Source organism: Dasypus novemcinctus, chromosome X (genome assembly GCF_030445035.2).
Source record: "Dasypus novemcinctus isolate mDasNov1 chromosome X, mDasNov1.1.hap2, whole genome shotgun sequence".
NCBI lineage: Eukaryota > Metazoa > Chordata > Mammalia > Cingulata > Dasypodidae > Dasypus > Dasypus novemcinctus.
Genome location: NC_080704.1, coordinates 78,849,655 through 78,993,833, shown reverse-complemented (window position 1 = coordinate 78,993,833; position 144,179 = coordinate 78,849,655). Strand labels below are relative to the sequence as shown.

The 144,179-nt window shown below is 42.5% G+C and overlaps 4 protein-coding genes across 19 annotated transcripts; 1 reads left to right on the top strand and 3 right to left on the bottom strand.

Annotated features, from left to right (window-relative positions):
- Nucleotides 1-36,661: 36,661 nt before the first annotated feature.
- On the bottom strand, nucleotides 36,662-78,042 carry ITGB1BP2 (integrin subunit beta 1 binding protein 2). 3 transcript variants are annotated; one of them, XM_058291350.2, is made up of 11 exons: nucleotides 77,404-78,042; nucleotides 77,091-77,140; nucleotides 76,948-77,004; nucleotides 76,728-76,873; nucleotides 75,472-75,566; nucleotides 75,307-75,365; nucleotides 75,095-75,165; nucleotides 74,880-74,979; nucleotides 74,497-74,610; nucleotides 74,180-74,242; nucleotides 36,662-37,840 (listed from the first exon to the last, which is right to left on the bottom strand). In XM_058291350.2, exons 1-11 carry the CDS (start codon nucleotides 77,465-77,467, stop codon nucleotides 37,631-37,633), a joined length of 1,029 nt encoding a protein of 342 aa, XP_058147333.1. In that variant the 5' UTR covers nucleotides 77,468-78,042; the 3' UTR covers nucleotides 36,662-37,630. The 3 variants fall into 3 exon arrangements, with proteins under 3 accessions (XP_058147333.1, XP_058147334.1, XP_058147331.1); XM_058291351.1 differs by lacking the exon at nucleotides 36,662-37,840 and adding an exon at nucleotides 64,225-65,011; XM_058291348.1 differs by lacking the exon at nucleotides 36,662-37,840 and adding an exon at nucleotides 73,438-73,844.
- Nucleotides 78,043-78,089: 47 nt separating this feature from the next.
- NONO (non-POU domain containing octamer binding) lies at nucleotides 78,090-92,000 on the bottom strand. Of its 4 annotated transcripts, XM_058291345.2 has the most exons (13): nucleotides 91,702-91,790; nucleotides 90,982-91,041; nucleotides 86,320-86,481; nucleotides 85,178-85,371; nucleotides 83,854-84,155; nucleotides 83,114-83,209; nucleotides 82,734-82,930; nucleotides 82,317-82,401; nucleotides 81,804-81,906; nucleotides 80,720-80,759; nucleotides 80,387-80,496; nucleotides 79,494-79,609; nucleotides 78,090-79,129 (listed from the first exon to the last, which is right to left on the bottom strand). In XM_058291345.2, the coding sequence occupies exons 3-13, from the start codon at nucleotides 86,471-86,473 to the stop codon at nucleotides 78,976-78,978; spliced, it is 1,551 nt and encodes a 516-aa protein (XP_058147328.1). In that variant the 5' UTR covers nucleotides 86,474-86,481; nucleotides 90,982-91,041; nucleotides 91,702-91,790; the 3' UTR covers nucleotides 78,090-78,975. The 4 variants fall into 4 exon arrangements, with proteins under 4 accessions (XP_058147328.1, XP_058147327.1, XP_058147330.1 ...); XM_058291344.2 differs by lacking the exon at nucleotides 90,982-91,041 and having other exon boundaries at nucleotides 91,702-92,000; XM_058291347.2 differs by lacking the exon at nucleotides 79,494-79,609 and having other exon boundaries at nucleotides 91,702-91,789.
- A 19,941-nt stretch (nucleotides 92,001-111,941) lies between these two features.
- Nucleotides 111,942-126,946, top strand: ZMYM3 (zinc finger MYM-type containing 3). 6 transcript variants are annotated; one of them, XM_058291340.2, is made up of 25 exons: nucleotides 111,942-111,988; nucleotides 113,378-114,060; nucleotides 115,051-115,094; nucleotides 115,399-115,471; nucleotides 115,934-116,228; nucleotides 116,472-116,649; nucleotides 117,009-117,227; nucleotides 117,535-117,685; nucleotides 117,916-118,031; nucleotides 118,199-118,285; nucleotides 118,429-118,579; nucleotides 118,827-118,999; nucleotides 119,223-119,388; nucleotides 120,026-120,123; nucleotides 120,208-120,367; nucleotides 120,635-120,747; nucleotides 120,893-121,067; nucleotides 121,281-121,427; nucleotides 121,730-121,833; nucleotides 122,215-122,383; nucleotides 122,714-122,865; nucleotides 123,442-123,556; nucleotides 124,108-124,362; nucleotides 125,206-125,323; nucleotides 125,437-126,946. In XM_058291340.2, exons 2-25 carry the CDS (start codon nucleotides 113,397-113,399, stop codon nucleotides 125,627-125,629), a joined length of 4,116 nt encoding a protein of 1,371 aa, XP_058147323.1. In that variant the 5' UTR covers nucleotides 111,942-111,988; nucleotides 113,378-113,396; the 3' UTR covers nucleotides 125,630-126,946. The 6 variants fall into 6 exon arrangements, 5 of the variants coding, with proteins under 5 accessions (XP_058147323.1, XP_058147321.1, XP_058147324.1 ...); XM_058291338.2 differs by lacking the exon at nucleotides 111,942-111,988 and adding an exon at nucleotides 112,434-112,621; XR_011647979.1 differs by lacking the exon at nucleotides 111,942-111,988 and adding an exon at nucleotides 112,437-112,621 and having other exon boundaries at nucleotides 124,501-125,323.
- A 9,469-nt stretch (nucleotides 126,947-136,415) lies between these two features.
- Nucleotides 136,416-143,896, bottom strand: GJB1 (gap junction protein beta 1). 6 transcript variants are annotated; one of them, XM_071213100.1, is made up of 3 exons: nucleotides 143,789-143,896; nucleotides 138,882-139,011; nucleotides 136,416-137,924 (listed from the first exon to the last, which is right to left on the bottom strand). In XM_071213100.1, the coding sequence occupies exon 3, from the start codon at nucleotides 137,906-137,908 to the stop codon at nucleotides 137,057-137,059; it is 852 nt and encodes a 283-aa protein (XP_071069201.1). In that variant the 5' UTR covers nucleotides 137,909-137,924; nucleotides 138,882-139,011; nucleotides 143,789-143,896; the 3' UTR covers nucleotides 136,416-137,056. The 6 variants fall into 6 exon arrangements, 5 of the variants coding, with proteins under 5 accessions (XP_071069201.1, XP_004480116.1, XP_071069202.1 ...); XM_004480059.3 differs by lacking the exons at nucleotides 138,882-139,011; nucleotides 143,789-143,896 and adding an exon at nucleotides 142,944-143,046; XM_071213101.1 differs by lacking the exons at nucleotides 138,882-139,011; nucleotides 143,789-143,896 and adding an exon at nucleotides 142,939-142,997.
- Nucleotides 143,897-144,179: the final 283 nt, after the last annotated feature.

The following is a 144,179-nucleotide window of genomic DNA, read 5'->3' as shown; positions in this document are numbered from 1 at the left end:
TTCATTACCAAAACTTTATAATCAACCCAACTAGAAACTCTGTACAATTTAAGCATCAACTCCTTATTTCCTACCCCCACTCTGGTCCCTAGTAAACTATATTCTAGTTTCTGACTCCATGAGTTTACTTATTCTAATTATTTCTTATCAGTGAGGTCAAACAAATATTTTTCCTTTGGAGTCTGGTTTATTTTACTCAACATGATGTCTTCAGGGTTCATCCATGTTGCCACATGTATCAAGACTTCATTGCTTTTTATGGCTGAATAATAGTCCACTGTATGTATATATGCATTTTGTTCATTTCATTGGTTGTGGGGTTTTTTAAGGCCTCACCCCAATTTTTTTTTTTTTTTTTTTTTTTTTAGGTCCAGGGGCTGGGGATTGAATCTGGGACCTCATACATGGGAAGCCAGTGCTCAACCACTGAGCTACATCGGCTCCCCCAAGTTGATTTTTTCATTTGTTTGCTTGTTGTTTGTTTTTCAGGAGGCACCGGGGACCAAACCTGGGACCTCCCATATGGGAAGCAGGCACTCAACCACTTGAGCCACATATACTCCCTGTTGTGCTTTTTTTTTTTTTAAGATTTATTTATTTACTCCCTGCCTTGTTGTTTGCACTTACTGTCTACTCTCTGTGTCCATTCGCTGTGTGCTTTCTGTGTCTGCTTGTCTTCTCCCTAAGAGGTGCCAGGAACCGAACCTGGGACCTCCCATGGGGGTGAGAGGCACTCAATCACTTGAGCCACCTCAGCTCCCTGCTTTGTTGTGTCTTTCATTGTCTTTCCTCTTTGTGTTTCCCTGTTGGATCATCTTGTTGCATCATCTCGCTGTGCCTGCCCATCACACCAGCTTGCTGTCCTGCTCATCTTCTCCAGGGGGCACTGGGAGCCGAACCAGAACCTCCCATGAGGTAGGCAGGAGCTCAGTTACTTGAGCCACATCCGCTTCCCTGCTTTTTTAATAGTAGCCATTTCAGTGGGTGTGAAATGATATTTCATTGTGGTTTTGATTTGCATTTCCCTAACAGCTAGTGATGGTGAACATCTTTTCATGGGCTTTTTGTCTATTTGTATATCTTCTTTTGGAGAAATGTCTATTCAAGTCTGTTGCCCATTTTTAAAATGAGTTGTCTTTTTTTCTAAAGATTTATTTACTTCATTTATTTTTACTTATCCCCACCCCCAATGGTTCTCTTTCTGTCTACTTCATTGTTTGTACACCTTCTCCAGGAGGCACTGGGAACTGAACCCAGGACCTCCCACATGGGAGGCAGTGCCCAACACCCTGAACCACATCTGCTCTCCACAGGGTGCAGCATCTGCTGGCTTGTGGCATCTGTTCATTTAGGGGTCTGCTCATTGCAGCAAGTACAGTGTCTAGTTCATTGCGGCAGATGCAATGTCTAGCTCGTTGTAGTGGGTGCATGTAGGTTTACATTTACATGCACAGGAATGGATTTGCTTTTTTTTTTTTTTAAAGATTTATTTTTATTTACTTATTTCCCCTCCCTTCCCCTAGTTGTCTGTTTTCTGTATCTTTTTGCTGCGTCTTGTTTCTTTGTCCGCTTCTGTTGTCGTCAGCAGCATGGGAAGTGTGGGCGGCGCCATTCCTGGGCAGGCTGCTCCCTCCTTCACGCTGGGCGGCTCTCCTTACGGGCACACTCCTTGCGCGTGGGGCTCCCCTACGCGGGGGCACCCCTGCGTGGCACGGCACTTCTTGCGCGCATCAGCACTGCGCATGGGCCAGTTGCACACGGGTCAAGGAGGCCCGGGGCTTGAACCGCGGGCCTCCCATGTGGTAGACGGACGCCCTAACCACTGGGCCAAAGTCCGTTTCCCTGGATTTGCTTTAAGAACATAATTTTCTGGGGCCCATAAAAGACTCAAACCAGCACAGGTCCCATTTATCCATTTTTTCTTTTGTTGCTTGTGTTTTTTGGGTGTAAAGTCTAAAAAACTTGTCTAACACAAGGTCCTGAAGATGCTTCCTTATGTTTTCTTCTAGGAGTTTTATAGTTCTGGTTCTTATATTTGGGTCTATGATCTATTTTGAGGCTATTTTTTTATATAATGTGAGGTAGGGGTCCATTCTTTTGCACATGGACATCCAGTTTTCCCGGCACCATTTTTAAAGAGATAGTTCTTTCCCCAATGAATAGACTAGGCATCCTTGTCAAAAATCACTTGTGGGCGGACTTGGCCCACCGGTTAGGGTGTCCGTCTGCCACATGGAAGGTCAATGGTTCAAATCTCGGGCCTCCTTGACCCGTGTGGAGCTGGCCCATGCGCAATGCTGATGCACACAATGAGTGCCATGCCACGCAGGGGTTCCCCACATAGGGGAGCCCCACGTGCAAGAAGTTTGCCCCGTGAGGAGAGCCGCCCAGCTCGAAAGAAAGTGCAACCTGCCCAGGAATGGCACTGCCCACATGGAGAGCTGACACAAGATGACACAACAACAACAAAAAACACACAGATTCCCATGCTGCTGACAACAACAGAAGCAGACAAAGAAGACGCAGCAAATAGACACAGAGAACAGACAACGGGGGGGGGGGGGAAGAAATAAATATATCTTTTTAAAAAAAATCAGTTGTGAGCATGAGCAAGAACAGGGACAGAAGCCAGAGAGAGGAAACTGTGACATATGTTCTGGGCAGGGTTTGAGGTTTTAGAACCTTTTTAACAGGTACAGCAAGCACCCTGCTGCATTTCCAAATTGTGAAATTGGTGTGCAGTGGCTGGGGCCCAAGTGTGCTGTCCTGGTCACAATGCAGAAGTTCCTCAAGTGCAGTAGACATGTCCTGGCTCTCCCTCATCCTGTTCTGGGAATCTTCAGTACAAGGTTATCTATCCCAAGTGGAGAGGCAGGTACCAATGTGTATGCTGCAGTCCAGAGAGTAATTCTGCAAACTGCATTAAGGAAAAGGCACCAATGTTCAACCCACCTTCTGGTAAATCTGACGGGTTCCTCCTCCTTTTTCAAGGACAAGGTTCCAGAACATGCACAATAGTCCTCTTCTTGAGGACTATTCTGGATCAGGCTCCAGCTCTGGATCAGGCTCTGGAAGTGGTTTTGCAGATGAAATAGAACAAGAATACCACCAAAGATGAAGATGATGTTTTCTATTACAATGCTCGGATACAGGCCATTATATATTTTGTCAAAACCCATAAAACCTATAAAATTGTACCGTGCAAAGTGTAAACCATAATGTAACTTTTCTGTAATCTAAAACTTTTTTTAAAAATAAAGGTTATTATATGAAAAAGGAAAAGATTCCTATAATAAAAAAGGTATAATGAAGCCCAAAATTTTAATGTCTAGAGCTAAAATTTCAAATAATTTTATAAAAAACTTACCATATGGCCCAGAAATTCCACTTTGTTGTGGTTTAAAGCTGTTGGGTACTCTAGAAAAACATGTTCTTAAATCTAATCCATTCCTGTGGGTGTAAACCCATTACAAGTAGGACCTATTGATGAGGTTACTTCAGTTAAGGTATGTCCCACCTCAATCAGGATGGGTTTTTTTTTAGTTGAGAATTTGTTAGTTAACAAAACAATCATGCATACCATACAGGATTCCCATACATTGTCCCACCACTAACACCTTACATTGTTGTGACACATTTGTTACAATTGATGAAAGAACATCATCATAATATATTACCTCTATCTATAGTCCATAGCTTATATTTGGTGTATTATTCCCACAAGCCATATCAGGATAGGTCTTTTTTACTTTCTTTTTAAAGAAGTATTAGATTACAGAAAAGTTACATAGAAAATATAGGGGATTCCCATATATCCCACTCCTCTCTCTCTCACATTTTCTCCTATTAATCCCATCTTACATGAGTGTGGTACATTTGTTACAATTGATGAACAAATATTGAAGCATTGCTACTAACTACAGTCAATAGTTTACATTAAGGTTTACACTTTGCACCACAGTATTTTATAGGTTTTGACGAAATGTATAATGGCCTGTATCTGTCATTGCAAAATCATGCAGAACAATTCCAATGCCCTATGTTCCACCTATTCTTCCCTCCCGTTCCCCTCAGAACTTAGGGTGTTACAAGTTTTTCTGTTACTAAGATAATAATAAGTCTATTTTGGTCCATGGTTTCATTCCCCCAGGATGGGTCTTTTTTTTTTTTAAGATTTATTTATTTATTCCCCCCTCCCCTTGTTTTTTGTGCTCATTGTCTGCTCTCTGTGTCCATTTGCTGTGTGCTCTCTGTGTTTGCTCATCTTCTCTTTAGGAGGCACAGGAACCGAACCCAGGACCTCACATGGAGGAAAGAGGCACTCAATTGCTTGAGCTACCTCAGCTCCCTGCTTTGTTGTGTCTCCCATTTTCTTTCCTCTTTGTGTCTCCTTGTGTCATTGTGTTGCATCAGCTCACTGTGCCTGCCTGTTGCACCTCTTGCTCCTCTTCTCCAGGAGGCACTAGAAACTGAATCCAGGACCTCCCATGTGGTAGGCAGGAGCTCAATCGCTTGAGCCACATCTGCTTCCCAGGAATGGGTCTTAGTCCGATTATTGGAGTCCTTTATAAGAAAATGAAATTTAGACACACAGAGAGAGAAAGCCAGAGAAGTAAGAAGGTGAAATCAATGAAACTCAGAACAGAAGAGAACCAGTAGATGTGGTCATGGTTTAATGGGTACAGAGTTTCTGTTTTGGGTCATGAAAAAGTTTTGGTAATGGATGGTGCTGAATGGTAGCACATTACAAATGTAATTAATACCACTTAACTATATACTTAAAATGTTTAAAATGGCAATATTTATGTTATATATATGTTACCACCATAAGATAAATGAATAAGTTAAATAAAAATAAATTGAAAATAATTTTACAAAAACATCAGAGGTGGGGTAAGAACATGACGGGAGAAATAAAAGCAAGGAAAAGTCTTATATTGGGGAAGCAGACATGGCTCAACTGATAGAGTGTTCGCCTACCATATCGAGGGCCCAGGGTTCGATACCCAGGGCCTCCTGACCCTTATGGTAAGCTGGCCCATGTGAGGTGCTGCCGCGTGCAAGGAGTACCATGCCATGTAGGGGTGCCCCCACGTAGGGGTGCCCCACACACAAGAAGTGCACCCCGCAAGGAGAGCTGCCCCATGTGAAAAAAGTGCAGCCTGCCCAGGAGTGGCACCGCACACATGGAGAGCTGATGCAGTAAGATGATGCAACAAAAAAGAGACACAGTTTCCCAGTGCTGTCTGGTAATGCAAGTGGATGCAGAAGAACACACAGTGAATGGACACAGAAAGCAGACAACCAGGAGAAGGGGAGAGAAATAAATAAAAATAAATATTTAAAAAAATAGTCTTATCTTGGGAGAGCAGATGGGGCTCAAGCAGTTGAGCACCTGCCTCCCACATAGGAGGTCTCAGGTTCAGTTTATGGTGCCTCCTGAAAAAAATGAAAAACAAGCAATCAGTAAAACAAACAAACAAACAAAAAAGACCAACTCGGGGACGCTGATGTGGCTCAGGGATTGAGCGCTGGCTTCCCACATACGAGGTCACAGATTCAATCTTATTTGTCTTATCTTATTTGTGGGAAGGGGGGTTGTATTCGTCAGGGTTCTTTAGGGAAACAGAATCAACAAGAGATATCTGTCAATAGTATGCGATTCTATAAGAGTCTCTCATGCAGCTGTGGGGATGCACAAGTCCAGGTTTCGCAGGCAGGCTGCAACTGGGGTTTGCAGTGGTGAAAGTCCAATGAAGGTTCTTGACGAGTTCTGGGAGATGTGGCTGTCCAAAGACAAGCTGGGAAATTCTCTCTCAATGCTGGAATCACTTCCCCTTTTAAGGGATTCAACTGATTAGGTTAAGTGTCACTCACTGCTGATGGCAATCTCCCTGATTGATGTAACTGTAATCAGCTATCTATGATTTACCACTGCAGTAAAGTCAATGATGACTAAAGTCCATAAAAGCCCTTGTATTACAATTAGTCCAGTGCTTGCTTGACCAAACAACTGGACACAATTACCTGGCCAAGTTGACACCATAGCCTAACCGTCATAGGAGTATTATAGATATTGAATAATTACTATTACAGAAAAATTGTAAGCTTAAATACATTCTTAAAATTGTAAGAGTAACTACTAGTTGACTAGAAATAGGATATAGAACTAGAAAGAAAAAAGAAACAAGGACAATTTGATCAGTCAAGCAAAAGCCAGGAAGTGAAAATAAAAAAAGAAAGCAATATATATAGAAAACAGGAAACAGGATGGTAGAATAAAACATAAACTATTAGTAATCACATAAATCGAAATGGGTTAAAATCCCCTATTTAGAAAAGATTCCAAAAAGTGAATCTTAAATTAAATCCAGTTATGTATGTTTATAAGAGGCAGACCTAAAACAAAGTGACACAGAGATGTTGAAGATAAAGGGATAGATAGACACATCAGGTAATGCCATTACCAAAAAAAAAAAAAAAGGCCAGGAATGGCAATGTTAATATCAGATAAAGCAGAATTCAAAGCAAATGGCATTAAATGAAACAAGAAGTGTACCTTTTTGTATATTGGCAAAGGGTATAATTAACCAAAAATGAAAATATTGCTGTTTTAACTTTTGCATATACAACAATATAATAGAGAAAAATATAAAGCAAAAACCTATTAGAAATACAAGAATGTTACAAAGACAAATCATGGTGAAAAATTAATATAACTTTCAGACTGACAGATCCAAAGAGCCAAATCAGGTAAGGATACTGAAGATTTAGCTATTACAAATAACCAGCATGATTTGATAGATTTTTGTACAACTTTGTACCCTAAAATAGACTACATATTCTCTCTTTTTTTTTTTCCTATTCCCTTCCCCACCTCCACCCCAGTTGTCTGCTGTATGTTCTGTGTCTGTTTGTATTCTTGTTGGCAGCACCCAGAATCTGCTGTGTCTGTTTGTATTCTTGTTAGCAGCACCCAGAATCTGTGTCTCTTTTTGTTGCGTCCACTTCCCAGACTACATATCTTGTCAAAGGCCACAGAACACTTACAAAATTGAACATGTGCTACAAAGAAAATAGTAATCTGAATTCCAGGTGTAAAACAATACCAGCCACATTCTACATATGTCCATGGTGCAACAGAACTAAAAGTTAATAACAAAAAGATATCTCCCTCCCTTATCTAGCCATTGGCATATTTTAAAAAATCTCTTCTTCATAACTCTTGGTTTAAAGAGAAAATCAAAATTACAATGCTGAGTTATTTAGAAACGAATGAGGGAAGCATATGTGGCTCAACAGATAGTGTCCGCCTACCATATAGGAGGTCCAAGGATTCTACACCCAGGGCCTCCTGGCTCGTGTGGTAAGCTGGCCCACACACAGTGCTGCTGCGCGCGAGGAGTGCCGGCCCACACAGAGATACCCCTGCGTAAGGGTGCCCCCTGCACAAGGAGTGGCCCCTATGCAAGAAGAGCCACCCTACGCGAAACCGCAGCCTGCCCAGGAGTGGTGCCACACACACAGAGGGCTGACACAGAAAGACGATGCAAGAAAAAGAGACACAGATCCCCAGTGCCACCTGATGAGAATACAAGCAGACATAGAAGAACACACAGCAAATGGACACAGAGAGCAGGCAACAGGGGGTGGCGGAATGAGGAGATAAATAAATAAATAAATATTTTTTTTTAAAAAAGAAATGAATAAGGGAAGCAGATGTGGCTCAAGTGATCGAGCTCCTGCCTACCACATGGGAGGTCCCTGGTTTGGTTCCTGGTGCCTCCTAAAGAAGACAGCAAGCTGGTGTGATGAACAGGTGTGGCAAGCTGATGTAACAAGATAACGCAACAAGATATGCAAGAAGAAAAAACATAATGAGAGACACAAAAAAGCAGGGAGCAGGGGTTCCCAGTGCCTCCTAAAGAAGACGAGCAAGACAGTGAGCTGACACAACTGACAGACGTGGCAAATTGATGCAATATGATGATGCAACAAGAGGCAAAAGAAGGAAAACATTATGAGAGACAACAAAGCAGGGAACGGAGGTGGCTCAAGTGATTAGGCACCTCCCTCCCACAACAGAGGTCCTAGGTTTGGTTCCTGGTACCTCCTAAAAAGAAACAAGGAAGACTACAAACACAGCAAGTGCAAACAATGAGTGGGAGTGGAGAAATAAATAAAATAAATCTTTAAAAAAATAAAAGAAATGAATGGCAGTAAGAACCATAGGAACCCTACCTATAAACTTTGCTGCCTTAAATACATTAAAAAACGTGCATGAAAGATTGAAAATAAGTGAATTAAGCAATCAACTGAAAAAGCAAGAGAACAATATTGGGTGTAAAAAGAAAGCATAACCACAGATACAGGGATTTTTAAAAATTATCAAGTAAAACTATTAAACTTTAAACTAAAACTTTTAAAAAGTCAGAAAACTGATAGTATTGGAGAGGATGTGGAGAGATAGGAATACTTATTCACTGTTGATGGGAATGTAGAATGGTACAGCCACTGTGGAAGACTGGCAGTTCCTAAGGAAGTTGAATAAAGATTTGGAAATGAAGTTCTGAAGCATTTGACAACATGGATGAACCTGGAGGACATTATGTTTAGTGATGCAAGCCAGACACAAAAGGATAAATACTGTATGAATGCACTATTATGAACTAAATATATTGTGTAAATTCATGGAGTTAATAACTATAATATCGGTCACCAGAAAATATAATGAGGGTAGAGAATGGAAAGCTGAGGGTTAATCTGTGTAGAATTGGTAAAAGGGTTGTTTGTTAATCTTTGGAAATGAATAGAAATGGTGAGAGCACATCAAAATGTTTGTAACTAACAGTGCTAATATATGGGTATGATTGGTTGAAAGGAAACATCTAAGGTCATGTATATTAATAGAAGGAAAGCTAAAAAATGTAACATGGGACTGTATAGCATAGTGAAACTTCATGTGAAATGTGAGTATGGGTAATATTGCATATACAAGACTTTCTTCTTTGAAATTGTAGAAATGTACATTAATGTTACAAGATAAGAATATCAGACAAAAATACAACCAAAGCAAACTATGGACAGTAAAGTATAGCAATATATTAATAATCTTCCATTAAAGGTTTTAAAAAATAGGTAATATACTAAGTGACAGAAACTAGGAAAAAGGTACTACATATTGTTTGTCTCTGTCTATAAAAAATATAAAGACACAATAGGTGAGATCAAAAACACATTTGAGGGAAGCAGATTGGCTCAACTGATAGAGTGTCCACCTACCACATGGGAGGTCCAGGGTTCAAACCGAGAGCTTCCTGACCTGTGTGGTGAGCTGGCCCACGCACAGTGCTGATGTGCGCAAGGAGTGCTGTGCCATGCAGGGGTGTCCTCCACATAGAGGAGCCCCACACACAAGGAGTGCACCCGGTATGAAGAGCTGCCCTGTGTGAAATCGTGCAGCCTGCCCAGGAGTGGCACCGCACACACAGAGAGCTGACGCAGCAAGATGATGCAACAAAAAGACACAGATTCCTGGTGCTGCTGACAAGAATACAAGCAGACATGGAAGAACACACAGCGAATGGACACAGAGAGCAGACAACTAGGGGGGAGGGGAGATAAATGAATAAAAATAAATAAAATAAAATAAAAAAATGTTAAAAAACATTTGAGGCATACTAGAGCAGACTTGAAATGATAGAAGAAAGAATAGGTGATACTGAAAACAGAACAGCTAAAAATGAAGACAGAGGGAAGCGGACTTGGCCCAATGGATAGGGCATCCGCCTACCATATGGGAGGTCCACGGTTCAAACCCTGGGCCTCCTTGACCTTTGTGGAGCTGGCCCATGTGCAGTGCTGATGCGTGCAAGGAGTGCCATGCCATGCAGGGGTATCCCCGGTGTAGGGCGTGCACCCCAAAAGGAGAGCCGCCCAGCACGAAAGAAAGTGCAGCCTGCCCAAGAATGGCGCCACACACATGGAGAGCTGACACAACAAGATAATGCAACAAAAAAACACAGATTCCTGGTGCTGCTGATAAGGGTAGAAGCAGTCACAGAAGAAAACACAGCGAATGGACACAGAGAGTGGACAACTGGGGGGGGAGGAAGGTGTAAAAAATAAATCTTAAAAAATAAATGAAGACAGAAAAGAACAGAGAGAGAAGAGAATGGAAAAAATTGAGCAGGGGCTGAGAGAGTTGAATGACAACACAAGACGCAGTAACAGGACTCACCCAGGACAGCTAACAAGGAGGTGAGGATGGATAACCACCACACCAAGGAACCAAGAGAGTCTGCAACTGTTAGCCATGTGGGATCAAAACCCATTCTTAATTAAGAGGTAGAGGGGGCATCACCATCTCAGAGTCTTCAGGATTGGGTAATAAAATATGGACTAGGGGAAGCTGATATGGCTCAGTGGATAGAGCTTCCACCTACCATATAAGAGGTCCAGGATTTGATACCCAGGGCCTCCTGGCTCATGTGGTGAGCTGGCCCATGTGGAGTTCTGCCATGCCCAAGAAGTGTCACTCCGCACAGGGGTGCCCCCCGAATAAGGAGTGGCCTCCGCAGAAGGAGCACAGCCCCCAGGCAGGAGGGCAGCCACCCACATGGAAAGCTGATGCAGCAAGATGATACAACAAAAAAGAGACACAGAGAAGAGACAATATGAGATGCAGCAAACTAAGGAGCTGAGGTGGAGCAAGAGAATGATCACCTCTCTCCCACTCCAGAAGGTCCCTAGGTGGGTTCGGGGAGCTGCCTAATGAGAATACAACAGACACAGAAGAACACACAGTGAATGGACACAGACAGCAGACAACTGGGAGGGGAGGGAGAAATAAGAAAAATAAAAGAAAATAAAATATGGACTAGCATGGACTTACTGGTATTCTACTACAGAATTATTGTGATTCCAGCAATGGAAAAAAATATGTCATTGATGTGGGGACAGTGGCCACTGAAGTTACTGAAGGCAGGGAGAGGGAAAAAGAGGTGTAATATGGGGACATTTTCAGGATTTGGAGATGTCCTGAATGACAGTGCAGGGACAGATGCAGGACATTATATATCCTGCCATAACCTACCTAATGGACAGGGAGAGAGTGTAAACTACAATGTAAACTATAATCCATGCTATGTAACAGTGTTCCAAAGTGTGTTAATCAATTGCAATGAATGTACCACACTAATGAAAGAAGTTGTTGATGTGGAAAAAGTGGGGGGTGTGGGGAGTGGGGCATATGGGAATCCCCTATTTTTTTAATGTAGCATTTTGTGTGATCTATATATCTTTTTTAAATAAAAAATATATTTAAAAAACAAAACAAAACAAACAGCAATATTCATGTCATGGGAGTTCCAGAAGGAGAATAGAAGGGAAAGGGTGCAGAAAGAGTATTTGAGGAAATCATAGCTGAAAATTTCCCAACTCTCACGAAAGAAATTAACTTACATGTCCAAGAAGCACACTGTACCCCAATCAGAATGAATCCAAATAGACTTATGCCAAGACACATACTACTCAGAAGGTCAAATGTCAAAGATAAAGAGAAAATTCTCAGAGCAGCAAAGGAGAAGTAAACCATCACATACAAGGGACAACCAGCAAGACCTAGCACCAATTTCTTATCAGAAACCATGGAGGCGAGAACACAGTGGTATGATACAATTAGGATACTGAAAGAGAAAAACTGCCAGCTGAGAATTCTTTATCCAGCAAAACTGTCCTTCGAATATGAAGGTGAGTATAAAATATTCACAAAGAAACAGAAACTAAGAGCGTTTACAAAAAATAATCCACCTTTGCAGGAAATATTAAAGGAAGCCTTAGAATCTGATAGAAAAAGACAAGAGAGGCAGGTTTGGAGAAGACTATAAAAGAAAGTAGCAGAAAGGATAACCAAAAGAGTAAAAAGAGAGACAAAAATAAGAAATGACATATGAAGACCAAAGAATAAAATGGGGGAAGTAAATAGTGCATTTACATTAATATCATTGAATGTGAATGGATTAAATTCCCCAATGAAAAGATACAGGGCAACGGAATGTATAAAAACATGAGCCATCCATATGCTGCTTACAAGAAACTCATCTCAGACCCAGGGATACACAACTGGCTGAAAGTAAAACGTTGGAAAAAGATATTCCACGCAAATAGTAACCAGAAAAGAGCAGGAGTAGCTATACTAATATCAGACAAAACAGACTTTAAATGCAAAAAAGTTATAAGAGGTACAGAAGGCCATTATATATTAATAAAAGGGACAATCCATCAGGAAGATATAACAGTCATAAATATCTATGAACCTAATCAGGGTGCCGCAAAATACATGAGACAAAGTCTGGGAAAATTGAAGGCAGAAACAGTCATCTCTACAATAATTGTCAGAGACTTCAACACCCCACTGACATCATTACATAGAACAACCAGACAGAAGCTCAACAAGGAAACAGAGAACTTGAACAATATGATAAACGAGTTAGACCTAACAGACATATACAGAACACTGCATCTAAACTCAGCGAGTTATACATTCTTCTCAAGTGCCCATGGAACTTTCTCCAGGATAGACCACATGTTAGGGCACAGTGCAGCTCTCAATAAAAACAAAAATATTGAAATTATACAAAGCACCTTCTCTGATCATAATGGAATGAAACTGGAAATCAATAATAGACAAGAAAAAAGTAAATTTGCAAATGTGTGCAAGTTGAACAACACACTCCTAAATAATCAATGAGTCAAAGAAGAAATTGCAAGTGAAATCAATAAATATACTGAGGCACATGAAAATAAGAATACAAATTATCAAAACTTATGGGATACAGCGAAAGCAGTCTTGAGAGAGAAATGTATAGCCCTAAATGCATATATTAAAAAAGAAGAGCTAAACCTAAAGAGTTTACTGAACGACTAGAAAAACTAGAAAATGAAAAGCAAATCAATCCTAAAGCAAGCAGAAGGAAAGAAATAATAAAGATTGAAGCACAAATAAATGAAAATGAGAACCAAAAAACAATAGTCAACAAAACCAAAAGCTGGTTCTTTGAGAAGATTAATAAAATGGACAAACCCCTAGCTAAACCAACAAAGAAAAAAGGAGAGAAGATGCAAATAAATACAATCAGAAATGAAAAGGGGCAAGTTACAACTGACCCCACAGAAATAAAAAAGATCATAAGAGGTTATTATGGGAAACTGTAAGCCAACAAACTAAACAACCTCGATGAAATGGGCAAATTCCTAGAAATGCACAAATTACCTACACTGACAATACAAGAAATACAAGAACTTAAACCAATAACATTTTTTCCTCACAATTATTATTTTTTAACCAAAGAGTCATATGTTTATTTTTTTCCATCATGCATTTTTATTGTATTTTTTGAAGATACATAGATCACAAAAAATGTTACATTAAAAAATATAAGTGGAGAGCACCTCACAGTCTGTCCTGCAAAGAAGCGGCCAACTGGGGTTGGAGTCTTGCCAGAGCAGGTTGTTTCAGGGGCTTGCAAGGCACGAGGTGTATGACGTTGATTTGGAGAGACAGTGGCAGAAGTAGTGCTTGCTAAAGGTAGAATTGCAGGATAAAAGTACAGAGGTCAGAAACTGTGGGGAGGCGGGACCCTTCCCCCTAGGGCTGGTGGCTGCAGTATTCCCTGAGAACTGTCAGTTGTGCAGTGGCGTTCCTGGGCCCTGTGATCCCCAGATCTGTGGTCTCCAGGTTCGTGTCCCCTAAGCCCCCGTAGCCCGCATTCCACAGACATACATACCTTGAATGTGCAGTGGCCCCGACTTCCCTTTCCCGAGTCCAGTGCTTCTGGAGGTCTGGGATTACCCTAGCCCTCCAGTTTTGGACTGACTCTGTGAGTGGGAGGGATTCAGTGGGAGGTGCATCAGCAGGGCCAGGCAAGTGCGGGTTCAATTTTCTGGTGTCCCCCCCCCCACCCTTTTTTTTAATTTTTGCACTTGGAGGAGCATACCAGTTGGCTTGGGGAGAGCCGGGGAAGAAAGGAGTGGTGAATCTGCTGAGAAAGCCCAATTCACCTAAATATCATGGGATAGGAAACTAAACTTGGTCTGGGAGAAGGTGGAGTCAGAAAATCAGCTAGCCCTCTCATAGCACACCTAAAGAAAAGTTACTGTAGGAGGTGCTTTCCAAGCTTCCAATAGCATACTTGTTCCTGGTGAGGTGTGGGTACTCTCTCTTTGGAAATTAAGAGTCATTGTTCTCTGGGCTGAGCTGGTTCAAAAAGGACCCACTTGAATATCCTACCAGACCTCTCGACCAGCTTTCCTGATGCCCTGGGAGAGAGGGAAGTGAGGAAGGGAAAAGGGGGGAATGTCAGATCCCTAAGCATTTTATTTAACTGCAAAGAGGATTCCTTGCTTGAAACTTTGTCAGGTAGTTTGTTGGTTTGTCTTCTTGTCTTTCCTTTCTCTTTATCCCCCCAACGTCATTTATTCTTTCTTTTTTTTTTCCTCTTTTTCTTTTTCTTGCTTGCCTCCCCCCTCCCTTTTGTCCCCTTTCTTTTCTCTTCTTTTCTTTCTTTCCTTCTCTTCTTTTTTATTCTTTTTATATTAGGTGCTGCAGGGAGCACTTCACATTTGTTGTATTTCCTCATCCTCCATTTCCACTTTTCTGTGTGTATTGACTTTGGCCACCAACACAATCCCCTTTCCCTCCACATCTTCCTATCCTCCATCATTTATTGTTTCTCTTACATTACACCTCTCTTTGTTTGTCCCCCTATTTTTCTGACTTTTTATTTCTAATACCTTTCTTCTCTTTTCTGTCTTATATTCACTTTTTATATTATTGTCATTTCTTTTCTCTTTCCCTCTCTCCTGAACACACTAGCCTTTTAATTCACACTATATTCCTCCCCATATTCAGTTTACTGTCTCATTATACATACTCTATTTTTCTTACTGATATAACTCTACATACCTTACATCAGTCTAATGTCCATTCTCCTAGACCTCACATGGTTCCTCTGTTAATATTTACTATCAATATTACTATTATTCATTTTCTTTTCTTACTCCTTTTGCTTTCTCTGGCCCTAAGATTTTTCTTCATGTGAACTTAGCCAACAACAAGGAAATAGAATAATAATAACAAAGTGACAAAGAGAAGATGAAACACGCACGCAAAAACAACAAATAATTAAACCCCAAACTAGACAAAGAAGCTAAGAAACTGATTAAACCTGTCAAGATAAAATGATGACCAGACAGCAAAAAAAACTACAAACCAAACCAATAATCAGGAAAACATGTCCCAATCCAATGAACAAACTAAAAATCAGGAAGAGGAGAGAACATGGAACAAGTAATTAATTAAAGCTCTCAAAACATATAATAGGGACCAATTTGATGAAGTGAAGGGAGAGATTAAGAATATGAAGAAAACAGTTGGAGATAATACAGAAGAAACTGTAATCATACACAAAACGATAACAGATATGATGGTGATGAACAACACAATTCAAGAAATCAAAAATATACTCTCGGCAATAACAGCAGACTTGAAGAGGCAGAGGAAAGAATTAGTGATGTGGAAGACAGTACATCTGAAATCAAACAGGTAGTAGAACTGATCAATAAAAAGATAGAAAAAATCCAGCTGGGAATTAGGGACCTGAATGACAATGCAAAATGCACAAACATATGCATTATAGGTATCCCAGAAGAAGAAGAGAAGGGAAAGGGGACAGAAGGGATATTGGAGGAAATAATGGCTGAAAACTTCCCAAACCTATTGAGGGAGATGGGTGTCCACGTCCAGGAAGCACAATGCACCCCAAACAGCATAAATCCCAAAGGCTTACCCCAAGACATATACTTATCAAATTATCCAATGCTCAAGACAAAGAGAAAATACTAAAAGCAGCAAGAGAAAATAAAACCATCACATACAAAGGAGGCTCCATAAGATTAAGTGCTGATTTCTCATCTGAAACCATGGAGGCAAGAAGGCAGTGGTATGACATAGTCAAGGTACTAAAAGAAAAAAAATTTCTGACAAAGAATACTCTATCCAGCAAAGTTAGCATTCAAAAATGATGGAGAGTTCAAAATATTCACAGAAAAACAGAAACTAAGAGAGTATGCCAACAAGAATCCTGCCCTTCAAGAAATACTAAAGGTAGTTCTGCAGGAAGAAAGAAAACAAGAGAGACAGAGTTGGAGGAGAGTGTAAGAGCAACTAAAAAGACAAAAACAGATAAAGAAAATCAAACAAAATATGACAAACACAAATCGAAAGAAAATATGGCTAATATAAGTAATTCCTTAAAAGTAGTAACACTGAATGTCAATGGATTAAACTCACCTGTCAAGAGACTCAGACTGGAAGATTGGATAAGGAAGTAAGATCCATCTATATGCTGTCTACAAGAAACACATCTTAGGCCCAGGGATTCAGGTAGGTTGGAAGTGAATGTCTGGAAAACAATCTTTCAAGCAAACAATAACCAAAAAAGGGCAGGAGTAGCTATCTTAACATCAGACAAAATAAGACTTCAAATGCAAAACTATTGTGAGAGACAAAGATGGACACTACATATTAGTGAAAGGGATAATCTTTCAAGAAGAAAGAACAATCATAAACATTTATGCTCTGAACAAGGGTGCCTCCAAATAAGTGAGGCAAAAACTGGGAAAACTAAGTGAAGGAATAGATGCCTCTACAATTACAGTGGGGGACTTTAATACACCACTATCAACTTTGGACAGAACATTTCAAAAAAGAATCAATAAAGAAACCAAGACTTTGAACAATATATTATAGGAGCTGGACCTAATAAACATTACACCCAAATACAGCAGGATATATATTATTCTTGAGCGCACATGGATCATTCTCCAAGATAGACCATGCTAGGCCACAGAAAAAGTCTCAATGAATTCAGAAAGTCTGAAATCATACAAAATAATTTCTCTGACCACAGTGGAATGAAGCTGGAAATCTGCAAGGGCCAGAGACCCAGATTTGGCACCAAGATTTGGAATTTAAACAACAGACTCTTAGAAAAACAGTGGGTCAAGGAGGAAATCTCAAAAGAAATTCATAACTACCTTGAAACTAATGAAAATGATAACATGACATATCCAAACTTATGGGATGCAGCAAAAGCAGTACTGAGAGGGAAATGTATAGCCATAAATTCATAGATCAGAAAAGAAGAAAGAGCTAAAATTGAGGAACTAACTGCACACTTGGTGGAATTAGTGAAAAAACAGCAAAATAACCCCAAAGGAAGAAGAAAGAAAGAACAAAGATAAGAGCAGAACTAAATGAAATAGAAAATAAGAAAGCACTTGAAAAAATAAACAAAACCAAGAGCTGGCTCTTTGAGAAGATCAATAAAATTGACAAACCCTTAGCTAGACTAACAAAGGAAAAAGAGAGAGAAGATGCAAATACTCAAAATAAGAAAGGAGAAAGGAGATATCACCACTGACCCCACAGAAATAAAGACTATCATAAGAGGATACTTTGAAAAACTATATTCCAACAAGAAGGACAATATAGAGGAAACAGACAAATCCCTAGAAACACATAAGCAACCTACATTGAGGACAGAAGAAATTGACGATCTCAACAAACCAATCACAAGTAAAGAGAATCAGTCATTAAAAACCTCCCAACAAAGAAGCACCCTGGGCCAGATGGCTTCACAGGTGAATTCTACCAAACATTCCGGGAAGAACTAACTCCAATCTTGCTTAAACTCTTCAAAAAATCGAAAAAGAAGGAACATTGCCTAACTCATTCTATGATGCCAACATTACTCTAGTACCAAAGCCAAAGAAAGACACCACAAGAAAGGAAAATTACAGACCAATCTCTTTAATGAAACTAGACGTGAAAATCCTCAACAAAATACTTGCTAATTGTATTCAACAACACATTAAATGAATTATATACCATGGCCAAGTGGGATTCATTCCTGGTATGCAAGGATGGGTCAACATAAGAAAATCAATTAATGTGATACACCACATAAACAGATTGAAGGAAAAAAATCACAGGATCATATCTATAGATGCAAAAAAGGCATTTGACAAAACAGCATCATTTCTTGATAAAAAACATTGCAAAAGATCGGAATAGAAGGAAACTTTCTGAACATGATAAAGAGTATATATGAAAAACATACAGTTAACATCATTTACAGTGGTGATCTCCTAAAATCTTTCCCTCTAAGAGCAGGAACAAGACAAGGATACCCGCTATCACCCCTTCTGTTTAACATAGTCTTAGAAGTACTTGCTCAAGCATTGAGGCAAGAACCAGACATAAAAGGCTTCCAAATTGGAAAGGAAGAAGTCAAAATTTTACTATTTGCAGATGATATGATTCTACACATAGAAAACCCTGAGAAGTCTACAACAAAGCTTCTAGAACTTATAAATGAGTTCAGTAAAGTCACAGGTTACAAGATCAATGCACAAAAATCAGTAGCATTTCTGTACCCCAATAATGAGCAATCTGAGGAGGAAATCAGGAATCAAATACCATTCACAATAGTAAATTAAAAAATCAAATACCTTGGAATAAATTTAGCTAAAGATGTAAAAGACTTATACACAGAAAATTACACAACACTGTTGAAGGAAATCAAAGAAGACCTAAATAAATGGAAGAACATTCCCTGTTCATGGATAGGAAGACTAAATATTATTAAGATGCTATCCTACCAAAACTGATCTACAGATTCAATGCAATCCCAATAAAAATCAACACAGCATTCTTTAATGAACTAGAGAAACTAACTATGGAATTTATTTGGAAAGGAATTTATTTGGAAAGGCCCCAAATAGCCAAAGACATATTGGGGAAAAAAAATGAAATTGGAGGAATCACACTACCTGACTTCAAAACATTACAAAGCTACAGTAGTGAAAATGGCATGGTATTGGCACAAGGATAGACACACTGACCAATGGAACCAAATTGAGAGTTTTGATATAGATCCTCCTATATACAGCCATACGGTATTTGACAAGGCCACCAAACCCTCTCAACTGGGAGAGAATGGCCTCTTTAACAAATAGTACCTGAAGAAATGGATATCCATATGTAAAAGAATGAAAGAGGATTACCAACTCATACCTTATACAAAAATAAACTCAAGCTGGATGAAAGACCTAAATATAAGAGCCAAGACCATAAAGACCTTGGAAAGCAATATAGGGAAGCATCTACAGGACCTTGTAATAGGAAATGGCTTCATGAACTTCACACCAAAAGCACGAGCAGCAAAAGAACAAATAGACAAATGGGACTTTCTCAAAATTAAAGCCTTCTGCACCTCAAAGGAGTTTGTCAAGAAAGTGAAAAAAGAGCCTACACAATGGGAGAAAATATTTGGTAACCATATATCTGATACAAGGCTTATATCTTACATATATAAAGAACTCCTGTATCTCCAAAGTAAAAAGACAAACAACCCATTTTAAAAATGGGGAAAAGATTTGAACAGACACTTCTCCAAAGAAGATATACAAATGGCTAAAAAACACATGAAAAAATGCTCAAAATCACTAGCTATTAGGGAAATGCAAATCAAAACAACAATGAGATACCATCTTACTCTCATAAGACTGGCAGCTATTTAAAAATCAGAAGACTACAATTGTTGGAGAGGATGTGGACGAATGGGAATACTCATCCACTGCTGGTGGGAATGCAGAAGGATTCAGTCATTCTGGAGGACAGTTTGGTGGTTTCTCAGAAACCTAGCTTACATTTGCCATATGACCCAGCAATTCCACTGCTGGATATATACCCAGTTGAACTGAAAACAAGGACACAAACTGATATATGCACACCAATGTTCATAGCAGCACTATTCACTATTGCCAAAAGTTGGAATCAACCGAAATACCCATCAACAGATGAATGGATAAATAAAATGTGGTATATACATACAATGGAATACTACTCAGCTATAAGAACAAATACAGTACAAACACATGTGATAATATGGATGAATCTTGAGAACCTTATATTGAGTGAAGCAACCCAGGCACTGAAGGACAAATACTACATGACCTCTCTGATATGAAATAAGTAAATCAAGCTGTCTCAGAGAGCTAGAGACTGGATGATAAACTTAAAGGAAGTTGGGGGGTAGAGGAAGGTTGCGAGCTGACATTTACATGGGTGAAATCCATGATAAGCTGGAGGTAAGTATTTGTACAGGGAAGGGATAAAATGGGGGCATAGGGATAACTTTGGGTGGGGCTTTGCAGGCTTAAGGGGGGTTAGGGATGGGAGGATGGGTCAGATGGCCCAAGAAATTGGGGGGAGGGTGTGGGGAACATAAGAGATTGCCAGGTATGTGGTTGAAATTATAATATAGAGAAAACTCTTTAGAAAATATAATATGGAAGGTTACTTGTTTAAGATTCTTAAGGGGGGGCACCTGACACAGGGCGAGCTTCTAGGGAGTGTGTGAGGGCCCATTTTGTCACAGTGGGTTATATCATTAGGTGGAGACCTATACAATGAGAGTGAAGGTATACCCACATCCTGGAGAGGACTGATGTTCTCAGACAGAGGGAATTGTATCTCTCGAGAGAATTGGTGGCTCCCAATGGGTTAGGGCATTCAAATATGTTAAGCCCTCAATGTTGTTGCAAGTATCTCTGAATAGGGTCCTTGAAGTAATGAAGATTGATTGTCATGGTGGGCCCTGAGGAGAGGGGGAAAGAGGTGTTGAATGGATAGGATCAGTGTAGCTGTGGAGCAATGGAAGTCTTCCACAAGATCATGCAGATGGATCTAGGACATGTTAAATTACACCAAAACTGTATAAAAGTGTATAGGCTAAAATGTAAACCATAATGTAAAACATAAGATTACTAAAAATTTAGAAATTGCATATTCTAAAATATAAACCATAATGTAAACCCAAATAGAACCATGTTTGAAAGCTATTGTTTCAATATCTGTACATCAGCTGCAGCAAATATAATATGAATATGTAAAAAGATCACTGCTGGGGAAGGGACAAAGGGTTTGATGTTGGATATGTGGGAGTACCATATATTGTATATGTGAATTACTGTGATCTAAAACTTATGTGAAGACAAACTTAATAATTAGAAAAAAAAAGAAAGGATATAGACACTGAGGAAGAAATGGAAGAAATTGCCTTGTCACTGTATATACAGGGCAACACCTATAGCAGTGATGAAAGGCAAAATGTTAAAAACAAAGCTTGGACTTCCGGCAAGATGGTGGCTGAGTGAGCTTGCCTTGCCGTCTCTCCTGGGAAGAGGCAGCTGGGCACCGCTGGAGGTTCTCCGGGACCAGGCTTTTTCAGGATTTTTTCAGGGCAGGAAGTGTCTGGACATCGATTTGGTGGGAAGGTAACGGAAAGGACTGGTCTATAAGATATAAATTGGGACTTTTCAGGAGGGGGAGGCAAGATGGCGGCTGAGTGAACTTCCCGGTTACTAGCTCCTGGGGGGAATTGGCTGGGAGGCGTCGGAGACTCTTTGGGACCGGCTGTTTTGGGATTTTTCCTGGTCCGGAGGTGTCTGGACATCGATTTGGAGGGAAGGTAACAGAGAGGATCCATCTGTGAAATATACACGGAGATCCCAGCTACGTGTGGAGGATTCCCTCCTTGGGTAGGCGGAGCCGAGGCAGCTAGCACCGCGCGGGGCCCCGGCGGGCGGCGGCCAGGGTAGCCGAGTCCGGCCGAGCCCGGCTGAGCCGCGGCGGGCGGGGGGGCGGAGTCCGGCTGAGCTCAGCCGAGCCCAGCTGCGCCGCGCCGCGAGCGGGAGAGCCGAGCCGCGCTGCGCCGCGCCGGGCGGCGGGCGGGAAAGCCAAGCCCGGCCGAGCCCAGCCGAGCCTAGCCGAGCCCAGCCGAGCCGCGGCGGGCGGCGGGCGGGGGACCGGAGCCCAGCTGAGCCCAGCCGAGCCTGGCGGCGGGGTTTCTGTTCTTTGGTTTTTTTTTTTTAATTTTTATTTTTTTTTGTTGTTGTTGTTCTTGTTGTTCTTTTTTTTTTTTTTTCAATCCTCTCTTTCTTGTCCCCAATATTCTTCTTATACTATTTTACCTTAACAATACAATAGGTCCTACAGGAAATACCTCACATTTGCTGGGTTTCCTCACCCTCCACTGCCTCATTTCTCTGTGAATAGATTTAGCCTATCTACACTATCCCCTTTCCCCTACAACTTGATATCCTCGACCATCTGCTATCTCTCCTATATTCCATCTCCCTTTCTTTGATCCACAAAATGTCTAACTCTTAATTTCTAATACCTTTGTTTAGTTTTCCATCTGGTATTCGTCCCTGAAACTATTACCTTTCTTTTCTCTTTCCCTCTCTCACGAAAACAATAGCCTCTTAGTACGTACCACATTCCTCCCATATTCAGTCGTCTACCTCATTATAGGTACTTTCCTACTACTATAACTCTACACAATTTACATGATCTAACCTCCATCCTCCCAGAACTCATATTGTTGCTTTGTAAACATATATCACCAATACTACTTCACACTTTTTCCTTCCTTACACAATTGACTTTCCCCAGCACTAATACTTTCCTTTAAAGTGAGCTTAACTAGCAATAAGAAATTGGAATAAGAAGAACAAAGTGACAAAGAGAAGATATAACACTTTCGCAAAAACAACAGCTAATTAATCTCCAAGACTAGACAAAGAAGCTAAGGAACTGATTAAACCCGTCAAGAAAAAATGTTGACAAGACAGCAACAAAAATCTACAAACTAAACCAGTAATCAGGAAAACATGGCTGAATCCAATCAACAAACTGAAAATCAGGAAGGGGGGCAGGACTTCGCACAAGCAATGAAAGATCTCAGAACATTTATCACTGACAAATTTGATGAAGTAATGAAAGAGGTTAACAGCGTGAAGACAACACTTGGAGGGGAAATTGCAGACATGCGCAAAAAAATAACAGATATGATGGAAATGAACACCACAATTCAAGAAATCAAAAATACACTTGCAGCAAATATCAGCAGACTAGAAGAGGCAGAGCAGAGAATTAGTGATGTGGAAGACAGTGCATTGGAAATCAAACAGATAGTAGAAGTGGTCAATAAAAAGGTAGAAAAAATCCAGATAGGACTTAGGGACCTGAATGATAATGCAAAACGCTCAAACATACGTATTATAGGCATTCCAGAAGGAGAAGAGAAGGGAAAGGGGTCAGAAGGAGTGTTGCAGGAAATAATGAACGAAAACTTCCCAAATCTACTGAAAGAGACAGATGTACATATCCAAGAAGCACAGCGCACTCCACTGGTCATAAACCCCAACAGGCCCACCCCAAGACATATACTTGTCAAATTATCCAATGCTCAAGACAAAGAAAAAATTCTAAAAGCAGCAAGAGAAAAGAAAACCATCACATACAAGGGAAACTCCATAAGATTAAATGCTGATTTCTCATCTGAAACGATGGAGGCAAGAAGGCAGTGGTATGATATAGTCAAGGTACTAAAGGAAAAAAATTTCCAACCAAGAATACTCTATCCAGCTAAATTAGCATTCAAAAATGATGGAGAGTTCAAAATATTCACAGATAAACAGAAACTGAAAGAGTATATCAACAAGAAACCTCCCCTTCAAGAAATTCTTAAGGGAATTCTGCAGGAAGAAAGGAAAAAACAGGACAGTCAGAGATGGAGGAGAGTGTAAAAGCAACAAGAAAGACAAAAATAGAAGGGGAAAATAAAATAATACAAACAAAATATAACAAACACAAATCCAACCAAAATATGGCTACCATAAATAACTCTCTAAACGTAATAACACTGAATGTCAATGGATTAAACTCACCTATCAAAAGATTCAGACTGGGACACTGGATAAGGAAATACGACCCATCTATATGCTGCCTACAAGAGACACATCTTAGACCCAGAGACTCATGGAGGTTGAAAGTGAATGGCTGGAAAACAATCATACAAGCAAACAACAACCAAAAAAAGGCAGGAGTAGCTATATTAATATCAGACAAAATAGACTTTAAATGCGAAACAATTGTGAGAGACAAAGAAGGATACTATATTTTAGTGAAAGGGACAATCTGTCAAGAAGATCGAACAATCATAAATATTTATGCTCCTAACAAGGGCGCCTCTAAATATGTGAGGCAAACGCTGGAAAAACTAAGTGAAAGAATAGATGCATCTACAATTATAGTGGGTGATTTTAATACACCACTATCAACTCTGGACAGAACATCTCAAAAGAGAATCACTAAAGAAACAAAACATTTGAACAGTATATTAGAAGAGCTGGATCTAATAGACATATATAGATCATTACACCCAAACACAGCAGGATATACATTTTTCTCAAACGCACATGGAACATTCTCCAAGATTGACCATATGCTAGGCCACAAAGAAAGGCTTAATGAATTCAGAAAGATCGAAATCATACAAAACAATATCTCTGACCACAGTGGAGTCAAGCTGGAAATTTGCAAGGGACAGAGACCCAGACTTCACACGACAATTTGGAAATTAAACAGCACACTCTTAGAAAAACAGTGGGTCAAAGAGGAAATCTCAAAAGAAATCAATGACTACCTTGAAACAAATGATAATGATAACACAACATACCAAAATTTATGGGATGCAGCAAAAGCGGTACTGAGAGGGAAATTTATAGCCATAAATTCATATATCAAAAAAGAAGAAAGAGCAGAAATTGAAGAATTAACTGCACATTTGAAGGAATTAGAAAAACAACAACAGAGTAGCCCAACAGGAAGAAGAAGGAAGGAAATAACAAAGATAAGAGCAGAACTAAATGAAATAGAAAATAAGAAAGCACTTGAAAAAATAAACAAGACCAAGAGCTGGTTTTTTGAGAAGATCAACAAAATTGACAAACCTTTAGCGAGACTAACAAAGAAAAAAAGAGAAAAGATGCAAATACACAAAATAAGAAATGAGAAAGGTGATATCACCACTGACCCCACAGAAATAAAGACTATCATAAGAGGATACTTTGAAAAACTATATTCCAACAAAAATGACAATTTAGAGGAAATGGACAAATTCCTAGAAATACATAAGCAGCCCATACTGACGAAAGAAGAAATTGATGATCTTAACAAACCAATCACAAGCAAAGAGATAGAATCAGTCATTAAAAATCTCCCAACTAAGAAGAGTCCAGGGCCAGACGGCTTCACAGGTGAATTCTACAAAACATTCCGGAAAGAACTAACACCAATCCTGTTGAAACTATTCCAAAAAATCGAAACAGAAGGAACACTGCCTAATTCCTTCTATGATACCAACATTACCCTAGTACCAAAGCCAAACAAAGACACCCCAAGAAAGGAAAATTACAGACCAATTTCTCTAATGAACCTAGACGCAAAAATACTTAACAAAATACTTGCTAATCGTATTCAACAACACATTAAACGAATTATACACCATGACCAAGTGGGATTTATTCCAGGTATGCAAGGATGGTTCAACATAAGAAAATCAATCAATGTAATACACCATATAAACAGATTGAGAGAAAAAAACCACATGATTATATCTATAGATGCAGAAAAGGCATTTGACAAAATACAGCACCCCTTCCTGATAAAAACACTCCAAAAGATCGGAATACAAGGAAACTCTTTGAACATGATAAAGAGTATATATGAAAAACCTAAAGCCAACATTGTTTACAATGGCGAAATCCTGAAATCCTTCCCTCTAAAATCAGGAACAAGACAAGGATGCCCATTGTCTCCGCTCCTATTTAACATTGTCTTGGAAGTACTGGCTCGAGCACTGAGACAAAAACCAGATATAAAAGGCATTCAAATTGGAAGGGAAGAAGTCAAAATTTCATTATTTGCAGATGACATGATCCTATATATAGAAAACCCTGAGAGATCTACAACAAAGCTCCTAGAACTCATAAATGAGTTTAGCAAAGTCGCAGGTTATAAGATCAATGCGCAAAAATCAGTAGCATTTCTATACACCAATAATGAGCAAGATCAGGAGGAAATCAAGAAACAAATACCATTCACAATAGTAAATAAAAAAATCAAATACTTAGGAATAAATTTAACTAAAGAGGTAAAAAACTTATACATCGAGAACTATACAAGATTGTTCAAGGAAATCAAAGAAGACCTAAATAAATGGAAGAATATTCCCTGTTCATGGATAGGAAGACTGAATATTATTAAGATGTCTATCCTACCAAAACTGATCTACACATTCAATGCAATCCCAATAAAAATCAACACAGCCTTCTTTAAGGAACTAGAAAAACTAACTATGAAATTTATTTGGAATAAAAAGAGGCCCCGAATAGCCAAAGACATATTGAAAAAGAAAAACGAAATAGGAGGAATCACACTTCCTGACTTCAAAACATACTACAAAGCTACAGTAGTGAAAACAGCATGGTACTGGCATAAGGAGAGACACACAGACCAATGGAATCGAATTGAAAGTTCAGATATAGAACCTCATGTATACAGCCATATAATATTCGATAAAGCCACCAAACCCTCACAACTGGGAGAGAATGGCCTATTCAACAAATGGTGCCTGGAGAACTGGATAGCTATATGTAGAAGAATGAAAGAGGATTACCATCTCACACCTTATACAAAGATCAACTCAAGATGGATCAAAGACCTAAATATAAGAGCCAAGACCATAAAGACCTTAGAAAGCAGTGTAGGGAAACATCTACAGGACCTTGTAATAGGAAATGGCTTCATGAATATCACACCAAAAGCACGAGCAGCAAAAGAACAAATAGATAAATGGGACTACCTCAAAATTAAAGCCTTCTGCACCTCAAAGGAGTTTGTCAAGAAAGTAAAAAGGGAACCCACACAATGGGAGAAAATATTTGGCAACCATATATCTGATAAGAGACTTATAACTTGCATATATAAAGAACTCATAGATCTCGAAAACAAAAAGATAAACAACCCATTTAAAAAATGGGAAAAAGATTTAAACAGACACTTCTCCAAAGAAGAAATACAAATGGCTAAAAAGCACATGAAAAAATGCTCCAAATCCCTAGCTATCAGGGAAATGCAAATCAAAACTACAATGAGATACCATCTTACTCCCATAAGATTGGCAGCCATGAAAAAAACAGTAGAATACAAATGCTGGAGAGGATGTGAAGAAAGGGGAACACTCATCCATTGCTGGTGGGAATGCAGAAGGATCCAACCATTCTGGAGGACAGTTTGGCAGTTTCTCAAAAAATTATCCATAGATTTGCCATATGACCCAGCAATACCACTGCTGGGTATATACCCATCAGATCTGAAAACAAGGACACAAACCGATATATGTACACCAATGTTCATAGCAGCATTGTTCACCATCGCCAAAAGTTGGAATCAATCCAAAAGTCCATCAACAGATGAGTGGATCAATAAAATGTGGTATATACACACAATGGAATACTACTCAGCTGTAAGAACCAATACACTACAATCACACGTGATAACATGGATGAACCTTGAGAATCTTATGTTGAGTGAAGCAACCCAGGCATTGAAGGACAAATACTATATGACCTCAATGATATGAAATAAGTTAACTGCCTCAGAGAGCTAGAGTCTGGAAAAGTGGCTTACTGGAAATCGGGGGGTGGAGGAAGGATGTGAGTTAATGTCTGTAGGGGTGGAATCTGTGATGAGCTGGGGGTAAGTATGAGCACAAAGAAGGGACAAAATGGGGGCAAGGGGTTACCTTCGGGTGGGGTTTTCTGGGTTTGAGGGGGGCTGGGGATGGGAAGAGGGGTAATATGGTCCAAGAAATAGGTGGGAGGGAGGGGCAACATACAAACATGGGAGAGTGCCAGAAGTTCATTGAGAACTAAATGTTGAGTAAAACGTATCAAAGTATAAGTAGGAGGGTTACCTGGTTAGGACGCTCAGGGGGTATGGTCTGATGCGGGACGGACTCCGGAGGGAATAGCTGAAGGCTCATTTTGCCAAGGTGGGTTCTACCATTGGGTGGGGTGGACCCATATCCTGGGGAAGACTAATGCCGTCGAATAGAGAGAACTGTATCTCTCGTGAGAAAGGACGGCTCCCAGGGCATTAGATTGGCAGGCGTTGTGGGCCCTAAGGGGAGGGGAAAATGGACGTGCAATGGATGGAACAAAGGTAAATAAGGGGGCAAAAGAGGAGGTATGTGAGAGTACATGAGGATGAATATAAAACAGCTAATATTACACCAAAAACATATAGAGGACGACAGACTAATAATGAAAACCATAAGACAAAACATAGGATAACTAAAAAATTTAGAAAACTGTACAACCTAAAGTATGGACCACATAGTAAGCACAAATGTTACCTTGTTTGAAAACTATAGTTTCGGAATCTGTACATCAGTTTCAGGAAATAGGGTATGAATAAGTTAAAAGATTATTGCTGTGGAAGGGAAAAGGTTTTATGGTGGATCTGGGGAAATACTGTATATTGTATATATGAATTTTGGTGATCTAAGACTCTTCTGAAGCTGACATCATGTTGGGATTCACTTTACGGGAAGTTTTGGATCACAGAGTGGTTCAACAATGGCAGCGGAGGAATACTGATATGGGATGTTATTGACAGGATATATATGGTTGACAGGGAGTTATACAGGGCATATGCCCAGGGTATATGGTAATGTCTATATATACTCATAGTGGAAACAATTAAAAACAACAGCTGGGGGGGTACTGGGCTCCTGGCCGGGGGGTCACTGTTGTGGGCCCTGGGAGAGCAGCGGCAATCCTCCAGGTGCAACGGCAAGAACCAGGAAGGAAGGAGGGCCCAACAGTGGGCTCTTGATACTAATGGCTACACTTTTGAGCCTATGCACCTGCAATAAGAACAAGGCCTAGAGTAGCATTGTGCCTGGGGGTTTCCTCCTGACAGCCTTCATGTTACTCAAATGTGGCCACTCTCACAGCCAAACTCAGCGTGTAGATGTGATGCATTCCCCCCAGCGTGGGACACGACACCCAGGGATGAGCCTCCCTGGCACCGAGGGATCACTACCACATACCAGCTGAAGAAGCAACTAGAAAATGACCTTGAATTAAAGATTCAATGCGGAACAGCAGAATATACCTGTCTACATATAATAACATGACTTCAGGAAGCGGTTTGACCTAATGTAAGGGGGAAATGGAAAGGAGAAATGAGATTATAAGGCTGTGAGTCTCTAAAAAAGAGTCTGGAGGTTGTCAGAAGGAATACCCCTATGTACAACTGAACAGAGTCTAAGAGACAGATAAGGTAGATACAACCCCAGGTATTGGTTCTTTTGAGGGATAAAGAGACCCACGGGTTCTATGGTCATGGCAGAAGGAGTTCACTGCCATGACAGATGGCCCTTCTTTGGAGCTGGTGTTTCTGCGTGATGGAAATGGACTCAGAGGGGATCTCTTTTCACAAGACTTGCATGCTACTTTATTGGAATTGTAGTTGGTGCTGGGTTTAAGATATATGTAGGGGATTTGAATCTCTGGACTGATAATATGACACCCAGGCCCAGAGCCTCAACAGACTTCAGCTCCTACACTTTGACTTATTGGACTTACTCCACTCAGCTAACATGGAGTTGAAGAAGGTCAACCACCACAACATGGAGCCTAGAGTGTCTACAACTAGAAGCGGGAAGAGTGCATCCAGTACCCATGTGCAATCTAAGCCCTCACTTGACATAGGTGTGCAATGGACACAACCAATCCAATGTCCACAGAGAAAATGTGGAATGGGTGTGGGAACGGTAGCCATGGGGGCTGCTGGGTGCAGGGAACGGGAGGAAGAGATGAGATGTGGAGGCGTTTTCGGGACGTGGAGTTGTCCTGGATAGTGCTTCACGGACAATTACGGACACTGTAGATCCCCCCAGGGCCCACTGGATGGAACATGAGAGAGTCTGGGCTATGATGTGGACCATTGACTATGGGGTGCAGTGATGCTCAGAGATGAACTTACCAGGTGCAATGGATGTATCACGATGATGGGAGAGAGTGTTGCTGTGGGGGGAGTGGGGGGCAGGGGCGGTGGGTTTGAATGGGACCTCATATATTTTTTTTAATGTAATTTAAAATAATAATAATAAATAAATATTAAAAAAAACAACAAAGCTTTTTCATTTTGTCACTTTTTGATACCCCAATTTATTTTTCCTTTATTTAATTTTTCTAAATTAGTATGTATTATATATCTAACCTTTAAACCCATCACTATATTCCATTTTACTATTAATAGAACCTGGCAATATATTAGGCTTCCTTTTTTAAAAAGTTTTGGACTACAGAGAGTTTCAACTATGGCAGGGGAGGAACACTGGTGTGGGGTGTTATTGATAGGGGGCACATGGTTGGGAGGGAGTTCTCCAGGGCATGTATACAGGATACATAAAAATGTTTGGCTATTTCCATAGTGGTTTCAGTTAAAAACGACAACTGAGAGAGTGCTGAGTTCCTAGCCAGGGGAGCTCAATTACATTTCCCAAAGGAACAGCAACAATCCACCCAGTGCAATGGCAAAGACCAATAAAGATGGATGGTCCAAGAATGAGCCCTTGATACGGATGGCTCCAATTATGAGCCTGTGTGCCTGAAATATAAACTAGGCCTAGAGTTGCAGGGTACCTAAGAGTTACCTCCTGAGAGCCTGCATGTTGCTCAAATGTGGCCATTCTCTAAGCCAAACTCAGCATGTAAATGCATTACCTTCCCCCCAGTGTGGGACATGACTCCCAGGGATGAGTCCCTGGTGCCGAGGGATTACTATCAAGCATCAGCTGATGATGTAACTAGAAAAAGACCTTGAATAAAAGGGTCAACCCAGACCAGCAGAATATCTCAGCCTACATGTAATAACAGGTGTTAAACACTGCTTTTTGACTTTGGATAAAAGGGGGAAATGGAAAGGATAAATGAGTTTATATGGCTATGAGTCTCCAAAAAAGAGTCAGGAGGTCATCAGAGGAGTATGCTTACACACGCCCAGCAGGGTACCAGAGACAGCCAAAGTAGATAGAAATCCAGGTACTGGTTCTCCTGAGGGCTACAGAGACCCACAGGTTCTATGGTCATGGCAGATGGCTCTAGAGTTCAGGGCCATGTCAGTTGGCCCTACCTTGGAGTTTGTGTTCCTGCGTGTGATGGAGTTGGACTCAGATATGACCTTTCTACACATGCCTCTTCTGTTAGTTTTACCAGACCTGTGGTTGGCATTGGGGTTGGTGTATGCTCAGGAGACCAGAATCTCTGGACTGTCCATGTGACAGCCAGGCCCTGAGTCTCAGCAGACTTGCAACTCCTTCCCTCTGGTGTATTGGACTTGCCCTGGCCAGCTAACAGGGAGGTGAAGAAGGTCAACCACCACACCAGAGATCCAAGAGTGCCTATAGCTGTAAGCAGGAGAATTGCATCCTTCATCCATGTGGAATCTAAGCCCCCTCTTGATGTAGAGGGGGACTGGACATAAACATCCCAGGGTCCACAGGATGGAGGAACAGAGTATGGATTAGAGTGGACTTACTGGTGTTCTGCTGGGGAACTATTGTGATTAGTAAGGGAAGAAACTGTAGTATTGATGTGGAGAAAGTGGCCAGATTAGCTGCTGATGGTAGGGAGTGGGAAGAAGAGATACGCTGTGAGTGCATTTACAGGATTTGGAGTTGTCCTGGGTGGTGCTGCAGGGACAGATGCTGGACACTGTGTTTCCTAACATGGCCCACTGGGTGGACTGGGGGAGAGTGTAGACTACAATGTGGACCGCTGTCCATGTGGTGCAGCAGTGCTCCAAAATGTATTCACCAGGTGCAGTGGATGTGCCATGATGATGGAAGGGATTGTTGATGTGGGAAGAGTGGGGTAGGGGGGTGGGGGGTATAGGGGGACCTCATATTTTTTTAATGTAACATTTAAAAGAAAATAAAGATGGAAAAAATTAAAAAAAAAAAATATATATATATATAAGAGGTTCCCATATTACCCCACACCTACCCCACCCCACTCCTCCCACATCAACAACCTCTTTCATCACATTTAAGGAGACTGACTCCATCATCAAAAATCCCCCCAGGGGAAGCAGCTGTGACTCAATCAGTTGGGCTCCCATCTACCATATGGCAGGCCCTGGGTTTGCATCCCAGGGCCTCCTTGTGAAGGCAAGCTGACCCATGTCCAAGCCATGGAGAGCTGACGGCCCGCACCTGACCCGCAGAGAGCTGACACAACAAGATGACACAACTAAAGGAGACATGCAGACATAGAAAATATGTGCAGAGAATGGACATAAGAGAACAGACAGCAAAACAAGCCGCAAGGGTGGGGATGGATAGATAGATAGATTGATAGATAGATAGATAGATAGATAGATAGATAGATAGATAGATAGATAGATAGATAGATAGATAGAAAAACAAATAAATAATCTCCTGTGATGCAGATGTGGCTCAAGTGATAGGGCTTCCACCTACCACATGGGAGGCCCTGGGTTCGATCCCTGGGGCCTCCTGGTGAAAAAGAAGAAGAGAAAGCATGCCTGCACAGTGAACCAGTGCCCACATGGTGAGGCAAGTGCCCATCCAAGTGCCCGTGTGGCAAGCTGAGTGCCCGTGCAGTGAGCTGAGTGCCTGCACAAGTGCCCATATGGCGAGCCGAGTGTCCACGTGGTGAGCCAGCACCCACACAAGTGAGTCACACAGCAAGATGATGATGCAACAAAAGAGAGACCAAGGGGAGAGTCAAGGTGAAGCACAGCAGAAACCAGGAACTGAGGTGGCACAGCTGACAGGGGACCTTTCTCCACATCAGAGGTCCCCAAGATCAAATCCCGGTGAATACTAGAGGAGAAAAAAAATAAGGAGAGAAGACAAAAAAGAGAAAGAGACACAGAAGATCCACAGTGAATGGACCACAGACAGCAAAAACAGCAGGGTGGTGGGAGGGGAAGGGGGATGGGGAGGGAGGAAATAAATAAACCTTTAAAATAAAAAAGAGGCGGCAGACTTGGCCCAGTGGTTAGGGCGTCCGTCTACCACATGGAAGGTCCACGGTTCAAACCCTGGGCCTCCTTGACCCGTGTGGAGCTGGCCCATGCACAGTGCTGATGCGTGCAAGGAGTGCCCTGCCACGCAGGGGTGTCCCCCCCATAGGGGAGCCCCACGCACAAGGAGTGTGCCCCATAAGGAGAGCTGCCCAGCGTGAAAGAAATTGCAGCCTGCCCAGGAATGGTGCCGCACACATGGAAAGGTGACACAACAAGATGACGCAACAAAAAGGGACACAGATTCCCGTGCCGCTGACAACGACAGAAGCAGACAAAGAAGACACAGCATATAGACACAAAGAACAGACAACCAGGGTGGGGGGGGGGGGGAGGGGAAATAAATAAATAAATAAATATTTTTAAAAAAATAAAAAAGAATTAGAAAAAAATCTCCCAGCAAAGAAAAGCCCAGGACCAGATGGCTTCACAGGTGAATTCTATCAAGCATTTAGAAAAGAATTAATACCAATCCTGTTAAAATTTTTGCAAATCTTGAAGAGGAAGGAAAATTACCCAACACATTTTATGAAGCCAACATCACCCTAATACCAAAACCAGATAAAGATACTACAAGAAAAGAAAATTACAAATCAATCTCTCTAATAAACATAGTTGCAAAAACTCTCAACAAAATACTTGGAAATTGAATCCAGTAGCATATCAAAAGATGTATACATCATGACCAAGTGGGATTTATTCCTGGTATGCAAGGCTACTTAAACAAGAAAATCAATCAATGTAATAAACTACCTTAACAAATTGAAGGGAAAAAACCCACATGATCATCTCAATCAACACAGAAAAGGCATCTGACAAAATCCAGCATTCTTTTTTGATAAAAACACTTCAAAATATAGGAATAGAAGGAAAATTCGTCAATTTGGTAAAAGGCAGATATGAAAATCCCACAGCCAACATCATACTCAAAGGGGAAAAGTTGGAAACTTTCCCTCTAAGATCGGGAACAAGATAAAGATGCCCACTGTCACCACTGGTATTCAATATTGTACTAGACTTCTAGTGAGGGCAATCAGACAAGAAAAAAAATTAAAGGCGAACCAAATAGGAAAAGAGGAAGTAAAACTCTCCCTGTTTGTTGTTGACATGATCCTGTATTTAGAAAATTCTGAAGTATCCACAACAAAGCTATTTGAGCTAATAAATAATTCAGCGAAGTGGCAGGATACTGAACAATCTGAGGAGGAAATCAGGGGGGAAATTCCATTTACAACAGCAATAAATAGACTCAAATACCTAGGAATTAAGTTAACCAAAGAAGTACAGGATCTATATGCAGAAAACTACAAAACAATGCTAAGAAATTTTAAAAGACCTAAACAAATGGAAAGACATTCTGTGTTCATGGATTAGAAGACTAAATATTGTAAAGATGTCAATCCTACTCAAACTGATGTATAGATTCAAAGCAATACCAATCAAAATTCCAACAGTCTATTTACAGAATTAGAAAAGGCAATTACCAAATTCATTTGGAAGGGAAAGTGTACCCTAATAGCCAAAAGCATTCTTTAAAAAAGAGAGACGTGGGAGGAATATCACAGCCTGACCTTGAAACAAATTACAAAGCTACAGTGGTCAAAACAGCAAACTACTGGCATAAAGATAGACACATTGATCAGTGGAATAGAATTAAGAATCTATCACCTATACAGTCAGCTGGTTTTTCTTTTTTTGTTTTCTTCTTTTTTCTTCTTCTTCTTTTGTATACAGCTGACTGGTTTTTGACAAACCCTACCAAGTCAATGCTAATGGCACAAAACAGTCTCTTCAACAAATGGTGCTGGGAGAACTGGATATCTATAACCGAAAGAATGAAAGAGGATCCCTATCTCACTCTCTATACAAGAATCAACTCAAAATGGATCAAAGACCTAAATATAAAAAGCCAGGACCATAAAACTACTAGAATAAAATGTAGGGAAACATCTTCAGATCTTGTAGTAGGTGGTAATTTCTTAGACCCTACACCCAAAGCACACACAACAAAAGAAAAAGTAGATAAATAGGACTGCTTCAAAATTAAACACTTTTGCACCTCACAGAACTTTGTCAAAAGGGTGAAAAGGCAGCCGACTCAATGGGAGAAAATATTTTGAAATCACATGTCCAATAAGGGTTCACTATCCCGGATATATAAAGAGATGTTAAAACTCAACAATAAAAAGACAAACGACCCAATTTAAAAGTGGGCTAAAGACTTGAATAGACATTTGTCCAAAGAAGAAATACAAATGGCAAAAAAAAACACATGAAGAAATGCTCAATATCACTAATGGTTAGGGACATGCAAATCAAAACTACAATGAGATATCATTTCACACCTATCAGAATGGCCACTGTTAAAAAGACAGAGAACTATAAGTATTAGAGAGGATGTGGAGATATAGGAACACTTATTCACTGTTGGTGGGAATATAGAATGGTACAGCCACTTTGGAAGACTGTTTGGCAGTTCCTAAAGAAGTTGAATATAGACCTGCCACGTGACCCTGCAATACCACTACTGAGTATATACCCAGAAGAACTGAGAGCTGTGACATGAATAAACATCTGCACACCTATGTTCATAGCAGCATTATTCACAATTGCCAAAAGTTGAAAACAACCCAGGTGCCCATCAACTGATGAATGGATAAACTGTGGTGTATTCACACTATGGACTATTATGCAGCTATAAAAAGAAATGAAGCCATAAAACATATGACAACATGGATGAACCTGGAGGACATTATGTTGAGTGAAGTCAGCCAGACACAAAAGGACAAATGCTGTATGATTGTGTTACTATGAACCAAATATATTGTATAACATTTTGTATGATTATTTTAAAAATTATATGTATCCAATACATTTAATTGTGAAATGTTTTTATTCACCTGTATTTTCTTTCTATATTTTAATTATTGTTTATATTTTCAATTATTAAATGTACAAAATAATGTTTAAAAACTATAAGGTAAAACCATATGTAAACAATACATTAACTAATCCATATGGGGATTGGATGTGCCTCAAGCCTGCTTCCCATTTGGGAGGTCCCAGGTTTGGTCCTGTGCCTCCTAAAAACAAAGAAACAAACAACAAGCAAACAAAGGTAAAAAAACAATTCAGGGTTGCTGATACGGCTCAGTGGTTGAGCACCAGAGTCCCATATACAAGGTCCCAGGTTCAATTCCAAGCTCCAGTATCTCAAAAAAAAAACTAAATGAAACATTATTTATAGGGAGATGTACATTACCAAACTCACTCAAGAACATCTGAGTACAGTAACATCATTTAAGAAATTGCAAAATTAATCAAAGCTCTACCTCTCCCCTTCACCCTTCCCCACATCCAAGTTATCAGTCTAGATCATATACAGCTTGAACTGTTGTTGAGTGTGGAAAAGGATTACTTCATTGTATACTTGCTAGTTAACCCAGGCAAAGATAGAACACACCTGAGAAAACTATAGACCAATTGACCAAATTCATCTGTGCTCAAAGAAAAAAATAATACAAAACAATTAGGTTACATTTTAATATAAATTTAATTACGCAATTTTAATAAGGAAATCTGAAACTTTATTTGAAAGTCTCACTTATGCAGAAAATATGAAACCTCTAACATTGAAGAAAATAACCAAGAATCATAATTTCAAAACCAGCGGCCATAGAAATACAGTAGCTAACTTTTTATGTGGCAGTCCTACTTTAGCTGGTATTAAGTAAAATAAAATGGCTGCCTATACAGGACATTGCTGAGAGGGACCCCTTTCTGAGAAATGATTTTCCGGAAGGCAAAAATATTTGCTCTGCAGGGATTTTTTGAGAAAATGGAACAAGGATTTTTTGAGAAAATGGAACAATGGAAGGTATCCTGCAGAACTGAGATAACCAACACCTGTTGATAAGACAATTTCAGTCCAGTACAGATAACTTATCAGAAAGGACAAGCATAACATAAATAAATTTATACCTGCTTCTCACTCTGTAAGATGCCCCTCCCATGTAAAATGGAAACTTAAAATCAGCCAATCAGAACATAGCCTTAATTGTTTCTGCATTTTCCCTTTATAAGATTCCCTTTTCCACTCCTTTGGAAGAGCTCCTTACCACTTTTGGTTTGGCATTGCCCGATTCACAAATCACTTGTTGCCCAACTAAACTTTAACAGAAATTTTAAATGCCTCAGTTTAGCTTAGACACTGGTAAGTAAAAATACCCACCATTCTTCTTCAGTGTTGAGGGTCACACTCTGTTGTTTGCCTGTATTTGAACTTTCACATGCAGTTTTGGTGATCATGCTCTTATTTTAACACTCACCACAATTATGATTTAAACAATTTTAAATATCCTATAATAGGGGAGCTCAGAGGTGGAGCACTTGCTTCACATTTATGAGGTCCCAGGTCAATCCCTGGTACCTACAAAAAAAAAAGTCCTATATTAATGTCAACCAGGTCATTCACTACTGGCTGTTCCTAGTACTAAAAACTGCTCCCTAAAATTAATAACTTTAGAATGGAAATTAGAAGTGATAAAACATTATGAAGTGGATTGGATGTAGTTCAAGTGATTGAGCATCTGCTTCCCATGGACGAGGTTCTGGGTCTGATCCACTGTACTTTCTAAAAACAAACTCATTAAAAAACCAACTCTGATTGGAGAGGAGATGTAGTTCAGTGGCTGAACACCTGCTTCCCATGTTCAAGGTCCTAGGTTCAATCCCTGGAACCTCCTACAAAAAAAAAAGACACTATGAAGAAGGCCAAGTGACCACCATGATATTCTAATGTAAGCTGTTAATTTGGTAGAAAGGACAGAACTCTGTGAAGCAGTAAATATAATGCTAAAAAAATAAAAAGAGCTCTAAAGTAAAAATAAACTATAATAGTTATAGATTTATACATTCCAAGAATACCTTCCACCTATATGACATTTATTCCTATGGGAAAATTGGTTGGGAGTCATGCCCATTGTGAATTATTTGAAGACATCAGGAAATCTCGCCTCTCATAAAATGCAATTGCCCTATATTACTAAATCAAATGCCACATGAAAGTAAAATTTACCCCAGTAATACAGGAAGGATTTTCATTAGGAAATTTATTGATGCAGTTCAACCATATTAACAGATTTTGCGTATGGAAAAAAATTCAGTGTGCACAAAAGATAAAACAATAAAAAACAGTATCCCTCTGTCCTTGTTCCCAATTCCTTAACTCCCCGCCATAGACACAACCTGTTAACAATTACTTGTATATACTTTCTTTATAAATACAAACACATGCACACACACACCATTTTTATAAACACAAAAAGTGACAGACTTTTTCCACCATTCTGCCCCTTGCTTTCCCCCGAATATCAGAACATATATATCTGCCTTATTTTTTTCTCTTTGAAAAATTTCATTTTCTGCCTTTTTTAATTAAAAAACATAATTTTTAACTGAATGCCATTCATGTAACTTTAGATAGGTTCCAATATTTTGCTGTTACAATGCTGTAGTAAACATAATTGTACACATATCCCACTTCTATGTGTATTTCTATAGCACAGATTCATAGAATTGTAATTTCTAAGGAAATATATGTTTAAATTTTTTATAGATACAATCAAATTGCCCTGGAAAAAGGTTGGGTCAATTTATAATCACGCCAACTATATGCAGCAGGGCCCATGATCCTCACTAATACCGGACATTATCAGTTTTAAATTTTTGCCAATTTTGCAGATGAAAGCATCATAGCTTTTCCTCTTCAGCGTTGCTTCCAAGTCCTGAGATTTAAAAAATCCCTTCTTTCAGGCATATGCCAAATGAGTATGTTACTCTTTACCCCCATATATTAAGAGATTAAAAGAGGTAAAAAAAACAATAATCTCAATAGATGTATAAAAAGGGTATTTATAAAATTCAACATCCATTCTTTTTTATAAAAATCTAAGTAATAGGGGTATACAAAAATATTAAAAGGAAAGATATATCCTTGGACAGGAAGATTAAATATTACAAAGATGCAATTCTCTCTGAATTAATCTGCTAATTTAAAGAAATGTCAATTAAAATACTAACAAGAAGTTTGTTATGCAATTGGACAAGCTGATTCTAGATATATACAGGATTATTTTATTTGATAAATGTTCATTTCATATCAGTGGGGGATTACACAACAAATGGTACTGGGACAATTGGCTAGCAATATGAGAAACAATAAAATTTGATTCTTAATTAATTCCTTATGCTAAAGTAAATTTCAGATGGATTTAACAGTAAACACTAAAACCATTAAAATGCCAGAAAAATATTGGAGAATACTTTGTATAAATCTAGAAATCAAAGTCTTTCTAAGCATATATAAGACTCAGAAGCCATCAAAGAAAAGATTGAAAATATGATTACGTAAACATTTCTGAAGGTAGATGATATTTTAGTCTTTTCAACAACTGGTGTTTGAAAATTGGACATCAATATGCAAAAAAATGAACCTTAACCTAAACAACACACCTTATAAAAAATTAACTCAAAATGGATCATGGAGGGAACTGAGGTGACTCAAACAATTGAGTACCTCTCTCCCACATGGAAGGTCCCAGGTTCGACTCTCAGTTCCTCAAGAACACAAGGAGACAGAGAGAGCAGACATTGAGTACAAACGACAAGGGGGGCAGCAATAAATTAAAAAATAAATCTTAAAAAAAATGGATCATGGATCTAAATGTAAAATACAAAACTTTCATGACTTGGGATTAAGTAGAGTTCTTATACTGGACACCACAAACACTCTTTGTAAATTAAAAAAAAAAAACTGAGAACAGCAAGATGGAGGCAGAGTAAGGAGCTCCTAGAGTCAGCTTCTGCTACAGGGCAGTTAGTAAACATCCAGAGCTCTCTGGAGCTAGCTGAAGCACCTGTTTGGGGACTCCAGGAGACCAGAAGAGCGTCCTGCAACACCCTTGAAGGAATGGAAGGAGGAAACTCCCCAACTGCAGAGAAGACTTGTAAGTAGAGGCTCCACGCAATCAGAGGCCAGTACCCATCCTCACTGGAGGCACAAGCTGCCTAGGGAGCTGTTCCACAGCTGGAATTGAATGTTCCACTTCCCGAAAACGGGGGAGGAACAGATGATTGGACACCAATATCAGCTACTGAGGAAAAAATTCAGCGGTCTAAAGTATAATCCTGAGAACAGCTAAAGTAAGAGCCCATCCAAGTCAGAAAGAGGCTGGGAGCCACCATCTTAACTCTGCACCTGGCACAAGGGGAAGCCAGGCGGACTGAAAATCCCAGTGCTGGTGGGGACGGGCTTCTTATCATCCAGGTCAGATTGCAGGTCTAGCCTAGGACCCAGTGCCACCTCTGACAGGAAGGAAGCTGCAGGGACCTGCGCCAGCCTCTCAGGGAAACTGCCGGCCAAGCTGCAGAGTCCGGTGATTGTCCTACTCTGGTGGTGCAAGCCACCCCAGGAGCTGTTCTGCGACCGGAATTGGAAGCTCCCTTTCCCCAAAACAGGGGAGGAGGAGATGGTTAGCTGTCAATTTCGGCTACTGATTGGTAGACAAGGAATAACCCTAGGAACAGCTGGGATGTGAATGTGTCCAAGTTGGAGGAAGGCCGGTGGCCTCCATTTTGACTCCACCCCCAGCCTTAGGGGAAGCCGGCCTGACCAAATATCACAGTGACGGAAGGAACTGGTTTCTTTCACTCAGATCAGCCTGCAGCCCTAGCCTAGGCTTCAGTCCCACCTCTGGCAGGGAGGAGGCGGGCTAGCTCAGCACTAGTCTAACCAGGTAACTGAGGGTACCTTTGGATGGCACAAACTGAATAATTAAAAGTCTACTGAGGCAACTGCGGTCATCTTGGACCTGCACTGCATAGATTGCTGCACACACCTGCAGCTCCATCCATGCCCCAGACAGGGGAAAAGGGTCATGAAGCTTCATCAGTCTCTCTGGGCGACTACAGTTTAGGCCTGCATGACTTGGATTATTCCACACAACTATGACTCTGTTCCTACCTCTGGGAAAGGAGATAGGTGGGAAAAGCTTCATCCATCCCTGGGGCAATGAGAGTAGCTTGAGCCTCCACAGTTTATAGCACCAATTACATCCTTGGCTCCTACTGCACAACCAGCAAGGAAGAATGGGCAGGAAGCCCCAAACTAAAGAGAAAAACTGCACCCAGAAGAAATACTCTAGTAATCCAGATGCCAAGACACCAACAAAAAATTATAATCCATGCCAAGAAATAGGAAGCTATGGCCCAGTTAAAGGAACAAGATAAGCCTCCAAATGACATAAAGGAGTTGAGACAACTAATGACAGATGTTCAAACAAATCTCCTTAATAAATTCAATGACATGGTTAAAGAGATTAAGGATATTAAGACACTGGATGATGGGAAGCGGACTTGGCCCAGTGGATAGGGCATCCGTCTACCACATGGGAGGTCCGTGGTTCAAACCCCAGGCCTCTTTGACCCGTATGGAGCTGGCCTACATGCAATGCTGATGCATGCAAGGAGTGCCCTGCCACGCATGGGTGTCCCCTGCGTAGGGGAGCCTCATGCCCAAGGAGTGCAACCCATAAGGAGAGCCGCCCAGCGCGAAAGAAAGTGCAGCCTGCCCAGGAATGGTGCCACACACATGGAGAGCTGATGCAGCAAGATGATGCAACAAAAAAGAAACAAGGATTCCCGTGCCACTGACAACAGAAGCGGACAAAAAGGAGAACACACAACAAATGGACACAGAGAACAGACAACTGGGGCGGGGGGGGAGGGAAGGGAGAGAAATAAATAAATACTTTTTTAAAAAAGACACTGGATGAGCACAAAGAAGAATTTGAAAGCATACATAGAAAAATAGCAGATCTTATGGGAATGAAGGGCACAATAAATGAAATGGAATCATATAATAGCAGATTTGAGGAGGCAGAAGAAAGGATTGGTGGGCTTGAAGAAATGGTCTCTGAAAGTGAACATACAAAAGAACAGATGAAGAAAAGAATGGAAAAAAATGAACAGGGTCTCAGGGAACTAAACAACAACCAGAGATTTGCAAACATACACATCATGGGTGTCCCAGAAGGAGAAGAGAAGGGAAAAGGGGCAGAAGGAATATTTAAAGAGGTAATGGTAGAAAATTTCCCAACGCTATTGAAGGACATAGATATCCATGTCCAAGAAGCACAACGTACTCCCATCCAAAAAAATCTGAATAGACCAACTCCAACTCCGAGACACTTTTTAATCAGAATGTTAAATGCCAAAGACAAAGAGAGCATTCTGAAAACAGCAAGAAAAAAGCAATGCAAAACATATAAGGGATAGCCAATAAGGTTAAGTGCTGATTTCTCACCAGAAACCATGCAGGCAAGAAGACAGTGGTCTGATATATTTAAGATATTACAAGAGAAAAACTTCCAGCCAAGAATTTTATATCCATCAGACTGTCTTTCAAAAATGAGGACAAGATTAGAATATTCACAGATAAACAGAACCTGAGAGAATTTCTAAGCAAGAGACCAGATTTTCAGGAAATACTAAAGGGTGTGCTAGAGCCTGAAAAGAAAAGACAGGAGAGAGAGGCCTGGAAGAGAGTCTAGAAATGAAGATTATATCAATAAAAGTAACTAGAAGTGTCAAAAGAATGGTGAGAGAAACGGACTTTGGCCCAGTGGTTAGGGCGTCCGTCTACCATATGGGAGGTCCGCGGTTCAAACCCCGGGCCTCCTTGACTCCTGTGGAGCTAGCCATGTGCAGTGCTGATGCGCGCAAGGAGTGCCTTGCCACGCAAGGGTGTCCCCCGCGTGGGGGAGCCCCACACGCAAGGAGTGCGCCCGTGAGGAAAGCTGCCCAGCGTGAAAAGAAAGAGCAGCCTGCCCAGGAATGGCGCCGCCCACACTTCCCGTGCCGCTGACGACAACAGAAGCGGACAAAGAAACAAGACACAGCAAACAGACACCAAGAACAGACAACCAGGGGAGGGGGGGGGAATTAAATAAATAAATAAATCTTAAAAAAAAAAGTATAAAAAAAAAAAAGAATGGTGAAAATAAAATATGACAGATAAAACTCAAGTAGTCAGGAATAAACTTAACCAACAATGTAAAGCACTTGTATTCAGAAAACTGCAACCCTATATTAAAAGACATCAAAAAAGTCCTAAATAACTGGAAGAACATTCGATGCTCACGGACTGGAAGACTAAATATCAGTTCTACTCAAATTGATATACAGATTCAATGCAACCCTGATAAAAAAAATTCCACCAGCATTTTAAAAAAATTGAAAACACAATTAGCAAATTTATTTGGAAGGGTAAGGGGTCCTGAATAGCCAGAAACATCATAAAAGGAAAAGTAAACCCTCATCTCTGGACTTTAAATCATACTACCAAGCTATAGTGGTAAAAATAGCATGGTATTGGCATAAAGAAAGACACATAGACCAATGCAACCAAATTGATGGTTCAGAAACAGACCCTCACATATACGGTCAAGTGATTTTTGACTAGCCTGTCAAACCCACACAGCTTGGGCAGAACAATCCATTCAACAAATGGTGCTGAAAGACTTGGATATCCATAGCCAAAAGAAGGAAAGAGGACCCCTATCTCACACCTTATCCAAAAATTAACTCAAAATGGATCAAAAACCTAAAAATAAAAGCAAGAACCATAAAACTTCTAGAAGAAATTGTAAGAAAATATCTTCAAGCCCTGGTGTTAGGTGGTGGATTCTTAAAGGACATAAGAGGAGGACTGAGATGGACTACTAATGTTTAATGTATGTAGAAGTTTTAATTAGCTTTACTGTAAAAGTGTGGAAATGTATAGAGTGGATGGTAACACATAGTGAGTAACAGCTAGTTTATAAATGGAGATGGAAATGAAAATGGTAGTCTAGGGATGTAAATGCCAATTTACAAAATGCTAGAGAATAATCTAGGAACTGAATTGCACAGTAAACCAAAAGGCGGGTGAGAATTGTGGTTGATGGTACAGATGCAAGAGTGTTCTTTGTGAGCTAGAGCAAATGGACATCACTACTGTAGAGAGTTGGGAATGTGGAGAAGCATGGGGAAAAATACAGCTGAAGTGACCTATGGACTGTGGTTTGTAGTAATAATATAATATTCTTGCATCTATGTGAAAAATGTACTATGTTGATAATGAGGCAGTATGGAAAATGTGATCCAAATGTACACTGTGGACATGGTAACAATCAGATATTATCTTTTCTGTAGCAAATGTTCCACCACAGTGTGGTGTGTTGATGGAGGAGTGCTGTTTGGGAATTCTGCATATGTGCATGATCGTTTTATAAGTTTACAACCTCTGTCATCGTAAAAAATATATTTACAAAATAATAATAGGGTGGGTTGGGGGAAAAACACACCAAATATAGGATAAGGACTATGATTAGTGGTAAGATTTTGAAATTATTCTTTCATAATTTGTAACAAATGTCTCATGACAATGTAAGGTGTTGGTGGAGGGTTGATGTATGGGATCCCTGTATGATGTTATGCATGTTTGCTTTGAAAGTTCACAACTTTTACTATACACTTAATTGCTTATGTATGTTCATATACAAATGATATAAAGATGATAAAAATAGAGTTGGTGGGGGAAAAATATTCTGGTTAGTAGTAATATTTTGACAACACTCTTTAATCATTAGTTAAAAAGGTTTAAAAACAATGCAAGTTATTGGTGGTAGGGTGAGTTACGGGAGTCCTGCGTGATGTTATATATGTTTGTTTTTTAAGTTCATAACTATTACTATACAATTATTGTTTATGTATGTTTATGTATGAGTGATATACATAATAAATTAATTAAAAATAAATAAATAAACCAAAGGCATACAACAACAAATTTGAAGAGCCAGAAGAAAGGATCAGTGAGCTTGAAGACAGGACATCTGAAATCGAACAGACAGAAGAATAGATAGAGAAAAGAATGGAAAGAATTGAGCAGTGTCTCAGCTAACTAAATGACAGCACAAAGAACACAAACATATGCATCATGGGTATCCCAGAGGAGAAGAAAGGGAAAAGGGTAAGAAAAATATTTGAGGAAACAATGGCTGAAAATTTTCCAACTCTTATGAAAGACATAAATATACATGACCAAGAAGTGCAATGTACTCCAAACAGAAGAAATCTGAATAGACCTACCCCAAGACATATACTAATCACACTGTCGAATGTCAAAGATAAGAGAATTCTGAAAGCAGCAAGAGAAAAGCAATTCATCACACAAAACTTATGCTCAGAAACACTAAGTGCCAATTTCTCATTAGAAACTATGGAGGCAAGAAGGCAGTGGTATGATATATTTAAGACACTGAAAGAGAAAAACTGCCAGCCAGGAAATCTTTATCTGGAAAAACTGTCCTTCAGAAATGTGGATGAGTTTAAAATATTCACAGATAAACAGAAGCTGAAAGTTTTTTAACAAGAGACTTGCCCTACGAGAATTAGTAAAGGGAATTGAAAGGAAAAGACAGGAGAGAGAGGCTTGGAGGAGAGTATAGAAATGAAGATTATCAGGAAGGGTAACTAAAAAGGTAAAAAGAGAGACAAAAATAATATATGACATATAAAAGCCAAAGGATAAAATGGCTGAAGTAAGAACAGCCTTTACAGTAATAATATTGAATGCTTATGGATTAAACTCCCCAAACAAAAGACACAGATTGGCAGAATTAAAAAATATGATCTGTATATATGCTATCTACCAGAAACTCACTGTAACAGTTGGAAGTTATTTTATGAATCCCCAAAATAAAAATATTATAGTCTTGAGCTAATCCATTCCTGAAGATATGGGGCCCTTTTAATTGGACTACATCAGTTAGGCATGACTCAGGTTGGGTCTCTGCCCTCTTACTGGAGATTTACATAAATGGTGACAGAGGGAGAGACACAGAGGAAGGATGCTGCCATTTTTTATCATACCATGTGAAAGAGGGCTTGAGGATTGCTAGCAGCCAAAGCTTACGCATGAAGCCCCCAAGACGCTGGGCCCATGGAGCTTACGCATGAAGCCCCCAAGACACTGGGCCCATGGAGCAGCTGAAGGCAGAACACAGCAGAGCACTTGAGACTGAGAGAAGAGGCCTGGAAAGAGACACGTCCTATGCCTGATTGCCCACAGATGAGCTCTGGGAGATGGTAGATTCTGGAGTGGAAGGCAGGGACCTTGGCAAAGATTGGCCACCATTTTCACTATGTGGCAGGACACCAGGATCACCAGTAGCTAACTTTGGTAAGAAAGCAACTCTGATGATGCTTTACTTTGGACATTTCATGGCCTTGGAACAGTAAGCTTTGGCCTCCAACAAATCCCCTTTATAAAAGCCAATCCATTTCTGGTACTTTGCATCAGCAGCCCTGTGGAAAACTAAGACACTCACCTTAGACCCAAGGATACAAATATGTTGAAAGTCAAAGGCTGGAAAAAGATATTCCAAGCAAACAGTAACCAAAAATTAGATGGGACAGACTTTAAATGCAAAAATGCTATAGGAGACAAAAAAAGGACATTATATATTAATAAAAGGGGCAATCCACCAATCAATATCCTTGTTAAACAAGAAATTACCATCATAAATACTTATGCACCTAACCAGGGTGCCCCAAAATACATGAAGCAAACACTGGCAAAACTGAAAAGAGAAATAGAGGCCTCTACAGTAATTGTTGGAGGGAAGTGGATGTGGCTCAAGCAATTGGGCTCCTGTCTACCATACAGGAGGTCCAGGGTTTGATGCCCAGGGCCTCCTGGTGAAGGCAAGCTAGCCCATGTGGTGAGCTGGCCCACACGGAGTGCTGGCCTGTGCGGAATGCTGGCCTGTGCAGAGTACTGCTCCATGTAGGAATGCTGCCCTGCACAGGAGTCCTGCCCCGTACAGGAGTGCTGGCCCACATGGAGAGATGGCACAGCAAGATGACACAACAAAAAGAGACACAAGAAGAGATAATAAGAGACACAGCAGATCAGGGAGCTGAGGTGGCACAAGAGAATGATCACCTCTCTCCCACTCCAGAAGGTCCCAGGATTGGTTCCTGGAGCTGCCTAAAGTGAAGACAAGCAGACAAAGAAGAACACACAGTGAATGGACACAGAGAGCAGACAACGGGGGAGGGGGGAAATAAATAATATAAATTTTTAAAAAAATTCTTGAAGTCTTAAATACATCACTCTCATCAATAGATAGACCATCTACAGAGAGGATCAATAAGGAACCAAAGAACTTGAATAACATGATACTTGACCTAGCCAACATATACAGAACATTACACCCCAAAACAACAGGATATACATTCTTCTCAAGTGCTTATGGATCTTCTCCAGGATAGACCACATGTTGGGTCACAAAACAGGTCTTAATAAATTTTAAAAGATTGAAATTATACAAAACCTTTTCTCTGATCATAATGGAATAAAGCTGGAGGAGAGCTGGAAATTTCACAAATATATGGAAGTTAAACAACACACTCAAACAATCAGTGGGTCAAAGAAGAAATTGCAAGAGAAATCAGTAAATATCTTGAGATGAATGAAAACAAAAACACAACATACTGAAAACAGGGATGCCAACAGCCATTTGCACATTGATGTTCATAGCAATATTATTCACAGTTGCCAAAAGATGGAAATAGCCCAAGTATACATCAACCAATGAACAGATTAACAAAATGTGGTATATACATATGATGGAATACTATGATGCTGTAAGAAGAAATAAAATTGGGACACATATGACAACATGGATGAACCTTAAGAACATAATGCTGGGAAGTGGATTTGGTTCAATGGATAGAGTGTCCACCTACCACATGGGAGGTCCAGGGTTGAAACCCAGGGCCTCCTGACCTGTGCGATGAGCTGGCCCACACGCAGTGCTGATGCACGCAAGGAGTGCTGTGCCACACAGGGATGTTCCCTGCATAGGGGAGCCCCATGCGCAAGGAGTGTGCCCCATAAGAAGAGCCAGCCAGCGCAAAAAAAAATAGTGCAGCCTGCCCAGGAATGACGCCACACACACAGAGAGCTGATGCAGCAAGTTGATGCAACAAAAAAGAGACACAGATTCCTGGTGCCACTGATAAGAATACAAGCAGACACAGAAGAACACACAGCAAATGGACACAGAGAGCTGGGGATGGGGGGGCAGGGAAGGGGAGAGAAATAAAAAATTAAATTAAATTAAATTAAAATTTAAAAAATAAATCTTTAACAAAAAAGAACATTATGCTAGTGAAATAAGCCAGACCCAAAAAGAAAAATATTATAGTCTTGAATTAATCCATTCCTGAAGATATGGGGTCCTTTTAATTGGACTACATCAGTTGGAAGTACCTCAAGAAGCTGAATATAGAACTGTCATATAATCCAGCAATCCCATTACTAGGAATATATTCAGAAGAACTGAAAGCAAGGTCACAAACTGACATTTGCACACGAATGCTCATAGCAGCATTATTCACAATTGCTAAAACACGGAACCAGTATCCATCAACCGATGAATGGATAAACAAAATGTGGTATATACATACAATAGAATACTATTCAACTGTAGGAAGAAATGAAATCAGGGAAACAGATGTGGCTCAAGCAACTGGGCCTCTGTCTGCCATATGGGAGGCCCCAGGTGTGATTCCCAGGACCTCCTGGTCAAGGCTTGGCCCACGCCACAGAGAGCTGACACAGCAAGATGATGCAACAAAGGGAGATGCAGAGGCGAGACAGTGAGTTAAGCAGCAGACCAGGGAGATGAGATGGCTCAAGCAATTGAGTGCCTCTCTCCCACACTGGAGGTCCCAGGATCGGTTCCTGGTGCCTCCTAAAGGGAAAAACGAGAAGAAGAAAAAAGACAAGCAGACACGGAAGAACACACAGTGAATGTACACAGAGAACAGACAGCAAGCGCAAACAAGAGGGGGATGAAATCAGTATGCATATGAAAACGTGGATGAACCTTGGGGATATTATGTTGAGTGAAATAAGCCAGACACAAAAGGACAAATATAGTATAGTCTCACTAATACTAATTAAATATAATAAGTAAACTCACAGAGACAGACTCTAGAGTATAGGTTGCTAGGAAATAGAATGTGGGTTGAGAGTGGGAGCTGACATTCAAGGTATGTAGAATTTTTAATAAGGTTTATTGTAAAAGTGTGGAAATGGATAGAGTTGATGGTAACACATCATAGTGAGTATAACTTATATTTTTTACTTATAAATGAGACTGTGGCTGGAAGAAGTAGTCAATTGAAAGTAAAGAGAGATAATCTAGGTTATGTGTAACAGTGATTTTGGTGGTGGATGAAGATTGTGGTTAATAGCATAAATATAAGAATGTTCCTCTTTTACAAAGTGTTAAGAATAGGATGATACATGGGAAATTGCAACTAACGTAATGTATGGACAATAGTTAGCAGTAATATTGTAATATTTTTGCAGCCACTAGTGTACACTTGGATGGATTGTACAAGGCATGGGACTGTAAAACACAGTGAACCATGTGGTGGATGATGGACTGTAGTTAACAGTACAAATATGAAAGTGTTCTCTCATGAACTATAACAAACGTACGATACTAACACATGATGTAAATAATGGAGGGTATGGAAAAATACACCAAATATAAGCTATAGACTATTGTTAGTAGTAATATTTTGATGATGTTCTTTCATAATCAGTAACAAATGTTCCACGATAATGCAAGGTGTTGGTGGAGTGGTGATGTATTGGAATTCTGCACGTTATACATGATTGTTTTGTAAGCTCTCAACTTCTTCATTAAAAATGAAGAAAGAGCTAAAAGGCTACAGTTTTTCTTTTTCTTTTTTATTTATTTAAAAGATTTTATTTACTTCCTTGTTTGCGCCCGCTGTCTGCCCACTATGTCTGTTCATTGTGTGCTTGTCTTCTTTTTAGGAGGCACTGGGAACTGAACCCAGAACCTTCCACGTGGGATGGAGGCACCTAATCATTTGAGCTACCTCCGCCCAAGACTATGGTTTTTAAGTTGCCTTTGTTTTTTTTTTCAATTCAGCACTTCTCCTGTTACTGCAACTCTTTAACTGTTTTCCGGAGCTTTGAGAAAGATGGTTCTGCCAGCTCTTGTTTGTTGTTTAAAATTTCTGTGAAGGATTGGAGCCTTGGAGCAGCTCATTCTGCCATCTTGATGATTGGAACTCCTGCCTTATTCATTTTTTTCTTTTTTGTCTATAGTATAACTTATTTAACCATTCCTGGCATTTCAGTTGTTTCCAATATTCTGTTATTACAGAATAACAAAAAAAATCTCCTTGAATATGCTTATTTGTGAATACGTGCCAGTGTATCTGTAGGATAAATTCCTACAAGTAGAATGCTATATTAAAGGATATAGTGGTTTATGTGATTCTTTCCCCAACATCCAATCCATTTCTTCCCCATTGTTTAGCAGGCTTAAAATTTAGGGGTGGGCATTGAATTTACCTCCAGTTTCCTGAAGAGCACACTGCTGTGTAACCCAGTCAGGGTAAACCCACATTCCATGCCTCAGTGGTTGGCTTAGGCAACTCAGGTCTAAGCCAATCAATTCATCCTACTGCCCTGGTCAAGGGGATTGTTTGGAAATGGGTATGTGACCCAATTCAGGTCAATGGAATATTAAAGGACATTTGCTGAAGGATTTAGAGGAAGAAGGTTTTTTGTCTTGTTCGTTTTTTGCTTTTCTGGGAGAGCTACCAGATGCCAGCTTTGTCTCTTCTTTTGGACAGTGTAGTATGGCTGATGTGAAGCCCTCAAATGTTGCAGCTCTTTTGCTACCAAGAAGGGAATCAGATATAGGATGAAGCTGATAACTGGAAGTCTGACCTAACAGATGGAAGGAAATTAGTTCCTTCATGATATTGTTGATCCATGGAATCAACCAATCTGAAAGCCTGCTCTTCCCCTGAACTTTGCACTTGTGGGAGCAAATAAATCCTCTTGTTTATACCTGTTGAAGTTGTGTTTTCTTCTATTTACCAGTAAAAAAAGACATGAAATTTTTTAAAAGTGCCTTCCAGTTATACCAATTTATGATCTATGAACAAAATATAAGGGTGACTGTTTTTTCCACACCCTTGCAAAAACATTATCAAACTTTCTGATCTTTGCCATTTTGATAGGAGAAAAGCGGTATCTCATTGTATTGTACTTTTTTAAAAGATTTATTTATTTATTTATTTCTCTCCCCTTCCCTCCCCCCGCCCCGCCCCGGTTGTCTGTTTTCTGTGTCTGTTTGTGTCTTCTTTGTCCGCTTCTGTTGGTATTAGCGGCATGGGAATCTGTGTTTCTCTTTGTTGCGTCACATTGTTGTGTCAGCTCTCCGTGTGGGTGGTGCCATTCCTGGGCAGGCTGCACTTTCTTTCGCGCTGGGCGGCTCTCCTTACGGGGCGCACTCCTTGCGCATGGGGCTCCCCTACACGGGGGACAGCCCTGCGTGGCAGGGCACTCCTTGTGCACATCAGCACTGCACATGGGCCAGCTCCACACAGGTCAAGGAGGCCCAGGGTTTGAACCATGTGGTAGACGGACACCCCAACCACTGGGCCAAGTCCGCTTTCCTGTATTGTACTTTTAATTTAAAATCTTTTTATCAAGAGTAAGGTTAAGCCTTTCTATTTATTTATTTATTTATTTATTTATTTATTTATTTATTTGAGAAGTTGTGAACTTACAAAACAACCATGCAAACGTGCAAAATTCCCATACAACACCCTTCCACTAACAAATTGCACTGTTGCACAACATTTGTTAGATTATTATCATCAGACTATTATCACTAATTATGGTCCATAGCGTACATTTGGTATATTTTTCCATACCCCCTGTTATTAACACAGTACTTCTTTGACATTGATGAAAGAATATTACAATATTGTTGCTAACTATAGTCCATAGGTTACATAATTGTACTTTTCCCATGCATTTCCATAGTCTTACCACCTTGTAATAGTGATATCCATTTTTTCTAGTTCATAGAAGAGCATTCTTGTAGTTGTCCTATTAACCACAATTCTCATCCACCACTAGGTTCACTATGTTATTTAGACCCTAGATTATTCTCTAGCTTTCTTTCAATTGGCATTTACAGCCCTAGACTACCCCTTTCATTCACAATCCCATTTATAAACTAGCTGTTAGTTATACTCAGTATAACGTGTTACCATCAACTCTATTTATTTCCACACTTTTACAGTCAAGCTAACTAAAACTTCTACATACATGAAGCATCAGTATCCCTTCTCATTCCTCATCTTACTTTCTAGTAACCTATACTCTAGGTTTTAACTGCATGTCTTTATTCTTCATATTTAGTTCATATAGTGAGACCATACAGTATTTATCCTTTTGTGTCTAAAGGTTAAGCCTCTTTTTAATATGCATAAAAGTCGCTTGAATGTGTGTGTGTAATGTTCACATCCATTTCTCAGTTTTCTATTTGTTTCTCTTTTTCCTCTCTTTGGAAGAACTTTTATTATACTAAAAAAATTAGCCCTTTGTCATATGTATTGAAACATATTTTCCAAGTTTCTCCTTTTGCTTTTTATCTTTAAAATTTTATTTTTGAAATTAGCATACAGAAATTTTGATTTTGTGCAGGTATGCTTACAGTTCTATGAATTTTAACACATATACAGACCGCGTAACCACCACCACAATCAGAATACAGAGCAATTCCATTATCCAAAAAAATGATCTTGTGCTGCCTCTTCATGATTAAAGCCTCCCCTACCCTAACCGCTGGCAACCACTGATCTGTTGTCCATCACTATAGTTTCAACTTTTAAAGAATGTCATATAAATGGATTCATCCAGCACCAAACTTTGAGACTGACTTCTTTCACTCAGCAAGATGCTTTGAAATTCATCCATGTTTCTTCATCTATTAATAGCTCATTCTTTTAAAACTGCTAAAAAGTAGTATATTCCATTAATGGACATATCACACATTGTTTATTCATTCACTCATGTCTATTCATTCATTCACTGAGTGAATGTTTATTTATCCCCTCAGAGTTGAAGGGCATTTAGCTTATTTCCAATTTTTGGCTATTACAAATAGCACAGCTATAAATATTCATGCATAGGTTTTTGTGTGAACATAAATTTTTATCTCTTTATGATAAATATTCAGGAGTGATATTGCTGGGTTGCATGGTAAATGTATATTTAACTTTATAAGAAACTACCAGAAAAACACATCTGAACAAATGTCATCAACATAGCAATATAAGACATCCCCTGAAAAAACCTCCCCAGAGATTCCGCAAATATAAGGACAAATTCCACTTGCTTAGAAATCTGGAGAATGGTAAAGGCTAGAGAAGGACTCCACAAACACTGAATTGAAGAAAAAGAGAAACATGAGGTAGGAAACTTCCATCTTAGGTCAGCTGGTCCTTTCCCCTCCCTGCTCACTGTGCAGCTTGGAGTACTCCAGAGGCAGTGGCCCAGGTCTCTCCGACCAGCGACATAGACTATAAAGGAATTCACAGCAGTGAGTTAGAACCTCACACATACCCGGGCACAGAAACCCAAGTCCGCAAAGACCCTGTGCAGAATACTAGCTGCTAAGGAGTGCTGCATACAAAAGAGACCTGGGGTAGGGGAAGAGAGAGGGAGAGAAACCACTGCAGAACAGCAGCCAAGTGCTGCACTCACTCACTCAAGCCAGTTGTTGTCGGTTGGATTATCTAATGGGAAAGAAACTGGAGGCAGAAAAGCCTCACAGACAAAACAAAATAATTTTTAAAAAGTGGATGAAACAGAACTGCTGTATATATTACTGGAGGGTCCCAGAACTGAAAAGTGAAAAGTGTAAGGAAAACGGGACACTGAATGAGGGAGAGAATTTAAACATATAGAAGTTAGGGAGAAAATTTTGCACAAAAACAAATAGAACAGATAAAGATTCCTGGAGAAGAAACAGGGGAAAGGAAGCTTTCTCCTGGAGGTGAAATAATTACACAAAAAGCTCAACCTTAAAAACTGTACCATAGATCCAGAGCGAGAATCAGATGAAGAACCAAGAAAATTTGATGTTAAACTATAAGTTAAATTTTAAAGGTCCAGAATAAGTTGGATCAAGTGTCAAAAAAGAGCCTTAACACAAAGCCAATCAACAATAAACCCTAGACAAGACATACTGACCTTCAGAGTTAACTCATCAAGATAATAAGATATCTAGATATCAGCAAAAAATTACAAGCCTTACTAAGAAATAGGGAGATATGGCTCAGTTGGGGGAACAAATGAAAAATTCAGAGGAGACACAGAATTTGGAACAACTAATCAACGAAGTTCAAACAAATCTACTAAATCAATTCATGCATAAAGAGATAAAGGATATTAAGAAGACAATGTGTGAACATAAAGAATTTTAAAGTATAAAATGAAACATAACAGAAATTATGGGGATAAAAGGCACAAAAGATGAGATAAAAAATACACTAGAGAGAAGTGGACATGGCTCAACTGATAGAGCATCCACCAACTGTATGGGAGGTCCAGGGTTCAAATCCAGGGTCTCCTGGCCCATGTGGTGAGCTGGCCCACATGCAGCACTGCCGCATGCAATGAGTGCTGTGCCATGCAGGGGTGTCCCCCGCATAGGGGAGCCCCACGTGCAGGAAGTGTGCCCCGCATTGAGCTGCCCCACACGAAGAAAGCATAACCCACCCAGGAGCGGTGCTGCACACACAGAGAGCTGACACAGCAAGATGACACAACAAAAAGACACAGATTCCCAGTGCTGCCGAGAATGCAAGTGGACACAGAAGAACACAGAGCAAATGGACATAGAAAGCAGACAACAGGGGAGGAGAGGGGGAAGAGAAATAATAAAATAAATCTTTAAAAAAAACACACTAGAGGGGAGCAGATATAGCTCAAGTAGCTGAGCACCTGCTTCCCATGTACAAGGTCCCGGATTCAATCTTCTCCAGTACCTCCTAAAATCAAAACAAACAAATAAAAAAACCAACGCACATTGGGGAGCTGATGTAACTCAGTGGTTGAGCACCTGCTTCCCATGACATCCTGGTTTCAATCCCCAGTACCTACTTAAAAAAAAACACTAGAGGCATACAATAGCAAACTTGAACAGGATCAGTGAACTGGAATACAGGGCAATTAAAATCATCAAGTCAGAAGAAGACATAGAGAAAATAATAGAAAAAAATTGAGCAGTGTCTCAGGTATTTGAGAGTGCACAAACATACGCATCATGGGTATCCCAGAAGAAGAAAAGGGAAAAGGGACAGAAAGAATATTTGAGGAAATAATGGCTGAAAACTTCCTAATTCTTATGAAAGACAAACAGACTTCAGCTCCTACAATCTGATTTATTGGACTCACCTCACTCAGCTAAGATGGAGTTGAAGAAGGACAACCACCACACCATGGAGTCTAGAGGGCCTACAACTGAAAGCAAGAGGATTGCATCCAGTATCCATGTGGAATCTGAGCCTCCTCTTGACATAGAGGTGCAACGGACACAACCAATCCAAGGTCCACGGAGAAAAGGTGGCATTGGAGTGGGAAAAGTGGACATGGTAGCTGATGGGTATGGGGAATGGCAGGAAGAGATGAGAGGTGGAGGCGCCTTTGGGACTTAGAGTTGCCCTGGATGGTGCTTCAGGGACAATCACCGGACATTGTAAATCCTCCCAGGGCCCACTGGATGGAATGTGAGAGAGTATGGGCCATGATGTGGACCATTGAACATGGGGTGCAGAGATGCCCAGAGATGTACTTACCAGGTGCAATGGATGTGTCATGATGATGGGAGTGAGGGTTGCTGAGGGGGGAGTGATGAGGTGGGGGTGAAAGGGTTGAATGGGACCTCATATTTTTTTAATGTAATATTTTTACAAAATCAATTAAAAAAAACTAAAAAACAAAAACAAAAACAAAAAGCAAAACGTACTCTAAACAAAAAAAATCCAAAAAAAAGAAAAGAAAGAAAAGGAATCCAAATAGACATAGTCCAAGATACGTACTAATCAGAATGTCAAATGCCAAAAATAGAGAATTCTGAAAGCAGCAAGAGAAAACTGATTCATCACATACAAGGTATCCTCGGTGACACTAAGTGCCAATTTCTCCTCAGAAACCACAGAGGCAAGAAGGCAGTGGTATGATATATTTAAGGTACTTAAAGAGAAAAACTACCAGCCAAAAATTCTTTATCCAGCAAAACTGTCCTTCAGAAATGGGGATAAATTTAAAATATTCACAAACAGAAACGGAAAGAAATAGTCAACCAAAGACCTGTCTTACAAGAATTAGTAAAGGGGGGAATGGATGTGGCTCCATCAATTGGGCTCCCATCTACCATAAAGGAGTTCTAGTGTTCGATGTCCAGGGCCTCCTGGTGAGGGCAAGCTGGCCCATGCAGAGTGCCGGCTCATGCGGGAATGTCACCCCACGCAGGAGTGCCGCCCTGCATGGAAATGCCACCCAGCGTGGGAAAGGTGCCCCGCACAGGAGTGCTGGCCTACGCAAAGAGCTGGCAGAGCAAGATGATGCAACAAGAGACACAGAGGAGAGAGAATAAGAAGACATAGCAGAATAGGGAGTTGAGGTGGCACAAGAGAGTAATCACCTCTCTCCCACTCTGAAGGTCCCAGGATCTAATGAGTCGCCTAATGAGAATACAAGCAGACACAAAAGAACTCACAGCAAATGGACAGAGAGAGCAGACAATGGGGGCAACAGGGGTTGGGGAAAAATAAATAAAATAAATCTTTAAAAAAAAAAGAATTAGTAAACGGGAAAAGACAGGAGAGAGTGACTTGGAGTAGTGTGAAGAAATGAAGATTCAAGGAATATTTTATGTATTGTATCTTTCCAAATTAGTAGGTTATAGGTGTAGGTTGTGCAATATAAACCCCAGGGTGACCACAAAGAAAGTATTTTAGAAATACACAGAAACAGAAATGAGAAAGGGATCAGTCAGACATATCACAAAAGATCAACTATACAGAAAAGGAGGCTGCAATAAAGAAAAAGAGAGAGAAAATATATGACATATAAGACCAACAAAAACAGCTAAAGTAAATATGGCTTTTACAGTAATAACACAATGTTAATGAATTAAACTCCCCAATCAAAAGACACAGATTGGCAGAATGGATAAAAAAACATGATCCAACTATGTGTTGTTTACAAGAGACTCACCTTAGACCCACAGACAAAAGTAGGTTGAAAGTGAAAGGTTAGGGGAAGCTGATATGGCTCAAGCGATGGGCTCCCACCTACCATGTGGGAGGTCCGTGGTTCGGTTCCCAGTGCCTCCTAAAGAAACAAAAGAAGACGAACAGACACAGCAAATGCAAACAAAAAGGGGGTGGGGAGAGATAAATAAGCGAAAGGTTGGAAAAAGATATTCCACACAAATAGTAACCAAAAAAGAGCTGAGGTAGCTATACTAATATCAGACAAAATAGACTTTAAGTCAAAAGCTGTAATAAGGACCCTAAATATTTGTAAGAGAGCCTTCCAATGAGAAATAAATAACAATCAAATATTTATGCACCTAACCAAGGTGCCCCAAAATACATGAGGCAAACACTGGCAAAACTGAAGGAAGAAATAGATGCCTCTACAGTAATTGTTGGAGACTTCAATTCACCACTCCCATCAATAGATAGAACATCTAGACAGAAGATCAGTAAGGAAACAGATAACTTGAATAATATAATAAAATATACAGAACATTGCAACCCAAAACAGCAGGATATACATTCTTCTCAAGTGCACATGGTTCATTCTCCAGGACAGACCACATGTTGGTTCACAAAACAAGTCTCAATAAATTTTAAAAGACTGAAATTTTACAAAGCATCTACTCTGACCATAATGGAATGAAGCTGTAAATCAGTAACAGATGGAGAACTGGAAAATCCACTAAATATATGGAAGCTAAGTAACACATTCTTAAGCAATCAATTTGTCAAAGAAGAAATTGCAAGGGAAATCAGTAAGTATCTTGATACGAATGAAAATGAGAACACAACATATCAAAACTTATGGGATGCTATGAAAGCAGTCCTGAGGGGGGAATTTATAGCTGTAAATGCTTACATTAAAAAAGAACAAAGAGCTAAAATCAAAGACCCATCTACACAAATGCAGGAACTAGAAAAAGAACAGCAAAACTAATCCCAAAGCAAGCAGGAGGAAAGAAATAACAAAGATTAGAGCAGAAATAAATGAAATTGAAAATTAAAAAAAAAAACATTAGAAAGAATTAACAAAACCAAAAGCAGGTTCTTTGAAAAGATCGATAAAATTGACAAACATTTAACTAAACAAAGGAAGAAAAAGAGAGAAGATGCAAATAAATAAAATCAGAAATGAGTGGGGGGACATTGCTACTGACCCCACTGAAATGAAAAAGGATCATAAGAGGGTAATATGAACAACTGTATGGCCAACAAATTAGACAACTAGATGAAATTGAAAAACTCCTAGAAACATACAAACAACCTACAATGATACTAGAAAAAAAATAGAAGCTCTCAACAGACCAATCACAAGTAAAGAGACTGAATTGGTCATAAAACAAAACAAAACAAAAACAAAACTCCCCAAAAAGTAAAGACTGGGACTAGATGGCTTCACAGGTGAATTCTGCCAATTATTCTAAGAAGAATTAATACTAATCCTGCTAAAACTCTTCCAAAAAATTGAAAAGGAGGGAACACTAAACTCATTCTATGATGCCAACATGGCCCTAATACCAAAGCCAGATAAAAATATTACAGGAAAAGAAAATTACAGACCAATTTCTCTTATGAATATAGATGTCAAAATCCTCAACAAATTGAATCCAACAGCACATTAAAAGAATTATACACTATGATAAAGTGTATAATTGAATTATACACTATGATTAAGTGTATAAGGCCCTTGATATTGATGACTATACTTATAAAACTTTTCTTGTCAAATTGAAACCTAGTATTATATATTGCCTAAGAGTTACCTCCTGAAACCCTCCTTGTTGCTCAAATGTGGCCTCTCTCTAAGCCAAACTCAGCATATAAATGTACTACCTTACCCCCACACCCTCCCGTACCCCCACCCCCAGTGTGGGACATGACTCCCGGGGATGAGCCCCCCTGGCACTGAGGGATTATTACCAAGCTCCAACTAGCAATGCATCTGGAAAAAGATCTTGAGCAAAGGGGGAAATGGTAAATACAAATGAGTTTTTGTGGCTAAGAGATTTCAAAGTGAGTCAGGAGGTCATTCCAGAGGTTATGATTATGCACATCTGCGCAGGATTTCATGACTGCCACAATATACAGTGCCTCAAATAGCAGGGCTCCTGAGGGCCCTAGAGACATCTAGACACTATAAGCAAGGCAGACAAATCAGGAATTCGGCACCCTGTCAATTGACCTTACTTTGGAATTTATGCTCCCCAGTGTAACAGACTTAGACTCATTTATAGTTTCCCTATGCGTGACTCTTCTGCCCCTTTTATTGGCACCTATAATTAGCATTATACTTGATAAATGTATGTCCCAGAGACTTAAATCTGTGGTTTGTCCATCTGCCAGTGGAGCCCTGAATCTCAGCAGAGTTGCAATACCTACTTCCCTGTTCATTGGACTCACCCAGGACAAATAACAAGGAGATGATGATGGACAACACCTATCCCAAGGAACAGAATGTCTGCAATTGCAAGCAAGATAGTTCCATTAAAAAAATCTCATCTGCCCCATGGGAGCTAAGTCCCCTCTCAATTAGAAGTAGAGTGGGCATCACCATCCCCAAATCCTCAAGATTGGGGAATAAACAATGGACTAAAGTAGACTTATTATTATTCTACTATAGATTTATTGTTCTAGCAATGGAAGAACTTATATCATTGATATAAAGGCAGAGGCCACCAGAGGTTCTGAGGGGAAGGAGAGGGAAGAATAGGTATAATATGGGGGCATTTTCAGGATATTGGAATTGTCCTGCATGTCCTGCATTATCTTTCAATGACATATACAGGCCATTATATATTTTGTCATAACCTACAAAATTGTGCAGGACAGAGTGTAAACTATAATGTAGCAATACTTCAATATGTGTTCATTAATTGTACAAATGTACCACACTAATGAATGATGTTGTTAATGGAAGAAAGTGTGGGAGGGGGAGGGAGTGGGGCATATGGGAATCCCCTATATTTTTTATGTAACATTTATTTAATCAAACGCTTCTTTTAAAATAAAATTTAAAAATTTAAATACTTGCAAATCAAATCCAACAGCACGTTAAAAGAATTATACTCCATAATCAAGTGGGTTTTATTCCAGGTATGCAAGAGTGATTCAACATAAGAAAATCAATTAATGTGATACACCACATTAACAAAACAAAGGGAGGAAACCACACGATCATCTCAATTGATACAGAAAAGGAATTTGACAAAATCTAGCACCCCTTTTTGTTAAAAAACATTTAGAAAACTAGGACTAGAAGGAAACTTCCTCAACACAATAAAGGGCGTATATGAAAAACCCACAGCTAATATCATACTCAGTGCCGAAAAGACTGAAACTTTCTCCCTAAGGTCAGGAACAAGATTAGGATGCTCACTGTCACCACTGTTATTCAACATTGTACTGGAAGTTCTACCAGAGCGGTTAGACAAGAAAAAGAAATAAAAGGCATCCAACTTGGAAAGGAAGAAGTAAAACTTTCAGTATTTGCAGATGACATGATCCTATATAGAGAAAATCCCAATTATCTACAACAAAGCTACTGGAGCCAATAAATGAATTCAGTAAAGTGGCAGGGTACAAGATTAACACCTCAAAATCAATAGTGTTTCTATACAAAGTAAAGAGCAATCTGAGGCAGAAATCAAGGAAATAATTCCATTTACAATAGCAACTAAATGAATCAAATATCTAGGACTAGCTTTAACCAAGGATGTGAAGGACTTGTACACAGAAAACTATAAATTATTACTAAAAGAAATCAAAGACCTAAATAAGTGTAAGGACCTTCCATGTTCACAGACTGGAAGACTAAATATCATTAAGATTTCCATTCTACCCAAAATGATTTACAAATTCAACACAATCCCAATCAAAGTCCCAAGTCTACTTGGCAAAATAGAAAAGCCAATTATCAAATTTATTTGGAAGAGCGAGGGCCCTGAATGCCAAAAACATCATGAAAAAGAAAGAAGTTGGAGGATTCACATTCCTCCCATATAATTCGATGTTGTTAATTACATATGACATATGTAACATATGACAACGTGGATGAACCTGGAAGACATTATGTTGAGTGAAGAAAGCCATGCATAAAAGGATGAATACTGTATGACTTTGCTGTTATGAACTAAACCTAATGAGCAAAAGCATGGAGTGAAGCTAGAATATAAGTCACCAGAGAAAACAATGTGGTTAGAGAATGGAAAGTTGAAGTTTAATCTGTGTAGAATTGGTAAAAAGTTGTTTATAAATGTCTGGAAATGAATAGAAACGGTGAAAGCACATTATAGAATTGATAATTAGTAGCACTAACATACGGGTATGATAGTGGTTTGTTTTTTGTTTTCTTTTTTGTGGTGTAATAAAAATGCTCTAATATTGATTGAAGTGATGAATGCACAACTTGGTGATTATACCAAATGCCTTTGAGTATACACTTTAAATTGTACGGTTTATGAACAAAAAATAATAGGGTAGGTTGGGGGGAAAGACACCAAATGTAAGATATGGACTATAGTTAGTAGTAATTATTTGACGATGCTCTTTCATAATTTGTTGTAAATGTTTCACTATGCAAGGTGTTTGTGGTAGGGTGCTGTATGGAAACCCTGTATGATGTTATGCATGCTTGGTTTGTAAGTTCACAACTTTTACTAAACATTTATTATATATGTTCATGTATGAATTATATACTTCAATAAATAGTTTTTAAAATGAGAAAAAAATTCTGACTACTAGGGAAGTTTTGCTTGTTTATGCACTTTAAATATAATCTTTACATATATATGTCTTATTTCTACCATTCAAAATCATATTTGTGGGAAGCATACATGGCTCAACTGATAGAGCGTCCGCCTACCATATGGAGGGTCCAGGGTTTGATCCCCAGGGCCTCCTGACTGGTGGGGTACGCTGGGCCACGCACAGTGCTGCCGTGCACAAGGAGTGCTGTGCCATGCAGGGGCACCCCTGCATAGGGGAGCCCCTCGCACAAGGAGTGTGCTCCACAAGGAGAGCCGCCCCACGTGAAAAAGCACAGCCCGCCCAGAAGTGGCACTACACACATGGAGAGCTGACGCAAGATGATGCAACAAAAAAAGAGACGCAGTTTCCTGGTGCCACCTGACAATGCAAGTGGACGCAGAAGAACACACAGCAAATGGACAGAGAGAGCCGGCAATGGGGGGCGGGGGGTGGGGAGAAGGGGAGAGAAATAAATAAATCTTTTTAAAAAATCATATTTGTGAGTCTCATTCATGTTATGTAGCAATAGTTCATTTTTTTCATTTTTGAAAAGTATTCCACTGTATATACCACAATTTATCCATTCTATTGCTGAAATAGATTGCTTCCTGTTTTACATCAGGAAGTGGAATTGTTGCTTGAGTTAGATACTGAAAAACAGTTTTCTAATGTGACAACTTGTCAATATTTTAACTTTAAACATCCTGGTAGGTATATGGTATCTTACTGTGGTATTAACTTGAATTTTTCTGACTAGTGATGTTAAGAACCATTACAAATACTTATTGGCAATTTAGAATATCCTCTTTTGTGAAGTGCCTGTTCAAATCTTTTGCCTTTTTTTTTAATGAGTTGTCTTCTTGATTTTTAGGAGTTCTTTATATTTACTGGATATGATTTTTCATTGAGTATATGCATTATAAATGTCTTTTCTCACCTGCAGCTTGCCTTCTCAATTAATGATATTTAAATAAAATACCATTAATTTTACTAAAGTCCATTTAGCAATATTTTCATTTGTTTAGGGTTTTGCCATGTTTAAGAAATAACATGAACCCCCCAAAAAATACTTTTCTATAAAAAATTTATACTTATGATAATGCACTACCATCACCTCTTTGTTTCCAAACATTTATAATCAACCATATTAAAACTTTTACACAAATTAAGCATCAGCTCCCCATTCTCTACCTTCATTCTATCTCCTGGTAACCTATATTCTAGATATTAACTCCATGAGTTTGCTCATTATATTTAGTTCACATTAGTGAGATCATACATTACCTGTTCTTTTGTGTCTGGCTTATTTCACTCAACACAATGTCCTTTATGTTCATCCATGTTGTAGCCTGCATGGGGAATTCATTTCTTCTTATAGTTTGGCAGTTCCTCAGGAAGCTAAGTATAGAACTCCTAGATGACCCTGCAATCCCGCTACTAGGTATATACTCAGAACTGAAAGCAGGAATATGAACAGACGTTTGCACACCAATATTCATAGCAGCATTATTCACAATATTCAAAAGATGGAAGCAACCCAAGTGTCCATCAACTGATGAATGTATAAACAAAATGTGGTATATACATACTATGAAATATTATTCAGCTGTAAGAAGAAATGAAGTCCTGATGAATGTGACAACATGGATGAACTGCTTTTTAAAAAATGCTCACATTTTCTTGTTTAAAAAAGAAATGCAAAATAAAATGGGATACCATTATTTGCACATCTGATTTATAAAAAAAATGTTAATCGATAACACCAAGTATTGATGAGGGTATTGGAGAAACTGGTACCTCATACATTATTGTGTGGTCATGTAAAATGAAACCACCTCTCTGTAGGGAAATCAAACAGTATCTATTAAAATTTTAGATGTGTATAAGATGTGCACGCCTTCTTACCCAGCGATTCCACTTCTAGGAATCTAACCTCAAGAAATATTAGCACAAATGTTCATTGATACATGTACAAGAATTTTCATTGCTTCAAAATTTGAATAGCAAAACACTGGAAATAATCTGTGTCCATCAATAGGGGACTACTTCAATATACTATGGCACATCCATATAATAAAGTACACACAAAAAAGTGTATCAGAGATCTTTATTTACTGACAAGGAAATAAGGTGCAAAATATTTAACCATTAAGCAAGTTACACAGCACTATCATAGAATGATTACAATTTGGCTAAAAAGAAAAAAAAACTAAAAAGGAAAAGGATGTCTCCATATATATAGATATGTATCCTCTCAGTCATTTTCTATACCTTTTCATGTTGTATGCCAATGTTTGCAAATGCATGGGAAGATGCTTGAAAGGATACATGCCAAACTGCTAACAGTGACTTCCTCTGAAGAATAAGTTTGAGGGTTCAAATCTTTTATTCACTTCTACATTGTTTGAATTTGTTGCATCTAGCATTTTTGTAATTAAACATATATTTTTTTAGAAAGGCAAGTAGATGTAGCTCAGTGGTTAAATGCCTGCTTCCCATGTATAAGGTCCTGGGTTCAATCCCTGGTACCTCCTAAAAAAATCCCTGATAAGAGGTTCCTGTTTTACTTTTGTTTTTAAAGATGAAGGAAGCTCATGCCAAAATGTTGAATATTTAAGTGTCATATTCATACAGGTGATACGCAAATCTATCTTCAGTTCTGACCTTTCTCACAAGCCAATTCTGCATTTACAACTAACTGCCTGCTAGTGTTTCTACTTGCATATCTTGCCATGCCTTCAAACTCATATCAAAAATTAAATTCATTATCAGCACAATATTCCAGCTCCAGTTCCTGGTCTTCCTATTTCTGTTAAAAGCACCAGTCTTCTGTTACTTGAGCTTGAAGGTTTGGATACATCGTATACCCTTTCCTCCCTTAATAGAAAAAAAAAAGTTTTCAAGTTTAGGGTGTTTATTTCCTTCTTCAATATCTTACATGTCTCTCCTATCCATTCTGTTGCCTCTTTACTTCAGGCCCTTCACTCAACAACCATTTGTTGGGCACATATTATATATGTGCTAGGCACTGTTTTAGGTGCTGGTAATAGTGCACTAAGATTTATAGTGTGGTGAAAGAGGAATAATGTACCAGTAAACAAACAATTATGCATTAATATTTATAGAGTGCCTTTACTTGGCACTGTGCTAAGCACTTCGAATGTTAATTTGTCCAATATTCCTAATGGCCCTGTGACATAGGCACTATTTTTTATCTCCATTTTACAGTTGGAGAAACTGAAGCACAGGGATTATAAGTAAGTAGTTCAAGGTCATATTGCTAGTAAGAGGCAGAGCCAAGATTTTAACTTAAGCAGGCTGATGTTACAGTCTGTCCTCTTAACTGCTATTCTATACTGCTTGTCATATAAGGAAACCTCAGTTGATGTTGAGGACTACAGTGAAAGTCAAACAAGGTAATATGATAGTGACTTAGACAGTTGGTGCTAATTTAGAAAGGGCCTCTCTGAAAGGTGGTATTTTTTCATTTTTAAAAATCTCCTTATTGTAAAATAAAGCAAGGATACAAAAGCCACACAAATATATTTAAATGGCTTATTGAATTATTGTAAGGCAAACAGTAGTCAGGTCACGAAACAGATCTCCATCCGTCCTAGAAGTCCCTCCATATGTCTTGTCACCACTCACAACCCCACCCTCCTTCCATAATGAGTAACCACTATCCTGATGTTCATAGTAATCAGTTCCTTGCAGGTTTTTAAAATAGTTTAATCACCAAATACACATTCTTAGACACTCTTAGTTCTTACAGAAAAGGTGGGCTAAATGATTGATTCCCTCCAACTGAGCAGTTTTCAAGATAATTAAATAGTTGCTCATCATGAAAGGAGATATTTGACCTGAGATCTGAATGACAAGAGGAGCCATCTATTCAAAGATCTGGAGGAAGAGTTCCAGGCAGGGGGATCAGATAGTACAGAGGCACTGAGGAAGGAGTGAGCTGCATATGTTCAAGGAACACAGACCAGCACAGCCATATTACTTTTACTCCTACCTGTGGAAATATCTCATATCTATTACCCTCCTCTCCATTCTTACTACTACACCACACTGCATTATAGACTGCATCTACATTTCATAATTGGTCTCATTGGTAAAATAAGGTTCATTTAATGGGGGAGGGGGAGGGGTGTTTGCTGGGAAGTATTGCTGGACACCAAAGAGCACTTTCTTTGTAGTCAGACCTGGATTTGAGTCCCAGCTCTGCCACTTGCTAGCTATGTGATCTAGGGAAAATTATATAACTTCCTTGATCCTTGGTTTCCTTATCAATTAAAAAAATCATAATAGTAACACTTTTTATACACAGTTGTGACAATTAAATGAATATATAATATATAAGCTTTAGAATGTGGATTACAGTAAGACTCAGTAAATAGTCTTTTAAAAAAACTTTATTTTGAAATAATTTCAAACTTAAAGGACAGTTGCAAAAATAATACAAACCCCGTAGATTTTAAAAAATTATTCCCACCATGCCTCTTGCAGAAACCCCAGGTTTATAGATGAAAACCTGAGTAAACCCTCTGTCATTACTAAGAGCTATCATAGAGGCATCTGAGAACATCTTCTAAAACCTCGGGATCCAGCAGGGATCTTCAAAGAGGTTCCTGACACCACATCCCTCTAGCCTAGCAGAGTCCCTTCGACAAGACTAATTGTGGACCAGGGAGGCCCTTGGTTGATCAATAAGGTTTTTCCAAACAACTTTTACATGTCTGATCACCAGTTCTCCAACCTTAATGGACCTCTGGAGATACTTCATCACTCTCAGTTCATCCAGATCAGTAATTATCTCCCAGGTACACTAGATTCCTCCCCCATTCCATGCGCAGCCACTTCAGTGTTACTGTCTCCAGGATCCCTGCCTTCACTGTCCTCTTTCTCTCTGCTCCCATAGTCCTACAACACTGCTAGAGGGAGAATCAGTCCAACCAATATAAATTCACGCTGTCCAATTTCATCCTGGCCCTCACAGCTGCTCAGTAACCCTTTTATTTGTCTTGTACATCCCCTGGCACTTTCCCTACAGAGGATGTTTCAGATCTTCCTCTTCTTAAATTTTAGCTCCTCCTGTTCTCACTCCTTCGGAGTAATACACACACTTTCATTACATACTTGATAATCCAGTAACATTGTTTTAAAACTTTTTTATGGAGAATTTAAAACATGTACAAAAGAAGACAGAATAGTATAATGAATCCCCATTTACCAAACACTCAGCTGCAACTACTATCAACTCTTGGGCAATTTTGTTTCATCTATACCCCCATACACTTCCTCTCTCCCATATTATTTTGAAGCAAATCGCAAACACAATAGCATTCCACACCTAAATATTTCAGTATATAATTCTAAAAGGGAGGGAAAAAATAAAATAAAAAAGGGAGGGAACCTTTTAAAAAATTGTAATCACAATATACCATTAGGACACATAAAATAAACAATAAATTCTTAATACAATCAAATCAAATTAATATTCAAATTTCCAATAGTCTCATAAATTTTTTTTTTAGTTTTTTGATTCACTGACCAAATAATGGTCATGTATTGTGATTGGTGGAGATGTATTATATGTTACTTTTAAACTAAAAGTTCTCCATATTTTTTTCCTTGTAATTTTTTTGTTGAAGAAATCAGGTTGTTTTTCAGTAGAGTTTCACAGACTCTGGATTTTGCTAACTGCTTCTCTGTTGTGTAGTTTAACATGTTCCTTTGACTCTGTATGTCCTGTATATTGGCAAAATCAATAACATCTTCACAATGCTTCTTCTATAGTCATTGTTCTGTTTTCAGTGGTGTGGGGAAACTGTCCATGTGACCAAGGAAATGGAAGGTATCTGGCTTGGAGAGTCACTCAGGAAGGAGCTGGGACCTCTTTAGCAGGGCTGCAACAGATGGTTGGGGTCAAAGCTCAATAAATAGTAACAGGGCCAGGCAAGACAGGATGGGTGAGGGGCCATGTAGTCTCAGATTTCAACTGAGCTGGTAAGTAGAGCGGGAGAGGCAGGGGAGTAATGATCAGGCTGAAGTCAGAACTGGAAAAGGAGAAGGAGCAATTGAGGCAGCACCTGGGATTATATCTTAGGGAATTATTCTACTCAACATACTTTTCTAAATACATCTTCTTCATTCCCACTCCTGTGTCTTTATCCATAATATATCCTCTGCTTGTAATACCATCTCCTTTCTCTCCACCTAACCAAAATCCTACTTTAACAACCAGTACAAGTTCCCTTCTCTCCATATTTTTTGCTTGTAGATTCATAAAATATCTCTGGAAGGATATACATGAGACCAACAGCATCGGCTGCCTTCCTAGGAAACGAAATGTACAGCTAGAGGACAGGGATGGAAGGGAGAGATTACTGATTTGTTGTAGAAGGGAGAGTTAATTTGATAAAAATGTCTAATATGAAGTCTGTGGAAGTAGAAGCAGGGGGAACTGGAATTTGGAGTTTGAGGAGAAAGAGAAAGGTTTGTAACAGCCTTTGTGGGAAGAATGCCAGGGAATGCATGAGACAAAAGGGTTGCTGAGCAGCTGCAAGGGCCAAGTTGTATGCTTGGTTCTCCCTCCAGCAGTGTTCTAGAACTATGAGAGCAGAGAGAAAAAGGACAGTGGAGGCAGGGATCCTGGAGACAGTAACATTGAAGTGGCTGCCCATGGAGTGGGGGAGGATGAAGGAGGAATCTAGTATAATTGGGAGATAATTACTGATCTGGATGAAGAGAAGTAGAGTGTCTAAGGCTCCACTAAGGTTAAGAGATCAGGCAATCAGAAATGGAAAAGTCGTTTAGAGAAGCCTTATGTCAATGAAGATATCACTGATTAACCAAAGGCCTCCCGGGTCCCCAGCTTGTTAAAGAGACTCTGGTTGGCTAGAGGGGTGTGGTGTCAGGCTCCTCTTCGAAGATCCCTGCTAGGTCCTTATGTTTTAGATGTTCTCAAATGGTTCTAGGACAGCTCTTAGCAGTGACTAGGGTTTCAATAGCTGTGTGACCTCAAGCATGCCATTTCCTTCTTTAGCCTTGGCTTCTTCATCTATAAAAAGTTGGGATAATGAGACGAAGCAGGTGAGAAGATTAAGATAATGTGAGTAGAAATACCTAACAGAGTAGCATTTTATACATAATACTTTTACCAAATCAACAAGTAGATACAATCTCCCTTAATCTTGAAGCTGATGCAATGGTGTGGTAAAAACATTATCACTTTATAGTCTAGCAAAATCTCACTGTCAAGTCCTATTTTCCTACTGAAAGATTATAAAATTGGTTACTGGAGATGTGACCCCCCTCTCCAAACAAACAAAAAACACTCCAAATTTCCTCAAAGGCAAAGGTGAAAGTTTTTGATGAAGTGTAAAGTAGTACTAGTAGTAACAGCACACACTTATACTGTACTAACTATATGCCAGACACTGTCCTACCTATTTGTTAGCTATTATGACTATAATACCAAGATCTGGCCCTCAGAGGAAAGATATGACCTCAAGATAAAATTGTGAGTCATTTGCATGTAGGTAGTATAGTATTTAAAGCCTTGGACATAACAGAGTGTCTAGAAGAAAGTTACATAAGAAGAAGACAGAGAGCCTAGATTGAGTCCTGAAGAACTTCATTATTGAATGATCAGGTAAAAAAGGAGTCTGCAAAGGAGACTGAAAGGAATGACTAGAGAAGTAGGAGGACAACCAAGAGGAGCGATGGGTCATAGGAGCCAATGTGTGAAAATATTTCAAGGAAAAAACAATCAAATTCTGTCAAATTCTGCTTGAGAGGTCAAGACAGATGAGGACTGAATATATCCATTGGATTTAGTGACTTGGTGTTCAATGGTAACTTTATTACCATATATCTAGTGGGTTGGAAGTCAGATCAGACATTGCTAAGAATTGAGTAGGATGAAGGAAATGGAAAATATACTTATTTTAAGAAGTTTGGTTATAAAGGAGAGAAGGAAGTTAAGCACTAGCTGGAGAGGGATATAAACCTAAAGGATTTTTTTTTGTTAAGATTGGAGAGACTTGAACATTTTTAAATGTCAATGAAAATATTTCATTGAGAGGGAACGGTTGAATAAACAGTTAAGAGGAGGGAAAATAATTTAAGGTTTCTGGGAAAGTGTGAAGGGATAAGATACAAAGCTCAGGGGGGAAGAAATAAGAAGTGTAAAAAGAGGCAGGGAGAAGTTTTGTACTAATGTGAGCAAATGTGTAAATATGATGGGGGCAAGTGGGTGATTAAATGACAATGCACGCAAAGCACTTAACAAAGTACCTGGCATACAGTTTGTACTAGAAATAGTAATTGTGGTAATTGTTGTTGCTGTCATCATTAATGTGATATATCTGCCTGAAAATTTTTTTACCTTTTAGGTTTTGGGCTATGTAAAACGAACTAGTACGCCACTTTATTAATGCTGTAAGTTTGACATTTTATAAACCAAGTTTATATATAAGGGTTCTTGAACTTTTTTATTTCTCACCTTTGTCCTCTCCAGGAATTCTGGATAGTTGTTGGTCCCCTGATTTTGAAAAGATAGGAAAAAAGCCCACTAAAGTGGCTATAAATGTATATATCTATCAATCGTTAGACTGACAGATATATGGGTGTATATATGATATAAGGGTGTATATATGGGTATATATGTAAAATTAATCAAGGTGTATGTACATTTACGATTAGTGCACTTCATGTGCTTTTCTCTATGAATTTTACACCTCTGAAATATAAAAAATAAAAATTTTTAATGTCTGCCAAAGCCCCTATCCATGCCAAATCACCCACGGAAGAATTACATTAAGAGTAAGCTGCTCCCCAGATTAGGAAGGACCTGAAAGGTTCAGTTCAAAGGGAAACTTTATTTGCACTTTAAATTCATCAAATGAGAGCACAGGGTATAACCAGAATTGTTGAATAGTCTGAAGGAAGGTCCAGCCTCTGATCAAATTTTTCTGTGAGGTAGAGGTCATAATTCCCTGGATGCATTTCCTAATATCCCCTAATCTTGCCTCCAAATTCTCAACCATGCTATGCTGTAATCCTTCACTTTCCCTGCCCAAGTCCATTGCTTTGAGCCCATCTTACTCTTAGCTCCCAAAGAGACCCCATGCTCCTTGAGCCTGAATTGAGACAAGGGGGTGCTATGAAAAGAACTTGAGGTCACCTGAGATTTGGTGAGCATACTAGTTTGGTGTTTCCTGGAGTTTTCACTCTCTTTTAAATCTTGTTAAAAATCCTTGACCTAGGCTTCAAATTCCTAATCTATCCACACTCTACTTAACTAATATTCTCATCCCCTCCCTTACACTTACCCTCTTGTATGTTAATAGTGGTTACAACCAACAAAGGGATTGAGCTTGGAGGGAAGCTGAAGAGAACCATTTACTTCTCATTCTACATACTTCTGCACTGAGGTTTTTTTGTTTTTTTTTTTTTACAATGGCAATGTATTACTTGTGCAATTTAAAATAAAACACACACATACATAAAATACTTTCTGCCAGAGTCTGACTCTCCTTAATCTTCTATACCATTCAAATTGCCTATTCCTCAAATTTCCATTCAAAATGTACTTTTTAATCCTCACACTTACAGTCGATTGATTTTCAGCTAGAGCACCAAGACAATTCAATAGAGAAATAATAATCTTTTCAACAAATGGTGCTTGCTAGGATAACTAGACACCCACATACAAAAGAACAAAGTTGGACCCCTGCCTCACACTATATGCAAAAGTGAACTCAAAATAGATCAGAGACCTAAATGTAAAAGCTAAAACTATAAAACTCTTAGAAGAAAACAGAAGTAAATCCTCATGAACTTGAATTAGGTAGTAGTTTCTTGGATACGACATCAAAATTTAAAATGTTTTATACATCAAAGGAAATGAAAAGACAAATCATTAAATGGAAGAAAATACTGCAAATTGTATCCAATAAGGGACTTGCATCCAGAACATACATATAAAAAAAAAACTCTTACAACTCAACAATAAGATACAACAATTAAAAAGTGGGCAAAGGATTTGAATAGACATTTCTTCAAAGAAGATATACAGATGGCCAACAAACACATGAAAAGATGCTCAAAATCATTACCATCAGGGAAATGCAAGTGAAAACCAAAATGAAATACAACTTCATACCTACTAGGATGGCTATAATAAAAAGATAATAACAAGTGTTGACCAGGTTGTGGAGAAATTGGAATTCTCATATGCTACTCGTGGGAATGTAAAATGATGCAGCCACTTTGGAAAGCAGTCTGGCCATTCCTCAAAGGTTAAAGAGAGTTACCATATAACTCAAAAATTCCAATCCTAGGTATGTGTGTGTATATATATATATATGTACATATATGTGTATATACACACACACACACCCAAGAGAAATGAAAATATGTCTACACAAAAACTTACATGCAAATGTTCATAGGAATGTTATATATAAATAGCTCAAAAGTGGAAACAAACCAAATGTCCCTCAACTGATGAATAGAAAAATATGTTATATATCTATACAAAGGATTATTTGGCCATAAAAAAAAGGAATGAAGTATTGATACATGCTACAACATGGATGAACTTCAAAAATATCATGCTAAGTGAGAATAGACAGTCAAAAAAGACCACATATTATATGATTTCATTCATACGAAATGTCCAGAATAGGCAAATCTACAGAAAGTAGATTAATGGTTACATAGGCTGTGGGTCTGGAGAGAAATGGGGATGATGTCTAATGGGTACAGAATTTCTTTTTGAGGTGATGAAAATGTTCTAAAATTGATTATGGTTGCACAACTCTATGACTATATTAAAAACCACTGAACTATACACTTTAAATGGGTGAACTGTATGTATGTGAGTGACATCTCAATAAAGCCGCAAAGAAAAATGTACTTCTTCCGTGGAGTCTTCCCTTACTACTGTCCACGTTAATCTCTCTATTCTCTCAACAGCTACAGCTCTTAAAAACTGTACTGTACACATTAGCATTCAGTTAAACTGCCTTACAATTTTTATTATTATTTCATGCAAGTTGGCCTTTACTTTCCAGCCAGATTGTAATTTTCTAGAGAGGAATGAATAAGTCTTCTGTTGGTCAAATATCTCTAAACTACCTAACACATATCTGGACACATAATAAGTATTCAATAAATGGCAAAGAATAGACTGAATGTGCATATGCTTGTTTTCACATGTGTGCTGAACACACGCAGAAGCTGGAAGAAAATGAATACAATCTTAGATAGTGAGGTGAGAGAATGACACTATGTGAATCTGCAGAACACAAGATTTATTTAAGGGAAAAAACAGCACGGTTTGGACACTTTTGTTCTCCCCTCCTTCAGCCTGCTGCTGCTCAATGACACCATAAGACCAACCATATCCTGGTCTCTGAGATCCTAAGGGAGTCACTGAAGTCCTATCTAGACGCTCGGCTGTCTGGTGTCACTATTCCCCCATTACTTCCTCCTCTTCCTCCTCCTCTGTCCAGCTCAAATCATCATCTGAATCCTCAGATTCTTCCTCATCCATCTCTAACCCATCCCCTGCCCTAGCCTTCTCAGCTAGTGCATCGGGGTGCTCCAGCTGGGCCCAGGATCCTGGGTCAGCCTTGACCAGGGAGATTTCAACCCGAGATGGCATCAAGGAGACAGAGCTCTGCTCCACGTTTATGACCTAAGGAGGAGGGAAAGATAGAGGAACACAGAAGAGAGAAAGAGGAAATCAAAGGGTTTGGGGTCACAGGTGGGGTGATGATGAATGACAGGGAAAAATTAGGACAGAAAAATGTAAACAGGAAAAAAAGATATGGGAAGAATAAGACAGAGAGAGAGAGACAGAGAGAGACAGAAACAGAGAGAGAGATAAAAGAGAATATCAAAGCAAATGAAGAGAAAATCTCCACTTTCCCACTACAACTCCTTCCCTTAAGATACCCTCTATGTAATATATCTGGTCATTCTTTTTACCCAGTCTGCCTCCCCCTCCTGTGCCCCCTTAACTTCACTTACCCCCCAGAGCTTCATCTGTGCTTGGAACACACGGTTACCATCAAAGACAATGTGGACATGAAGCTGAGAGAAAAGAATTACAGGGGTAGTAACAATTCCAGGACTTCATAACAAGCTATTAACCGCAGAGAACTAGGCCAGAGGTATAAGCCCCACCTCACGGACCAGCCAGACAACCGTGACCATTATAATAGCTCTACCTTCCTCTCCAAGGACTATGGAGACTCTAGGTTAACTGGGCATAGCCCCTCTTCCAGTAAGACTGTCATTATGACCCAACTCAATAGCCTCCCAACCAGCATCAGATGATTCCTCACCTCAGTATGACTGGCCTTCACCCAGTTGAATGCAGGCAGTGGCATCTGGCCATACACAGTCACCACTACTAAGGAATCTGTCTGGTGCCAATCATGGCGGCAAGATGCTGGCAGCTAAAGATAAGATGTGAAATGAGGATGGTCAGAATGAAATCTTAATCCAAGGGGAATCCTTATGGTATATGTGGAGAAGAGAGAGAAATCTCAGGGAGATTAGTACTACATCATACTGCAAAGTTTCTGGGCGGTTAAGAGATAAGGAGCAGAATCTTATTTGGTCTATACTAAAACGAGAAGATAGGGAGCTTGGCCATAGGTAAAGGGAGGCAAGGTTATCTCTAGGATTGGGTTTTAATCAAGAGTTCAGGAAAGGTGGGGCTTACCTGCTTTCCCCAGTCATGTCTGCCAACTCTGCATCCTGGCTGTGCCAGGAATGCCCCAAAATCCAGGGTCTGGTTGCCACAACAGCTCCAAGATTTCATCCTGAGGTAGGAAGATTATCAGCTGACTCTCCCTTTTCCCCCCAAGCGTCCACTCCCATCTTATGATCAATATTGGGAGAAACTTCTCTCACAGCGTACCCAGTCCCTTCCCTCACCCCTCATGGAATCGAGGTGCTCCTGGGTGGTAGGTACATGGAGTAGCATCACTCTCAGGGCCCTGGTAAACCTAAGAAGAATAAGGGAGAATCAGGAAAAAAAAAATCAGGTCATTCTAAGGCATACCCAGTTCAACCTCATATCCATACCCAGTCATCCCTCAGGTATAGCACCTCTCAGCCACATGCTTGAGCCCCCAAAACTTACTCACAGCATCACATCCTGGGTTCTGGCAGCTGGAACCCATCTTGATCAGACTACTGTCAAGTCCTAGGAAAGGGAAACAGAGTCAGGAACCTATCCAATTCCCCCTACCAAATTGCCCCTTCCACTAAATCCCAGTCTTTGAAGCCTGTCCTATTAAGGTCCCACCTACCTGCCCCAGGTTCCTGGACTAGTTCTTTCTGTTCCAGTGCCATTTCCAGTGCTTGGGATATATTTAGTGGCAGCAGCTTCAGAGGTAACTCTGACCTAGGGGTTATGGGTGAATGATTTAATCCGAATCATTAACAATAATCAGGGAAGCGGACTTGGCCCAGCGGTTAGGGAGTCCTTCTACCACATGGGAGGTCCGCGGTCAAACCCTGGGCCTCCTTGACCCGTGTGGAGCTGGCCCATGCACAGTGCTGATGCACGCAAGGAGTGCCGTGCCACACAGGGGTGTCCCCCACGCAGGGGAGCCCCATGCAAGAAGTGTGCCCCGTAAGGAGAGCCGCCCAGCAAAAAGAAAGTGCAACCTGCCCACGAATGGCGCCGCACACACAGAGTTGACGCAGCAAGATGACGCAACAACAAAGAGACACAGATTCCCATGCTGCTGACAACAATGGAAGTGAACAAGAACACGCAGCAAAATGAGAACAGACAACTGGGGGGGAGGGGAGAGAAATAAATAAAATAAATCTTAAAAAAAAAAATCACCAGCTCCAACACTCCCACCAGTGGTGTGGAGTCAAAGAAGTCAGGTGAAAGTAGGGCGGGGTTGGAGGAGTTGGGCAGCAACTCCAATGTTAAGCTCCATCTTTGTGGCCATCCCAAATACCTGAACCCTGGGAAAATCCCCAAGGCTTCTCTTACCCATCTTCTAAGTTGCTCTAACTGTATTTGTCTGCAGAAATGTGTCATTTCCTCTTCCTCTCCAGTCCTTTTGATCCTATTTAACTATCTGATTCTTGACCTCCACTTTCCCAATAGTTCTAGTCATCCTCATCTCCCTCTATGAAGTAACTGTAGACTTAATATGATGCTCATCCTTACAATTTCCACAAAATTAATTTCTTTTACTCTGCCACTTCCTAGCTGCCAATGCTACATCTTTTTCTTGATGATGAACTTAAAAAAGCTCTTTTTTTTTAACGAAGTCATTCTCAACAATCCCCCTTGTGTTATATACTAAGCATATAGTTGTGAGGAGCTTTCTAGTCTGTTGACTAGTCCATCACCACCCCGTATCATCCCAGAGCAAAGATTATTCCAGAACACCGATTTTTCCCTAAGGCACAGAATATATATCATCCAAACCCTTGACACCTGGCCCTCCTTATGTCTCTGGTCCAAGACCCAGTGACCCATTAATCACTCCTCTGAGGTTGCATAAACGTAGAAAAAACCCAGGGACCCCCTTCTCTTTACTTAGGCCTCTCCCGGCGTAAGGTCTCTGCTGACTTTTGAATTGTATTTAGAGGTTTTTGCTCCTGGAGTGAACTGCTTGTGGCAGGGCCCTCCAGTTGAGGGGCTTCAGGAAGCTTCTCAGCACAGTGTGGTCCCATAGTACAGCCCTAGTACAGATAAGGAGATAAGGATTAGGGATAGAATTCCACTGGGGGCAGAATCCAAGAAATAAAGGATTTACCTTGATGTTTAAGAACTCAGTGAAATCTACAGTTCGCTTCCAGCAGCAGGACCAGCCCTGACAAAAGATGCAGCTCAGCTTAGATTGCTGGATCTATTTCTTTTGGAAAATGCTCTTGCTATCCCCCCTCACCTACTCCTCACCTTAAGGGCATCATGGAAGATTGGGACCCCAGGGTGATGGCAACAGGAATCTGTAGATACCAGTAGAAGGAAAGATAAAGGTAACTATTCCAAACAATCACTTGTCACCTCTTCCCTAGGTTTTTATGCTTATGGTTTCATTCTACATGATGTAAAAACAAACAAAACACTAGTGAAGTTTGAAGATCACTCAGGCCAATTAAATTAGGGCAGGTACACCTCATTTCTTTCCTTGTTCCATTAACAGACTGCCCCACAACTGACCGCCTCCCAACACCCACACAGAACCTTTGGCAAGATCAGGATTACTCACCAGAAAAGTTGGTATTGGGGTCAAAGTGCTGCCCACAGCCTTTGTTATGGCAGAGTAAAGACATGGAGGTGTTGGAAGAACTACAAAAAGGGTATTTCAAGGAGTCTGACTGCCGAGTGAGGAACACCTCTTAGTCTGGAGGCTTTTAACTGACTGGAAGGACCAGCTGTTTCTATCTTTAGTTCAGGAGGCGTACACCTCCTAACATGGGCAAGGGAACTTCAGCCAGTCTCCCCAGCCAATGGGAGAGCTCAAGAGCATTTTAGCTCTGAGGCTCAAGAAAAAAGCATCAGGCAGAGTTGGGCTTGGAACTTGGGTGAGGTCAGCTAACCACTGTTCAGAGACAGTTTTAGATTCACCATGCCAATTCCAAGCTAATGACATACTAGCAGCTGCTCAGAAATGAATACCAATTTTGAGACCCCACCCCCAGCTCAATGAGGGCACCCCAACTCATCCAGCAAATTTCCTTTCAAAGCAGTTTTGCTTCTATCCTCATTGTGTAGTGCCAATCCTTGCCAACCATTTCAGCCATTGCATCTCCACCTCCTCTCCCCATGTTTGCCCAAATGAATGATTAATACTTTAATCAAAAGGTCATAAAGGATTATCCTTATAGAACTTAGTGCTCATCTCCTAAGACAGAAATCCCTTCCCTCCCCCACCTTCAAAAATAGCACAGAAAATTAAAAGGCTTAAAATGTATTTTAATAAGTTGATGCTGCATTACTGCTCCATTTCTCAGAAAAACTCCAAATTTCAGGTTTCAGAGACAAATCAAACATGGTACACCAATAAAAAATGCACAGCGTAACTACCTAAGATAGGCAAGGCTAAGAGCTACTGTCAGACCTTTAGCATACAGCAACCCTGTTTCCAAGATTGTACTAAGCCTATCAAGAAAAGCTGTGAACAGCAACATCCTAGACACAAAAGGGCCATTCCTGGGCAGTCCTCACCCAAGAAAAAGATGGATGCAAGTTAACACAAGATATTTTTAAAGATATACTAAAATGAAAATCTATGAGAAAATGTCTTCTTTAGGACATTAAGGGGTAATATATGAGATATAACAGAACAATATGTATGCTGTCTGTGACCTCTATGGACATTTGCCTGAATTCTGACCTGGGAGTGAATGGAGAAATGGGGCTAAGGTCATTGGGTGATGTTTTTTTTGTTTTTTGTTTTGTGGCATATATGGCAGTGTCTCAGGTTGGGGGCCAGGGGGTGGAAGGATTAGAAAGCAAACAGAAAAGGATGGACAAAGAATGGAATGATCAGGATTAATGGGGCTCTAACTGGATCCATTTTTGTCATGGCTCCCCCCAGGCCCCAACATCAGTAACATTTGAGACTTCAGGAATGCACCACACAGAACTGATTTGTTAAGTAATATATACCACACTGAACTGATTCGTTAAATACCACCCTCCCTCCCATGCCCTAGGTCTCCCTAGAGTAGTACAGAAAGGAAAAACCTAACTAGTGGAAGGAAATCCCTAACACTCTTCTCCAGGGTAGAATTCTGGCTAGTCCAAAAAGGGTCCTTCTTTTAAGGGTTTTGAGAAACTAGGACACTGCAACTTTATTAGTATCGGCGACGTTTGTTTGGAGCAAATTCAGCTCCAGGAGCTGCACGGTTGAATGCAGGAGGAGTTCCACCAATTGCCCCAATTCCTTCCATTGTAGCAGCTTGGCCAAAGCGTTCAGTTGTTGGTGGGGTCTTGAAAAAAAAAAAAAAAAGAACAACAACGTTACAATAGTAACTTTTGTTCCAAGCTTCCCACCAATTTGGAGTCCCTCCCCTAGAGGTCATTAAAAATTGACTGCGAAGAACTTTCCACCCAACTAAACATTCAGTAAGACTCCTGATTCTAGAGGTGACCAAATTTGCTCAGAACAAAGTCTAGAGGATAACCCTGAAGAGAAGGTTACCTGAGTTAGGGACCCACCCAACTGTCTACCTTGCTTTTCTTTTTTTAAAGCTTTATTTACTGTTAACTTTTTCATCATTCACAATGTTTTCTTAAGATTTGCGGTAACTGATTTTGCTTTGATGTCCCCCCCCCCCACACACACACACATACCCTGTTGTTATCTGCACTCCCTGTCTGCTCTGTCCATTTCCTGTGTGTTCTTTCTGTGTCTGCTTGTCCTTTTTCTCGTTTTTCTCTTTAGGAGGCACCGGGAACCTATCCCGGACCTTCAGTGGGAGAAAGAGGCACTCAATTGCTTGAACCACCTCATTTCCCTGGACTGCTGTGTCTCTCCTCTGCATCTCCCTTTGTTGCGTCATCATGCTGAGCCAGCTCTCTGTAGCATGGGCCGCCAGCTAGCCACAGGATGCGCAGGTTTTGCCTTCATCAGGTGGCCTTGGGAATCGAACCCAGGGACTTCCCATATAGGTAGAGAGAAGCCTAATCCCTTAGGCCACATCCGTTTCCCTTGCCTTTAATTTTAGTCTTTATTCTTCACTATTGACTAACCAATACTATGTACTAAATTCTTAGGTTGGGTAAGTTCTAGACAAATCCTTCCTTTTTCCTGAGCTAGGTATCTAGACAAGGGCAGCTCATCATGCTTTAGCAATCTTAAGCCAATCAAGTTTGACATTAAAACCAAATCAACCTCAAGATTGTATAAGCCATAAAGTCTTTGGTTTCACATCTATATTATGCAACAATGTCTAGCTTTCACTGACTTCCCGCCGAAAAAATAACCACCCAAGGTAGCAGCTAAACAGTCACCCAGAATGGCCAGTTAAAAGTCATTTGCTTTACTTCTATACAAAGTATAGTTAAGATTGGGTTTGTTCAAGAGTCAAAAATAAAGATCTTGAGGTTACATTTAATGGGTACCAGTAATCCTAAAGACTACTTTCTGTAGCAAAATTGAGTCAGTCCCACCAGCTTTGAAGACAAAGTCCTTTCCCCTCCCCTACCACCATTCAGAGATATTGAAAGGCTCTGCAGTTTATTACCAATCCCAAGGTTCCATCTGGCATCATGGTAGCTGGTCCTGGAGGGGCTGGGGTACCAGTTGGCACAGGAGCAGGTGGCATGGCGCCTCTGTTGTTTATGCCCATAGCACCTAAAGTAAAGTAGTGTGGTTAGTATAGCAGGTAGATTGTTAGCCTCCTTCCATACCACCAGAGTAAATAATTCCAACAAGGCCTCCTCTCTCTCTCTCTCACCATGAACAATGCTCCCAGAAATGCCAGCCCCTTCAATCTGGACTAGACAGGGAAGGTACATAGTTTATTGGAGACCAGACAAAAAAACAAATCAGAGCCATTAACTGCCTAAGTCCTTACCTCCCATAGCCATCTGGCCCATCCGTATCTCCTGCTCTCTCTGAAAAACAAAAAAACTATTCAAGACAGCAGTACATTCTACCACAGTCTATTGAGGACCACACACCAAGGTAAGAAGATGGAACAGTAAGACATCCATGAATGGTAAGACATCCCAAGAGTACTGAGACCAAGCTGAAGAACACCAACAGCTCCTTGCTAGTTGTGAAGTGAGTTCAAGGTCACAGAGTTACTAGGAGATTCTTATTATGAAACTCTCAATCGGAAGCAGAATAGGCATCACCATCCCAAAATCCTCAAGCTTGAGGAAATGAACAAACATAAGAAGGGAATGTAACTATGGACCAAGGGAGACTTATTATTCTAGTAATAGAAGAACTTGTAACATTGATATAGACATTGTTCACCAGAGGTTCCAAGGGGAGAGAGAAAGAAGAATAGGTATAATATGGGCACTTTTGGGACATTGGAAGAGTTCTTCATGATATTCCAATTGACAAATACAGGCTACTATACATTTTGTCAAAACCTATAAAATTGTATGGTACAAGTGTAAACCATAATGTAAACTATAGACCATGGCTAGTAGCAACACTTCATTATTTGTTCATCAATTCTAACAAATGTACTATGCTAATGAAATAAGTTATCAATAGGGGAAAATGTGAATGGAAGGGGCTTCGGTATATGGGAATCCCCTATGCTTTTGATGTAACTTTTATGCGATCTAAAACTTCTTTATAAATAAATAAAATAGAAGGAAAAGAAGGAGAAAGTTGATTTCTTCTAAGTCTCCAGTCTGTACAATTACAAGGACAACAGAGGACTAGTCTAGGCTGCTACAAGACTTGATATATCTCACCCTACAGTCACCAGCATACAATGGCCTCAGCTTTTCAACATAAATTGCCTATGTGGCAAGGAGAGCTCCGCTTCAAACCCTACCTCTCCTCTCCTTCCTCTAAATTCTTTCTAAAAGGAATTTCCTACTATGGGAAAATTGGCGATAGCCTTGGGGACAATCCCTGTTGGGTTTGTCATGTTACAACCGGCCTGGTACATCATGGGCACATGGGAGATATACCGCATCAGGGAAGGTTCCCTTGAATCCTTCCTGCTGTCGCCGCATCATTTCCTCCTGCTGTCGTCGCATCTCTTCTTCACGGCGCCTGCGTTCTTCCTCCTGCCTACAGAGAGTCACCAAAGTATTTAAAACAGAGGTATTCCAGAACTTGAACAGGCTATCTTAATAGGGGACTCTGCCAAGGAAATCAAGAATCTACAGAAAACTATCATAGATTTCCAGGAAACAGAAGTTAAGTGTGCCCAGCTCCAAGGTAACCTGGATGCATCCTTCAGGGAAAAAAGTTTTCCTCTTCAAAGGAGTCTCATGAGACCAGCACTCAGCTGCTTCCCCCCTTCAGTGCAGCCCCAGGTAATGCCCAGAACAATAGGCAGCCAAGAAAACCACCTATCTAAAGGAAGAACCTGAAATGTCAGGAAATATTTATATACCAGTTAGCATGATGGGTAGGAAGCACGAGTGACACTTCCTTTTAGAGGTGTCTGGAAAACAAGGTTCAAGAAATAAAGTTACCTGAGCTCCAATTGCTTTCGTTTTTGTACCTCTTGGTTGTGCAGCTCTTCCATCCTCCGAAGTTCTTCTTGGCGCCTCATCAAATCTAGAAAAATAAATTGATTCATGGTATTCTTCATAATATCCTTTGTCCTCCTCATAGGTTCAATAATTTTCCAAAAATAAAGATCCAGGAAACAAAGGGACTGTAATCCCTAAGTGGCCATCCAAGGTATTCAGAGCCCCCTAAGTGAATCAACCTGTATTTCCTTCTCCAGAGTCTAGGGGTCTGTCACATCTACCACAGAGTCTAGGAGTCTGTCACATCTTTTGACTACCAAGACCAATGAAACAATTCAGATTCAGGCTTTTCTCTGACTGGCATAAAGAAACCTCTGAAAAAATGCCACCTTGTCCTTCTTACAGGCCTCTACTCACCCTGCCTCATTAGCATGACCTGGTGCTCATGGCGAGCAGCCTCCATCTCCATCTCCAGCTTCTCACGAGCTTCCTTGATATTGCGGTCCACTTGGTCCTGTTGCTGCTTCTCCATCTCAATGAGTGCCTTCCAGCGCATGGCATACTCATACTCAAAAGAGCCAGGCTGTGCAAATCTGGGTGGCTGCTCTCTCTCCCTATGGACAAGGGTCCTGGGTCACTAACTTTGTCCAAGATTCCCCTAAGCATCACAATCTTTCCGAGGGCCAAGATAATGGCTGCCAATGAACACCAGCAAAGACCTGCCCCTTTTACACATCCCTTTGCAAGTTTCCTTAGGATTAGGTAAACAAATAACGGAATGTGTCAAGACCACTAACTTGTGAAATTGCTGGTTCTTTATAACCAGCTTCTCTGGAAGTCCCTCTTCATCATCTAATTGGTCCATGGGCTCCACAGTCACAGGTCGAGGAAATCTAGGAGAAAGAAGGTAGCTCAGGGTCAATTCACACCCTCTCAGGCTCCCTCTATACATCTACCCATTGGTACAATGAACTAGTTAGGGGCCAGGACTGGACAATTAAACATACTTCTCAAAGGGTTCCTATACTCAGGCCCAAGGAACCAAGCCTTTTTAATGACATTAAGGAGAATTTGGGGTTGACAGTCAGGATGGAGTCAGGTTTAGATCTCTGAATACAGAGAGCTACAAAAAGATATTCAAAGTAGGTAAATAAGGTACTTAAGTATAACCTAAATATTTGGTACCTTCAGAAAACGACTTGGGAAAATACTGAGATACCATGTGCACAAAACAACTTTTCAGAATCCTAAAACTTTTCAAAATGGAGATTTAACACTGATTAAAAGGCAATCTACTCTAAGTCTGAAGAGGTATTTTTTAGTCCTCACACCATTTTCATGGTTTTAAGATTACAGTGAAAACCCTTTTTTCTGACTAAAAATAGAGGACTGCCTTAGAAATTTACTAGAAAGCTGAATTAGTATCAAGTATTTAAGTGAACAAAAGAACACGGTTCCTAGAGGCTAACTCCCCAGATCACAACAGCAAAGAAGTATAGCAACCTAAGGTAGATTTCTGAAAACTCCCCTTACTTACGTGGTTAGCAGGAAGGAGCCTTCACTGCATCTGTCCAGAGCTTTCCGAGCAGCTGGCTTCCCTGAGAACTCAACAATGCCTTTTCCTGAGGGCCTTCCTCGATCATCCACAATGACTACAGCCCTCTCCACCTGACCAAACACAGAAAAGGCCTCCTCCAGCAGTTCATTGGACACGTACTGAGGAAGGTTCCTGACTGTAAGAGATGCACTATGGCAGGCAAAGCGCACACGCAGCTGCTTTCCACGGAGTGGCATGTTGTCCAGCTCCACTTTGGCAATCTCCGCTAGGGTTCGTGTTTCCTGGAGAACAGAGAAAAGTCAGAATAACTCAGTTTAACAAAGACCACCTGAGCAGCCATCAACTGTCTAGAGTAGCATAGGTAAGTAACAAAATGTCTCCAAAAAAACCTTAGCAACAAGCTTATGAGGAAATATGGATAGAATTGGAAGAATGGAATTTTCTGTTTCAGATAAATAATCAGTTATTGCCTAATTGCCTTACAAAGCAAATATAACTGGAAATTCTAGAGGTTAACACTTGCCCATCATCAGTTTCATAGGTTATTCTCCCAAGGGTAGCAGATCATCCAGAAAACAAAGGTCATCTTAAAATCTACCCTTTTAATACAACCCTCAAAATACTTTAATTTTAGCTAGTTGCATACAAGTTTAATCAGAATTACTTATGCCTTCCAAGAAGCCTCTTTAGAACCACAGACCCTGAAAGGACCCCTTTCATATTATTAAAGAGGAACATGAGCCCCTGAGAAATTGTGATTTGCCTACATAAAATCTCATGAGTTAGCGGCAGATCTGGAATAAAAACTAGTTCTAACACTCCACCCAGTGAGCCTGCTACCAAATTATGCTCAACATTTATGACAGTAAATAATGCCCAGAAATGTTTTATCCCCATATATTTTTCCTGAATTTTCCTAAGTCAAATCAGACTTTAGTTCTAACATACTAAAATATTTGTTGGGTGGAGGTGCGGAGAGCAAATGGGGAGAGGTACAGACAAAAGAAAATTAGCCATGAGTTGGTAACTGGACAATGGGTATGTACAGTCTGTTCACTTCTGTTTGTTTGAAATTTTCCAATTAAAACAAAAAAAAGTTCCAAGGGGCATACTTTAGTCCCAGTACCCTGAGACTGTCCTTAAAACAAAATCCATAAAGATAAAAAATCTGCATTTTTCTCCTACTTCAACTACAAGCTTTTGACAAACAGATCATCAGAGAATTATTCCCATTGACTATTTTTTCCATATACTTCATTCTCCGCTTTTCAGAACACATGCACCAAAGCCCACAGCTGCTTACCAAGCGGATAAAGCCAAAGCCTTTATCCTTATGAATGAAGACCTCGCCTGCTTTCCCATATTTTTCAAATAGTTTCCTCATTTCCTCCTCAGTGATGTCAGGAGGAAGATTGCCCACAAAGAGACGGCTCCGTTGGGTAAAGGTTTTCTCTCCTGGTTTCCTAAAATTCTTCAGGTCGATAGTCAAGCCTTCATCTGAGGGAAGACATATAATCACTCAAAAGATGGAGAAAAAGAATTATAGTTACATCCTTAAAGAGCTGTAACTACTGCTAGACTAAGAAATGTAACTGACATAGAGAAAGCATATACCATTTCTCAATGCAACCTATCCATTAACCACTTATCAGTAAAGTACCTTAAAATGTGAAAGCAGAATGCAGAGGTCTGAGGGGGACTTCTCAACTGCTCTACTGTTGAGAAGCCAAGACAGAAGCTACTGGCCAAAGAGAAAATTAAGGAAGTCAAGGAACCCTATGTCACAAGAGATCAAATTTAAAACATAATTCCTCCATTTTCCCAATCTCTCACCAATCTTTCTTCATAACCATAACTCTCCCATTCTTAAAGGCTTGGGGAAGTGTGATGAAAAATAAAGTAAGCTAGGAAAGAGTATTTTGGAAATAAAAGAGGTTAGAGGTTGGTTCTGGTCTTAGTGACAGATACCCAATAAGTATTCAAAGTTTATTAAATGAACAGGAAAGTACATTTAAAGACTTTTTAACTCTAACCAAAAATGGGTTGGCACAGACCCCATGCTACAAGGATAACACTCAGTACCAAATTCCTTCTCCATTAAGCCTTCAAGACTTGATCTATATTCTCTTTAATTACCAGTCATCTGATGACTACCTCTAAGAACCAAGCTCTGAGGTAAAACATGTGGACATCTGTTTAGCAGAAGAATGTACCTCATAGCAAATCAACACAGTACTCAACTGCTGTCCTAAACAAGACATCTGCTCCTTGGTTTTAGGAAATCAGCCTTTCCCACCATAAATATACTAAAAGGTAAACAGGGAAAAGGACAAAGTTGTGCCACAAAGGCCTATTCCCTTATAACCCAAGAGGCTAAAAAAGAAACCAAGAAACCATTCCCAAGAGGGAACCTACTTCTACCCCGCTGCTTTGTAGTCTACTTACTTTGGCTGCTGGCCTGTTGCCCATTTGCAGGTATTGGTGGTGGTGGTGGCTGCTGCTGTTGTTGCTGTGGGTGGTGTTGTGGATGGTGATGCTGATGATGTTTCCTTGGAGTATGGTTTTGCTTCTCCAGGTTAAAGGTTTTATTGCTCTGCATTTCTGCACCTTAAAAAAAAAACAAAGTAGATTCTCACTTTACTGTAAGTGGCTATAGCAAAAAAATAAAACTGTGGGCTCTCAAATGCATTCAGTGATGATAATGCAACCAGTCACCTTCCTGATGATTCATTACGTCATTAATCACCTTTGTTATCCTGATTTTTACCAGATACAAACAACTGGTTACTCTGAACAAGTATGGTAAAAGACTACAATTCAAAAATCTAAAAACAACTAAGCATTAGTTGCTGCATACAGATACTAGACAAATATTAGAAGAAAACAACTTAGATTAGAATTACTTAAGGAAACTTCTGACTCATTAATTCCACACATTAACAGGGAAACACTTTCCCAAGAGAATCTACCCCTTAAAAAATACTCCTATCGCCTATTAAAGCATATTATACAGACAAAAAGATCGAAATGGACTACTACCAATACAAAAGAAATACAGACAAAATGGAACAAGCTGGAAAGTCAGAAATAGACTATTATCACCCAAGGGCAAGGACTAATAAATCTTGTTCTTCTGACCCCTAGCACAGTTCTAGCCCATAGAAGATACTGTATGGGCCATAAGACAGACACTAAGATTTGAACCATGACCCTAATTCTTACTAGCCATGAACTACTTAGTAAATTCTGCCATCCATTTCTTCAGCTACTATAAAAGGGACAAAGAAAAAATTACCTATTAAGGTGGCTATGAAGATTAAGTAAGAATGTGAAAATACTAGCTCAGTATAGGTATACAGAAAACTCTAAATACTGTTACTAATCACAACAGAAAAATAAATGACTACCAAAGCAATAAAAGATACAAATATAAAAATACTAATATACAATCATAAAATGCTAAGTTCTGTCATTTAAAAAGGACCTTTCCGAAATATTCTATTGCTAAACATTACATCCCTTTAAAAAATAGAGAAAATTATATTTCTCAGATGAAGAAAACGTCACAAAGGCTTAATGACTGCTGATTTTGGATGATGGCTATATGGGAATAGTATCTTCTTTTATGTGTATAAGACCTTATATAGAATTTATTTTTATAACATATCTCACCAAAATTGAAAACATCAATGCAATTATTAAAATGCACATACAAAAGTTTTCACAAGACAATACATAGCAAGAGCTATTATGAAGTTCATGTTCTTTAACTCAGAATTCTATTTCTCCTAAAAGAAAATTTTAAAATGAAAAAACTTACATGAAAATGTTCTTCATAATGGTCTTATGGTAGCAAACAATAAAAATGACTTAAATATCAAAAATAAGGGGAATGGCTTTTAAAAATTATGTTATATCCATTCAAAAGGATGTTACACAGCATTAAAAACCATGGAAACATGAAAAATAGTTTGATGTTTTAAGGGGGAAATTCTCTTTTTAATGCTTGAACATAAGACAAAAAACAAGATGGGGAAAGATAAAAACCGCCTTGTTTGGAGGCTACTGATAATTCTTCATTGTATTAATTCATTCTACAAATACTCACTGAATGCCTACTACTTGCCAGGCACTATTCTATATTCTAGGTGCTTGGGATGCATCAGTGAACAAAGCAAAGACTAACTTCTGGAGAAACAAAACAAACACATCATAAATTAGTAAATTACAAAGTACTTAAGTGCTACAGAAAATGAAAAATGGGGAAGGCAAAGTAGACAGGCAGTGAGAGGGAGCAGAATGAAATCTTAAATAGAGTTGTGAGGTAAGTCCCACCAGAAAATTGACATTTGAGCAAATATTTAAATTTTCTTATTTATATCATTTCATCAATCTATTTTTCAATGCTTCAAAACCACAGAAGTTACAATAAGGTATCTATTACAAAATAATTTTTAATACAGAAAACTTAAAAAAACAAGCATAAAACTCCACAGACCCACCAACAAAGGTATTGTTGACATTTTAGTATACCCCTTCAGTCACTAATTTATATATTTACATGTATTTTAATGGGATATTATAACAACTATTTTGTGGGAGTAGATGTGGCTTAAGCAGTTGAGCATCTGCCTCCCACATATCAGGTCCCAGGTTCAATCCGTGACCACTGGTAGCTCAAAAAACTATTTTATAACCTTTTTCTACTTTATGACACATCATGAATAGCTTTCATGTCATTAAATCTTTAGTGTTAAGCGACACAGTATTCAGCTTATGCGTGCACCATAACTTCTTCAACCCAGCCCCTATATATTGGGACACTTGGATTGTTTCTAATTTTTCACCATTATAAGTGATGCTCAGTTAAATCTTTGGGCACATCCATGATTAAATCTTCCGCTATTTCCATTTTTACTTATTTATCTTCCAAGACATGCATTATCATTTCAAAAACTGCAATCATAATTAACCACTTTATATTCAGCTCCCATTCTTAAAGTGCAGAAGTAATTATAATTTTTAATGATTACATGAAAAGCCCATCTGGATGTATACTAAACTACTCCTTACTATGAGACCTTTAGGTTGTTCACAGCTTTTCCCTATTATAACACTGCAGTAAATACCTTCTTGCTTATAGCTTTGTCTCTATTTCCATAGGATAAATTATTAAAAATGGAATCACTAAACCAATGCCATATAGTTATAGCATGGTTTTCCCAAAAAGCCATCAGCAATTTTAAACACCATGAATAGGTGCAGCAGTTTCATGGCAAATGGGATATCTAAAAAAAAAAAAAAGAGGGGGGGGAATGTGTTTTTCAAAAATAAGATATAAAAGTAGAAAATCAGAACATACAAAGTCTAAAGTCCATTCAGCAACGTTTGGGGGATGGGTGGAGTACTAGAATCAGATATTTTCCTATTTGGGTACCAGGTATTAAGCACTTCCCTTCTCCTGGCCCCAAAGTGACCAACAGCTAAAATGGGTTATCTTCACTGCCATTTCACTAGTTCAGCCTTCTTACCCCAGGTTAAAATCCAAGGAACCCCTTTTCCTTCACTCTTTAATTTGGTAGCCCCAGTCTCAGTACCTTACATTCCATTCAAGAATCCACAATATATATTTACATATTATTAAAAATTCCCAGAGATCCACTCAAAATTTAAATACTAAAACCCTAATTTACATCTTAACATACACCTCACCAATCTATTTCAAAAAGGTCATTTTATCACAACTTGTAGTAGAAATTATAATGTCCCAGAGGATAAAGCTTAAGGTGCAAAATTTTAAGGATATTCTAAACCATTTAAGATTATCTCAGGGGAGGCTGCTTCTGGCTTTCAGAAAGTGCAGTCTGGTAGTTAAGATGATAATACCCGTTTATTTATTGACTATTATATGCCAATACTGTGCTGTACTAAATTAAATTTAGTACGCACAACTATTATTCTTCTGGATAGGGTAACTTTAGCCTAGAGAAGTACTTTGCCTATCCAAGGTCATACTCTGCTAGAGCATGGAATAGCACCCAGGATGACTGAACTCTAAAGCTCATACTCTTCACTATGCTACAGGTTTTACAGAATTCAATAAACTTGCCTCGCACCTGTCACCTTGCTTCTGAGCCTCAGTTTCCTCACCTGGGTTTCATAACATCTACCTCACAGGGTTGGTTATTTTAAGGACTAAAAGAGACAATGGTACATAAATGCTTAGCTCCCATACAGGCACTTGTTCCTGCTGGCAACCACCACCCCTATTTCTAAATATGCAGGGGGCTCCAGTCAGGAAAATGACATCAATTATATTCTTCCTTCTCTTCTGGATTTTAGCAAAAATCATTTACTGTAACCAAATTGCCTACCTTTGTGTTTTTAAGAATAAATGTCTCAATAATGCTAGTTTTATCTTTCCCTAAATACAAAGTACCTAGAACAGTGCCTACTAAGTAGCAGGTGCTAAGTACCTGTTCCTATCACCTACTTTCGATGATCACCAATTTGGAAATGAGTATGTGTAGAAATTTCTTGAGTAATAAATCCACTGCTCCCTAACCACTGGCCTGAGAACAAAGCACAAGTATCAGCTGCAAGGATTTCTGCCTACTTATCTGTCCTACAGAAGATCTATATGGCTGGATTAGAACTACTGTGGCTTTTGGGCATAATACAGCCCTAACGATTGCATAAGTGTTATAGGACCAAACACTACATTCCACGTATCTGTACTCTAAACAAATGTTCCTCAATTGTCAGGAAAAAAATCAACTTTTTAAGTGAAAACTGTGGGAGGAAATCTGGCATTAATATCTACCAGGATGGCCACCTGGATATGGACCAGCCCTAAAGCTATAGAATGAACTGACATGGCAATTTTCCAAGCATTTCTTAGACCGTTCATTTAATAGCAAGGAAATTGGACAAAGACACTATATTCTAGCCAGTGCCCCCCATTAGATGTGCCAGATTTTGCAAATAAAAATACATGACCCACGATTAAATATGAATTTCAGATAAAAAAAAACTAATACCTTTTCTGGTATAAGTTGTTGTTTACCTGAAATTCAGTCATCCAACAATCCTAACCCCTACACCTACCTCAACTTCGATTGGAGAAGGCAACCAAGTGTCTCCCAGTCCCCTCTAACCTGGACTTCTCTGTTAAGCACACAAAGAAAGGTGTCAGCTTATAACAGTTTCTCCAAGTGGAAAATAACCGATAGGACGTCCAGAAAATTAAGTTTCATTTAGAAAACCGACGCTACGGGTCGAGTAACTGGGCAGCAAGACTAGGAAAAAAGAGTATACAGGAACAACGGACGACAAAAGCAGTGGGGTTTGGGGACAAGCCGAGGAACTTCCAAGCCAAGAGATTTTTTACAAAGAAATAACGCTTGGGGGGCCTTCCCTTTCTGAATTAATGGCCTCGCTGAGGACAAGAGGAGGAGAGGAGGAGCGCCCGACAAAGCGCCTCCTCCTCAAATAACGACTTCAGTGCTTTCGGATAATAGACCCCACACACTCTTCAGGCCCGGGGCGGCGAAAGGACCTGGGAACTTACTGACAGGGCTATGATTCGAAGAAGAGTCGCGCAAAGAATACGGGAGATAGGTTAAACCAGAAGGGCAGCGAGTGGAGAGCGATGGGCCCCCGCGGGTGGGCTGAGGAGGCCGTGTGACGGCGGGGACCAGGCCTCAGGGGGCCTGGGAACGGCCATCCTCCCTCCAAATCTAACCTCGCCCGCGTCTCTTTCTTCACCGAGACTGCAAGAAATCCCGCTCCCCTCCGAAGCCAAAACCGAACCATCAGAAAACTCACCCTCTACCGACTGTTCTCTCCTCAGAGTAACGGCGACGCTGCACGGCCTCTACCGTCCCGAGAAAAGAGCGCGCGACCGCCGGAAACGAGACGACGGAGCTCGGAGCCTCCCAAGGGGGTCAAAGGGGCGTCCCCGATTGGTTCTCGTAACTGCCAATCAAAGTTTATCTCCAGAGGCGGAATCATTTTTCCGCCATTTCCTAGATTCTATTGGCTACCGAACGCCAAAGGCTTGAGTTCGTGTGAACGACAGATGGGGACAAAGAGCGAGGCTTTGTATCTGATGCGCATGCACAAGTGGCTGTGCCCGTGAGACGGAAAAGGAAGGGCGGAGGGGGAGGGGGATGAAGGGGTGGGGAGATGGAGGATGGAAAGGACGTGAACGGACTAACGGAAAGACTGAAAGATCAAGTGATGGGAGGGGGAAAGGAGAAAGAAAAAGCGCGATAGAGGAAAGTGGAAAGAGGAGAGAAGGGGAGAAAATGTATGAGCGTAGGCGTGCTCTGAGAATTCCTGCATTGCGCCAGAGTAACAATGTCATTGTATTCAGTGTAGTATATCTAGCCTTTTCCTACTGAAAAAAAAAAATGCCCCGCCATTTTTCTTTTTTCACACTTCCTCATTAGGGCACGCACCCTGACACCCATATTTAATTAGATTTCTAGTTGCTTCTTCTGCTGCCATGGCTACTCACGAAGCTCAACTGAAATAGTCATCTCTATGGTTATAGAAAGAAAGAGGCGGGGGTGGGGGATGCGGTGGATTGACACCTTAGTCGCTGTGTGGTTACTCAGAATTGTAACCAGCGCCCTCATTGCCATGGTAACCAGGGAACCCTGCAGTCCAAATACCACCATTGTTCCCCTGATTTACAGATATTCAACAGGTGTCATCATTGTCATGGATACAGACTGATCTTTCAGGAATGCCTAATTAGCACCCGTGGTTAACCAAAGGCTACAAGGCTTAACTGATAAGTCCCATCTTTGTAGTTAACTCACACTAATTAACTAATTCCCACTCCTGGTTTCAGGATATCACAACTGGCACCACCTTATGTGGGGCCACAGTGATCTAGAAATGCACTATCGAATAGAACTTCCTTTAATGATGGAAATGTTCTATACCTCCTCTATTCAGTACAGTGGCTACTAACCATCTGTGGCCATTGATAACTTGAAATGTGACTGGTGCAACTGAGGAATAGAATTTTTCATTCTATTTCATTTTAATTAACTTAAATTTAAATTTAAATAACCACATGCAGCTAGTGGGTACCATATTGGGGAGCTACATATTGGACATATCTAGTTCAGTGGTTCCCAAACTTATTGAGAATAATTGATACTTTTTTTATTTTAAAACAAAACAACAACCTGATTGGGGGGGGTAAAATAAAAAATCAAACAATACTCAATAGTATAAAGGGAAAAGTGTCCCCCCCCCACTTATCCCCCATTCCCACTCTCCAGACGTAACAACTACGACCACATTCTTGCATTTCTTATTTTCTATATACTTACTGTAATGGTCAAACATAAATGTTTATACTTTTATATACGTGTAGGATTAAGTTACACATACTGTTCTGAGCCATGACTTTCTCACATAAAAAATACCTTAGCTTTCTTTCCGTATAAGTGCATAGATTTATGAAGACTTCTTTTTAATATCAAATATTTTGTTCCCACATTATAGTTTTTAGCCTCTTTTCAGTGAAAAAATACATACTTACAAAAAGGTGACATGGATTCAATAACATTTTTAATATACTTTGTTCATTACAACAACTATTTATATACCCTTGAAAAACTGAAGTAGCCAAATAAAAGAAAAATTGTTGTACATGAGTGTGCATTCCTTAAGGCACTCACAACATAAGCATAGATATGGTAATGTAAAAAAATAAGTACAATACTGTGGGCAAATGCAATAATAGAAGTATATAGGAGGCATACTGGCAACTCAAAGTGAACACACTCTACTTGAGTGGATCAGGAATGGCTTCACAGGGAAGGACATCCTTGAATTGAGTCTTTACTAGTGGATGAAATCAGTTCAATGTGCAAAGGGTCACAGTCATAATGACATGTTTAGTTTTTTTTTTGTAATGGCTAAAGAGAAGTGCAGAGGCTGAGTGATAGGAAATTAAGCTGGAGAAATACACTTAAATCAATATATTAAGGGCTTGTATATCTTGGAATTTTGTACTTTAATCTGTAGATCAAGGGGAGTCATAAAAAGATTTTAAAAAATAACACATTGCTTTTTCTGATTATAAAAGTAATATATGTTTACTGAGGAAAATATTGGAAACTACCAGAAACATAAAAATAATCATAATCCCACTATCTAGAAATAACTGTTAACATTTTGGTATATTTTCTTTTTCCATGTTAGATAGGTTTGAACTTTAGAAAAATCACTGCATTATTTTCCTGAGGCTGCTGTGACAAATTACCACAAATCTGATGACTTAAAACAACAGAATTTTGTTTGTCATGGTAACATATCACAATATAAATTAGATATATATATATATACTTTTTAATTTTTCACAACATAAATTTTGCCCTTTTTACCATTTTTAAGTTTACAATTTGGTGTCATTAATTACATGTATAATGTATTTGCTTATTATAGATATATATGTGGAATCATAAAATATTTGTCCTATTGTGTTTTGCTTATTTCATCCAGCCTCATGTTTTCAAGGTTCCTCCATGTTGTAGCATATATCAGAACTTTATTCCTTTTTATGGCTGTATAGTATTCCATTGTATATATATACCATATTTTGTTTCTCCATTCATCTGTTGATGGGCACTTGGGTTTTTTCCACCTTTTGGCTATTGTGAATAATACTGCTATGAACATTCATAGGCAAGTATGTGTTCAGGTCCCTGCTTTCAATTCTTTGGGGTATATACCTATGAGTGGCATTGCCAGGTCATATGGTGATTCCAAAAACAACAGACATTTATTCCCTCACAGTTCTGGAGGCCAGAAGTCTGAAATTAGTATCACTGGGCCCAAGTCAAGGTGTCAGCAGGGCTGTGATCCCTCTGGAGGTGCTAGAGGAGAATCTGTCACCTGCCTCTTCCAACTTCTTTTGGCTTCCAACATTCTTTGGTTTGTGGCTACAAACGAGAAGGCTGTGGTCACATAACCTTTTTCTCTTTTGTGTTTATCAAATCTCCCTCTGCTCCTCTCTTATAAGGACACTGTGATTGCATGTAGGGCCTACCAGATAATCCAGGATAAGCTCCCCATCTCAAAATCCTTAATGTAATCAAATCTACAAAATCCTTTTTTACCATATCAGGTAACTCTCACAGGTTCCAGGGATCAGGTCTTGGATAACTTCTCAGGTGCCATTTTTCAGCCTACCACAATCACCCTGACAACGTTGTGTAGAATAGATTTGGGTGTATGAGCTAGCATACAGGATACCAGTTAGGATACAATATTATTAAATTGGTGAGAAATGAGGAGGGCCTGAACTAAGGCAGTGGTTGTGGGCATAGCATAGAAGAAATCAAATCTAAATATTTAGAAGGTAGGATCAAGGGGACTTAATAACCAATTAAATGTAGGGGCTAAGAAATGGGAGAAGGTGGTGAGCAAAAAAGAAAAGTAAAGAAAAAAAAAAGAAATGGAAGAAATATAGAACAATTCCCAGGTTTCTGCTTTGAGTGCCTGGTTGTCTGCTTGCACCACTATGACAGTCTGAATTTTGTGAATCCCAGAAAAGACTGTTCTTTAACTAATCCATTCCTGTGGGTATGGGGCCCTTTGACTGCATTAAATTCAGTTAAGGGGCCTTTGATTAGATTACTTGATAAGATCGATTTAGGGCATTTGATTGGACAAAGTCAGTGAGGCATGAGCCATCTTGGATCTCCATCCTCTTGCTGGGCCATATATAAAGGGAGACACAAAGAGACACACAAGGAAAAGGGAGCGCTGCCATTTTAACCTTGCCATGTGAGAGAGAGGACTCCAGGTAGGCCTATAGCTGCAGAAAGGTAGAGAAACACCAAGAGGTTAAGACAGGTCCTGGAGTCTGGAATCAGCAGAGCACAGAGGCACAGAAAGAGGCTCTCAAGGGGCTCAGCCCAAGGAGCAGCTCATTTAGCTGAGGAGGTGAGACCTGCCATATGCCTGATTTCTACATGGTGGGACACATAGCTGACTTTGGTGAGAAAGTATCTCTGATGGTGCCTTGATTTTGATGTTTCATGGCCTTGGAACTGTAAGCTTTTACCCCTAATAAATTTCCCATAATAAAAGCCAACCCATTTCTTGTACTTTGCATTGACAGCCCTGTGGCAAACTAAGATAGCCACTAACCAGGATAGAAAATAAAAGGGGAAGATTTTGGGGCAAGTCAATCAGTGCAATTTTGGTCATGTATTTAAGGTGTATAAGGAATATCCACATGGAGATAACATGTAATTGGTTATTAACCAATTAGATACATAGATCTAAAAGTTCAAAGGAGAGGACTGTGTTGGAGATATATATATATATATATATTTTTTTTTTTAAAGAATTATTTATTTATTTCTCTCCCCTTCCCCCCACCCCCACCACGGTTGTCTGTTCTCTGTGTCTATTTGCTGCGTCTTCTTTGTCCGCTTCTGTTGTTGTCAGTGGCACGGGAATCTGTGTTTCTTTTTGTTGCATCATCTTGTTGTGTCAGTTCTCCATGTATGCGGCACCATTCCTGCGCAGGCTGCACTTTCTTTCACGCTGGGCGGCTCTCCGTATGGGGCACACTCCTTGTGCATGGGGCTCCCCTATGCAGGGGACACCCCTACACGGGCGACACCCCTGCGTGGCACGGCACTCCTTGCCCACATCAGCACTGTGCATGAGCCAGCTCCACACAAGTCAAGGAGGCCCGGGGTTTGAACTGCGGACCTCCATGTGGTAGACGGATGCCCTAACCACTGGGCCAAATCCGCCGCCTCCTGGGTTGGAGATATATACATGTGTAAGTTGTCAGCCTAAAGTTGGTAGTGGAAGCTGAGGGCATGAATGGGAAACCAAAGTGAAAAGAAAAGATGACTTAGGACAGAAGTCTGGAAAATACCTGCAATTAAGAGGCAGATGATTTTTTGTGATCTAGGTATCTTCAAAAAAATATAATAAAAAAAAATGATGGGAGTGGGGGGGTGGGGAGTGGGGTATATGGGAACATCTTATGTTTTTTAATGTAACGTTTTGTGTGATTAACTTTAAAAAAAGATAATTAAGAAATAAAATTTAATTTTTAAAAAACACGAGGAATTCCCATGTACTCACCCTCCCATATCAACCTCTGTTTTTTAAAAAATGAAGCAGTACAATCTGTTATGATGTATTTGTAAAAGCCACTCATAATAAAAATGCATATTTAAAAAAGAAAAAAAAGGCAGATGAGGGAAGCAGATGTGGCTCAAGTTATTAGGCCTCCGCCTATCATATGGGAGGACACAGGTTCAATCCCTGGGCCCTCCTGGTGAAAAAGAGGAAGAGGAAACGTGCCTGCATGGCGAGCCAGTGCTCGCACGGTGAGCCAGTGCCCGCATAAGTGAGTCACACAGCCAGATAATGTCGCAACAAGAGACGAAGGGGAGGGTCAAAGTGAAGCACAGCAGAGACCAGGAACTGAGGTGCTGCAATTGACAGGGAACCTCTCTCCACATCAGAGGTCCCCAGGCTCAAATCCCTCTGAATCCTAGAAGAGAAAGATGAGAAGAGAAGACAAAAAGAGAAATAGATACAGAAGATCACAAAGTGAATGGACACAGACAGCAAAAAAACAGCAGGGTGGGGGCAGGGAAAAAATAAATCTTAAAAAAAAAAAGAGGCAGATGAAGAAGAGGAGCCAGCCAAAGCAAGAGAGAAAAGGGGTCTAACGGAGGCTTGGCAAAGGCAATTTTTTCCTAAATATCATTATCAATCACATAGTATTTATTGAATAATTTCACGGTACTGAACATAATAATATGAGGCTTATCAGAACTAAGGATGATTTCTGTCCTCAGTAAATTACTGAGTAACAGGATAAATAGGAAAGAAGAAAAAATGAATGTCCCCAGGGTACAAGATACCGTCTTGAGAACTATAATGGGGTGCCACTTCGGGCAATTAGTTAAGAAAAAGAAATAAAGGTATCCAGATTAGAATGGGAAATGACATGATCTTATATATACAAAATCTTAAGACATCTACTAAAAAGCTATTAGAATTAATAAATGAGATTGCAAGATATAAAAGATTTGTCTTTTTCCCTTTTCTTTTTAAAAGCAGTTTTATTGAGATATACTCACATACCATACCATCTATCCAAAGTGTACAATTGGTCGCTTTTAGTTTAACCACTATGTTGTGCATTCATCACCACAAACATTTGAGAACAATTTCTTTACTCCAAAAAAAAGAAAAACTCCACACCCCTTAAGCGATCACCTCTCAGTCCCACTATCCTTCCCCAGCCCTACATAATCACTATTGTGATTACATCTGTATAAATTGATTTATATTTATGTTGTATAGAAATTGAGTCATGCAATCTGTAATGTTTTGTGTCTGGTTTCTGTCTTTATAACCGGAATATCTCCGAACGTGTGCCAGCACATTTTTATTGTCTTTCTCCACATATCTCAAAACTTCAATTAAAATTTGACCTTCCAAAATTAAAAAAAAAAAAGATTAATATACAAAAATCGGTTGTATTTCCATACACTTGCAATGAACCATCTGAAAATGAAACTAAGGAAACAATTCCATGTACAGTAGCATGAAAAAGAATAAAATACTTGGGAATCAATTTAACAAAAGAAGTGCAAAACTTATATTCTGAAAATTACAAAATATTGTTGATAGGAATTAAAGATGATCCAAATAAATGGAGAAACATTCCATTTTCATGGGTCTGAAGAAATATTGTTATTGTTAAGACAGCCATCTTGGTTTTCCAAGGTTGCAGTAACAAAGTACCACAGATCAGCTGGCTTAAAGAACAAAAATTGTCTCACAGTACTGGTGGCTAGAAGTCCAAATCAAGGTGTCAGCAGGGTCCTGCTTCTTCTGGTGTCTGTAGGACTCTGGCAATAACTTGCCAGCAATCCATGGCATAACTCAGTCTCTGTCTCCATTGCATGGCTGTCTCCTGTCTCTGGCTATATCCAAATTTATCTCCTTTTTTTTTTCATGCATGTGAAGCTGGCACTCAGTCACTTAGCTACACCTGCTTCAGAATTTCTCTCCTTATAAAGACACCAGTCTGGGAAACGGACTTTGGCCCAGTGGTTAGGGCGTCCGTCTACCACATGGGAGGTTTGAGGTTCAAACCCCAGGCCTCCTTGACCCGTGTGGAGCTGGCCATGCGCAGTGCTGATGCGCGCAAGGAGTGCCGTGCCACGCAAGGGTGTCCCCCGCGTGGGGGAGGCCCACGCGCAAGGAGTGCACCCGTGAGGAGAGCCGCCCAGCGTGAAAAGAAAGAGCAGCCTGCCCAGGAATGGCGCCGCCCACACTTCCCGTGCCGCTGACGACAACAGAAGCGGACAAAGCCGCTGACAACAGAAGCGGACAAAGAAACAAGACGCAGCAAACAGACACCAAGAACAGAAAACCAGGGGAGGGGGGGAAATTAAATAAATAAATAAATCTTTAAAAAAAAAAAAAAAGACACCAGTCATATTAGATTTGGGCCCATACTAATCCAGTTTGGCCTTATTGTAACTAAGAACATCTTCAAAGAGCTTATTTCCAAATGTGGTCATATTTATGAGACCATTAGGAATTAAATATATCTTTCTGGGGTCCACAATTAAATCTATAACAATGGCAATATTCCCCACATTGATCTACATACTCAATTCCACCCCATCAGAATCCTAGCTTACTTCTTTGTAGAAACAAATAAGCTGATTCTAAAGTTCATTGGAATTGCAAGGGATCCAGAAAAGCCAATGCAATCTTTTTTTTTTAAGATTTATTTTATTTATTTCTCTCTCCTTCCCCCTCGCCCCAGTTGTTTGCTCCATGTCCATTTGCTGCACGTTCTTCTTTGTCCGCTTCTGTTGTTGTCAGTGGCATGGGAATCTGTGTTTCTTTTTGTTGCGTCATCTTGTTGTGTCAGCTCTCTGTGTGTGCGTCGCCTTTCCTGGGCAGGCTGCACTTTCTTTTGCACTGGGCGGCTCTCCTTACGGGGCGCACTCCTTGCGCATGGGGCTCCCCTACACAGGGGGCACCCCTATGCAGGGGCACCCCTGTGTGGCAGGGCACTCCTTGCATGTATCAGCACTGCGTGTGGGCCAGTTCCACATGGGTTCCACATGGCCTGGGGTTTGAACCGCGGACCTCCCATGTGGTAGATGGACGCCCAATCCACTGGGCCAAGTCTGCTTCCCACCAATGCAATCTTGAAAAAGAACAGAGCTTAAAGCAACCATAACCTAGACAATATGGTACTGGCATAAAGATAGACAGGTAGATCAGTGGAATAAAATTGAGAGTCCAGATATAAATCCATGTGTCTATGGTCAATTGATTTTTAACAAAGGTGCCAAGAACATTCAATGGGGAAAGAAAAGGCTTTTCAACAAATGGTGCTGGGATAATTAGATAGCCACATGCAAAAGAATGAAGTTGGACCCTTACCTTACACCATAATAGAGCTAAAACCTATAAAACTCTGATGAAAAAAGGATAGGGATAAATCTTCATGACCTCAGATTTGGAAAGGGATTCTAAGATATGACAAAAGAAAAAATAAGTAGGGCAGCGGACTTGGCCCAGTGGTTAGGGCATCCGTCTACCACATGGGAGGTCTGCGTTTCAAACCCCGGGCCTCCTTGACCCATATGAAGCTGGCCCATGCGCAGTGCTGATGCACACAAGGAGTGCCATGCCACTCAGGGGTGTCCCCCGCATAGGGGAGCCCCACGTGCAAGGAGTGTGCCCCATAAGGAGAGCTGCCCAGCATGAAACAAAGTGCAGCCTGCCCAGGTATGGTGCCGCACACACGGAGAGCTGACACAACAAGATGACACAGCAAAAAAGAAACAAAGATTCCCGTGCCACTGACAACAACAGAAGCGGACAAAGAAGACGCAGCAAATAGACACAAAGAACACAAAGAACAGACAACCGGGGCGGGGGGGAGAAGGGGAGGGAAATAAATAAATCTTAAAAAAAAAGAAAGAATAAGTAAACTGGACTTCATCAAAATGGAAAAATTTTGTGCTTCTTCAAAGGACACTATCAAGAAAGAGAAAAGAGAACTCACTGAATGGGAGAAAATATTTGCAAATCATATATCTAATAAGGGTCTTATTTATAGACTATATAAAGAACTCTTGCCACTCAATAATAAAAGACAAATAACCCAATTCTTAAAATGGGAAAACGATCTGAATAGATTTTTCTTCAGGGAAGATATACAAAAGGCCAAAACACATGAAAAGATGATTGACATCATTAGTCATCAGGGAAAGGCAAAAATCAAAACTACAATGAGATATCACACCCACTACAACGGCTAGAATCAAAAGCCAGATAATAACAAGTGTTGGTGAGGATGGTGGGAATGTAAAATGGTTTAGCCGCTTTGGAAAACAGTCTGGCAGTTCCTCAAGCAATTAAATATAGAGTTACCATATGACCAAACAATTCCACTCCTAGGTAGATACTCAAGAAAAATGAAAATATGTCCACACAATAACTTGGACATGTTATTCATAATAGCCAAAAGGTGGAAACAACCCAAATGCCCATCATCTAGTGAATGGATAAACAAATATGGTGTATATACACAATGGAATATTATGCAGTGGTAAGAAGAAATGAAGTCATGAAACATATGACAATATGGATGAACCTGGAGGACATTATGTTGAGTGAAGCAAGCCAGACACAAAAGAACAAATACTGTGCGCTTATGTTATTATGAACTAAATATATTGTGTAAATTCATGGAGTTACTAATTAAAATATAGGTCACCAGAAAATGGAATGAAGGTAAAGAATAGTAAGCTAAGGAAGTGGTTGTGGCTCAATTAGTTGGGCTCCCATCTACCATATGGGATGTCCTGGGTTCACGTCCCAGGGCTTCCTTGTGAAGGCAAGCTGGCCCACACGCCATGGAGAGCCACCAGCCTGCAAGTGCCACAGAGTCCAACTCAGCAAGGTGACACAACAAAAAGGGAGACAAGTAAAAACACAGAAGAGCATGCAGCAAATGGAAACAGAGAGCAGACAACAAGCAAGCCACAAGGGGGGGGGGTGGGGAATAAATTTTTTAAAAAGAGAAAGTTAAGGGTTAATCTGTGCAGAATTGGTAAAAAGGTTTTTGTTAATCTTTGGAAATGAATAGAAATCGTGAAAGTGCATCATTGTGTTTGGAAGTAGCAAAGCTATTATAAGGGGTATGACAGTGGTTAAAAAGGAAAGTCTCAGGACATGTATATTACTAGAAGGAAAGCTAAAAAATGTAACAGGAGATTGTATAACATAGTGAAACCTTATGTGAAATACGAATGTGGGTAATATTGCATATATAAGACTTTTTTACAAAATACCAGTATAAATAAACTAGAAAGAAGGAAATAGAATAGCAGCTATGTATGGCAGGGGAAAAAGATTGAGAGGTGATGAATTTTTTTTTGTTAGGCTGCTTTTTTGGGTTTTACAAATTATTATTGGATTAATAAAAATGTTCTAATAATGATTGAAGTGAAGAATGCACAACTATGTGATTATACCAAATACCATTGACTGTACACTTTGGATGGATTTATGCTATATGAATATGTATCAAGGGAAGTGAATGTGGCTCAAGTGATTGGGCTTCCACCTACCATTTGGGAGGACCCAGGTTCGCTCTCTGGAGCCTCCTGGTAAAAAGCATGCCTGTGCGGCGTGCCAAGTGCCCACACAGCGAATTAAGTGCCCACGTGGTGAGCCAGTGCTTGCGCAAGTGAGTCACACAGCAAGATAATGACACAACAAAAGAGAGACAAAGAGGAGAGTCAAGGCAAGACACAACAGAAACCAGGTACTGAGGTGGTGCAAGTGACAGGGTACCTCTCTCCACATCAGAGGTCCCCAGGATCAATCCTGGTGAATACTAGAGGAGAAAGATGGGAAGACAAAAAGAGAAATAGATACAGATGATCACACAGCAAATGAACACAGCAAAAAACAGCAGCTCAGGGGGAGGGAAAAGAAAAAGAAAAAATATGTATCAATAAAATTGATTTGTTTAAAAAAATGGTGCAGTATTTCAGACATTCAGAAAGAGTAACAAAGGCCACTATTAACAGAACCAAAAAACTACAAGTGTTAGAAAGTGGAGAGAGGAATGTTTATTCACTGTTGGTGGGAGTATAGAATGGTACAGCCATTGTGGAAGTCTGTTAGGCAGTTCCTAAGGAAATTAGATATAGATCTACCATCTGACTCAACAATACCACTACTGGGTATACACCCAGAAAAACTAAGAGCGGTGACACGAACAGACATGCACACTGATGTTCATAGCGACATTATTCACAATTGCCAAAGGATGTAAACAACCCAGGTTTCCATCAACCGATGAATGGATGTACAAACTGTGGTGTATACACACGATGAAACATGCAGTTGTAAGAAGAAATGATGGAAGCGGACGTGGCTCAACTGTAGAGCATCTGCCTACCATATGGAGAGTCCAGGGTTCGATACCCAGGGCCTCCTGACTTGTGAAGGAAGCTGGCCCATGCGCAGTGCTGCTGCACGCAAGGAGTGCTGTGCCACGCAGGGGCATCCCCTCATAGGGGTGCCCCATGTGCAAGGTGTGCGCCCCACAAGGAGAGCTGCCCCACTTGAAAAAAGCGCAGCCCACCCAGGAGTGGCACCACACACATGGAGAGCTGATGTAGCAAGATGACCCAACAAAAAAGAGACACAGTTTCCCAGTTCTGCCGGATAATGCAAGCGGACGCAGAAGAACATAACAGCGAATGGACACAGAGAGCAGACAACAGGGGGGAAGGGGAGAGAAATAAATAAAATATTTTTTTTAAAAAAAAGAAGAAATGAAGTCATGAAGCATATGACAACGTGGATGAACCTGGAAGACATTATGTTGAGTGAAGCAAGGCAGACACAAAAGGACAAATACCGTATGGTTGTCCTATTATCAACTAAATATATTGTGTAATCTCATGGAGTTAATAACTTGAATATAGGTCACCAGAAAATAGAATGAGGTTAGCGAATGAAAAGCTGAGGGCTAACTTGTGCAGAATTGGTAAAAAGGGTGAGTGTTAATCTTTGGAAATGAATAGGAAAGGTGAAAGTACAACACAATGTTTGTAACTAGCAGGGTTATTATATGGGTATGACGGTGGTTGAAAGGGAAAGTCTAAGGTCATGTATATTACTAAAGGGAAGCTAAAAAATGTAATATGGGACTGTACAGCATAATAAAACCTTATGTGAAATATCAATATGGGTAATATTGCACATGTGAGACTGTTTTTCCTTGAAATTTAACAAATATATGTTAATGTTACAAGATGTTAATATCAGACCCAAAAACACAAACATATGCTAAGTGAAAGAAACTAGACACAAAGAACTACATATTGTATGATTCCATTCATATAAAATGTAAATACAAATCAATTTATAAAGCTGAAATTTTAAAAACCAAAAAATGTGGTATATATTATTTGGTCATAAAAAGGAATGAAGTGGGAAACGGACTTGGCCCAGTGGTTAGGGCGTCCGTCTACCACATGGGAGGTCCGTGGTTCAAACCCCGGGCCTCCTTGACCCCTGTGGAGCTGGCCCACGGGCAGTGCTGATGCGCGCAACGAGTGCCCTGCCATGCAGGCATGTCCCCCTCGTAGGGGTGTCCCCCGCGTAGGGGAGCCCCACGCGCAAGGAGTGCGCCCTTGAGGAGAGCCGCCCAGCGAGAAAGAAAGAGCAGCCTGCCCAGGAATGGTGCCGCCCACACTTCCCGTGCCACCAACGACAACAGAAGCGTACAAAGAAACAAGACAACAAGACGCAGCAAATAGACACAGAGAACAGACAACCGGGGGAGGAGGGGAATTAAATAAATAAATAAATCTTTAAAAAAAATAAAAAGGAATGAAGTACCTTCATCATTTATAACAAATATGTCACAACCATGTAAAGTGTTGGTGGTGGAGCAATGTATGTGAATCCTGTATGGTATGCATGATTGTTTTGTTAACTCCCAGCTTCTTAAATAAAAAAAAAGAATGAAGTAGCAATACATGCTACAACATGGATAAACATTGAACACATAAGTGAAAGAAGCCAGTCACAAAAGGCATATTATATGATTCCATTTATATAAAAAGTCCAGAATAGGCAAATCCATAGAGACAGAAAGTAGATTAGTGGCTGCTTAGGGCGTGGGGAGATGTGGGCACACGAGGATGACAGTTAAAGGGTATGAGGGTTTCTTTCTCTTTTTTATTATTTTCTTTTAATTAAAACAGTCAGGGACACGGATGTGGCTCAACCAATTGGGCTCCCGTCTACCATACAGGAGGTCCAGGGTTCAATGCCCAGGGCCTCCTCCTGAGGGCAAGCAGGCCCACACGGAGTGCCAGCCCAGCGCGGGAAAGTCAGCCTGCGCAGGAGTGCCAGCCAATGCAGAGAGCTGGCGCAGCAAGATGATGCAACAAGAGACATAGAGGTGGGAAGCAGACTTGGCCCAATGGATAGGGTATCCGCCTACCACATGGGAGGTCCGCGGTTCAAACCCCGGGCGTCCTTGACCCGTGTGCAGCTGGCCCATGCGCAGTGCTGATGTGCACAAGGAGTGCCCTGCCACACAGGAGTGTCCCCCATGTAGGGGAGCCCCACACGCAAGGAGTGCACCCTGTAAGGAGAGCTGCCCAGCGTGAAAGAAAGTGCAGCCTGCCCAGAAATGGTGCCACACACACGGAGAGCTGACACAACAAGATGACGCAACAAAAAGAAACACAGATTCCGGGTGCTGCTTACAAGGATAGAAGCGGTCACAGAAGAACACACAGCGAATGGACACAGAGAGTGGACAATGGGGGGAATGGGGGTGGGGAGAAATAAATAAAATAAATCTTTAAAAATAAAACAGTCATAGGCTTACAGAAAAATCATGCAAAAAGTACAGAGCTCCCATATATCACCCCTCACACACAGTTGAGGGTTTCTTTTTAAGGTGGTAAAAGTGTTCAAAATTGACCCTGGTGATGGTTGCATATATACTAAAATACAGTAAATTGTACCCTTGAAGTGGGTGAATTGTATAGCTTGTGAATTACATCTCAATAGACCTGTTGTTATTTTAAGAAGAGAGAAGTATAAGTGGGGCCCAAAGAAGTAATATTAATCTAAGTAATTTTCCCAAGGGATAGTGCCATAGCATAAAATCCTGTAAAGATGTTGGTACCCCCTTAACCTTAGGGTCAGGTGTCACATAAAATGAGCTGAACTTCTGTGGAATAGACTGGAATATGTTGCCTCTAAAGTTGGGAGAGATATCTGGACAGGACAGAGTTAATGTCAAAGAGTGTTGTATAGTCAGAATTGCACTACTAAGTCTGATTGCCCTTATTGCAATTAATGATGATGAGGATTCCTCTTCACTATATTTCCCTTATCTTCTTTTTCAACATATATATATCATAAAATTAGCCATTTTAACCATTTTAAGTGTACAGTTCAGTAGCACTAATTACATTTAAAACGTTTTGCTATTATCACCACCATCCATGACGTAAAGTTTTTCATCACCCAAAGAGAAACTCTGTGCCCATTAAGCAATATCATCCCCCTTAACCCTGGCCCTGGAAACCTTTAATCTGTCTTATGTCTCTATGAATTTGTTTTTTCTAAATAGTTCATTTTAGTGGAATTATACAATATTTGTCCTATGTGTCTGGCTTCTTTCACTTAGTGTAATGTTTTCAAGGTTCGTCCATGTTGTAGCATGCATCAGAATTTCACTGATTTTCATGGCTGCATAGTATTCCATTGCATGGTTATACCATGCTTTGTTTATCTATTCATCTTGATGATGGACTCTTGGGTTGTTTCTACCTTTTGGCTAATGTGAATAATGTATTGTCCTTCTTTTTAAAGATAAAGATGAAGAATCTTTATCTTTGCCTGCCCGCTTTTGCTCCCCTCTTGTTTCACTCTTATTTCTTTCCTTATTAAGCCTTATATTATGGAACTATTGACTACAGTTTGAGTTGATTGGGGCTTTTCTCTCTTTCCTGTATTTTCCCAATGTCTCGCTAAATGGATAATATTTGTTTTTTTCATTCCAGGGCACTTTAGAATCCTGCAAAAACATAAGAATCTATGTAGTTCCAGAGTTAGTTCTAAAGAATGAACCCCTCTCTGATCAAATGACTGCCAAAGAGTCTGCAGCTTAACTCTTTCAGAGTTAACCATTCAGATGCCTGTTTACTTGGAATTCTAGAGAGTCCCTGATGGTGTCCACGGAAATCTTTGAATTTAGAAAATACTATACTTCCATTTGTTTGACCAAGTTATATATAGCTTTGCCTTCATGAAAAAATAAACGTTCAACATCCAGGAGTAACTGATTAGTTAAATTAAGCATGGCACATCCAAATGATGGAATAATATATACAGCCATTACAGCTGTGTTACAGAACATATTGTATAAGATGATTCCAATTTTGTAAAAATATATATGCAATGAAGAAAAAGACTGGGAAGATATACATCAAAAGTTTAGCAGTAGGGGAGCAGATGTAGCTCAGTAGTTGAGTGCCTGCTTGCCATGTAAGAGGTCATGGGTTCAATCCCTGGTATCTCCTAAAAAAAAAAGTTTAGCACTGATTATAGCAGTAGGGATAAAATATAAGTGATTATTGTTTTCTTCAGACTTTTCTGTGCTTTCCAAAATTTTTACAATGAACATTTATTTTTATGTTTGTAATCACACAAAAAAAACATTTTTAAAAACCAATATAGACCCTTGGGTATCCTATGTATATATAAGCATGTAAAAAATGTATAACTAAATGAACAAGCCCTCATGAGGACGGGGTGCAAGCTTTTTATGTGTTTTATACAGCTTACAGTACTTTAGGGCTGTATAAATGGTGAGTGACAAGCAATAGAATTGAGTACTATGAGATAACTGTAGGTAGCAAGGCTGAAAATGACAGTGTTGAATTGCAGGCCATACTCTTGCCCAATCCCCCCAAATATTAGCCCTATATTAGAGCCTTTCATTTGTGGCTGATACATACTCAAGCCTTTCAACTGTGGGCATTCTTGAAAAACATTATTTATTTTAAGGATATGAAGGCTCCAGGGTATATAAAGTCCCAGACCATGCATCAACCAGATGTTTTTTTCATAATGATAATATTAATAAGTATTATTAAATATCCGCTCTATGACAGGCAGGGGTCACATCTCATTTAATCTTAATAGCATCCTATGGAATGTTATTTTTCTCTCTTTAACTTTCTTTTTTAAAGATTTATTTAATTCTCCCCCCCACCCCACCCCCACCCCGGTCTGCTCTCTCTGTGTCCATTCACTGTGTGTTCTTCTGTGTCTGCTTGTATTCTCATTTTCTCATTAGGCGGCTCCGGGAACCAGAGCCAGCATTCCTGTGCAGGCCAGCACTCCTGCGTGGGGCAAGCTCTCTGCTTGGGCCAGCTCGCTGCGCGGGCCAAGTTGCTGCACAGGCCAGGTTGCCTTCACCAGGAGGCCCCCGGTATCAAACCCTGGACCTCCATATGGTAGGCAGAAGCCCAATCACTTGAGCCACATCTGCTTCCCTCTTTAAGTTTTAATTTTGAAATCATATCAAGCTTACAAGACAGATGCAAAATTAGCACAAAACCTATACAGTGAACTCCAGCACACATACACACCACCTAGATTTCCAGATCTACCAACTTTTAACATTTGCCACATTTGTCATATCATTCTACATTCCATCTACCTACCCATTTATCTATTTTCTAGACCTTTGATAGTAGGTTGTTATACATAATGCTCCTTGAACACACTTCCCATGTGTTATTTCCTAAGAACAATGATATTCACTTATGTAACCACCTTAAGTATAGTTATCAATTTCAAGAAAGTTAACATTTATAAAACTTATAATCTATATTCCAATTTTTTCAAATGTCCCAATAATGTCCTTTTGGGCCATCACTCCTCCATTACTGGATGCCATTTAGGATCATGTATTGCATTTACTTGTCATTGTCTCTTTAGTTGTTCTTGGTTTTTTGTGTATATGTGTGTGGTAACATATATACAACATAAACTTTCTCATCTCAACCACTCCCAAGTATACCATTCAGTGGGATTAATCACACTGATAATGTTGTGCTGTCTTCATCACTATCCATTACCAGAACTTTCCTGTCACCCCAAACAGAAATCCCATACCCATTATATATTAACTCTTCATTCCCCCTCTCCCCACCCTACCCCTAGTAACCTGGACTCTACTTTCTGTCTCTATGAATTTATAGGTTCTAGAGATTTCATCTAAGTGGAATCATATAATATCTATCCATTTGGTTCTGACTTATTTCACTCAATGTCTTCAAGTTTCATCCATGTAGTAGCAAGTATCAGAACTGCATTCCTTTTTGAGGCTAATATTCCATTGTACGTATATACCACATTTTATTTATCCAGTCATCTATTGATGGCCATTTGGATTGCTTCCACCTTTTGGCTATGGTGAATAATGCTGCTGTGAACATTGGTGTACAAATATCTGTCTGAATCCCTGCTTTCAATTATTTTGAGTAAATGCCCAGAAGTGGGATTGTTGGGTCATATGGTAGTTCTCTGTTTAACTTTTTGAGGAAATGCCAAGGTGTTTTCCACTGCTGCAGCACCATTTTACATTCCACCAACAATGTACTAAGGTTTCTATATCCTCACCAATACTTATTATTTTCAGTTTTAAAAAAATATAATAGCCATTCTAGTGGGTGTGAGGCCTATGGGAAACCATTATCCCCAGTTTACACTAATGCTCAGAGTAGCCCTGTAAGTAATGAATGAAAGAATCAGGATTTGGACTCTCATCTTTCTGACTGAAAAGGCTAGGCTCTTTCTGCTATGCACACTGGCTCCATAAAAAAAAATATTGAAAGCCTATCATGTTCCTGGCATATTATTTCTAATCTTTCCAGTAATCCTGCAAAGTAGGTGTTAATTATCTTCATTTTTAAATGTTAGCTTTTCCTGATTATAAGAGTAAGAAATTTCAGTGGAAAAATTTAGAAAATAAAGAAAATTATTGTTTAAACTCATATATATATTCCCAGCACACACAGATAATTACTTTAAAAAAATTGGGGGGGGGATTTCCTTCAAGTCCTTTAGTATACATACATGTATACAGACTTTTTCTATAAAATTAGGAACATATTTTAATTCCTTTTTTGCATTTAACATTCTATCATGAGTATTTTCATGTGTTATTAGTTTTCAAAGTGTGGTTGCTAATGACTAAATTTGATTTAACAAATCCCCTATTATTGGACACTTTGATTGTTTCCTCATCTCTGTTTAAAGATGAGAAAAGTAAACCTCAGTGACTAGACAAATGACTTGTCCAAAGTCGCCTGGCTGGAAAGCAAGCAGACTTGAAATGAGAATCCTGGCCCAGCTGATTCCAGAACTCAAGCAGTTTTTCTTCTACCACACTGGTCCTAGAATTAACAATACACCATTAACTGTCCTTAGATCGTCTCATCTCAACTTGAATGCTAGTGACCAGGCACTGTCTACAACCAGAGCAACGAAGGATACAAGCATGAGGAACAAAGATAACATTAGAGGAGAGTATGGGCCATGATGTGAACCAATGTATATGAGGTGCAGAGGTGCCCAAAGATGTACTTACCAAATCCAATGGATGTGTCATGATGATGGGAACGAGTGTTGTTGGGGGGGCGGAGAGGGGGGGTGGGGGGGTGGGGTTGAATGGGACCTCACATATATATTTTTAATGTAATATTATTACAAAGTCAATAAAAAATAAAAAAATTAAAAAAAAAAAAAAAAAAAAAAGAACTAGGTGACCCAACTGACATGGAACAAGCTGAAAAGCAAAGGGGAGGCACAGGGACATAGACATAAGCAGAAGGTGGGAGATGGGTACCCAGAACACTGGTTAAGATAAGGAGAAAGCTGGATTTGTGAAATTTAAAAGGAAAAAAAAACACCAAAATACCTCGCAATGATAACCGCAAGGCCATGTGGGAAGCTGGGAAAGAAGACATTTCTGAGAAAGTGGATTAAAAGGCAGACTAAAAGGATAGAAGAGGCTTAGGGTGGGAAGGAGAAAAGGCCCAAGTGGAAAGAAGCAGGCTAGAATATCCACTGGCGACCAAGCTTACTCCTCCTGTGGCGGAACTCCCTTCCTGCCTGAGCCTCCTCTAATATCTCAGCAACCAAATGCTTCCCCAGGCCTTAAGGCTGGGGAGGGATGGTGGGGAGCGGGGATTGTAAAGTGCTCCAAATATAATGAGGTCTGAGAAAGGATCCTTGCACACGTGTTTAAAGCCCTAAGCTTAAGGCTAGTGCCCCCTCACCCCATCCTACCTCCCTAGTCTCAACCTCAGCCACACCCACACGTTAAGGACCATCCAGGAGGGGGAGTGTGTGTGAGTGTGTTTGCGCGCGTGCTTGCGTGCTCGTGCATTTGAGAGGCAGAGACAGAGACAAAAAGAGACCGGGGGAGAGAGAGCGCGCGAGGGAGAGACAGACAAGAACAGAGAAAGAGAGAGAAAGAGAGAGAGAGAGAGAGGAGAGAGAGAGCGCGCGCTATAGGCCCTGGTGAGAAAAGCTTCTCCAGAGATAATGCGAAGAACTCTAGCCGGAGCACGCAGGGAGAAGATCCCAGAACTTACCCTAAGACCGCTGGGGGGGGGGGGGGGGTGTCTTTGCAGGGGGATCATCAGGCGGTAACGGTTACTGCAAAGGCGTTGCCACTGAGCCAGAGCCATTTAACCCACCCGGGATGGCTGGAAGACCAAGCTTCTGATGCCCCATAACCATGACTCTTAGACTAACTGATTGGGGGGGGGGGGGGTGCCGAGGCTGCAGACAAGGGGAGGTGGGGCACGTGAGGGCTGGGTGCCTGCCGCCTTCCACCCTCCGCTGTCACTCATTACCCCAACAGTCGCCCAGGGGGCGGGCCCCGAGAGGTGGGGATGGGGGCAGGGTAATCTTGGCAGGCGCCTGGTGCATGGCGTAGGTAGGGACTGTTGAGAGGGGGGAGGACGCCGGGGGGTTGAACACGAGTGGGAAGCGAAGAGAGACACGGAGAGGGGGAGGGGACCGGGAACCATTTGAATGAGAGGAGGGGATCACGGGTAGAGTGGGCTCCAGGAGGTAGGGCGGGCACGGGTGTGACGGGGGCTAGACCCTTGGGCCAGGTAAGGGAAGCAGGTGCGTAGATCTGTGGTTTTTTGCAGGTTAGTGTACTCGGCCCTTGGGTGGAAAGGGGGCGACGCCTTTCCCGGGGGCGGGCTTCAAAGCTCCAGAGGCTATCTTTTCCTGCTCAACTAACGGGGCCCCGGGCGGGGGCTCAAGGTCCATCTCCAACGACGAAACTCCACTCCGCAATTTCCAGGCGGCCACTGGGCTGGGAGTCTCGCGCCGGGGGCCGGCGCTGTCTCGCGAGCCCCCTCCTCGAGCCAGCCAATGGGGTTGGTTGCTGGCGCCGCCCGCCCGCCTGGTGCAGAGCGCTGGGCGCTGTGAGCGGCGCTGCCATTTAAAGGGGCCGCGACCCCTGTCCCGGCTGCTAGGGAGGGAGGTGGAGAAGGAGCGCGGGGCCATCGCTGTCTGCAGTTCTAGGCTTGTAGCGGTTACACTAACCCTGCCGCAGGTAGGGGTCGGGCCTAATCCAGCCGAACCGAACCTGCAGGCGGGAGCTCGCAGTATCCGGGAGGGGGTCTGAGGAGAGATCGTAGCTCCAAAATGTCTTCCTGTAAATGCCTGAGGTGGGGGGTGGGCAACAGGAGAAGAGAGGACTGGGTGAGCAATAGGGAAGGGGGAACGGGGTTGAGGAAGTGGGCGACCCTGAAAGGTAACTGGGGGGAGGGGTTAGGAAGGGCAGTTTGTGGGGGCGGGGGAAGGGCTGAGGGAGGACCTTGCAACGCGGGGAGGGGGGGTGGGGCTAGACAGGGTGGGTAAAGACTGGGGAGCTGGGGGGCTTTAGGGGAATGGGAACGAACTGGGAACTGAGATCGCGGGGGCGGGAAAATCTGGTGGCGACGGCTCTAGGAGACTCTAAAGCCGAGTTGGGGGTTGGGGGGTGAAAGGTAAGGGGGGAGGGGAACTGTGAGTTGCAGCCGGGGGTGGGGGGGCGAGTGGGTGGGTGGAACGACCCACAGTGCCTGTCGAGTGTGGGCACCCAGCCAGGGCGGGGAACGCCTCTCCCCACAGGGGGCGCTGTGTGGGGAAGGGGGGGAGTGGTCATTTGGTCTAAAGCCGGTGGAAATGCTTGTCGGTTGTGGTGGTGGGGGGCTGTTCATGTGAAATCCAAGTGGATGATGGGGTGTGTCTCAGAGCCTCCATAAGAAAGCATTCTGGCTAAGACCACCTCTTCTGCCGCCCCCCCCTTTCTACCCCTCATCTCCAGCCCATATCCAGCTTTCCTCATGGACCCCAGTGATTTCCCCAGTCCGTTTGACCCATTGACCCTGCCAGAGAAGCCCCTGCCTGGCGACCTTCCAGTAGACATGGAATTTGGAGAAGATCTGTTGGAATCCCAGACTGCCCCAACTAGGGGATGGGTCCCCCCTGGCCCTTCTCCATCCTCTGGATCTATGGACCTGCTTGATACCCCTGCTGGTCTGGAAAAAGACCCTGGAGTCCTGGATGGAGCCACTGAGCTGCTGGGGCTGGGGGGGCTGCTCTATAAAGCCCCCTCCCCCCCAGAGGTGGACCATGGTCCTGAGGGAGCCCTTGCATGGGACGCAGGGGATCAGACCTTAGAGCCTGGACCAGGAGGCCGGACCCCTGAGGTGGTGCCACCTGACTCAGGAGCTGGGGCCAATCCTTCTCCCGGGGGGCTATTAGAGCCTTTGGCCCCAGATTCTCCAATAACCCTTCAGTCCCCTCATGTTGAAGAGGAGGAGACCACTTCCATAACTACAGGGAGAAGGGGCTCCCCTGGGCAGGAGGAAGAGCTGCCCCAAGGGCAGCCACAGAGCCCCAATGGCCCCCCCAGCCCTTCGGTGGGAGAGACTTTGGGGGATGGAATCAACGGTTCTCAGACCAAACCTAGGGGCCCCAGCCCCCCTGCACACCCTTCCTTGCCAGGTAGGTTGCCTAATCAGCTGATAATCAAGGCTGGGCAGAGGGTGGGTATAAGGAGGGGTGGCTATGTGTTTTGGGGCAGAGGCAAGAGAGGAGAAGGGTGGAGAGGGAAGAGTAGAGGTGTGGGGTGGAGGAGCTGGAGGTTTGTGAGGGAGGAGTGGGGGTGTGGTGAAGAAGAGGAAGGAAAGTAGGGGAGGGGGAGAAGCGCAGGGTACAGTGAGGGAGGGATATGGGGTGAGGCATGAGGGTGGTGGGTTGGGAAGAGTGATTTTGGTGGGAGAGGTTCCTTTTTTTTTTACCCTGTAGTGGGCTTTGGGGACTGGGATTCATCCTTCAGGATTTAGGGAAGATAGCAGGCTTCTTGGTTCTTGGAGCTTTGTACCTGTTTGCTTCTAATTGGGAGTGGGGTTTCAGGGTTTGATGTATGGTGGATTCTGGAGCCTCGGAGAGCATGATGATTCCAGGGGAATGGTAAAAATGCAGGGTCTGGGATTGTGTCTCTGATCTGGGAGGGGCAGCCTGGACTGGGGAGGCTCCAGTTTTTCCCATTTTGGGCCTAGGGCTAGGCCTCTCCCAGGCTGCGACCAGGGCCCTGGGGCTTATAATCACCTGAGGCCAGAAGAACCTACCCATACATTTATGCTTCCTTTCCCTCTTGCTGCCTTTGGGTGGTTGCATTTGTTTTTGTTGGTAAAACAAATTCTGGATGAAAGGTGTGTTACCTGTGTTCCCCTAACTCCCAACGATTGAGGACAGAAAAGCTGATGGGAAGGGTAGGATTTGTTCATTTGTGTGTTTGTTTCCTGGAGAGTAGCTGTGCCCACCCCCTTAGCGCAGAGCCCAAGGTAACCCAGGGAGGGCCCCTGGGCCGCCCCTCGGAGTTTTCCCTTCAGTCCCCAGTACATTCTTCCCCAGAAACGGGAGGAGGGGGCTGGGGCAGGGTGCAGATGCCAGCCGGCTTGAGATTTAGGCTGCTTTCTGCTTCCTTTGCAGGAGACGGCCTGACTGGGAAGGCGAGTGAGAAGCCGCCTGAGAGGGTGAGGGAGGTGGAGAGGGGAGTGGAAGGAGTCTGGTTCTCCCTGTAGCTCTGGGAAGGGCAGACCCTTCTTTTTCCCTCCCAGATGTTTGGTGGAGGGGCTGTGTGTGTGAGCAGAGCTGCTGCTTCGGGAGAAAACCCCTCCTCATTTCCTCCCCTCCTCGTCAAGGCTGGGCCAAGGGTCCCTACTCTCCCTTCCCCCTCCCATCGCCCAGACCTCGCCCCCCACCCCCAACCCTGTGCTAATGTAGCTGGCCCATTAGCCGGCCCCTGGTGTCAGCTTTCCTCCTCCCCCTGTTTCCAAGGTACAGAAGAGAAGTGAGCGCGTGCGGCGAGTAGAGCCTCCAAAACCTGAGGTGGTAGATTCCACTGAGAGCAGTGAGTAGGACTTGAGGAAGCGGAGCCTGGGAATTTGGGGTGGGGAGAAGAGCAGATAGTGGGATGTGTCAGGGCATAGATGGTCTAGCTCCTTTAGGCCAGCTCCATGCAGAATGTGAAGTGCCTCCTTCTGCTATGAGTTGGCATGGGAACCAGGGACAGTGGGAGAAATTGAAAATTAAGCATGGTGAGAATGGAGGGTTTCCTCTTTTTGGGTGTGCCATCCCTGAATCTTCTCACTTAGAGCCCTCCCTTCCCTTCCCTGGGAGATTAGGGAATAACCAAGGTAGAGAGACACCCATTGCTTAAGATACCAATGTCATGGGGGTGGGGGGCATAAAGATAAGAGCAAGGGGGGATGTCCCAGTATCCTGGCTGAGCAGATGAACTGTTGGTCTTGGATGGCTGGAGAGCTTGGGCTGGTGGCCTTTTCTCACTGTCCGCCCTCCCTCATTTCCTCAGTTCCAGTGTCAGATGAGGATTCTGATGCCATGGTAGATGACCCCAATGATGAGGACTTTGTGCCATTCCGGCCCCGGCGCTCTCCTCGCATGTCCCTACGCTCTAGCGTGGCACAAAGGGCTGGGCGCTCCGCAGTGGGCACCAAGATGACTTGTGCCCATTGCCGGACACCACTGCAGAAGGGACAGACTGCCTACCAGCGCAAAGGGCTGCCTCAGCTCTTCTGCTCTTCCTCCTGCCTCACAACTTTCTCCAAGAAGCCCTCGGGCAAAAAGACCTGTACCTTCTGCAAGAAGTGCGTGGGGGTGGGAGGTCCCAGGGCACAGGGCAGGGAGGGATCGGACTGGAAGGAGGGAGTAAGACAGAGGCAACATTGATGAGAACTGAGCAGAGCAGAGCTGTGGGAGGGAGAGAAGTAGTTTAGGGAGGGGGTCAGAGAGTATTCGGTTCTGTGGTCATTGATCCCACAGAAGGAGTGGAAGCTGATGAAATGAGATGGTGGTACCCAGTGACTATTCCAACCTGTTCCCACCCCCAGGGAGATCTGGAACACCAAGGACTCGGTTGTGGCACAGACTGGTTCAGGAGGTTCCTTTCATGAGTTCTGCACATCTGTCTGCCTCTCCCTCTATGAGGCCCAGCAGCAGCGCCCAGTCCCTCAGTCCGGGGATCCCGCTGACGCTACCCGCTGCAGCATATGCCAGAAGACTGGAGAGGTGAGGCAGCTTGATGGGGGGCTAATTTCCAGAGCCTGCCCAGCCCTGACCTGCCCCTTCTAGCCTGGGGCTGCAGGGGCCAGGCCCTGTGGCAAAGGGGAGACCGGGTGGGGGAGTGTGGGAAAGGCAGCCATCGTGAGGGAGCATATTCAAGGATAGAGCTTCTCCAGGATGTGTGCAGCTGGCCTTCCTTGCTTCCCAGGACCTCACCATCAAGTCGGCAGCCCGGTGTGCAGGTTGGGGGGTCCCTGGGCCCACGATCTGCTATGAAGGTCTAGGGTGAGGTGGGGGGAGGTCCTTGGCGTTGGGGTGGGTGGTAGCGACCGGGCTTTGGCTCAGGATTCATGTGTGTGTGGCAGGTCCTGCACGAGGTCAGCAATGGCAGTGTGGTGCATCGGCTCTGCAGCGATTCTTGCTTCTCCAAATTCCGGGCCAACAAGGGACTGAAAACCAACTGTTGTGACCAGTGCGGAGCTTACATCTATACCAAGACCGGAAGTCCTGGCCCGGAGCTCCTTTTCCATGAGGGCCAACAAAAGCGGTTCTGCAACGCAACCTGCTTGGGGGCATACAAGAAGGTGGGGCCGAGGGAGTAGTGAATTAGAGGGCTGTGGAAGGGGGTGCGGTTCTTGGGTGATAAATAAAGGTGCCTGATGGGTCGAGGGCTGGGAGAAATAAAATAATAATAATAATAATAATAAAGGGGGTTTCAATTGTATCTGTTATGTTTTATTTTTTAAGCTGGCTGGTAGATACACAGGTCTTTGTTATATCATCATCTCTACTTTTTTTGTATGCCTGAAATATCTCATGTTGAAACAAATTAAAAAAAATAAAAGCAAAGGGACAAATCCAGCCTCAGCCTCTCCTTCCCCATCCTCACAGAAAAACACACGTGTGTACCCATGTGTCTGGTGCAAGACCCTGTGTAAGAACTTTGAGATGCTATCACATGTGGATCGTAATGGCAAGACCAGCTTGTTCTGTTCCCTGTGCTGTACCACTTCTTACAAAGTGAAGCAGGCAGGGCTCACTGGTAGGTGCAAAGCCCTCTTCTCTGAGACCCCTGCTGGCCTTCCTTCTACCTGCCATACTCCCCTCTTCTCAAGTGACCCCTGCTGCCCAACCTCAGCCCCAACCACATCTTCCCATGAATTTCCTGTTTCATCTCTGCACTGCCTTACACCTTCTGTGTACTCTCTCTCTCCTTCTCTCTCTTCCTCTCTCTCTCTTTCCTTTCTTTCTCTCTCTCTGTCTATGCCCCAGGCCCTCCCCGACCCTGCAGCTTCTGCCGCCGCAGCCTCTCTGACCCCTGTTACTACAACAAGGTTGATCGCACAGTCTACCAGTTCTGCAGCCCCAGCTGCTGGACCAAGTTCCAGGTACTCCAGACCCTGGACCAGGGACCAAGGGTGTGGCAACCTAGAGAGGGTAGGAGAAGTGGGGTAGGTAGGCCTGGGCAGAGCAAAGAACAAGCCTGACTTTCCCCTCCCTACCCCCACAGCCATACACATTTTGCCCCTCCCTTACTTGTCTTCCTTCCCTCCAGCGCACAAGCCCTGAGGGGGGCATTCACCTGAGCTGTCACTACTGCCACAGCCTCTTCAGTGGCAAGCCTGAGGTCTTGGACTGGCAGGTAAGACACCCCCCCTGTGTCCTGCCCCCATGTCTTGCCCCACAACCGGGCCTCTTTCTGAAGGGGTCATCACTCTTAGCTCCTGCAAGGCCCAAATGTTACAGCTCTGTCCTACCCGCCCCTGTGCCCCCACCCCACCCCAGGACCAGGTGTTCCAGTTCTGCTGCCGGGATTGCTGCGAGGACTTCAAGCGGCTTCGGGGTGTGGTGTCCCAGTGTGAGCATTGCCGGCAGGAGAAACTCCTGCATGAGAAACTCCGATTCAGTGGGGTAGAGAAGAGCTTCTGCAGTGAAGGTAAGGAGATGGAGGAGGGGGCAGCAGGCCCTGTACCCACTTCACAGCCATGGATAATGGTAGAGAAAGGAGGGAGGGGTGGAATGCAGTCTATGGGGCAGGGTCTTCTGCTCAGGAGGCTCTATCCCCACCCAGCCTGAAGCTTGGGGTACAAGGCAGTGGAGGGCAGGGGGCCAGTGAAAGAGAGGTTTCAGTTGCAACCCCTTGCATCCTGGACCCTTATTTCCTCCTTTCCCCCTCTTTCTAGGCTGTGTGCTGCTGTACAAGCAGGACTTCACTAAGAAGCTGGGCTTATGCTGTATCACCTGTACGTATTGCTCCCAGACCTGCCAGCGCGGTGTCACTGAGCAACTGGATGGCAGCACCTGGGACTTTTGTAGCGAGGACTGTAAGAGCAAGTACCTGCTGTGGTATTGCAAGGTAAGGTGGATCAGCAGGTTAGAGGAGAGAACAAGGGCAGTAGGGAGCATGGACTCTTGGGGCTGGGAGATCAGGGTATGGGTAGATCATCTCTAGGGAATGGAGAGGTGGTATGGGTCCAGCGGGCCCAGTCTCCCACGGGAGGAGCCTGGTTTATATCAGGGGAAAGTATGCCTGGCACATTTTAGGAGGGGAGGTCTGACCATCCTATCTACACACTCAGGCTGCCCGGTGCCATGCCTGTAAACGTCAGGGGAAGTTGCTGGAGACCATCCACTGGCGTGGGCAGATCCGTCACTTCTGCAACCAGCAGTGTCTGCTGCGCTTCTACAGCCAACAGAACCAACCCAACTTGGATACCCAGAGTGGGCCCGAGAGCCTCCTGAACAGTGAGTCCAGGGCAGGGGGCACCCACTGTTAGAACTGGCCAGAATCTTCTAAATCAGAGGCCTGGCCCTTGTTTTCCTTCCTTTGACGCTCTCACCTCAGCCCTGGATGGAGCCCTTGGTATGGTGTTCTCTTTTGGCTTCTGGACCTTTTGCATACCAGGGAGAGTCTTGTTTAATGGCTTTGGGAGTTAGAGTATACTGATTTTCTATAAAGTATATATATTTGGGGGGGGGGGGAGGTGTTTGCCCAATGGCATACTTGAGGGCTGTGATTATCAAGATCCTCATTTTCAGAGAGAGGGAAGTATCGGTGATATACTTTACCTTTAATGAGAATGAAGAATTTTGTTGGGTCTAGAATGTTACCCCACCCCTCCAGAACTCTAGAGTCCTGAACTCCTGAGGGCCCTCTGAATGGAAGGTCTCAAATTATGGGTTATTGGGAAAATGGGTAGCCAAGAGCAAAGAATTTTCTTGGCCACTGTTTCTGGGGCCTAAAGAACATGGGACCTGGGGTGGCAAGGAGGGAAAATCCTAGACTTCCCGTTTATGTTTGCTGTGCCTCTTCGTGAACAGAGGTGAGGCCAATGGAGAGCTGGCTCTTTAGATGAGAGCATTCGTTTGTTTTGATCCGTAGGTCAGTCTCCTGAGTTGAAGCCCCAGACTCCCTCTCAAACCAAAGTGGAGATCAGCAACACAGTGAGGACCACAGAGGAAAATGGGAATTTGGGCAAGGTCAGGGCAGAAACCAAAGGGGAAGATAAGATGTCAGAGGCGGGGAAGGTGGATGGCAGCACTACCATTCCTCTGTTTCTGCAGTTCCCTGCTAAGACCCGGTCAGCTCCAACTGCTCCCACCCCTCCTCCCCCCCCACCCCCCGCAACGCCGCGCAAAAACAAAGCGGCCATGTGTAAGCCTCTGATGCAGAACCGGGGGGTCTCCTGCAAGGTGGAGATGAAGTCCAAAGGAAGTCAGACAGGTGAGCTAGAGGACCTAGACATCACAGGCTGTCTTCCATTGACCCACCCTCCAGCCCTTTGCTGGGGGGCCAGGCAGGGGGATTCCTTGGGGGGCTGAAGCCTGATGCATGTGGTTGCCCTGGGACCACAGACTTGTCTCTCAAATTCTGTGGGGTGACTGTGGACTTTGGTTAGAGCTTTGGGAATGAAAAGCCAACATCAGGTTGCTTGGGGAGGCTGCGCTCCATCTAGCAAGGGCTCTGAGAGGAAACTTTTCTTGTCAACAGAGGAGTGGAAGCCGCAGGTGATCGTGCTGCCCATCCCAGTACCCATCTTTGTGCCAGTGCCTATGCATCTGTACTGCCAGAAAGTCCCGGTGCCTTTCTCAATGCCTATTCCAGTAAGTTTCCCCACCCTTCCTGGATAGAGGGGGTCGTCCTTACCCTTTCTGGTATTGAGACCTACCACTTTCCCCATTCTAGTCCGTTCTTTCACTCATCTGCTGTTGTGGGTCTTCAGCATTTCACTGGGATCTCTGTCTCCAGGTGCCTGTGCCCATGTTCCTGCCCACCACCTTGGAGAGCACAGACAAGATTGTGGAGACCATTGAGGAGCTGAAGGTGAAGATCCCTTCTAACCCTCTGGAGGCTGACATCCTGGCTATGGCCGAAATGATTGCAGAGGCCGAGGAGTTAGACAAGGCCTCGTCTGACCTTTGTGGTATGCCATGGACAGCAGCATGGTGCAGGGGTGGATGGGGGAGAAAACAGGGTGATACTAGTCTGCCCCCACCTCAGGAGGTGGTGAGGGGCTGGGGAGTAGTGAGAACTCGGTGCCTAGTGGAATAAGGGTATGATTGGGATTAGCCCCTGAAAGCTTGCAAGGGCACGTGGGAGGAGCTGTGACAACTAAGGCAACTTCTTGGTCTCCCAGATCTCGTGAGCAACCAGAGCGCGGAGGGACTTCTAGAAGACTGTGATCTGTTTGGGCCTGCTCGAGATGATGTTCTGGCGATGGCTGTCAAGATGGCCAATGTCTTGGATGAGCCTGGGCAAGACTTGGAGGCAGACTTTCCCAAGAGTGAGTAGATTTCAAAGCAGGCTTGCTGAGTTCAGTTGTGTATAAGCCATCAGGGAGGGAGTTCCTCTTGACCCTAAGACAGAAGATTTTCACAGGGAACAGTGCCAGTGATACCAGGCCAGGTCCACTCTTTCAGTCTTCTGAGGTTGTTTTTGGTATAGATTGCTGGTTCCTCTTGAATAAAGCCAAGCTGTCTGAGAGGCTCACTGTGAGTCAAGTGGGCAAGTGACAGGAGTGGGGTGGAAGGAGTCCAGGGTCGAGAGCCTAAAAAATTTATTTCTTCTTTCTCTCCCCTCTCTTAGATCCCTTGGACATTAACCCCAGTGTGGACTTCCTCTTTGACTGTGGTTTGGTGGGGCCTGAGGATGTGTCTACTGAACAGGACCTCCCCCGAACCATGAGGAAGGTAAGGACTCGGACTCCTGGAGCCAAAGGGAAGGATGGAGGCCCAAAGGGGAGGAGATGCAGCCTTACCCTGACCTTCCCTAACCTCCTTTTTTTTTTAAAAAAAAAGAGGTACTGGGGACTGAGCCTGGGAGGCAGGTGCTCAACCACTGAGCTACATCTACTCCCTAACCTCCTTTTTCCAACACCATGAGTACCAGGCTATAGCCAGACTTTGCACTTTCCCCAGTTCACAGTCATCAGAGCAGTTCCTGGGACTCTGTGCCATAGATGTCTGCTGTATTCTTACATCTGGCTCCTGGTAGAACACACTGTCCTGACTAGCTTCTATGGTACGCTTGCCTTCCCTCCGCCTCTCATGCCTCCTTTCTTTCCCCGTCAGGGTCAGAAGCGGCTGGTGCTCTCTGAAAGCTGTTCCCGGGACTCCATGAGCAGCCAGCCTAGCTGTACTGGACTCAACTATTCGTATGGGGTCAATGCCTGGAAGTGCTGGGTACAGTCAAAATATGCCAATGGGGAGACCAGCAAGGGTGATGAACTGCGCTTTGGCCGTAAGTACCCAGGGACAGGATGGAGAGGAGGAGGAAGAGAAAGAAGGAGGAGAGGAAGAGGTTGGAGCTGTGATTCAGCTGAAGGTGTCTGGGAGTGACCAGGGAGGGGTGCAATCCCTGAACGGGGGGTGCCCTGGGAAAATGGAGAGAAGTTGTCGAATAAAGGGAGATGAGTCTGGGTTTCAAGGCTGAGGGCTCTTCTTTGTAACTGACGCATTTATTCAGGAGCTCAGGGTGACTCAGAGATGCAGGGGTTAATGGTGGAACTCAGTGAAATTCTCCATGTGGCATTTTATTAATCCCCTCCACCTCTACTCCATATCATGGCAGCCAAACCTATGCGTATCAAAGAGGATATTCTGGCCTGCTCCGCTGCTGAGCTCAACTACGGTCTGGCCCAGTTTGTGAGAGAAATCACCCGACCCAACGGTGAACGATATGAACCTGATAGCATCTACTATCTATGTCTTGGCATCCAGCAGGTACCCCTTGCGCACCACCTCACTCACTGTCAAACTCAACAAAGCAGACTGGGTCCCGCTCGAAATGATTCTGCCCCATTCCCTGTTTTTCTTCTTGTCTCCTACCCTGAACAGGCAGCTTGCCTTTATGCCTTTAACCCCCTGCTCCAAACAGGACAAGAGATAGCAATGCTCTTCTAAAACCAGAGTTGCCTGTCAGGACGGTAGACCAAGGAGACTTTTCATTGCTCTCCAGGCTCCCCATTATATCCCCAAACCCATGGTAGGAGGGGAAGGATGGGTAGAGTTCCCACTGGGAGAGGTCAGCCACATCATACCTGACAAGGGAGTCTAGTTCTCCAAAGAATTAGCCATGACACATCCCCAAGCCGCCTCCTCTTCCCACAAAGCCTTGGAACCTGAGAGTTGTAGGGTATACCTGGGCAAAAGCACTTCAGGCCACCTGATCAAGAAACGGCTTCCCCTAGTATCTTGCTTATCGAGGATGCCAGGCCTGGAGCCTGTGGTATCATGGCCTTTCCCCCCAGGACCTAGAGTCGAGCCTTCTGTATGTCTCTTTGTTTTTTCTTTCTCCAGTACTTGCTTGAAAATAACCGAATGGTGAACATTTTCACGGACCTTTACTACCTGACTTTCGTTCAAGAACTCAACAAGTCTCTGAGTACCTGGCAGCCCACACTCCTGCCCAATAGTAAGGAACAGGGACTTAGCAACCCCTACGTACCTTCCTTCTTCCTTCCAATTCACCATTCCGGGAGTCCTGAACTGTCTGGTCTGCCACTCTTCACGAGGGATCTGAGGGCAGGAGCATGTAACTGGATGCCTCAGGGTTTAGAGCTAGAAGAGCAGGAGTCCCCGTCCTTGAACATGAGGAGGGGATCGAAACTTAGGTCCGAAGAGCTCTCTCTGTGACTGCAAAAGATGGCGTAGGGTTGGGTGGTAAGTGAAGAAAGCAAGTAAGAAGTTGGGGGGACCCCTTGAGGTTTGCAACTTGCTTCCTGTAACTCGAGGGTGATGGAGAAGCTCCAAATGCAGCTGGGAACTCTTTTTAAGAACAAAAAAACCCAATTGTCCCATCTCATGTAGCAAGTCATCAGGCAGGGTTCTCTAGATGGTGGTCATGGACTGAGTCAAGTATTGGGGGGTTAGGACCTTACCAGCAGGAGCATCCAGGGTCAGAAGTAGTTAGGGTCTGGGGAGTCGATCAGCCTGACTGGTCTCTTCTACCCTTTACCCTCACAGATACGGTGTTCTCTCGAGTAGAGGAAGAGCACCTTTGGGAGTGTAAGCAGCTGGGGGTCTACTCGCCATTTGTCCTACTCAATACCCTCATGTTCTTCAACACTAAGTTCTTTGGGCTGCAGACAGCTGAGGAACACATGCAGCTCTCCTTCACCAATGTGGTGCGGCAGTCACGCAAGTGTACCACCCCCCGGGGCACCACCAAGGTGGTGAGCATCCGCTACTATGCCCCGGTCCGCCAGAGGAAAGGGCGAGGTATGAGGCTGTCCCCCTCCTTTGCTTCCCCACTCCCCTCCCTTCTCTGCTTTCCCCTTTCCACGCCCCACTATAACTGCCGGGTCGGTCCTCTCCTTGGCCAGGAGCTTCCCTATCCTTCTGTTCCTGTGTTTACAGAAAAGGTGAAAAGGGCCAGTCCTTCAATCTGACGGGCAGTGGCTGTTGGCATAAATAGGAGGTCACCTGACTGCCTGTTTCCTTCCTTCCCTCATTTCAAGGCAATTTCTTTGCTCCCCTACTTTTTTTGTTTTGGAAGGGGTGGTGAGGGGTGGACAGGCAGGTAGGAAGTAGTTGGGTATGTTTGGCTGTCGCCGAGAGTTGGCTGAGTAATGCTTCTTTGCTATTGGGCATACCAGGAGCTGTACCTCAGTTGTCATTCTTTCTGGCCCTGGACTCCTTGGCCTGTCTGGATGAGGCTTCCAGGGTCCCTTCTCCAGACCTGAGTTTCCCCCTGGACTAGGGTACAGAGGGCTGGGGTCATCACTTTCTCAACGTGGGAAAACAAGCCCAACTTGACACCAGGCTCTGTTTCGTCAGTTGGGGTAACTTCTGGGATCAACGCTTTGGGAAATCACCTTGGGGGAGATGATAATGAAAGACCTTGGCAGTGAGAACCAGGGAGGGCTGCAGAACCACGCACCTGCAGGATATTTGATGGTGACAGAGAAGGGACTGACGGACTCTTCTTCTGCCTTAATTCTTAAGGAAACTGCATTTTGTGTCCCAAGGCCCTCCGCCCCTATTCCCTGGACTGTCCTTTTGGAGGTGGCTCCTCCTCAAGACCGTGCCTTAATGAGCCTGGGTCATTTGCCTCCTCTCCAGACACCGGGCCAGGGAAACGGAAGAGAGAAGACGAAGCCCCTGTCTTAGAGCAGCGTGAGAACCGCATGAATCCCCTCCGCTGTCCTGTCAAGTTCTATGAATTCTATCTTTCCAAATGGTGAGTTGGCTGGTTTGAAGGAAAGACATTAGCGTGGAGACCTAAGGGGCCTGCCCTGCCTTGGTACTAATCTCCTTACCTACCACTCCCATTCCTCACCCCTGCCCTCGCAGCCCCGAAAGCCTCCGTACTCGCAACGATGTGTTCTATCTGCAACCTGAGCGGTCCTGCATCGCCGAGTCACCCCTCTGGTATTCTGTGATCCCTATGGACCGCAGCATGTTGGAGAGCATGCTCAATCGCATTCTGGCTGTGCGTGAAATTTATGAGGAACTAGGTCGTCCTGGAGACGAAGACTTAGACTGAGCCCCTGTGCCATCCATATCCATCGTTCACACAAATGTCTGCCCTGTGGCCACATTCCTCAGCGTGACCGGCCCAGGAACCAGAGCTACTCATACTGAAGGGCCCTGATAGTCCCTTTCTAATCACCCATTCCCCGCTTTCCCTAAGAACCCCTGGAGAAAGGGGTTGACAACCACGGGGCCCCAGTCTTCTGTACTCAGGGGCCAGTCTCCCAGCGACAGGCAAAAACCAGCTAGCCCGTTTTCTTTATGCTTCAGAGTGAACCCCTTCTCCTGGGGCCAGACTCTGGGTGGAGCGTTAGTAGCTATGGTGGTTCTGTTGGTTTTGGGTTTCCTGACCCAGCCCATGTAGGTAAAGCCACTTGTTCGAGGTTTAGTCCAGGGAAGAACCCAGCTGCCTTCTCTGCCCTGTACCCGCTTCCCTGTCTACTCTTCCCCCATACCACGCTAAAAGGTCTTGTGTGAAGGTATGAAAGAAACTATGAAAGTACTGAGGGGACCATTTACCTAAAACACAGGGCTTAGACATTCTTCCCCTCCCGTGAGATAGTTGGTTGTTGGAACCCTCTCACCACCCTGTTCCCTGTACCCTGCGAAAAGCACCAACCCTTGGTGCTGCAACTGAAAGAAAAAAAACAACAACTTCCAAATGCTTTTTTTTCCCCCCTCAAAGGCAGAGAATGACTCTTTTAAGTATGGGGAGCAGACTCCTGCCCCATCCCCAGTTTATGTGTATCTCTCTCTGCCCTCTTAGGTTGGCATGAGCCATGGTGTCAACATGCTTAACCCCCATTCTGTCGCTGCCTCCCTCTAGTTCAATGGGCAGAGCTCCCAAAACAAGAAACAAAAACAGAAACTACCTTCCAACTTCGGGCTGGGGCTAGGTTCCCCACTCTACTTCTCTCCCCCCTACCCACTGTTGTAAGAGCCAGGCCAAGCCTGTGGGGGCCCTGGGTCATGCAGGATGGGATCTGTGGTCAAAGGATAGGTGAGGATCTGTGGGTATGGGTCCTGCCTCCACTGCCTACACATCTTTCCTCTTCCCCATCTTGCCTTTGTAGCCCCGGAAAACTATTAGCATCCAGCCAAAGGGGTGCCCGGTTCTTTCCCTGTTGGCTTTGCTGTTCCCCAGCCTCCCTTTTATGTTTTTATAACTGTCATCTGTTTAGCCACTGTTTAAATTGTATATATTGTTCTGAGGTGCCTGGCCTGTCCCTCCAGTGAGCCGTGCCCGCCCTCGTGTTGTAGTGAGAAGCTGTTGTCACGACTAACCTTCTGTCTCTGGAATTGTTTGTTTCAAATAAAGAGTTAAAGTTGTCTTTTTGCCTCCTCTAGGGGAAGGAGAGTGGTATTTGAACATGTTAAGGGCTATAGAGGAGTGACACGGGCTAACTTCACCTATCTCAGAAAGAAGTGAGGTATCCCACTTCAATCTGAGAATCATTTTTTACCCCTATAATACCACCTCTTTGAGTGACTCCACTATGGATATGGTCCTTTTTATAACACGTTTACAAACACTTAAGGGAAAATAGTTATTCAACAGCCATCTATTAAGGACCTACTGTTTTAAGGCCCTGGATTACATACATACCTTAGAGAAGACAAAGATTAATTAGGGGAAGCAGACTTGGCCCAGTGGATAGGGCGTCCGTCTACCACATGGGAGATCCATGGTTCAAACCCTGGGCCTCCTTGGCCTGTGTGGAGCTGGCCCATGTGCAGTGTTGATATGTGCAAGGAGTGCCGTGCCATGCAGGGGTGTCCCCGCATAGGGGAACCCCACGTGCAAGGAGTGCGCCCCGTAAGGAGAGCCGCCCAGCACGAAAGAAAGTTCAGCCTGCCCAGGAATGGTGCCACATACACGGAGAGCTGACACAAGATGATGCAACAACAACAACAAAAAGAAACACAGATTCCTGTGCCGCTGACAACAACAGAAGCGGACAAAGAAGACCACACAGCAAATGGACACTGAGAACAGATAACAGGGGCGGGGGGGGGGGAGACATTTTTTAAAAAAGATTAATTAGACCAGGATCCTATTCGCAACAGCCTCCCAGGCTAAGGAGGAGACACCAGTACACAATTAGCCATGATATGGGTAGAATGAAATAAATATCTAGTGCTCTAGGAGAGCAGAGAAAGAAGCAACTAATTTCAAGTTCATAGGGAGATTGGATAAGGGTTCACTGGAAAAGATGGGATTTGACCTGGGCCTTGTAGAGTAAGTAGGAAACAGATCAAAACTAAAATGAGATACCACCTCACACCCTCTAGGATGGCTATTATTTAAAAAATCAGAAACTTAAGTGTTGGTGGGAGGTGTGGAGAAACAGGAACCTTCAGACATTATTGGTAGGAATGTAAATGGTACAGCCACTGTGGATGACAGTCTGGCAGTTCCTCAAAAATTAAACATCGAACTACCATAATGATTTGGCAATCCCACTTCTAGGTATATTCTCCAAAGACTTGAAAGCAGGGACTCAGAGAGATATTTGTACACCAGTTTTCATAGCAGCATTCTTTAAAACAGCCAAAAAGTGGAAGCCACCCAAATGTCTATCAGCAGATGAATGGATGAACAAAATGTGATATAGACATAGAGTGGAGTATTATTCAGCCGTAAAAATGAATGATATATGCCACTTCATGGATGGACCTTGATTTCTTGAACTTGATAACCACATTTAAGGTGGTTATGTGGGTGAATATCCCTGTTCTTAGGGAATGGACATGGAAGTATTATGTGTTCAAGGAGCATGATGTATACCACCTTCTCTCTAGTGTTCAGAGAATAAATAGTTAAATAGGTGGATAGGTAGAATGCTATAGCAAAGGTAGCAAAATGTTCAAATGAGGATCTGGGTATCTGGGGGGTGGGTGGTATGTTAGAGTTTTGGTTTTCTGTTATTTTTGCAACAGTCATAAGGTTGACATTATTTCAGAATAAAATGTTTTCTAAAAAATAAGTAAGTCCTGAGAGCCCAACATGCAAAGGCATAGGAATAGGAAAGTGCAAGGCTAAGGTTTTCTAACCAGGGAATGACAGGATCAGATCATTTCCTTTAAGTAGAAGATCCCAAGAACAATCTGAAGGATGAGGGAGGAGGTGGTGCAGAGGCAGGTCTAAGGGCTGGGAGACCAGTGTGGAAGGAGTGTGGCAAAGAGATTCTGTGGGCCTCAGTGGGGAGTGTGGATCTATGGAAGGGGAAGAGAAGATAGATTGAAAATAAATTTCAGGTAATTTGAAGGTCAAGATTAGAGGATTTGATGAATGATTAGAAGTGGAAGTTTGGGAGAGAGAAGAATTGAGGAATGACTCCCAAGTTTGTAGCCTTGATGATTGGGAGAGTGATGCTGTCTTTAACCAAGATGGATTAACAAAGAGGCAGGTTTTGTTCTGTGTTGTTTTGTGTGAGTAGGAGTGGAGTGGGGGAGGTTGATAATAAATTCAGGTTTTGATCATGTTGGGTTCAAGACTCCATCAAGACCCCATGTGGTAGGCCATGCAACATGATATAACAACAACAACAAAAATACCCAGTCCTGGATTTCTACCCGCTCTGCCACTAAAATTGGGCAACCTACGTTTCTAAGCCTCACCTAAAAATATGGGTTTATATTCTGCCCTACCTTTCTCACAGAATTGTTGAGAAGGTCAAGTGAGAAAATGGATGCTAAAGAACAATATTAATGCTAGATGTTACCACATACTCTACACAGTTGGAAAGCAGGTGAGGCTTGGAAGAGAGATGAGGTGAGACCATTTAGAAATCATCTGCAAAAACCTCCTATCTGAAGCTTTGGAAGTGGACAAGATCACTCAGGGGAAAGACAGAGAGAGGAAAAAGAGAGGATCAGCAAAAAATGGTGCCTTGGAGAATGTTTCCTGTTAACCAGAGAAAGGAACTGAGGAGACACCAGAGAGAAAGGAGGAGACCCAAATCTGCCAGATACCAAAGGCGTAACCACTTGGTGAAAAGCTGTCCTCATAGGCCAGGCCAAGATGAAGTATTCAATTTGCCTTCTGCTCCCATCCTCGACAGGGCCCAATGCCATCTGGCTCTCATACTCCCTTCCCTATTGGAACAAGGGAGGATCTGATGTCATTCATTCAAGCAGATTTCTAGCAGATTTCTAGTCTATGTCATGCTAGTCACTTGGGATGCCAAGATGACTTGAGTCTGCTCTTGAGAAGTCCCTAGTCTGATAGGGAAGGGCCTGTGCTGGGACTAGAGTATGGCTAATCAAGGCACAACATATCCTGAAACCCTTCCTAAGGCAGCATACATACAGTGGTTAATTTAGTATAGGGAAACAGGGGAAACGGACTTTGGCCCAGTGGTTAGGGCGTCCGTCTACCATATGGGAGGTCCGCGGTTCAAACCCCGGGCCTCCTTGACCCGTGTGGAGCTGGCCATGCGCAGTGCTGATGCGCGCAAGGAGTGCCGTGCCACGCAAGGGTGTCCCCCGCGTGGGGGAGCCCCACGCGCAAGGAGTGCGCCCGTGAGGAGAGCCGCCCAGCGTGAAAAGAAAGAGCAGCCTGCCCAGGAATGGCGCCGCCCACACTTCCCGTGCGGCTGACGACAACAGAAGCGGACAAAGAAACAAGACGCAGCAAATAGACACCAAGAACAGACAACCAGGGGAGGGGGGGGGAATTAAATAAATAAATAAATCTTTAAAAAAAAAAAAAAAAAAAAAAAAAAAAGTATAGGGAAACAGCCCTGATTTTGGATTGGAATAGGCCTGTGTTTTAATTTGAGCTCTGCAGGGTTTATTTATATAAAATTAAATATATTGAAATATATCATTCATACATGAACATACATAAACAATAAGTGTATAGTAAAAGTTGTGAACTTAACAAAACAAACAGGCATAACATCATACAGGGCTTCCATAAATCACCCCACCACCACCTTGCTTGAGCTCTGCAGTTTTAAGCTGTACAAACTTTGGACCTATCACAGCCTCTCTGAGCTCATCTGCAAATATGAAGATAATAATAGCAACTTGCTGTTATTGAGAGCATGTATGTAAGTGCCTAATTTGGCACCGTAGCTGACACAAGCTGGGTGCACAATAAACCAGAATCTCCTTTCACCTGCCTGAGTTATTTCTGGGTCTGGTAATAAAGTTTCAGACTATATTATGATCAGCACCCATCCTTTTCCTTAAAATTACATTCTGGATGTGGCTCAGATAGTTGAGTGCCTGCCTTACACATGGGAGGTCCTGGGTTCATTTCCAGGTGCCTCCTAAAGAAGACAAGCAACAAGCAGACATCGAACAAAAACAATGAACAAAAACAACAAGCAGACAATGAGCAAGACAATGAACAGACATTAAGCAGGAAGTGGATGTGGCTCAGGCAATTGAGCACCTGCCTCCCATATGGGAGATTCTGGGTTCAGTTGGCAGTACCTCCTAAAGAAACAACAAAAAACAGACAACAAGCAAAAGCAATGAGCAAACAGATAAGGGAGTCATCTCGGGGAGGGGGAGGGAAAAAATAAAATAATTTTAAAAATAACATTCAGAATGAAGATACTCCTCTGGCAGCCAGCCTCCCACATGTTCACAAGTGTGGTCATATGTAGAACCTCATATGGAGACAAACATACAGACACTTCCTCAAGCACACACAAAGCTTTTGACAGTCAAGAGAGCATGTTAATTAGGTGAGTCAAAGAGTTCAGCTCAGAGTTTGGGAGGGTTGGTGAAGAGCTGGGGGAATGGCAAAGCTAGAAAGATGAAATAGCACCCACGCCTATGGCCCTTACTCTAGCCTGAAGTCCACTGTCAAATCACTCTGCTCTTCTACCATTCACTGTAAATCTGAATATACCTACTTGTTCACGTCCCCCTGTCCTGGATCTCCTCAAGATTTCTACAAGTCTATCTATAATTATGAGTGCAGAATTGCCTTTTGGTCTAGTAGGGGCCTAACTTCGAAGACAGATATGTTCCTGCAGGTGAGAGTTGAGAGCCCAAATTCCCACACAAACTTCTGTGCGGGGTTGACAAGACCCTTCACTGACTGGACCCCAACCTACTTTTCCAGTCTCACCTCCTACTCTAACCACCCCACTCTCAAATATTTGCATTCACCGTTCTGATCACACCAAACACACTCTACACTTTCATGACTCTGAACCTTTGTATTCTCTTCCTGATTGCCTTTAATTCAACAAGCCACACAGCATCTGCTGTGTGTTAAGCTCATGCAAGTAATGACCACACAGTGTGATAAGTGCTTCAACAGACATACCCTACGAGGTACTATGGGTTCCAGATGGAGGGGAAGACACTTTCTCTCTGAGGGACTTGGTTAGGGAGTGAGAGAAGAGAGTTGAAAGCGTCACGTAGGAAATGGCATTTGAGCTGCATCCTGAAAGATCAGGAATTTGGCAAAGAAGGGGAAGGAAACCTCCAAATTATCTTTGGCTCCCCCCCTTTTTCCCACAGTCAGACTTCAAGTCCTATTATAGATACTACATCCAAAGTGTCTCATATCTCTCTCCTCTTCTGATTCTATCTGCCACTGTCCTAGTCTAACAGGCCCCACTTGGGCGATTGCAATAGCTCCCTAACAGTCATTCTGCCTCTAGTCTTTCCAATCCCCAATAAGTTCTCTGTGCAGCTGCCAGAGTGAGCTTCCAAACACACAAATCTGAAGGTGTCACTCCCCTGCTCAAAACCCTTAATGGTTAACCTACCTATAGGACAGGCTGAACCCCTTTTAGCAACAGATGAGGCCCATCACACGCTGGTCAGTTTTTCTTTCCTATCTTGTCCCTAAGTCATTCCATGTCTCCAACCCTGCAATTCTAGCCACAGCAGATTATTTGCTTGGTTCTGAAGACATGCCATCCCCTTTCATACACCTGTGTATCTTTTGCCTGCCTTATTCCCCCTCCCTAGAACACCTCAATTTTTTTCACCACTTGACCCTGCAGGTTTAGCCTGGCCTAGTCCAGGCATCAAAGGGAGCCAAGTTTGGTAGGATTTGATAGTCCTTTCTCTCTCACAGGTCCGGTCAGATCTGGCATTTAAATGTTGCGGAATCAGTAAATGGATCAAACATTCTCCTCTAGCCCTAATTGTGTGTGCCCTGGCTGTCTGATTAGATATCTGAATCAGTTTGTGGTTGCCATGCCAGTTCTCTATGGATACTGCAGCCTGCTCTGAAATCCCAAGTCAGCTGGCTGAGGCCTTGACTACTTTCTTAGTTCAGCCACCCCTTTTCATACAGAAGCTGGCCCTGTCCCTTTACCCCTGGTATCTCTGCACATAGATGTCCCTAAAAAGCTAGAGATGTCCCTAAAAGCACTGACCCCACAAGAGATAGCGTGCTAGAATACTAGGCCTTTTCTGCCCCCCTCCCCAGTTGGACCCCTGGAATATTGACCCTTAAATGTGTCATGTTCGAATTTGCAACATCACTCAAACTTTGCTGTTTAGATACTGTCTGCTTCCTGGAGGGAGCTACCCCTATTGCTAGTTCTTTCCACTAGCTTCAGCCTTGCTGAAACATCTTCCCTCCTTTCTGGCTCATCCAGAGTTCCCAGTATGCCTTAAGGCCATGGTCTGAGTGCTTATGATACTATCTTACTTTAATTTACAGTTTATATACAGAATTTTTTTATTAGAGAAGTTATAGGCTTATAGAACAGTTGTACAGAAAACCCAGAGTGCCCATCTCCCATTCTATTATTAACACCTTGCATCAGTACGGTACATTTGTTATAATTCATGAAAGAATATTTCTATAATTGTCCTATTCATTGTAGTCCTATAAACAGCATTTTTTTTTTTGAAGTACCAGGGCCCAGGATTGAACCCCAAACCTCATATGTGGGAAGACAGCACTCAACCACTGAGCCACATTGGTTCCCTCGAGTTGTTTGTTTGTTTTTTCACTTGTTTGCTTGTTGTTTGTTTTTGTTTTTTTAGGAGGCACCAGGAACTGAACCCTGGACCTCCCATGTGGGAAGCAGGTGCGCAACCACTCAAGCCACTACTGCTCCCCTATAAACAGCTTTTTAAAAAAAATTTATTTCTCTCCTCTTCCCCCTTTCCACCCATTGTCTGCTCTCTGTGTCCATTCACTGTGTGTTCTGTGTCCGCTTGCATTCTGCTCAGCAGCACTGGGAATCTGTGTCTCTTTTTTGTTGCGTCATCTTGCTGCCTCAACTCTATGTGTGTGTGGTGCCACTCCTGGGCAGGCTACGCTTTTTATTTTCACACGGGGCGTGGGGCTCCCCTACACGGGGGACACTCCCACATGGCAAGGCACTCCTTGCACGTATCAGCACTGCACATGGGCCAGCTCACCACATACATAGGTCAGGAGGCCCTGGATTTGAACCTGGACCTCCTATGTGGTAGGCAGACGCTCTGTCAGTTAAGCCAAATCTGCTTCCCTATAAACAGCTTTTGGACACATCTTGTTTCAGTCTCACAAAAGCCCTTTGAAAGAGGTAGGGAGGGTATTAACAACTCTATGCCACAGATGAGGAAATGGAGACTTGGAGAGGGTAAGTAAAATGTGTTTAAGGGGATACAGCTAATAAATGAAGAACCAGGTTTCCTTATTCCAACACACTCCTCATTACCCCAGGATCTATCATGTTATCTACTACGTGGCAGGTTTAAAACCCCACTTGCCTCCTTGTTTGTCCTTTGCACTCTTGTGGCAGAGGCTCAAATGAAAATGCAAGTTCTGGGGTTAGCCTGACTCTCCTACCTCCCTGAGTCACAGGACACAAGAGTCACGTGTTCCCCATTTGGCTGTAACACCCAGCCTGAGGAGCTTTATTGTGCCACCACTGCCCCCTGGGGAGGAAAGCCTTGATCTGGAGTTGGAGTCTTTTTCCAATAAGGACTGGTAGCATTTCTTTGAGGAGAAACCACATTTCTAAAAAGATGAAAGGTTTAGCATTTTTCAATGTGGAGAGGGCATGAAGGTCCCTCCTGGACCAGGATGAAATTTAAAAAATAAAACCTTTCTCTTGGTGGCTTCATTTTTTTTAAAGATTTATTTATTTATTGCCCCCCCCCCAGCCCTGGTTGTCTGTTCTGTGTGTCTATTTGCGTCTTCTTCGTCTGCTTCTGTTGTTGTTAGCGGCACAGGAATCTGTGTTTCTTTTTGTTGTGTCATCTTGTGTCAGCTCTTCGTGTGTGCAGCGCCATTCCTGGGCAGGCTGCACTTTCTTTTGCCCTGGGTGGCTCTCCTTACGGGGCGCACTCCTTGTGCGTGGGGCTCCCCTAGGCGGGGGACACCCCTGAGTGGCAGGGCACTCCTTGTGTGCATCAGCACTGCGCATGGGCCAGCTCCACACGGGTCAAGGAGGCCCGGGGTTTGAACCGCGGACCTCCCATATGGTAGGCGGACATCCTAACCACTGGGCCAAGTCCACCGCCACTTGGTGGCTTTTTTAACTGAGGTCAAGATGCTCTGCATTTGTTGTGTTGTGTTGTGTTGTGTTGTAGTTGTGGGTGGAGGGGATAGATTTCAATAGGTAAAGGAACCTTTCCTACCATGAGGGGAGTGCGGACTTCTCCTCTGACAGGGCATGATGTCAGTTTCTAAGGAGAAAGGAAATCTCTTGCAGGAAAGGAATATTTCTCTTTTTGAGGGGCGAGGGTTTCTCTCTCTTCTTTCTTTTGGAAAAGAGAAACTTGCTTGAATGAGGAAACCTTCGTTGCTTTCTCTCTGAAGGGGAAATAAACTGTTTTGAAAGGAAGAACAATTCTGATGAGATTTTGTGCCTGATCCTCTCTTCCTTTCTTATGTATTTTCTGCAAGGAGTCAGTGTATCCTGAGAGGGGGTGGCAAATAATTGTTTCTGGTTGGGAGGTAGGGAAGTTGAGGAGGGAGACTTGCCATGGGGGAAACTTTTACTATGAGGGGCCATTCGTTAGGGCAGTAAATCTGAGACGGGGAGACCCCTGTGAGGCTAGGAAGTCTTTCAGAAACCCCAGCAGCACAGAGTGTTAAAGTAAGCTTCGAGATATGTTGGGCCAGCCCCTTTTTGCTCACAAGGAAACTGAGACTTGGGGAGGGGAATGCCTTGACAGTAAGTTAGAGAACTAGGACTTGAACCCAGCTTTGTCAACTGAGACTGGGACTTTTCCCACCACAGCTAACAAGGGGAGGGGAGGCTACCTCCTGCTTTGAAGAATGATGCCGGTGAGGAAACTGCTTCTGTGAAATTTTTGGCCTGTGGTAGAGGCATCTCTGGGAGGGTGGGGGGCATTGATTCCTAAGGGAAAGAAATTGGTGTCCAGAGAAAAGGGTTGATCTCAAGACATCAATTCACAGGGAATTCTGAGTCTTGAGTCTTGAGGGAGTAAAGGAGACTCCGCTAGGAGTGTGGGTGAGGGAGCCCTTGCCAAGGTGCTGAGGGAGTGGAAGGATGTGTGCCAGTCTCAAGAAATTTCTCTCCCACTTCCTGTCTCTCCAGAGGGAGTTGTCGTTTTCATCTTTGTTAAAAGCAGAGGAGGGAGGTATATGAATTATAGCTCAATAAAGCTGCTTTGTTTTGTTTTGTTTTCATGTAAAAACAAAAACAGAGAAAAGAATGGCTCAGGGTCTGGCTTTGCCAGGCCAGGAGAGCAGTGGCCTCTTGTTCTGCAGCTTCAGCTACTTGACTCACTATTTCCTTTGCCCTGCTCCTTTCTCGATCCACAAAAAGCCAAGGCCAACTCATCCAGGGGGGGATGTCAGAGGTTGCAGAAGAAAGAACTTGACAAACACACAAGCCACCTCCTCATTTACTGCAAAAGTCTGTTTAATGTGTAACATTTTAGGCAGAGAGAAACCTTGGGGACTAGAGGCAAAGACAGCCCTGACCAACCCCCACTCAAACTTATCTGCCTGTTTCTCCCTCCTTAACTCCCCTACCTTAGACATGCCCTCCTTTTGCCTGTGGCCTGAGAGAGCTACTATGCTCTCCTTGTCTTCTTCTTGCTACCTTCCCTTCTCCACCCACATGTCCACAGCACCCCTCCCTCCCTTCCACCTGCCCACATCCCTCCCCACTGGTGTGACTCCAGAAATCGAGTATCTGACAGCACAGGGTTAAGCTTAGTTTCATGATCAGAGATGCTGTCAGGGCTATCCCACTTCTCATCCCCAGTAGTCTCAGGAAGAGGGAGAGGGAAGAGTGAGAGCTGTGTCCACCTCCAATAACCTTTAGCAACTTCAACAACCTTGAGGTGGCTTCCTGAGCCCCACCCCTCCTGCCCCTCCGATAGAAGACCCCTGGAAGAAGAGGAGAAGGGAAGGAGGGAAGATTTTGATGGAGCCAGCCATCCCTAGCAGGTAGAGAGAGGCCCAGGCACCTGCAGGGGAGAAGGAAGGGGAAGCCCAGGGCAGGATGGGGTGGGATGAGAGGTTGTCTGGCGGGTGGCATCAGCAGGCCGAGCAGCGGTCACTCTTCTCAGCCAGCCCAGCCCCAGTGCCCGGGCTGCGGCGCAGTATGTCTTTCAGGGAGCCATCCTGCTCACTCAGCAGCTTGTTGATCTCATTCTGCTTGTATTCGGGGGAAAGGCGGTGGCCGAAGCCCGAGCCCTTGCGGGAGGGTGGATTGGAGCGGCGCTGGGCCCGGCGGGCGCAGGCACGTATGATGAGGTACACCACCTCGGCCACGTTGAGGATGATGCAGATGCCAGAGGCGGCTAGCATGAAGACGGTGAAAACGGTTTTCTCAGTGGGCCGGGACACAAAGCAATCCACTGTATTGGGGCAGGGGTAGGCCTCACACTTGACCAGCCGCACCATGGTGTAGCCAGGGTAGAGGAGATAAAAGACGTACATGAAGACGGCCTCGAAAAGCAGCCGGAACACCACGCTGATGACGTAGGTCCACCACAGTGTGCCTGAGATGTGGACCTTGTGTCTCTTCACCTCCTCCAGGTGCAGGGGGTCCCCATGTCCCTCGAGCCTCAGCATTTTCTTCTCAAGGTGCTGCTGGTGTGCCACGTGCATGGCCACGAGGAGAGCTGGGGTGGAGACCAAGATAAGCTGCAAGGACCACAGGCGCACATGGGAAATGGGGAAGAAGTGGTCGTAGCAGACGCTGTTGCAGCCGGGCTGGAGGGTGTTGCAGATGAAGGAGGACTTCTCATCACCCCACACGCTCTCAGCAGCCACCACCAGCACCATGATTCTGAAGATGAAGATGACTGAGAGCCACACTCGGCCAATGGCAGTAGAATGCCGGTTCACGCCACTGAGCAACGTGTACAAACCCGTCCAATTCATCCTGCCTCATTCACACCTGCAAAACACGAGCAGCAAAGCAAACTGTCAAAGAGCCGGGGCAGAAAGCAGGGCCCCCGTAATAGAGCCATAGCTTTCCTCATCAGCCCATCTACCTTACCTGCCTTCTCCTCCTCCTCACTCACTTGAGGGGGCGAATGTTTCAGAGTTCCAAGCACCCCCTGAGCCCCATCCCCCTTCTTCACTTTCCTCCAACATTCTTTCCTCTCTTTCCAGGTTCAGATTGTTCTCCCATGAGCCAGTCCCGCCCGCTCCCCCATCCCTCAGCTCCTTACTTAGCTTCCGGCCTGGGGCAACCCAACAAAGCTCTGTTACCTTGGGGAGCGCCTATCCCTGAGGCCACCCAGACAGATCCCCTATGGTCTCATGTCTGAGCAGGGGGAGTGGTCCCTGGGTCTGCGCCTGCGTCCCAATTCATCACCGCCCGGTGCTGGGGAGTCATATGCTGCTTTATACCCAGTGTCTGCACAATGGGACCTTTGTGGGGCTCTGAACAACGCCCTTTAGAATTCAGATCAAACGCCCTGACTTCCGCCCACCCTACACACAGAGCACTTGTGTCCCAGCGCCGGACACCCAGCCTGCACCCACCTGTTCTGTGCCCGCCCGGTCCATCGCCGCACCCACCCCACAGCCCCGTCAGAAGAATGGCCACTGGGGTGGGGGCAGGAGACATGGAACAAAGACAGGTATACGGAATAGGGGACCCCAGTGGAGCCGGATTCTCTGGGCCAAGGCCTGCCCCCAAGACCCTACCAGAAACTTAGGGTCTACAGGATTTTTCCTAGGCTCAGGTCCCCTCCAGAGTAAGGGTGAGCTAGAGGAAAGGAGGAAAGGAAAGGGAGCTCTCTAAGCATTTTCCTAGACAGACTTCTTTTAACCCAACTGGCAAGCCCCTAAAGGCTGTTCACCCATTTCCCAGACAAGGAAGTTAAAGCTCAGATAAGTAACTCACTCAAGGTTTCACAGCTAGGAAGCAATAGGGTAGGAAGAAACACAAAATGTATCTGAAGCAGAAGTCTAGGCTCTTTCCACAGTATACTCCTTATACTTCTGCAGGTGGTGTCAGCAAAAGCAAAGCCTAGCTGTTTAAAAAAAAGAAAAGGCTAATGTTACCCATAAAAGCATAAGAAGCATGGAATCTGTGAGGCACTTTCCCACTCCAGAGTCGTGAAGCAAACCCCAACCATCCCTTCCTGAACTTCAGGAAAGGGAACCCAGCCAGGAGGTGGTCAGGTGGGTACCTGGTAAGGACCAGGTAGTAGGAGAAAGCTAAGGGTGGCTAAGCAAATAGGTCAGGAGATGGAACAGATAAGAGTCACAGCCTTGGATTTGAATCCCAGTTCTTTACTTATACGACCTCAGGCTAGTTACTGAACTTTGCTGAGCGCCTGCTCACTCATCTGCAAATGGAGTTAATACCCAGGGTTGTTGGGAGGCTCACTGAGGCAACTGGCAAAAGTTCTTACTTTTCTCCAAAAGTTCTCCACTTTCATTGTCAGAGATGGGAATGGGGGATTAGAACCCTCCGAGGAAGAGAAAACAGTGTTGCTTTGGGGGACTAATCGATCTGCCAAACCTAAGAGCCCTCTTTTTTTTTCTTCTTCCCGGACACTCTTGTTAACTTAGTGTCTGCCTGAGATAGAACAGACTGTTCTGTTCTTGCCCTGCCCCCAATGTCAAGTGCATACTATAACCTGCTTTTGTGAGCTTGCCAGTTGCTCTAAGGAAGACACCCCTTACCCTGTCCCTTAGGCAGGCGAAGAAGACTTCCCCCTACCTCCCACCACTTTTGCCATTAAATTCCAAGAAGATGGTGCTAGAAGCAGGGAGCTGGGATGTGAAGGAGCTGGTGCAGGCCTTTCCACCCCCATCAATGCTCCACAGCAGAGGCAGTGGTTGCGGCTGAAGCCTTAGATCCATTTCTGGATGGTCCTCTCTGTTGGAGAGGGGAGGGAGGTAGGGTATATCAGCGACTGAAAAAGGTTGGGGAATGGGATGAGAGAAGCTGGGAGAAGAAGGGACAGTCCATAAGATATAGGTTACCTCTCTGGAAAAGGTGTCTTCATTTTGCTTTTCAAAAAAATGAAAAGAAAAGTAAAGCCTTACTGTGTTTATGCCAGGTGCCCAAGCTTGTGTGGGGAAGAAGGGACGCTGTGCCCTTTCTCCTAAACCTGGGATTCTGAAGGCAGAACTGCCGCAGGAGGTACCACATTTAGCTCTCTAGTAGGGCTTCTTCTGGTTGGTCAAGGAGGATTACTCATAATAACCATTGACTGAGCACCTGTTGGGCCATACCTTGCCCATGTGCCATCTCATTGAATCCCCAGAACCACCCTGTGAGACTGGCGTCATTTTAATCCTAATTTCACAAGTGAAGTAACTGAGGCAGAGAAAGGTGAAGGGACTTGCCTGAGGGTCACGCAACTAATAAGTGACAGAGCTGGGATTTGAGCCAGGCCAAGCTGATTCCAGAGCCCATACTCTTTCCTGTAAGCTCTACTGCCTTGGCTAGGATTAGAACCTTTTTTTTTCCATGGTGATTTTAGTCTCCCCTCACTTCCTGCCCTGCCTTCCCTGTTCTGTTTTACCCTTCCCTCCCTCTCTCTGGCTGCTCACTCGAACTCCAAAGCAAACCCCAGCTGTTCTCTTCTCTCCTCCTCTTCAGGGGTGCCCCAGAGTCTGCCTGGCCACCTGAGTTCCTAGGTTCTTGTTGCTCTTCACCTCTCCTGGTCTCCAGGCCTCTGGGACATAGCCGGTACCTCCCTTCAGGGCTCATAAAGACCCCTGTGTGGGCACTGGAACCTCGAAGGGGAGCCAATGGCTAGGTCACCATCAATACCTCAAGGGTTTCATTCAACAAACCGACAACCAGAAACATCCAGGGGAGTGACCTGATTTTGAAATCCAAACCGTTTTAGCAACTTTGGGTTAAAGTCCAGGTACTGATATGCTCTCTGTTACTCCAGGCAAGTTTTTGCTCTCATGTTTAGTAGGCCCTCTCTGGCCATGACAAACTTGGGCCCTGTCCTCAGATTCGGATTTGCCCCAGCCCTCGAGCATGGTTCAAAATCAAGGGATTGTACTTAGTCCTCATGACAGTCCTATATACTATCCCCATTTTTCAGACAAGGAAATTGAGGCCCTGAGAGATTAAGTTATTTGCCTCAATAGCAGTTGCACTGCTGCTAAGTGGAAGTGTCAAGTTTCAAATTTATTTTCCTCTGACTCCCAAAGCCTTTGTACAAAGCATTGCCTTTGGTGGCTTCTCTGCCTTTGGGCGACTAGGCCCACAACTCCAAAGCTTATACTTTTTCCTGTGTGTGAGCACCCACGTACACACACATTCATCAAGTCTCAGTTTCTCTCTCTCTCTCTCTTTCTCTTTCTCTCTCTCTACCTCCCCCCCCCCCCACTATGTTTCCCCTGTTCCCCTGTCCTTTCCCACTGTGGGAAAATCCTTGTGATTTGGGGGGTTTTGGGAAAGGGGCCTGGCTAGGCTGGCTGAGTTTGCTTTCAGCCTCAGACTCCACACACCCTCCCCCATTTTACAGGCAGCCCTGGACTCTCTCTCAGTGGCTTTAATCAGCACCTCTCCACAGGCCACCCATGACCCAGCCTCTGGTTGGGAAAGCACATGGCGCTGTCTTTTGAGATTTCCTTCTAAATTGGGGGCTGCCTTCATCTGTTTGGCGTGGTAAGGCCCAACTCTGTCAAGCTCTCTTCCTCTTTCTTGCTTCTCTTCTCTGTCTCCAGCCTGCAGTTCTACAGTACTCAGCCACTAGACTTATCCTCTCCTCCCCTGCTGTACGTACTCTGTGACCAGGCTTAGATCAGGACCAGTCAGTCTAGCTCCTTCTGACTTTCTCTTTCCCTTGCTCTGCCATGGTTTTTTTTCACAGAACTTCTGCTAAAGTCAGCTCCCTTACCCACTGTTTGTGAACTACACCCCCTGACTCCTCATCACTCACCTGACTTCCTGTTACTCACTACTTGGGCGTATTACAATAGCCGCTGCTTAGGGAATGCCTACTGTGTGCTAGGAGCCATATGTTCATTAACTCTCACCCCCACACCAACCCTGTGGGCCATGGGTTATTGACTCCAATTTACACATGAGGAGATGGAGGCTCCAAGAAGCCAAGTAACTTATTGCACAGCTGGGACGTCAGTGCTGGAGCTCAGGCAAAGATGCAAGTGGGCCCCTAACCAAAGCATGGGTCCCTACCCCATTGCCATACTGTGTCAGCACCTATACTTCCCTCCGGTCAAATCCTCCTGGTCTCTCTCTCCTCCTTTCCTCATTTCATTTTCTAAGTCCATGCATTCTACCATGCCATTCTCAACAGCTGGAACAACTTTCAAACAGCTGGTGGGGTCGCCTCTCCTGCAGATCTTCAAACCATCAGTTACGCCACACTCAGCTTGAGCCTGCTTGTCTCTCTCAAGAAAATGGAAATGAGTGCTCCCAAATCCTGGCCCTCTGCTGCCCTCTGAGCACACTGTATTCATCCTCCCACAACCCCCTAAGTTGGTTGTATGCCTTGTTTATCTTGCAATCAGGAAAGAAGAAAAGAGCGCCTGGCCATGCCAAACAGTTCTACCTAAACTTAACCCTGTGTTGCAGGAAATGTCTTATGGAGAAGTCATTGGCCATCCTGTGCCTAGGGGTCCTTCAAATCTTCCTGGGCACCTGGCCCTGTGGGGTTGAGGGAAATATTTGGGAAGAAAGAAGGACAGGAGAAGGAACTCGGATCCTGGAAAGGGGATGAGTTCTGGGGGCTTCAGAGAGAGGCTAAGCAGGCCTGGCACCTGGCAGGACAGGGTTCCCCCCCAGCTCAGAGGGAAGCACGGAAGGGCTCAAAGTGGCTGAACACTGAGGCCAAAAGAAGGCAGGACCCAGGTCTCTCCCCCGCCCCCATTTCTGCCTCAGCCTCCCCTCCCTCAGGCCACATCAGCCCTCCCTGGCCCAGCTCCCTCAGCCCCCAGCCTCCTCACCTCCCCGACACTGCCTCACCTGGCTGCTGCGCCCTTTCCCAGGGAATGTCTGTAGGCGTGTCTGCCCTATGCCACTAGGTACTGTCAGCCCAGCCCAGGGGAGGGACAGGGAGCCCAGGGCCGGAGCCAGATATGGCCCATAGCCCAAGAGGAACCAAACATTAACCAGCTCCACCTCCTCCCACACACAATCATTACACCAGATTGATCCCCTGAGCTTCTAATGAGTTTGGAGGGACAGATCCCATAGCCGGAGTCACTGACCTGTCCTAGAGGGAAAGAGAGGCGTCACTGTCACCCATGTGACAGTGCTCATGTTTACCCTAACCGAACAATGGAACTGAACCTGGGTTCATCAACAGGCCTTGGACTTCCTCCACCCCCTGAAGCTGGCCTCAGGTAGGTCCAATGTGTAGGCCAGCTGCAGAGAGGGATCCTGCACTCAGTGCTTAATCTAACTTTCTGTCCCCTGACATCCCTTCCAGTTCCCAATCTCTAAAACAATATGACTGTGGGGAGAAAAAGAAAGGCCACAGTCGATGCCCATGGGCACCTGGGGTCAAGGTGGTGGTGGTGGTAGCAGGGCTTCCCACTCATATAGCAGTATCAGGGTGCTCTTTGGTCCCCTGCTTATTGTCCATTTCCCTAGTGGCTTGGAGATGGGCCAGATTTATTTCTGAGCCTAGCCCAGAACCCTAAAACCACCTCAGAAATTGCCTTCCACCCTGGGGGCCCAAACAGTTGGACTGCAAAGTGTATCATGTGCAGCAAGCAAATCTTGGCAGTCATTAAGGTAAACAGAGAATGTCAACCATTAACTGAGGGATCAGTCTAGCTTCAAGGTCTCTTCAATTGAGGGCTTACCTGAAGACCCTGCTAATGCTGAGGCTTCTATGGCAGGGAAGAAATAAGCAAAGTCAGCAGAAACTGGTCCCCGGCCTTCTGCTCTTCACCCCAGCTTGAGCTCACTGCCTGAAAGAGAGCCAGAGCCTGAGCTTCCCTGGGCCCAACACGGGCATAGCGATACATCAACTTACAAGTCTTTACTGGACTCCTACTGGGTGCCTAGCCTAGGTCTTCATGCTAGGGGGGTAGGTGTAAGGGAGGGGAAACAAGAAGGAACATACCAACTGCTCTCAAGGCATGTAGCAGCTTACAGAGGAGACAAGGCCAAGACCCAAGAAATAGCCATAAAAGAGATCAGTGTCTGTTCACTTCTGTGGGTTTTAACTTTGACTGCTGAAGGAGCTCAAAA

What these genes read in the sequence shown, in the direction of transcription:
- ITGB1BP2 (XM_058291348.1), bottom strand. Translation starts at nt 77,467, where the DNA reads ATGTCTTTACTCTGCCATAACAAAGGCTGTGGGCAGCACTTTGACCCC. An exon ending in TTACGCCGGGAGAGGCCTAA is followed by an intron (nt 75,567 to 76,727) that starts GTAAAGAGAAGG and finishes CATAACCCCTAG; the next exon opens with GTCAGAGTTACCTCTGAAGC. An exon ending in GACATGACTGGGGAAAGCAG is followed by an intron (nt 74,611 to 74,879) that starts GTAAGCCCCACC and finishes TCTTATCTTTAG; the next exon opens with CTGCCAGCATCTTGCCGCCA.
- ZMYM3 (XM_058291340.2), top strand. Translation starts at nt 113,397, where the DNA reads ATGGACCCCAGTGATTTCCCCAGTCCGTTTGACCCATTGACCCTGCCA. An exon ending in ACCTGTACCTTCTGCAAGAA is followed by an intron (nt 116,229 to 116,471) that starts GTGCGTGGGGGT and finishes TCCCACCCCCAG; the next exon opens with GGAGATCTGGAACACCAAGG. An exon ending in TATGTCTTGGCATCCAGCAG is followed by an intron (nt 122,866 to 123,441) that starts GTACCCCTTGCG and finishes TTCTTTCTCCAG; the next exon opens with TACTTGCTTGAAAATAACCG.
- GJB1 (XM_071213100.1), bottom strand. Translation starts at nt 137,908, where the DNA reads ATGAATTGGACGGGTTTGTACACGTTGCTCAGTGGCGTGAACCGGCAT.
- NONO (XM_058291344.2), bottom strand. Translation starts at nt 86,473, where the DNA reads ATGCAGAGCAATAAAACCTTTAACCTGGAGAAGCAAAACCATACTCCA. An exon ending in GCAACAGGCCAGCAGCCAAA is followed by an intron (nt 85,372 to 86,319) that starts GTAAGTAGACTA and finishes GTCTTCCCTCAG; the next exon opens with ATGAAGGCTTGACTATCGAC. An exon ending in GGAGTGCAGATAACAACAGG is followed by an intron (nt 79,130 to 79,493) that starts GTATGTGTGTGT and finishes TTTTTTTTCAAG; the next exon opens with ACCCCACCAACAACTGAACG.